Source organism: Ornithorhynchus anatinus, chromosome 14 (assembly GCF_004115215.2).
Source record: "Ornithorhynchus anatinus isolate Pmale09 chromosome 14, mOrnAna1.pri.v4, whole genome shotgun sequence".
NCBI lineage: Eukaryota > Metazoa > Chordata > Mammalia > Monotremata > Ornithorhynchidae > Ornithorhynchus > Ornithorhynchus anatinus.
Genome location: NC_041741.1, coordinates 31,563,424 through 31,707,602, shown reverse-complemented (window position 1 = coordinate 31,707,602; position 144,179 = coordinate 31,563,424). Strand labels below are relative to the sequence as shown.

The window sequence follows — 144,179 nt, the reverse complement described above, 5'->3', positions numbered from 1 at the left end:
TGGAGAGTGAGTCTGTCACCCATCAGTAATACGTCTGGCACGTAGAGCTTAATAACTACTATTTTTTAAAAAAAGAATAAAGAGCAGTTCATAAATCCTGGAGGGAGGAAGGGTTGTGTGCATTTAAGTGGCTGGAAGTGCTGAAATAGCATTTGGAAGAATATGAAGTGGAGAAATTTGAAATTAATTGGGGAAAGCCTCCTGGAAGAGGTGTAATTTTAGGAGGGTCTTGAACTGGGGGAAAACTAGAATGTGAAATGGGAGGAAGTCCCTAGCAGGAGGGGGAGGCTGTCCAACGGGTTGGTGTAGAGAGAGACATAAATGAAGCTCAGTGAGTAGGTTAGCTTGAGAGGAATGAGAAGTGTGAGCTGAGGAGGAGTGAGAGAAGAGAGTGGATGAGTAGGAGGGAGAGAGCTGATTGAGTGCTTTGAAGCCTGAGGTCAGGAGTTTCAGTTTGATGTGGGGAGCAACTGTTGAACACTGAAAGTTTTTGAAGAGGGAGGAAATATAGTCAATATTCTTTTTCTTCCTTCCTCGATTGCATTTTTGAATTTTATTCTGTTATGCCAAAGTTTGATAGTGTCTGCAAAAAGGGCAGAACAATAAGTACATTTAGGAGTGTGAATGTATAATAAAAGGCTCCATCTTGTTCATTCATTGAGAGACAGTCAATTTGTCATTTATTTAGATGAGTGGATGTGTTTCCTGTTTGGGGTAAGTGTTTATTTTAAGTATTTTCATTTTCATGTCCAGCTACTTGTACTTTGTTTTTCAGATAGTTAAAAACAGTGACATTTTGCCATTGTAATCTCTGGCAAACATGCGAAGTGTGTGTCAAATACCAGAATAAGAAACTGAAGTTTTTATAAAAATGATTAGATTTGTCATGCGATCTCATTTATGAAGCTTCGGAACATTCTCTGAGCCTAAGACAGGCTTCTGCGTCTGAGTTCAAACTTGTCAAAAGCAAACACTTGTTAAGGGGAGTTTTGGTTATCACCATCTCGTACTTCCCAAGTGCTGCTGGAATTTCTTCACTGCTGGTGTTATTTTGGAGACCATCCCCTTCGTGAGTGAGATACTCTGACCTTTCGGATTTCTGGAAAAAATCTTCCGACACCTTTCTTCAACAACTAGTCCATATGAAGTTGTTGCCACTCAATCCGTTTGAAGAAACTACTTAATTCAATTATGAAGGCAGCGACTGGATTGATCATGAGATGCCCCTTTGAAGAATTATTACAGGAGACCGTGTTAATTGACATGCATAGCTCGAAGTTCAAGCACTTGAAGGAGCTATGTCTCTCTTTCAGGAGCTTGGGATTCCATTTCATGTGCTCTGTAGTCCTTGGAGATAAACGTGTGTGCGTACCTCAGCTTAGATGACACCTTTTTGACCGACAAAAGTGGAAATAATTCAGTACGCTAAAAGATCACTTCGTTCTTGTTAGACAACAGGTCGTTGCTGGTGACCAGAGATTTGAACCTGACAGAGAAAGGTGACCATGTTTCTGTATCTGAAAATAGTGACACTGGGTGGTGTTTATAGGGGTTGCTGGGTCCAAGGCCCAAGTTAAGTGGGAGGAAGGGAGAGTGGGGAGGAGGAAGCAGCGTGGCTCAGTGGAAAGATCCTGGGCTTCGGAGTCAGAGGTCATGGGTTCGACTCCCAGTTCTGCCACTTGTCAGCTGTGTGACGGTGGGCAAGTCACTTAGCTTCTCTATGCCTCAGTTACCTCATCTGTAAAATGGGGATTAACTGTGAGCCTCCTGTGGGACAACCTGATGACCCTGTATCTACCCCAGCGCTTAGAACAGTGCTCTGCACATAGTAAGCGCTTAATAAATACCAACATTATTATTATTATTATCTCTTTACTTCCAGGTACACAGAATGCGTCCACTCACATACACAGCCGTAATAGAATCACTCACATGGAAGACACCCCCCCAGACACACACACACGAACAATTCAAACACATGGACATGAAGGAGTTGGGGGCAAGGGTGGGAGAAGTAAGGCAGAAAATAATAAGTGACTGATCTGTTCCAGTTGAAATAGTTTCAGAGTGGATGGTTTTTTCAGTGTAGGGGCGGTTATGTGGTGGAGAGGGGTGATTTATGGTGCTGACCCAGGACTCCCAGCAGGCTAGGAAATTGGACTGCCTCTCACAGGCAACGCTCAATAAATATGCTAGATTGAAGGTAGGCCCTTCGTTCAATTCTATTGATTGAGCACTTACTGTCTGCAGAGCACTGTACTAAGCGCTTGGGAAAGTACAATAAGACAATAAGAAGACACATTCCCTGCCCACAACGAGCTCACAGTCTAGAGGATTGACAAAATTTATGAAGAAATGAATGGATTGTGAGGACGAGGGTTCAGTGACCAACTTTATCAATGAATCGGGTGGGAGAGCAAAATCTCCCCTCAAAGGGAAGCTACATAAATAGAGAAAGAAGAGTGAGAATGACCACATCCTCAGGCACGACTTACAGATCGAATTCCACCCAAGACCACTAATCAAGTGAGTGTTCTTACCAATTCTAACTAAGCCAGCCTGAAATCAGTCGTTGAGAGGGGCTGGTGTGTTAAATAACACGCTTCTTCCATTTTATTGCGGATTGTATGTCCATCTCCCAGTTTTCGGTGGGTCAAAAGCCATCAATAATTAAAAAAAATGGCAGTGTGCTGAACCCAAGATCACAAGATTTCTGAACCAGTCGTTTTTTTCGGATGTGTCTGGGAATGGGGCCATAAAACACACGTTTGGTCTGAAAGGGAGGAGGAAGGGGAAAGAATTTCTGTTCTACATTTTTCTTGCATGTTCATTTATTTATTACCTTGTCAATAAAACATTGTGACGTATTTATTACCATTAGAGCCCTGAAAGGGAAATAAAGAAGGAAATAAGCAGTAGGATTGAGAATTCTGGAGAGAAATGAGGCTTAGAGAAAAGGAGAAATTCTGGGACAGCGCAGGAGAGGAATCAGTCAGTTGTACTTACTATTTGCTGTGGGCAGAGCCCTGTACGGAACTCTTGGGAGAATGTAATATGCATTCAATCAGTTATACTTATTGAGTACTTACTCTATGCAGAGCACTGTACTAAGTGCTTGAGAGAGTACGATATAAGAGAGTTGGTAGATGTGTTCCCTGCCCACAGGGAGCTTAAGGTCTAGAGTGAATGTATTCATTCAGTCATTCAGTGGTATTTATTGAGCACTCACTATGTGCAGAGCACTGTGTAAATGTTTGGGAGACTACAATCCAACCGAGTTGGCAGACACGTTGCTAACAGAGAAATAGAGTTGTTAATAGAGTAATAGAGTTGGTAGACATGATCCCAGCCCTCGAGGAGATTTATGCAGGGAAACAACTAGAGAGGGAGTCAGTAGAGTCTGAACCAGACCAAGACTTCATTAGAAAAGCAGTCTATCCAACTGGATGATCAAGCAATAATAAATATTAATAATAATGGTGGTATTTGTTAAGTGCTTACTAAGTGCCAGGCACCGTACTAAGTGCTTTGAGGGGGATACAAGCAAATTGGGTTGGACACAGTCCCTGTCCCACCCGGGGCTCACCGTCTCAATCCCCATTTTACAGATGAGGGAACTGAGGCCCAGAGAAGTGAAGTGACTTGCCCAAGGTCACACAGAAGATGAGCTAAGGATCCGGGATTTTAGAACCCATAACCTTCGGCTTCCCTAGTGGATTGGATAGAGCGCAGACCTGCGAGAAGGAAGGACCTGCATTCTAGTCCTACCTCCGCCACTCGTCTGCTGTGTGACCTTGGGCAAGTCACTTCGCTTCTCCGTGCCTCAGTTACCTCATCTGTAAAATGGGGATTAAGACTGTGAGCCCCGTGTGGGACACGGACTTAATTACCTTGTATCTACCCCAGTGCTTAGTACAGTGCCTGGCATATAGTGAGCACTTAACAGATACCATTTTGAAAAAAAATAACCCAAAAAATAAAACCAGAGACTCAGGAATCCCCCAAACAAAACCGGTGGAGTAACCGTCAGTGTGGCAACGGGTAACCACCCAGAAACTATTGATTCATAAAATGGCGAACTCATCCTGTTCACATCAGTGTTCTTTTCAACTATGACCCAATCCTAGACACTGAGGCTTTGTGTCTTCTGAGAACGGTAACCACACTGTCTACGCAGTTGCTCATTTCACAACGTCTAGGCTAGGCTCTCAAGAAGTCGCCTCCCGCTCAGCTGCGGTCACAGCTAGTATGTCAAAAGGATGTGTATCATTCATTCAATCTATTTACTGAGCGCTCACTGTGAGCAGAGCACATTACGGAGCGCTTGAGAGAACATTCTGGCACCGGAAAAGTAATCAATGCACCCACGTTACTTCTCAGCAGTTTCTGTGGGCACATTTCTGGCAGGAAATCATTTATTCTCCCACGGGACTTAAAGTAAGCATATTTTGGAGTCGAAATGGGGCAGGAGCCGAACTTGTGTGTAGGAGCAGAGGGAATTCATCGATGAAGGGAGGTGGCAGGGAGAAAAAGGGCAGGATAGGCAGACAGAGAAAGGGAGATTTCAGAGAATGAGGGCAAATGAGAAAAGGGACAGAAGCTGAAGTGACACCGCCACACAGGCAGATGGACACCCATACAAATGCTTAAACACACACAGAGCCTTTCAAACACACAAACGCAGAAACCCACAGATTACAGAGATGCAAACTCACACAGAGTTGCCTGCACTCAAACAACACATTTACAGAAAAGCACATTGTTATCCCTGTAGACATACGTGTTCAGTGAGGGTTTTGCAAGAGTATCCAGAGAAGATAAGTTATATTTGGGGGGTGGGAAATGCAGCTGCCACTCACATCAATTTTCTATAATTCCTGCCGGGGCCGTTTTTTTTTTTTAAATAGTATTTGTTAAGCGCTTATTATATGCAGGGCACTGTACTGAGATCTGGGCTAGATACAAGCTAATCAGGTTGAACACAGTCCATGTCCCGCAGGGCACTCACAGTCTTTATCCCCATTTTACAAATGAGGTAACTGAGGCACAGAGAAGTTGAGACACTTGACCAGGGTCACAAAGCAGACATGTGGTGGAGCCAGGATTAGAACCCAGGTGCTCTCACTCGCAGCCTCGTTCTCTAACCGGTAGGCCATGCTGCTTCTAAGGGCCACCTGAAGAAGGACTTGTAAATATCCTTTCTTCTAGCCGGTGGGGCTAGGAACTCCGGGGAATCGACAGTGATCAATCGGCGGTATTTATTGAGTGCTTACTTTGTGCCGAGCTCTGCACTAAGTTTTTCGGAGAGTACAAGAGTTGGTAGACACTTTCCCCGCCCACGATGAGCTTACGGTAGAAGATGTTTGTGATCTGCTGCTCCTTTAACATGGCATCTTTCAGTTGCTGTTGCTTGGGCTGCTACTCGGAATCAAGCTGTCATGGGTTCTAATTCCGGCTCCACCACCTGTCTGTTGTGTGACCTTGGGCAAGTCACTTCACTTCTCTGGGCCTCATCTGTAAAGTGGCGATTGAGACTGTGAGCCCCATGTGGGGCAGGGACTGTATTTAACCTGATTTGCTTGTATCCACCTCAGTGCTTAGCACAGTACCTGGCCCACAAGAAGTGCTGAACAAATACCACAGTTATAATTTTATTATTATGATGATCTCAAAGCAGGAAACTCACTGGTCCTGTTAGTCTTCTGACAGCTTGAGAGACCAGAAGAAGAATCTGTGACTCTCCCACGAAAGGCACAGTGGATGGGCACATTAGCTAGATTGTAAACTCTAAACCATAAGTTGTGGGGAGGGAACGTGTCTAGCAACTCTGTTATATTGTCACATTGTATTCTTCCAATCGCTTAATACAGTGCTCTGCACTTAGTGTTATTGATTGATTGATATGCCACTCTAGAATACGGTGCGGTTTTTTATACACCCCATACATAACTTGGAAAAACTGGTGTGTATAAAATGGCACTTTGGCTTTTCTTTCAAGTTTGGATCTGTTATATTATAATCTCCTTAGTGCTTAATAGAAGGCTCTGTACACAGAAAGTGCTTGATAAATGCCATAAATTGATTGATTTGCATTTTACCTGGAAAATTATATGAACATTAAAAAATAACGGAATATTTTTTCTCAAAACAGCATATAGGTTTTGAGGGTGGGCTAGTTTTGAGATGGTAGGCTATGTTTTTGTTAGATTTTTTGACTTTGAAAACACTCCTAAAACAATTTAAGCAACTGAGATACGGAAGAGCAAACAGAAATCCTGTATTGTTAACTGGCAGGGTAGAAGAGATTACCAGAAGGGAAAAAAAAAAAAAGGTCACCTTTTGAAAAATGGAAAGTTCACTTGAGTGAGAACAGGAAACCCTACAAAGCGGCAGGTCAGGTGCAAATAGGAAATGAAGAGGGCCTAAACAGGAATTGAAGAACACTTCAAGCTGATAGTAAAAGATGCTTCGAAATTCAAAGCAAGAAGCTGTCTGGAGGATCACTGGGGCCAAATGATGGTTTTGGGAGTAAGAAGTACCTCAAGGGAGTGCATTCAGAGATGAAACACAGAAAGTTGAGAAGTTCATTGAATTCTTTAGTTTTTTTTCTCCTCTGCCACTTGTCTACCGTGTGACTCTGTTCAAGTCACCTAACTTCTCTGTGCCTCTGTTACCTCATCTGTAAAATGGGGATTAAGACTGGAAGCCTTATGTGGGACAGGGACTTTGTCCAATCTGATTATCTTTTACCTATCCCAGTGCTATGATCAGTGTTTGGCACAAAGTAAGTGCTTAACAAATGCCATTAAAGAAAAAAAAAGATGTTTACTAGATCCAGAAGCTTTTGCCTCAGGAGAATGGGACTGGGGCCTCAGATATGTAACACCAAATTAGGATTTAAAATACCAGAAATACCAAACACAGGGACCATCTGCCATTCAGAGCAATCTAGAGGAAAAGGGGGTGCATGGATGGGGATCTCTTTCCTAACTCTGTAAAGGTCCCCGTTATCATGAGTGAATCCCATTTCCAAACAGAATATTGGCTACAGTCAAGTTTTAATCAGTGTTACAAGTGGGAAAAAATGACCAACAGAGAGCTATAAAGACCAACCTTTACAGAATATACATAGAGGTATAAATCTGCCAATGCAAAACTCGGTTGCCTGATTACGAAGTGTCTCACCGCTAAACCTGATTACACGAACTTTGACTCGGGGAAGGGGGTGGGCAGATTTTAATGGAAATAACCCCAGATTAGATCACCCCAGCCTGAGGCTGTCGGTGAGGTCAATTTGCAGCAGCAGGAGGAATCAAGGGGTGTCCTTGCTGCTGCCATGGTGCCACGCCACCTCGTCGTAGGAAGCAGCCAGCAGATTATCAGTTGGTCAGAGCCGGGCAACACTCTCCCATCGGACTGGCTCTCTCGGCCAGCTACCGCAGCTAAGCCAAAAGGCTGTGGGGATCCAGAATCAAAACGCTGGGGTCTGGGACACAAGACAGTGGACCTTACCCACTTCCTCACATACCCTCCCACACGGCCCGCATCCTGCTTCTGGAATCAGGGCTGTGGGTTTTTTCATGAGTTTTCCCCAACTTGTTTCCTAGCAGTCTTGCGGGCGATGGATCAGCTTTAAAGATTTCTGACTTTATCTCCCCGCTGACAGGGGTAGGGAAGTCCCCGGTCCCAGCCCCAACCCTGGCGGGATGGTCTGACTGATCCCTGAAGGAGTCAGGAGGGAGGAGACAGGGGCAAATGGCAGGGTTAGGGTGCTAGCCTCTGGCCTTGGCGCCAGACCTGGGCTGTGCGTGTCTGTCTTCCTCTCTCCCCGCCTCCCTTTTCCCCATCCCTGGGTCATCAGTGGTTCGGAGTGAAGTAGGGTGAATGGCCCAGGGAAGGGAAGAGTAGAACAGAAGGTGACGCCACCCGTGACCCCTGCCTCCTCACTTCCTCCTCAGTCTCCCACGAAACCAAAATACCGTCCTGTCCCACTCCCGGCAAGGGTGGCCAGACAGAGGGACCATTTTGCCTTTTCCGTTCCCACTGAGGTTTTGGGAAGAGATTTCATTTTCCAGCAAACTCCTCCCGGTTGGCTCTCCTCCACACTAATCCTCCTCGACCTCTTGTTACCATAGACCACTGCCTTTTCCTGAAAACATTCTCTAACACTGGTTTCACCGACACTGTCCTCTCCCTGTTCTCCTCCTATCTCTCTGGCAACTCAGTCTCGGTCTCTTTCTCAGGCTCCTCCTCTGCCTCCCTCCCCCTAACTGTGGGTGACCCTCAAGGTTCACTTCTGGATCTCCTTATATTCTCCATCTACGCCCACTCCCGTGGAGAACTCGTCGGCTCCTCTAGTCGCGACTACCATCTCTATGCGGATGATTTCCAAATCTACATCTCCAGACCTGATCTCTCTCCTCTTCACACACCCTCCTTCCTTCAAGATGTCTCTATCTGCATATCCTGCTGTCACCTCGAGCTGCCCCAAACCCAGCTCCATCACTCGTAGCAGAGTTCTGTTCTGAACACTTGGGACAGTCCAAATCAATAGAGGAGGTAGACGGGATCTCCACCTATAAAGAGCTTAAGCAGCGTGGCTCAGTGGAAAGAGCCCGGGCTTGGGAGTCAGAGGTCAAGTGTTCGAATCCCGGCTCTGTCACTTGTCAGCTGTGTGACTGTGGGCGAGTCACTTCGCTTCTCGGTGCCTCGGTTACCTCATCTGTAAAATGGGGATTAAGACTGTGAGTCTCGCACGGAACAACCTGATGACCCTGTATCTACCCCAGCGCTTACAATAGTGCTCTGCACATAGTAAGCACTTAACAAATACCAACATTATTATCATTATTCTAGATTAGAGGGAGCGACAGATGATAAATTAAAGGTGGATGTGTACATAAAGGCTGCAGGGGTGGGATGAAAATCAAAGTGCTTAAGGGGTACATCTCAACCTCCTTCCCAAATCCTCTTCTCCCTCCTCTTCCCTTTCTCTTTACAGGTGACAACACTTCCATCTTCCCCATTTTTCAAGCCCAACAGAGGTATTTCCCTTGACCCTTCCCTCTCTTCCAACCACCATATTCATTCTGTCACCAGATTTTGTTTTTTCTTCCTTGGCAACATTCCCACAATCCACCCAAAACTGCTACCATGTTTGTTCAGGCACATGCCAGTCTTCTCCCAGAATGTCTCAGCGTCTTCTGGGACGAAGACCTGTTTGCACCCGGGTTTTGTAGCTTTTCTTGCCCTTCCTTCACTGTGGGCAGGGAACGTATCTACCAGCTCTGTTGTACTGTACTCTCCCAAGTGCTTAGCACAGTGCTCCGCACACAATAAGTGCTCGATAAATACCACTGATTGATTGATTGGTTACCTTTAAGTTTCTTGCCAACTTTTTGTCCAGGTCTATTTGGAAGGATTTTAAAGCTTTAAACGTGACCTTGCCTTATAATGATGTTAGGATGATTTCCACCCTCAAATTATTCTTTCTAATAATAATAATATTGTTGGTATTTGTTAAGCGCTTACTATGTGCAGAGCACTGTTCTAAACGCTGGGGTGGAGACAGGGTAATCGGGTTGTCCCACGTGAGGCTCACGGTCTTCATTCCCATTTTACAGATGAGGCAACTGAGGCCCAGAGAAGTGAAGTGACTTGCCCACAGTCACACAGCTGACAAGTGGCGGAGCCAGTATTCGAACCCACGACCTCTGACTCCCAAGCCCGGGCTCTTGCCACCGAGCCACACCGCTTCTAGAAGACAGGTCAGAAGCAATGTGTCCTAGTGGAAAGAGCACAGGCCTGGGTGTCGGGGACCTGGGTTCGGATCCCGGCTGGGCCACCTGCCTAACTTCTTTGTGTCTTAGTTGCCTCATTTGCAAAATGGGGACTCAAAACCTGTTCTCCCTCCTACTTACACTGTGAGCCCCATGTGGGGCCTGACTATCTCGTATCTACCCTACTGCTTACTATAGGGCTTGGTAAATACTATCTACTTAACAAATACCACATTTATTAAGAAATTGATCAAATGATGTTGGTGACATATGATTTGTTCAGACTAAATTCATGGGCCAGAAATAAACAAATCACCAGGCTTATACCCAACAGTTCTGAAGGAAATTGGCTAGGGAAGTTGCAGAACTTCTGGGAAAGGAGTGTAAATTATTTTTACAAATGGTTGTCATTCTGGAGCCTAGTGAGTTGTCCAACTACCTTCTATTATTTTAAAAGCTTCCAGGGGTGATCCTAGGAGCTCCATACTGAGTAACTCAATAAATACTGTTGCGTGATTGATAGACTTGATGCTCATCATCAGTCAGCATGTAGAAAAACACAATTTGTCAGTGGAATGACAATATGGTTTCTGTAAAGAGAAATACTTCATTCATCTTCTGGATTATTAGGAAGGAGTGCATCAACATTTCTGAAGGGGAGCTAGTAAATCTATTATATTTAGATTTTCCAAAGGCCTTGGACGAGTTTTTGTGTCAATGTCTTAAAAATAAACGTAAGTAATAATGGATTTGGACCAATGTCCCATCACGGAATGAGAATTAGCCAACTGAGAGGAATCACAAATGGGGCTACGTGATCATTTTTTAGGGTTGGGGAGTTTTAGTGGGATCTCTGGGAATGAGTACTAGGATTGATTTTGTTCATACATGATCTAGGAGAGGCTATAAGAGTGAAATCTCTACAGATGACACCACTTATACCAGGTGGTGATTTTCCCGACGAATATGGGGAAAAACTGAAGGAAAATCTCATAAGGGGACCTTGCCCAATCTGCTTATATGGTAGCCATCTTAAGCGCTTAGCACAGTACTTGTCATAAGTGCATGACCAATAGTAATATTACTCTCAAACTTACTCTAGTTTGTAAGGTCCCTGGGAGTAGGAGTCGTACCTACCAATCAATCTACCAATCAATCAATCATATTTATTGAGCAATTATTGTGTACAGAACAACTTTACTAAGCACTTGGGGGAGTACAAGATAACAGTTGGTAGACACATTCTCTGCCCAACATGAGCCCACAGTCTGGACCCAGACATTAAAAGAAATAAATCAACTATGGATATGTACTTAAATGCTGAGGGGATAAGGGAGAGGTGAAACCCAATTGCAAAGGCGAGGCAGAAAGCCGTGAGAGAAGAGGAAATGAGGGCTTAGGTGGGTAAATCCTTTTGGAGGGGATACCAACTCCACTGTATTGCGCCCCGCCAGGCAATTAGTATAGTGCTCTGCACACAGTAAGTGCTCAAGAAATATCACTGATTAATTGGGCTAAAAGATATCTAGTGAGCTTGACACTGAGCAAATGCAAACAGTCATTTTAGAATTTCAGGAAGGGTCTCAGGAAAAAGGATAGGACATAGAAAACTAAAACTATTAAAACCATAGTATTCCCACACCCGGAATCCAGTTTTAGGACAGATAGATTGGAGAAGTTACAAAAACAACCAGATTAACAAAGGCATGGAGGCAATTATTCTCTCCCCCTTCAAAGCCTACTGAAGGCACATCTCCTCCAAGAAGCCTTCCTTGAGTGAGCTCTCTTTCCCTCTTCTCCCTTTCCCTTCTGGATCATCCTGACTTGCTGTCCCTCATTCACACCTTCCACACCACCCCCAGCCCCACAGCTCTTAGGAATTTATCTGTAATTTATAGTAATGTCTGTCTCCTCCTCTAGGCTGTAAGCTTGTTGTGGGCAGGGAATGTGTGTGTTGTTTTAACGGACTTTCCCAAATGCTTAATACACTGCTCTGCACTCAATAAGCTCTCAATAAATATGATTGAATGAATGAATGAATGAGAATCTCCTCATTGAGGTCTCTTCAGTCTGAAAAGCTATTCATTTTCTCCTTTGCTTAAGAAGGAAATGTTTTCAAATTTATTTATGATTACATTTAAACAAAGATCATACTATCAGCTATCGGTGACCACATTCGTTTCTCAAAAAGGCCCTTTCCCTCTCGTCCTGCAGTGCTCGAGAGGAGAAGGAATCCTGAATCAGTCCCTCCCTCTTTCGGTCTATTTTATAATGTTAATTTTCTTCACGTTAGGCTTGCGTCAGCTCAGCTTCCAAATTTAATTTAGTTTTTAGATCTTTTTTTATCTTGAGGCATGAAGCCTGAATATGTTTCCAAACCATCAGAAAAAGTGATTTTCTTTGTGCTTTCCATATAAGGCTATAGGGAACTTTCCTAATGATATTATTTATAGCTACATAGCACGGAAAGGCTGCCTACAAATCATGTGGCACCTTGCTTGCTGGAGTAATTAAAACATTTTTATTGAAATATCTAGTAACAAATAGCAAGGAATCGCAATGAAAAATTAACTGTGAAATCCAGGTTGACCTATAGGTGAGTGGGTTTTTAAGTTCCTAAATCAGCTAATTGTATTTATCGAGCGCTTATTGTGTGCAAAGCACTGTACTAAGTACTTGGGAGAGTACACCACAATAATAAACAGACACATTCCCTGCCCACAGAGAGCTTATGGTCTAGAGAAGCAGCATGGCTCAGTGGAAAGAGCAAGGGCTTTAGAGTCAGAGGGCATGAGTTTGAATCCCAGCTCTGCCACTCGTCAGCTGTGTGACTGTGGGCGAGTCACTTCACTTCTCGGTGCCTCTGTTCCCTCATCTGGAAAATGGGGATTAAGACTGCGAGCCCCACGTGGGACAACCTGATTCCCGTGTCTACCCCAAGCGCTTAGAACAGTGCTCAGCACATAGTAAGCGCTTAACAAATACCAACATTATTATTAGGGAAGCAGCGTGGCTCACTGGAAAGAGCCCCGGCTTTGGAGTCAGAGTTCATGGGTTCGAACCCCGGCTCTGCCACTTGTCAGCTGTGTGACTTTGGGCAAGTCACTTAACTTCTCGGTGCCTCAGTTACCTCATCTGTAAAATGAGGATTAAGCCTGTGAGCCCCACGTGGGACCACCTGATTCCCCTGTGTCTACCCCAGCGCTTAGAACAGTGCTCGGCACATAGTAAGCGCTTAACAAATACCAACATTAGTATTAGTATTAGAGGACAAGCTTACAGTCTCAAAGAGGCACTGAAATGACTTGATCGAGATTAGTCATGGGAAGATAATCCATCAATCAATCAATATTGAGAACTTACTGTGCGCAGTGCACTGTACTAAACACTTGGGAGAGTACGCTATAACAGAGTTGGTAGACATGTTTCCTGTCTACAGTGAGCTTACAGTCTAGAGGATTGATAAGATCCTTGATGTCAGGAATGATGAGTGGCTCTTGTATATTCTGTTCAGCTGTACAGCTCTTAGCACTCCACGAACACTTCAGTCACTTCAGTTAAAACTTAAAGATGATGAAGATGGTGAACGTAATCATTTTGGGAAAGTTCCACTCTTGGGTGTGTTTTTCCTTTTAGGCAGTAGATAAAAAGAAGCAGCATAGCCTATTGGAAAAAGCATGGGCTTGGGAGTCAGAAAATTTGGGTTCCAATCCAGACTCCATCACTCGTCTGCTGTGTGACGTTGTGCAAGTCACTTAGCTTTTCTGAAGCACAGTTACTTCATCCGTAAAATGGGGATTAAGACCGTTAGCCCCATATAGGACAGGGACTGTGTCCAACCGAATCATTTCGTATGTTACCCCGGCGATTAATATACAGTGCCTGGGAATGAAGCACTGAGTTGGGGAAACTGAGGCCCAGGGCCTTGCACAAGATCACATAGGTCTCCTGTGTTTTTTCAGCTGGGCCACACTGCCTCTCCTCTGCTATTAAATCACAGGCTTTCTGATGTCCAGGGTTTTTTTCTTTTTCAAACAGAAGTCTTTAGGATCGGATTAGAGATTTCCTTTTTCTTTCAAGGTTGTATGTGACAAAATGTGAGACGGTGTCTAAGATGCAGGGTTTAAAAATAAACAAACCCAAAATACCTCAAAACTGAAGAGCTGAAAAACAGCATGGAAAGATTGAAATGTTGTTTGGCGGGGTCACTGGGGATTGCTTTGTAGAAATTTCTCTTCCACAGATTCCAGTACTATTTATATTTGAACTTAATTATATTCCTAAGCTACTTTTAGAACCACAAATCTAACCAATTGGCATTTCAAGGAGACTGAGAGAAAATGTCCAGAACTTGCACTGGCTTCACATTATCCTACATGTACGAAATCCAACCTTTAACCATCTGTGATGCTTAGTACAGTGCTCTGCACACAGTAAGCACTCAATAAATACGATTGGATGAATGAATGTAAGTACATAAATCTCATCTGACTCTGGCCATCTCCCACATTTAATTATGTTTGCATTTTCCAGTGAAATAGATCATGGCTCTTTGGGTGCTATATCGTGTTTTGGCAGTGGGCAACATTGGCTTCAGAAGGCTTTAAAGGAGGTGTGTGTTGGGAGGTGTAGGTAGATTAGTTTGGGGAGATGGAGATGGGAGGTGTGAACAACCCTCTCCAAGAGCTCAGGGCTGGGGCATGGGGGGAATTGAGCTAGTCTCTCTGTCCTCCCCTCTCCCCACCCCCCCACCCCCAGTCAGAATAGCACTATGTCTTGTTAAATATGCTCCTCCTTATTATGCTCATAGACCTGGATGCCAAACAAAAATGAACCAAAATTAGAGAAAACTAAATTATTGACAAAACGGGAAACTTTGTCAGCTCAATTGTCCATAAACTAACTCTTGAAACCACCTCAGTCCCCAGGGCATTGAGATTTCCATCCCACTGTTCACCGCTGATAGTTATGGGGGTTTCCCCTGGTCTCTTCCCCTCCCTTTCCTTTCTCCCCCACCTTGGGTTGGGGGATTCCCCATCCTTTGATTTCCTCCAACTGAGCTGGGGGATTACCCTCCTCTTGTTTTCCCCACCCAAACCAGAGGGTTCCCCTCTTTGCATCCTCCACCCTTCCTACGCTTCACCCTCTGCCAAGGAGAAGTAGAGGCAAGTGAGAAGAGGGTGAAGATGATAGGAGGGGAGGGGGGAAAAGGGAGAAGCGTGGTGACAAGCGTAGAGAATCCTTTGACCATGCAGGGACAATCTGGAGAAGAACAAATCCCTCCATTAGTAGCGTTGAACGAACGGCATGACCTAGTGGAAAGAGTACAGGCCTGTGAGTCAGAGTACTTGGATTCTAATTCTGGCTCTGCCAGGTGTCTGTTGTGTGACCTTGGGTAAGTCACTAACTGCTCTGTGCTTCAGTTTTCTCAGTGGTAAAATGAGGATTCAAAACCTGTTCTTCCTCTTACTTAGACTGTGAGCCCCATGTGGAACATGGACTGTGTCCAACCTGATTAACTTATACCTACCCCAGCGCTTAGAACAGTGTTTGACACATTGTGAGTGCTTAACAAGTGCCACAAAAAAAAAGGCCAGGAGGAATGGAGGAAAAGTGTACTGATGAGTTGATTTCCTCTCTCTTTCCTTCTCTCAAACCCTCTCTGTCTTCCCTCTCTATGATGTCCCGGCCATGAGGGTCTGAGGGAAAATCCTGCCAGTCTAAACCAACCTCATTCCCTTTGGAGTCTTAACAAGTGGCATAGTGGATAGGGCATGGCCCTGGGAGTCAGAAGATCTTGGATTGTTATTCTGGGTCTGCTACTTGTCTGCTGTGTGACCTGTGACCCTTAACCTCTCTGGGCCGCAGTTCCCTCATCTGTACAATGGGGATTGAGACTGCGAGCCCAAAGGGGAACAGAGACTGTGTCCAACTCCATTTGCGTGTTTCCTCCCAAATGATTAGTACAGTGCCTGGTACAAAGCAAGCGCTTACAAATACCACAGTTATTATTATTACATGGAAGGAGATCCGGTTGGAGCTGCAGCAGTTTCTTGGGATTGAAGGCAATGGTAAACATGGATGAGGAGCTTGGGTCAGTATTAGGATCCAGAGAAAGCGGACATTTTGTAGGGCAATTCAAGGCAGTGTTGTAATTCAGCTGTGCAAGTTGTAGGCATAGAAGAGGAAATATGGTTTGGTGATGGTTCATTTTCACTGATTAGATTATTTTTGCCGATGAGCCTGTTCATGGAAGGTCACTTCATTTCCTTTTGCTTCATCCTCCCATCTATTTAGTACTTCTCTTGGTTATGGCGCTACATTACATTAATCATGATTGAGAGCTGGTAAGTAAATGGAACATCTTTATATTACCAGATCTCAGCTCTAGTCATGAGTTAACTTCCAGATTCCAAAATGTATAGATTGTGAACTTCCCTCTAGACTGCGAGCTCACTGAGGACAGGGAATGTGTCTACCAACTCTGTTGTACTCTCCTAAGTGCTCAGTACAGTGCTCTGCACACTGTAGGGACTCAATAAATACCATTGATTGGTCTAATTGACCTACCTTCAAAATGAAGGTTATTTCAGAGCTGGACAAGCTAACGATGCCTTTGAAATCATAGAACTGTAGCTTCTTTATTCTTCATTCATTCGATCGTATTTATCGAGCGCTTACTATGTGTAGAGCACTGTACTAAGTGCTTGGAATGTACAATTCAGCAACAGATAGAGACAATCCCTGCCCAACAACAGGCTCACAGTCTATATGGAGGAGACAGACAACAAAACAAAACAAAACAGAACAAAACAAAACAAGTAGTCTAGCGTAGTCTATTCTTCCCTCCTGCTATTCCTGATGAACCGAGACATGGCCAAAATTCACAGCTATTGTTCTTCCGTGACCCTGGGACAGTAAGAGTCCATAAATTTCTAAACCTGAGTACTTTGAAAAACTGAGCAAGAGGCAGAGGACGAAAATCATTTGGCACGCTCAGGCATACCGAAAGCTGGCAAGCTGGCAAGACTGGTTTATAAACTAAAGTGTTGACAGGTCTCTGTGTAAGAGAAAAGATACTGTCAAAATTTGACTTCCTCATTTCCTTGTAAAAACATTTCGTTCTTTTCTTTTTGCCAAACAAATAAGTTAGTGCTGGTTTTTCTTCCTGAAAAAAAAAATATAACAATGCTATCAGATTGAAGTGCCTTAGCAACCCTACAACAACACATCAGCAGGCGACACTGAAGGAGAGAAAAAAAGCAAAATGTGATGAGGAAACAGATTTTGGTTTCAAGTTTCCATGAGATCATAATAAACAACAGCAGTTGAAAAGAAGGATTTTTGAAAAATACTTTGACAGTTTCCTTTTAAGGTTTCAGCATCACAAGCGACTAAGGTCAGGATCAATAGGAGAGAGATTTATGCCAAACGGAGAAAGATTTTCTCTCCTGAAAGGCGCAGGGCTCAATTAAACATGGGAAAGCTGGATCCCTTAAGAGAAGTTTCTCTACCACTTAAAAGCTAACTTGTCAGTCAATCAAACGCCTATAACTGCTTAATGATGATTGAGCTAGCTACTGCCTCACAGACTTTAAAAACGGTCTTGAAGATGAGTGGGGGACAGATTTATGACTTTGAAAAGCAGATTATGCTGCTCAGTGCAAGAAAGGAGTAAATCCGAGAAAATAGAACCCTACTCTCAGATCATCACCATTTTCATCGACATCATCGGTATTTATTGAGTCCTTACTGTGTGTACAACACTGTATTTAGTGCTTGGAAGAGTACAGAACAACAGAGTTGGTAGATGCATTCATTCTCTGCCCACGGCGAGCTTACAGTCTAGCTCATTCCGCTTCAAGGGAGTTAGGTTTTCAATTTCTATAGGTAAGAATTCTGGCAACCGTTCTCTAATACATCCCAGGTGGTTGTAACCATAGTAATCTTTGTTATTGGAGGAAATTATGATTCTTATTTGCGTTCTCTCAAAAATAAATGTTTTATTGAAATTTTCATTGAAAAGCCGCATGGCCTAGAGGTAAGAGTCAGAGAACCTGAGTTCAAACCCCAGCTTTGTCATTTGTCTGCTATGTGATCTTGGGCGAATCACTTCATTTCTCTGGGCCTCAGTTACCTAATCTGTAAATTGGGAATTAAATCCTACTTCCTCCTACCTAGACTGGGAGCCCCATATAGGACAGGGACTGTTTCCAACCTGATTAACTTGCATCTACCCCAGCATTTAGAACAATGCTTGGCACATAGTAAGTGCTTAACAAGTATTATTGTTATTATTGTTATTACAGACACTTAGCAAATACCATAATTATTATGGTTATAAATGATTCTGAATTACAGGTTTCGGGTTTGAGGAAAGATGTTAGGGAAGCACTGAAGCTTTGCATACTATTGTCCGAAGCGTGGTCGAGTGGATAGAGTGTGGGCCTGGGAGTCGGAAGGACCTTCTAATCCTGGCTTTTGCCACTCGTCTGCTGTGTGGCCTTGGACAAATCATGTCACTTCTCTGAGCCTCATCTGCAAAATGGGGATTAAGACTGTGAGCCACAGGTGAGAAGCAGCATAGGGAAGCAGCGTGGCTCAGTGGCAAGAGCCTGGGCTTCGAAGTCAGAGGTCATGGGTTCGACTCCCCGCTCCGCCACTTGGCAGCTGTGTGACTGTGGGCAAGGCACTTCACTTCTCTGGGCCTCAGTTACCTCATCTGGAAAATGGGGATTAACTGGGAGCCTCACGTGGGACAACCTGATCACCCTGTATCTCCCCCAGCGCTTAGAACAGTGCTCTGCACGTAGTAAGCGTTTAACAAATACCAACATTATTATTAGTCTTATGTGGGACAGGGACTGTGTCCAACCTGATTACCTTCTAACTACTCCAGAGTTGGTACTAATTGGCACATAGTAAACACTTAAAAAATACCATAAAACAAAACAAGATCAGTTTGTGGTGGGCTGGCATAGGAGCTCTTTGAAAACCTTTCACCTGTCTAGCCTAAGGATTTGCTCTCCTGCCCCTTTGCACTTGATTACTTATTATCACCTGTATTTCTCATGTCCCTCGTTAACAGAAGTAGAGTCAGTTGCTCTACATTCCTTCTGTAAAAGGTCCTAATAACTGGTATTTGTTATGTGCTTCTTCTTCTTCAAATGCCCGTCAACTGGTTTCCGACCTGTAATGACTCCACAGACACACCCTCTTCGGAAAGTCCCGTCTTCTGTCATAAAGATGTTCCGGTATGAGCATCCTTAGAGTTTTCTTGGTAAAGATATGGAAGTGGCTTACTATTGCCTTCTTCTGGCTGTTGGGTGCTTACTGGGCTAATTATGTTGAATCGTTCCCTCCCAAGTGCTTAATAGAGGACTCTGCGTGTAATAAGTCCTTAATATATACGATTGATTGAGTGATTCGCCAGGGTCTGTACTAAGCCTAGAATAGAAACCCGATCATCAGGTCCAGACACACTCCATGTCCACGTAGGATTCCCAGTTTAAGTAATAGTAATAAAATAAAATAATGGTTGTTAGGCACTTATTATGGGCCAAGCACTGTACTGAGCTATGGGGTAGATACAAGATAACTGGGTTGTAAGTAAGAGGAAGAACAGGAATTGACTCTGTATTTCGCAGATGTGGGGTAATATTGGAGTGAAAATCTGCTGAGGGATCTGGAGTGAATTTAACTCTTGGGGTCTGTGTTTTAAATCCCTTTTTGGTGGTTCCATTATGGCTAAACAACTCAATAATATCTACAGACTGGTAAAGTGTCATCTCCCTTTTGGTCAGCTCTTTCATCAGCCAATCAGTGATATTTCTTGCGTGCTTACAGTGTGCAGATCACTGTACTTAAGCACAAGCTTAATGAAAAGAGCATGGGCCTGTGTTCTAATCCCGGCTCCACCACTTGTCTGCTCCGTGATCTTAGGCAAGTAACAGAACGTCCACGTGCCCAGCTACCTCACTGTAAATGGGAATTAAGATGGCGAGCCCTAGGTGGGACAGGGACTAAGTTCAACCTGATTACATTGTATTTACCTCAGCACTTAGAACAGTGCTCGGCACATATGAGCACTTAACAAATACTATACAAAAAAGTGCTCACTCAATCAGAAGCAGTGTCTATGGGAACAGGGACTTGAATGATTGTGGAGCAAAGGGGTTAGGGAAGAGGCCTCCCCGGAGAACCACTCTAAGAGGGAAAGGCTTCCCAAAGAGGTGCTCTAAGTTTGAGGCTTTGATTAGAGTTCCTTATCATATCATTAATATATACTGTGCACACAGGTGGAATAGGTAATGACGTTGTAGAGAAAGAGAGGACACGGCAAATTTTTCCTCCCTCGGGGCAGAGACGTGACTGAAGCAAAGTCTTGATGATAAAAATGTATCCACGGCCACGGGTTCGAACGCTTCTGTGTGTCCACAGAGGCAGCTAGGCTAGTCAAGCAGTGGTCACTTCTCTATCAATCTCTCAGTTATATTTATTGAGTGTTTACTGTGTGCAGGGCACAGTTCTAAGAGCTTGGGAAAGTACAAAGCAACTCTATAACAGACACATTCCCTGCCCACAACGAGCTTACAATCTCGAGGGCTTACTGTGTGCAGAGCACTATACTAAGCACTTAGGAGAGTATCAATCTTATTTATTCAGTGCTTATTGAGTGCAGAGCACTGTATGAAGAGTTTGGGAGAGTGCAATATAACAGACTTGGAGGACACATTCCATGCCCACAAAAAACTTACTGTCTAGAGGGTGAGATAAACATTAATATATAAAAAAATTACAGATATGTACATAAGTGCTCTGGGGCTGAGGGAATGGTGAATAAAGGGGGCAAATCAGGGTGATGCAGAAGGGAGTGGGAGAAGAGGAAAGGAGGTTTAGGCAGGAAAGAGTACAATACAGTAGAGTTCAATAGTATTTTTTGAGCGCTTCCTATGCGCAGAGCACTGTACTAAGCGCTTGGAATGAACAAGTCGGCAACAGATAGAGACGGTCCCTGCCGTTTGACGGGCTTACGGTCTGATCGGGGGAGACGGACGGACGAGAACGATGGCGATGAATAGAGTCGAGGGGAAGAACGTCTCGAAGAACATCTAGAGTTGCTAGACAGGGTCCCTACCCACAAGGAGCTTACAATCTAGAGGAATCGCTGCCTATTGGTAGATTGACTTTGCCACCTGTATCTCCTGTAAAACCCACTGGGGTCTTTTATTGTTTATTTTTATCCTTCTTTGGAGATTAAATTCCTAATACCCAGGGTTTACTATTGGCATCGATTACAGGTGATAAGGTGCGGAATGGGAAAAAATCAAGTTTAAAGGAAACATATGCCTGTTTTGGGTCTAAATTTAAATATCACTCAAGTCTAATGCTATATTTCTTGATAATGCTTTACAGCTCCCACATTCATAAAGAATTAGTGTCTTTGTTGCACCAGTCTTCACCCACAGAATATCACAGGGTCTTAACCTCTTCTTTATTTGTTTGTTGAGGTTCATTTCTTCTTTTTGCTTTCTTTGTTCATTTCACAGCAGTACTCTAAGCTATTAGTATAGAATAGTTAGTATAGTAGAGCAAATAGTATAGACTGTAAACTGCTTGTCGGAAGGGAACATGACTACCAACTCCGTTATATTGTACTCGCCCAAACATCTAATAAAGTGCTCTGCAAACGGTAAGCGTTCAATAAAAAATGTTGATTGATTAAAGCAGCTCCAAGAACAGAATTGATAAGGTCAGTAGGTTTTTAGCTCCTACAGAACTAGCAACCTGTGCCCATGGAAGCAAGGGAGAGATTTTCCTTCCTTTCATCTGTACTCCGCAGCGTGACAAGATTAACCAGTGTGGTAATATCTGACAACGTGCCGTAACAGATTCAATATCCAAGGTGCCTGGACACCAATATGACACACCATCCCGTTTGTGACACGTACAGAGGGATAACAGTAATGTTCTATCCACCAAATCTTTGAGTGGTTTTTGAATTGCTCCAATCTGAAATATTGTTTTATGGTCTCTTATAATGGTAACTTCCTTTTATTGCTGGGTAGGGATATCACACCACAGCTTCTTTTGAAATTAAATAGATAAAATTTGCCCGGGAGTATCTACTTAGTTTTTTGTTTAAGTTTCAGAAAGATCATTCTTGCACAACTTCCTTGACCAAAAGTGTCATCCAGTTAGAGATGAACAAGGAGTGAGAACATAAAGTCCATCTTTATTAACCGCCTAAAAGCCATGGTGTTGCTTTTGTAATGTTGGCTACCTTTTCTAAGCAAATGATGGCCCTGACCTCTTATGTCTCCTGCAACTCTCCTATCATCCTTAGGAGCTAAGGTAATAATAATGTTGGTTAAGCGCTTACTATCTGCAGAGCACTGTTCTAAGCGCTGGGGTAGATACAGGGTACTCAGGTTGTCCCACGTGAGGCTCACAGTTAATCCCCATTTTCCAGTTGAGGGAACTGAGGCACAGAGAAGTGAAGTGACTCGCCACAGTCACCCAGCTGACAAGTGGTAGAGCCGGGATTCGAACCCATGACCTCGGACTCCCAAGCCTGGGCTCTTTCCACTGAGCCACTCTGCTTCTCTAGTGTTGTTAGAATATGAAGTCTTTCTTTTTTGGGGAAACTAAAGCATCCTGAGAAAAATTCATTATGTCTCCATAATTAATGCTAGAACACTGAAACACTGAATTGATTTACTGATATTGTATCGGAAACACAAAGGGCAAAACACTGAGATTTGTCTGGTACCTTTCGCTGCTTACGTCTTCCCACTGGATATAGTTTACCGGTGGGTCCACGCCGTGTCTAGAGGTTTATGGCCACACTGAAGCCGGAAAAAATATCCATCCACTTCCCATGGCACCATTCTGTGGAATACCATCTAAAGACGGCTTCTTCGTTCTGCTCTCCCTCTGCCTCTCCCTCAGCCCCCTCCCCGTCTCTTCTACAGTGCCCCGAGTGGCTTGATTCAGAGACCCCGACTTCCGCCTCTTTGCAGGATCATTCCTTCCCGGGGGACACAATCGTGTCACGGCAGTCTTAGAGAGGGGCAGAGGGACATGGGGTCCTGGATTCTGCCGTCGTTGAGAGAGACTGTTCCGCCCCTACCTTCTCTGACCATACACCCTCAGGGTGCCGCCTCGCTCACCTCCTGTCCGAAACCGGCCACCGAGGGAGCCGGCTCCTCCCCTCCTCCCCTGGGTGGATGCCCCATCCCCTTTTCCCTGAGCCAGGTTGCCCTTCTTGCTGTAGAGGGCCACATCAGTCTCCCTCTCCTCACGATTGCCCAGGCCTTGGCTGCCGTCATCACTTTTCCCCAGTCTGGGATACACTTCTCCCTGCCCTTTCCTCAATCAGACCACACTCCAGCGGCCATTTATTCTGGAATTCAGACTCCTGCTTGTTTAGTTTCCTCTTGTCCCTAGCTCAGGTCATTTCTATTCTTATCCTCTCCGCCACCTTTTTCCTGGCTCAGTTTCTCTGCCTACGCTGTTGTGCTTTCCTCAGCTTCTTACCTTACCATTTCACCTCACGTGTATGTGTGAATCCGTTGTTGGGCAGAGATTGTCTCTGTTGCCGAACTGTACATTCCAAGCGCTTAGTACAGTGCTCTGCACATAGTAGGCGCTCAATAAATACAATCGAATGAATGAATGCTAGCCATCTCATTTATTCAATCATATTTACTGAGCGCTTACTGTGTGTAGAGCAGTCACCCTCACCTAGGTTGACCCTCCTCCTTCTTTCCTTCTCCCTCCTTATTTCCCTCCTTCCCTCTTCTCTTCCCCCCCGCCATTCCTCACTCACCCCCCCCCCCTACTCTCTTTTCCCTCCATACTCCCCTTTCTCCCCCCCGCCCCTCTACTTTCTAACTTGCGGCCAATCGAAAGACACGCAGCTGCCCACCAGCCAATCCAAGGTTTATAAAACAACCTAAATGATGACACATGCTCCTTCATATATAAAGTTTATTTTTGAGTTGTGTCTGGGAATAATTACGGGAGCACCGGCAGAAAATGAAGTACAAGTATACATTCGAAGGATTATCAAGGAGACTCGTCTAGTTTCTCTTTCTATCTTGGGTCTTGAAAATTGGCCGTAAATAATCATCAGATGTTAAGCTTTATTAAAACCTTGCAGTAATTTCTTTTCAAAAAGCTAGGTCATTAAAATGGAGGAAAATTATAAGCTCGAGGTTAAATTTCTATTTCTTTGAAGAGAAATCTAGTCTCTAATGAATATAATTGAATAGTATATAAATATAATGCTAAATGAGTTATCTTGAAGATTTGCTTGGATTTTAAAAACAGGTTGGGATGTAAGCTCATTATGGGCAGGGAAGATATCTGCTAATTCTGTTGTACTGTACTCTCCCAAGAGTAATAAATCTGACTTGGCATTATAAGAAAGTTGATGCTGCTAATGTTTTAAATTGCTCTGAGTCTTCGGAAGAACAGATTGAAGTTATTACCCGTAGTTCCTGTTGCCAGATTCTTGGTTTAGCCCTACGGGGACCGAGGGTTCAATTCGGACTACTAACTCTATTGTATTGTACGCTTAGTACGGGTGCTTTGCACCCAGTAAGTGTCCAATACATACCTCTGATTGATTCAGCATCACTCCTTAATGAAACAGCGTGGCTTTGTGGAAAGAGCATGGGCTTGGAACTCAGAGGACCTGGGTCCTAATTCTGACTCAGCCACTTGCCGGCTGGGTGACCTTGGACACGTCTCTTAGCTTCTCTTCTGTAAAATTCAATACCTGCTCTTCTACTCCCTTGAATCTCATGTTGTTCAGGGACTCTGAGCTGAGTTTTTTTTTAAATGGTATTTGTTAAACACTTCCTGTGCGTCAGGCGCTGTTCTAGGCACTGGGGTAGATACAAATCATTCAGGTCTAAGTACAGTCCCTGTCCCACATGGGGTTCACAGTCTAAGTAGAGGGAGAATGGATATTGATTATCTTGTATCTACCCCTAGTGCTTACTTAATACAGTGCTTGGCACATCAGTCGATCACTGGTATTGAGCACGTATTATGTGCAGAGCACTGTACTAAGTGCTTGGGAGAGTACAAGCTGGTATTCATTCATTCATTCATTCAATAGTATTGATTGAGCGCTTACTATGCGCAGAGCACTGTACTAAGCGCTTGGAATGAACAAGTCGGCAACAGATAGAGACAATCCCTGCCGTTCGACGGGCTCACGGTCTAATCGGGGGGAGACGGACAGACGGGAACGATGGCGATGAATAGAGTCGAGGGGAAGAGCGTCTCGTAAAAAACAATGGCCACTAAATAGAATCGAGGCGATGTACATTTCATTAACCAAATAAATAGGGTGATGAAAATATATACAGTTGAGCGGACGAGTCCAGTGCTGTGGACATGGTTCTTGCCGTCGAGGAGCTTGACGAATCCCACGGTTAATATCATTACTATCACTAGTATTATTAATAATAGTAGTAATAGTATTCAGTAAATGTTAAGTGATGGGAGAGAATACACAGGTGGGAATTAGATATGGTCCCTGTCCCCGGGAGGCTTACAATCTGATAATAATACCATTCCACCTGAGCAATGCTTCCTCCCTGCTGCCATTCCTCCGCCGTTTCCACGGTGACAAGGAATTGCCTCTCTCTTCATCACTGAACGAATGGGTGTCCGCGTGAGGCTGTTCAGGTGCGCTAGATGTATTCCAATCCCACATTAGACCCGCAAACTTCTCCGTATCCCAGGAACCTTCCCTGCAGGAGGAAATTCGGCTCGCTGGAGTTGCACTAGACTAGAATAGAATCAGTCGATCAGTAGCACTTGCTGAGTGCTTACCCTGTTGCAGAGTATTGTGCTAAGGACTTGATAGAGTACGATCGAGTTACTGCTGTGACTACTATTAATCGTGGTATCTGTCGCTATGTGCCAAGGACTGTTCTAAGCGCCGGGGTGGATATAAGCCAATAATAATGATAATGTTGGTATTTCTCAAGCGCTTACTATGTGCCGAGCACTCTTCTAAGCGCTGGGGTAGATACAGGGTCCTCAGGTTGTCCCACGTGAGGCTCACAGTCTTCATCCCCATTTTACAGATGAGGGAACTGAGGCACCGAGAGGCGAAGTGACTTGCCCGAAGTCACCCAGCTGACAAGCGGCGGAGCCGGGATTAGAACCCATGACCTCTGACTCCTAAGCCCGTGATCTTTCCACTGAGCCCCGCTGCTTCTCAGGCTGGACACAGTCCCTGTCTCACGTGGGGCTCACACTCTCGACCCCCACTTCGCAGATGAGGGAACTGAGGCACAGAGAAGTGAAGTGACTTGTCCAAAGTCACACAGCAGACGTGAGGTGGAGTCAGGATTAGAATCCATGACCTTCTGACTCCCAGGCCCGTGCTGTATCCACTACATCACGTTGCTTCTGTGCCATGCTAGGTATGGTTCTGCCCTCACGCCCTTGTCCCTACCAACCCAGAACTTTAAATCGGGGAGATTAGATTGGCTTCTAAAAGACAGTGATTGATTGATTGATCTGGTTTCTGTTTTCCCAGGCATTCACTCCATAGCATGTAGGACTCAGTTGGACATTGCAAACAACAGAGATAAAACCTTGCCTGCCAAAGTGAATATCTTCTGAACATCAGCATCCTTGATTGGTGTCAGTTGCTTAATGTTTTTACCGTGGTGTTGAGTGGGAAATAGAGAATATAGCGTTTGACAGAGAACGTCTAAGGCAAATCCCTTACACTCACGGAAGGTTTTATGGATATCCCCGAAATAGCACCTTTCTTCTCCCCCGTCAATCAGCCGGTTTAATAATAAATGTTTTGACAAGAAAATCATCAGCTAAAGTGGGTAAGGTGTAACAGTCTGGTGCAGAAGCAATAGCAAGTAGAGGTGCAGTTCTGAGGATTTCAAGAGGAAAATTTCCATTTCTTCTTTTTGAAAAAATCAGCGCATTATTTTTGAAATGCAGGAGTGTTCTTGTGGCCCAGATGACATTCAAACCTCTCAATCAAATTTAATGGTGTTTGTTAAGCATTTACTATGTGCCAAGCACTGTTCTAAGCACTGGGGTAGATACAGGATAATTAGGTTGTCCCACAGGGGGCTCACACTTTTAATCCCCATTTTACAGATGAGATAACTGAGGCACAGAGAAGTTATGACTTGCCCAAGGTCTCACTGCAGACGAGTGGCGGAGCCGGAATTAGAGCCCACGTCCTCCGACTCCCAAGCCTGTACTCTTTCCACTAAGCCACACTGCTTCTTTGTGGACACAATTCTGTGGACACGATTCACGGTAAATTAAATATATGCTGAAAATGCGAACTTGCAAATTTCACAGTACTGTTCCCGGGGAATTTTGTCTGGCTTCTATTTTTTGGGTGGAAGTAAATGAGTGAAGATACGAGTATTCACTTAAACAATTCACCAAACGAATAGGAAGTTGGAGGCTAAAGCTGCCGCTCTGCTTTCTTCATAGCGAGAAACCGTGTCCAGGATAAAACTGTGCCTCTGATCGTTGCCATCAAAGTTAGCACTGGAAGCGGGCAAAGTTTTTTTTTTTTTTTTTACCTGCAGAATAGTTGCTATGTGCTTTGCTCAGTGACATTAAAAACACAGATCCATCACACTTTTATCTCTTTTGGATGAGGGACTGGCAGCAGGTCTGGGTTGGCTGGGAAAATAGCAATTTAGTTGTTTGGTATTTGAATCGAAGTGTACAATTCAGGGGATAGGAGCGAAAGAATTGAATTGCCTTCCTGAGACTCCACGCTTAGATTCAAATACCAAAGGGTAGCACTCCAGCCCAGATTCTCTGTGAGGCATGCCGACTAGCCTCCCAATTTCCTCTTTGTGGGAGAAACCCACACTTTGGTGTAATCAAGCAGCAGAAGCAACACTGAAGTGAAACGCCCTTGAATTAAGAGTGTGTTGTCTAGCATTTACCATCCAAGGGGCATCCAAAGAACGACAGGTCACTCTGGACCCCGATAGCTTTAAGCACGATAAAAAAATGGATAGACGATGTTTTGCTTAGCAGAAAGTGCAGGGCACAACTGTCCTTCTGTCCTATCAAAGGGGAAGAAGTGAGGGAGGGGGAAGCCTTTGATAGTCTTTCTGGAAAAGAAGGACGTACAAGATAAAGATTTGAATCATCACCTTGAAAGTCTCACTTTAAATAAAATTCTTCTCTCATTCTACTCTGATAAGGAATAAATAATTCACGCACATTCTTTTTGTGTGGGTATGTACACGAAATAATATGGGCATGCATGTAGGTTTTACACTTAGTCCTTTAAAGATGTTCATGCGCGTTCCTGTTGCTTAGCAACCAGGATAACACCGGGAAATGCCTTAATATCCGTTTTTCACCTGCTTTGGAACAGTCACAAGTCAAATGTACAGTTATTGCTTTCTCCTTTCACTGACAAAACCATCTTGCCTCTGCCTGTACGTTGTTTTCCCTCTTTAACGATAAAAAGATATTTCTATCCAGGAGACCTTGCCCCTACTGATCTGTTTTCAAAAAATGTAATTTCTTTTTTTTATAATTCGACCGTTTTGTCAATATTGTTCAGCAGTAAGCCTCTCACATTAATCACTTGGCAAAATTGTTTCAGCAACATCTGTTTTTTGGAGAGTGAACAAAATAGTTTCCATATTTAAGCGGACCCTATTCAAAAATGCAAGTGCTTTTTATCCGATAATTGCTCCTAAATTAATAATACCCAATGGAAGGGGATTTCTTGCTTAACTCATTTGTAAAAAAATCTTGGCCTATTTCCATAGACTGCCGGATCTGTTTGTAAATGAGAGTACTATTTCATCTTTTTTTCCAGTGAGTCTTTTTGGGAACTTAAAAATTTCTTTCCTTTTTCCATATGATTTTATTTAGCTCTGATTCAAAGTGGGAGGACTGAGGTTGGGTTTAATAAAACCGGTCCATAGAACAAGGTCGATCCAATCTGGCCTGTTGTACAGTCTGTATTTACAAACCTCTGGGGGCTCAGGCTAATTGAGCCGGAGTGTGGGAGGCTAATCTCCCCCGATTAGACCGTAAGCCCGTCAAAGGGCAGGGACCGTCTCTATCTGTTGCCGACTCGTTCATTCCAAGCGCTTAGTACAGTGCTCTGCCCATAGTAAGCGCTCAATAAATACTACCCAATGAATGAAAGGCTGTTCGAGGAACGATAACAGCTTCTCTCCTTCTGTCTGGCAGCCCTTTAGCTGGCTCTGAATGACTACTGACTCGTTCTGAGCTCCGCTGAGCTTCTCCTGCTGTCCCGTTTAGTCAGCAACCTCTGGACAAACTCAAAAGCATCATATCACAGTAGTCGTTGGAGCAATTCTTCGTGGGCCAGCCACCGCTAGGGAGATATGCTATTAGTCTATCTTTGGTATTTATTGAGCGTTTCCCGTACGCAGAACACGGTATTAATTGCTTGGGAGAGAATGATAATACAGACTTAGCTCCTTGCCCCAAGAACTTATTGGGATATATTCAAGCTAATCAGGCTGGACTCAGTTCCTGACCCACATGGGCTCACTTCACAGTGGAGGGAACTGAGGCACAGAGAAGCGAAGTGACTTGTCGTAGGTCACACGGCAGACACGTGGCGGAGTCAGGATTAGAACGCAGGTCCTTCCGACTCCCTACTCGAATTCCCTATTCTTCTTACTGTATGCAGAACCCGGTGTTAATTGCTCGGGAGGGGTATGATAATACAGAGTTAGCAGATACGTTCTTTGGCCCCAGAGAAGCAGCGTGGCTCAGTGGAAAGAGCCCGGGCTTGGGAGGCAGAGGTCATGGGTTCGAATCCTGCTTCTGCCACTTGTCAGCTGTGTGACCGTGGGCAAGTCACTTAGCTTCTCTGTGCCTCAGTTACCTCATCTGTAAAATGAGGATTAAGACGGTGAGCCTCACGTGGGACAACCTGATGACCCTGTATCTACCCCAGCGCTTAGAACAGTGCTCTGCACGTAGTAAGCGCTTAACAGATACCAACATTATTATTAAAGAACTTATTCATTTTCTTCTTTTGTCGCGTTTTAGCCTAGAAGGGCTAAGTCAATCAATCTCATTTATTGATTCTTGTCTGTCCGTCTCCCCCGATTAGACCGTAAGCCCGTCAAAGGGCAGGGACTGTCTCAATCTGTTATCGATTTGTCCATTCCAAGCGCTTAGTACGGTGCTCTGCACATAGTAAGCGCTCAATAAATACTATTGAATGAATGAATTTATTGAGTGCTTACAGTGTGCAGAGCACTGTACTAATTGCTTCTCCTTGTTGTGGGCAGGGAAGGTGTCTACCGACTCTGTTGTAGTGTACTCTCCCAATGCCTAGTACAGTGCTCTGCTCACAGTAAGTGCTCAATAAATATGATTGACTGATTGAGAGCCCAGTATAAGAGAGTTGGTTAACATGTTCCCTGCCCACAGGGAGATAATAATAATAATAACGTTGGCATTTGTTAAGCGCTTACTATGTGCCGAGCACCGTTCTAAGCGCTGGGGTAGACACAGGGGAAGCAGGTTGTCCCACGTGGGGCTCACAGTCTTCATCCCCATTTTACAGATGAGGGAACTGAGGCCCAGAGAAGTTAAGTGACTCGCCCACAGTCACACAGCCGACAAGTGGCAGAGCTGGGATTCGAACTCATGAGCCCCGACTCCAAAGCCCGTGCTCTTTCCACTGAGCCACGCTGATAAAGAGCTCTAGGTTGAATTCCTGCAGAAAACATATTCCTTTCTGAAAGGTCGTGCCTTCAGGTAAGTTTTGGCCTGGGAGTTTGCCCGGTTTCTATCGCTCTACTTTCACTCCGGACCCCGGGCGCTGCCCCAGAGGTGCCCTGGGGAACAGTGGGATAAGATCTGGAAACACCTTAAGTGCTCTTAATGGATCAAGCAGAACTACCGATGTCAGTGTTTTCAAGGAAGGTTCTGAGATGAGGTAAACGGATTGCCGTTCCAAAAACATAAGTACCAGCTCCATTGGACTGTTCCGCATTAAGTGGCTTGGTGCAGATTTGGGTCAAAAAACATTTTCCACTTCTTTTAATCATGCTCGGTATCCTATAGTTATGGCTTTTGCGTACACACTGAGATACCTGATGAAATGATTTGAAAGCAATCTTCAAAGTTCTCCCCTCTCTCCTGGATTCAGTGTGATGGCATTACAATAATAACCGAGATGCTGTGTGGTCTAGTGGAAAGAACGTGGGTCTGGAAGTCAGAGGTCATGGGTTCTAATCTGGATCAGCCTCTTGCCCGCTGCGTGATCTTGGGCAAGTCAGTCAACTTCTCTGGGCCTCTGTTTCCTCTTTGGTAAAAGGGGGGTGGGGGGTTCAATGCCTGTTCTCCCTCCTACTCAGGCTGTGAGCCCCGAAGTGGGCCAGTGACTGACTGACACGATGATCTTGTATCTACTACATCACTTAGTACAGTGCTGGGCACATAGTAAGCTCTTAACAGATACCTCAATTATTACCTCTAACTAGATAGAACCTCCCCCTTTTCTTTCCATCCGAACGGTGTCACCTTTGTTCAGACGTTTGTCTTATCCTGGCTTCACTATTGCATCAACCTCCTCATTAGCCTCCCTGCCTACAGGCTTTCTCCTCTCCAGCTGCTATTTCACTAGGCCGCTTGGATCGTTTTCCTAAAATGTCTTTCGGCACACGTCTCCCCACCCCTCAAAGGTTTTCAGCGGTTACCCATTCTTCTCCAAATCAAGCAGCCACTCCTGATCATTGGCTTCAAAGTATTTCATCAGTTGTCTCCCTTAATCGATCGATCGGTTGCGTTCCAAGGGCTTAGTACGGTGGTAAGCGCTCAATAAATACTACTGAATGAGATACTATAGAATGAATGTATTGATTGAGCACTTAATGCGTGCAGAGCAGTAGACTTGTTTATCCACTCTCTTCTCCCACTGAACACCAGTTAGCATTCCCTGGTTCTTTCAGCCAACCTACACGCTATACCTCATTCTTATGTCTTTCCCTCGGCCCCCCAGCCCAGCTATCTCATCCCTCCACATCACCCTTCATCCTGCCCGGAAATTCTCCTCCTCCTCTTCAAATCTTCCAGGCTATAGCTCTCCTCACTTTCGAAGCCCTTCTGAATTACATCTCCTCCAGGAAACCTTCCCTAATTTTTTGTTCTCTCCAGGTATTTTCCCTCCCAACTCAAACTTCTGCGTTTCGGCACTAACTACACACTTCTAAACTCCTATCGATCTACTTGGCTACATATTATTTAGCGATTAGACCGTAAGCCCGTCAAAGGGCAGGGACTGTCTCTATCTGTTACCGATTTGTACATTCCAAGTGCTTAGTACGGTGCTCTGCACATAGTAAGTGCTCAATAAATGCTATTGAATGAATATAATAATGATGATAATAACTATGGAACTTGTTAAATACTTACTAGGTACCAAGCACTGTTCTTAGTGTTGGGGTATATTCCAGCTAATTAAGCTGGATTCAATTCCTGACCCACATGGGCTCACACTCTTAATCCCCATTTACAGTTGAGGGAACTGAGGTACAGAAAAGCGAAGTGACTTGTCCAAGGTCACAAAGCAGACATGTGGCAGAGCCAGGATTAGAACCCAGGTCCTTCCGACTCTCAGGCCTGTGCTTTATCCACTAAGCCACACTGCTTCCCATATTCATCTACGTATGGATTCCCCTTTTTCTCCTTTATGAATTACTTTATGTCTGTCTTTCCCACTTATAATAACGATTCTCCTAATAACTGTTTGTTAAGTACTGGGTATATGTCAAGCATGCAGTAAGAGCTAGGGTAGATATATTATAATTAGATCTGATACGGCCTATGGAGACATGGTTCATAAACCGTGAGCTTTCTGAGAACAGAAATTGTGCCTTCTAATTCTATTGTATTCTTCCAAGGACTTGATAAATGCTCATGATTGATTTTAAAGGGGATTTTTTTCCATGAATGTTGATTTTAAAACTACAGATTCAAGCCATAAATCAAGCAATCGGTGGTATTGGAGAAGCAGCGTGGCTCAGTGGAAAGAGCACGGGCTTTGGAGTCAGGGCTCATGAGTTCGAATCCCAGCTCTGCCACTTGTCGGCTGTGTGACTGTGGGCAAGTCACTTAACTTCTCTGGGCCTCAGTTCCCTCATCTGTAAAATGGGGATTAAGACTGTGAGCCCCACGTGGGACAACCTGATTCCCCTATGTCTACCCCAGCGCTTAGAACAGTGCTCGGCACATAGTAAGCGCTTAACAAATACCAACATTATTATTATTATTTATCGCGCACTTATATGCAGAGCTCTGTACTAAGCGCTTGGGAGTGTACAGCAGAGATGGTAGACACATTCCCTGCCCTCAGCCAGCTCCAGAGATAAGGAACTCCGTAAACCTAAACTGACCAAGTCAAAGAAAGGACATCTTTAAGGTTAAAGATTTAATTGAATTATAGCCATTGTAACTTTAGACTTTGGCAAAGTATTATCGATATAGAGTTTGGCATCCGGCTCTTGGTATCAGGCTAAAATCAAGTTGTATTCTCCAGTGTTTAGTATAGTGTTCTACACACAGTAAGTGCTCGATAAATACCGTTGATTGGCTGTATTATCCAACGTCCCAAGATCTCATTCATAACTCTCATTCATAAGTGCAATTCAGATCATGAGCTTTAGCAGGGTGGCCTAGTGGACAGAGCAAAGGGCTGGGAGTCAGAAAGACCTGGATTTTAATCCTAGCTCCTCCACTTTTCTGCTTTGTGATCTTGAGCGAGTCACTTAACTTCTCTGTGCCTCAGTTATCTCCTCTATAAAATGGGGATTAAGACTGTAAGCCCCCCGTGGGACATGGACCGTGTCCTACCTGATTAGTTTGTATCTATCTCACCACTTAGTACAGTGCCAGACTCTTAGTAAGCACTTAACAAATACCATAAAGGAAAAAAAAAAAGGGGGAATTCCTCAATATCAGATAAAAGGAGAAAAGTTTCCAAATTCAAGAATCCTGTTGGTACTTTGGAAATTAGGTAAACATGGATCTTGGCATGTGATGTTCTACATAGCAGATTACAGTGTCGTTTCATTATTTGATCCTGACGGCAGAATCTGGTATTTTCTGCCATAAATTTGCATTCTGCAGAGGATTCAACAATTTACAGGCAATCAACCCTTGCTATTTAAAGGACATTACCACATGAAATGGAAAGGCAATTATATATAAATATCCTCACAATTGCTGGTTCTCCCCACCACTTGCCATTCATTTGTTTTGTTGATTGTTCGTCTGTTTTTTTCATTTGTTATTGCAAATTCTAATTGGGCAATCTGGTCTTCAATTGTATTTTGGAGTTCTTATTTTTTTTAATCAGAGAGTGTTTTCTTTTCCCCCTCCCACCCCAGAAATGACTCACTCTAATTATATTTTACTCAGGACGTCATCATTTCAGAAAAAAAGAAGAATCAAACAACAGTTTCTGAAGTTGCCATCTCAGTTTTTTGTTTGTTTTCCAAAGTTTGTGTAGTTTGTTGGGAGAGGTAGACTTTAGCGTGTCTGTGGGAAGTTGTAAATCGACACAGATAGAAACCCAATCATCTTTCTGCCTCCTACCCGATGTCATTCGTCTCCCATTACAACCCAGACCGCACACCTTGTTCTTCCAATGGCAACCTACTCTCTGGCTCTCCATCTTGTTTTTCTTGCCATCGATCCCGTGCTCAAATCCTCCCTTCAGCTGGAACCTCCCTCCCACTTCGTATATGACAGACCGCCAATCTTCCCACGTTCAAAGCCCTACTAAAATCACATCTCCACCGGAAAATCTTCCTTGACTAGCTTCTCATTTCCCACCCAAATCACCCTCCCTCCGCATCACTTATGCAGTTGGGTTGGTACGGCTAAACCCTTGGATAGTCACCTCCATTTCCCAGCCCCACAGCACTTATGCACGTATTCGTACTCTCTGTCGTTTCCCCATCTGTAATTTATTTAAACATCTGTTTCCTTTGCTAGATTGTGAGCTCCTTGAGGGCAGGGGATCGTGTCTACCGGATCTCTACTGCTGCACTCCGGCAAGTGCTCCGTACAGTGCTCCGCACGCAGTAAGCACTCAGCGAATACCATCGATTGACTGATTCTTTCTGAGGTAACGATTTTGATTGTTTCCCAACTCCGACTCAGTAGTAACTTTCGCCTTCAGCCCTTCCTTCTTCACCAGACCCCAGTCAATAATAATAATTATGGTATTTGTTAAGCGCTTACTATGTGGAGAACACCGTTCTAAGCACTGGAGCCGATACAGGATAATCAGATTGCCCCACATGGGGCTCACATTTTTTAATCCCCATTCTTGCAGATGAGGTCACTGAGGCACAGAGAAGTGAAGTGACTGGCCCAAGGTCACACAGCAGACAAGTGGCGGAGCCGGGATTAGAACCCACGACCTCTGACTCCCCAGCCTGTGCTCTTTCCACTGAGTCACCTGTCTGCTTTGGGAAGTCGCTCGCAGAGTGACACAGTTAGCAAGGGAGGAGGCCTTCCGGGGCTCTTCCTTCCTTCTCCCCTCTTAGTCCTTAAGCTCTTTCGGGGCAGGGGTCATGTCTGCCAACTATATTCTTCTCTCGTAAGCACTTAGGACAGTGCTCTGCACACAGTAATTGTTTCATCAGTCCCAGTGTTGATCCTAAATGTTTAATATAGCACTATACACACAGTAAGGGCTCAATAAATACCATCGATGGACCCCAAACACTTAATACAGTGCCTGACACACGGTAAGCGCTCAGTAAATATTATTGATTGACTGATTTGCTCCAATTACCCCATATGGTAATGCCCCCCCCTCCAGGAAGATGATACTTGGCAACTCCAGGTGCAGGTGACATGAGGGAATTATCATGATGAACAGCGTGGCTCAGTGGAAAGAGCACGGGCTTTGGAGTCAGAGGTCATGGGTTCGAATCCCAACTCTGCCACTTGTGAGCTGTGTGACTGTGGGCAAGTCACTTAACTTCTCTGGGCCTCAGTTACCTCGTCTGTAAAATGGGGATTAAGACCGTGAGCCCCCACGTGGGACAACCTGATTCCCCTGTGTCTACCCCAGCGCTTAGAACAGTGCTCTGCACATGGTAAGTGTGCTTAACAAATACCAACATTATTATTATTATCACTACAGCGCTACGTCAAACAGTGGGCTAAGAGCGGTGATAAATAAATGGAATTAGATCTGTCTCTTCCCCTTATGGGGTTCACAATCAAAGAGGGAGGGAGAACAGATATCTCATCCCTATTTTAGTGATGGGAAAATGAGGCACAAAGAAGTTAAGTGACTTCCCTCAGGTCACACAGCAGAAAAGTCGTGGAGCTGGGAGTAGAGCCCAAGACTCCTGACTCCCAGGCCTGTGCTCTTACCATTAGGCAGCACTGCTTCTCACCTTGTCTTTCAGCATGTCTCTCCCTAGACATCCCCCCCCCCAGTTTTACAACTAGAAGTTAGAGCTGACAATCCCAAGTCAGACAAAGAAGCCCATGGCTCTCTTGGGTAAAAAATGAACTGCTTGGCAAACTAAAGTAAAATATTTTATACATTCTGGTTGGTTCTCATTGGATACCTTCAAGTGAAACATTTTATTTTTAAGACTTAGGGCCCCCGGGGATTTGTTTCGCCTCCATATTGGCTCTCTGCCTTCCTTTCGTGACTCAATATGAGGCTCAAGTGCAATCAAAGTTTTCTACCTTGATAATAATCCCATTACATTCCCCGATCTTGAAATGGAGTAAACAGAATGATTGAATCTCCCATCAAGAACATCAGATGAGCCTTGTCCTTAGACGAACCTTGTTCTTAGACTTCAAGTTCGAGGACCTGCACAAAATGAAGCGGTGCGAACTAGTGGAATGAGGATGGGTCGGGAGTCAGAAGACCCGGGTTCTAATCCCGGCTCAGCCGCTAGTTTGCCGTGCGCGCCCTTGGGCAAATCACCAGTTCTCTGCGGCTCATTTTCCCATCTGTAAAATGGGGATTCAATACCTATCGTACCTTGTCCAACCAATCTATGAATCAATGGCATTTATTGAGTGCTCACTATGAGCAGAGCAGTGTAACTGTTTGGGTGAGTAAAGTACAACAGAGTTAGAAGGCATGTTCCCTGCTCACAGTGAGCTTACAGCCTCCAAGGGGAGACTGACATAAATAGAAATAAATGATTTATAATGTATAATTGAAAGATATATATATCTATATATATAAATTTTAAAACGCTTAAAGACATACCCCGGTGCTTAGAATAGAGTTGGCACATAGAAAGTGCTTGATAAATGCCTCAATTATTATATAATTATTATTGCCAAGGAACTGATTATGATAACAGTGGTTTGCACAGATTACAGTGTTGAAATCTGTGCTTAGCAACTATTTTAATTCGGCGATATTCAAACTGGTTTTATAAAGGAAAAGGAAAGATGGCAAAGAGGATAATGAAAGCTACAATATGAACTTGCAATGGATACTTCAGAGAGCATCACTCAAGATGTAATTTATTTAGACTAACAACTATGCTTTCTGTAGTGGGAGATGAACCATATGCAACTGATTTTACAGGTTCTTCTTCAGAATGGGGGAGAGATGTGTCCATGGAGTCACTATGGGTTGGAAACGACTCGACTGGTTAAGACAAGATATGTTATTCATTCATCATTCATTAGTATTTATTGAACACTTACTAAGTGCAGAACACTGTACGCGCTTGGAATGTACAGTTCGGCAACAGATAGAGACAATCCCTGCCCCTTGACGGGCTTACAGTCTTATTGGGGGAGACAGATGGACAAAAACAAGACAACTTAATCACGATAAATAGAATTCATTCATTCATTCAGTAGTATTTTTTGAGTGCTTACTATGTGCAGAGCACTGGACTAAGTGCTTGGAATGGACAAATCGGTAACAGATAGAGACAGTCCCCGCCCACTGACGGGCTTACAGTCTAATCAGGGGAGACAGACAGGAACAATGGCAATAAATAGAATCAAGGGGAAGAACATCTCATTAAAAAATAGCAAATGAGTAGAATCAAGGGGATGTACACCTCATTAACAAAATAAATTGGCTTAAGCTTTGTTAGTGCCTCATCTGAGTATCCATCTCAAGGCTTAATACAGGACTTGACACACAGGCAAGCAATCAGTCGTATTTACTGAGTGCTTACTGTGTGCAGAGGATAGTACTATTGACTTGGAAGAGTACAGTGCAACGGTCAATCACTCAATTGCATTTATTGCGTTCTACTGTGTTCGCAGCATGGTCCTAAGCGCTTGGGAGAATACAGTATTACAGAGTTGGTAGATATGTTCCCTGCCCACAGTGAGCTTATAACCTGGAGAGGGAGGCAGACATTTATATAAATGAATAAATTACGGATATGCACATAGTGCTGTGGGGCTGAGGGAGGGGTGAATAAAAGGTGCAAATCCAAATACAGTAGAGTTGGTAGACGTGATCCCTGAACTGAGAAACCTTAAATCTAATTGGGAACCATTTAAAAAAATAACACTTAACATTAACGTTGGATAACATCTAATGTGTCTTCCTCCTGTGTTACATTGTGTTCGCCCAAGCACTTAGTACAGTGCTCTGAACACAGTAAGCATTTAATAAATAGGATAGGTGGATTAAAAAGTAACCCAAGTTATTGTTATTTTTCACACAGTTTTAGAGTACTGAGATATGTGTGTCACTAAGGGGGTTCTGTGGAAACAGCCATGCTGCTAGTGGAAAAGAGCCTGGGTCTGGATGTCGGAGGACCTGAGTTCTAATCCCAGCTCTGTCAGTTGTCTGCTGTATGACTTTGGGGAAGTCACTTAACTTCTCTATACCTCACTTCCCTCACCTGTAAAATGGGGCTTAAGGTCGTAAGTCCTATGTGGGACATGGACTGTGTCCAACTTGCTTATTTTGTATCTACCACAGTGCCTGGCACGTAGTAAGCACTTTACAAATACCATAAAAAAATTGAGTCTAAATAGCAGGTGAATGACATTCTTCATTATGACACCAATATGTTAAAATATCCTTTCGAACTTTTTTCTTCTCCATCATAGCGGTTTAAAAAAACTCCGCTTGAAAGTGGCAGTGACCAATGTCAAAAATGATTTCTCAGTGAGTCATTCAGCACTGTAAAAAATGAGTTTAGTCTAAGTGGAAAATATTTGTTTTCCATTGCAACAAGGATTTAGCAGATTAGCAAGAGAATTGAAGGGAAGCATCTAACAGCTGAGTTATATTGAAGCCAAAAGTACAGTGCTGTGGTACTTCTGATTACCTCAATTAAGGCACATTCAAAAACCTTCCCAAACACAACTTTTGGAAATGAATTTGGAGGAAGATGAGACTTTGTTAGAGTCCCCGTGGCTCTGGTAGAGTAGGAAGTGTAAGGAGAAAGCAAGCTGAAGTGATTTATGAAAGAAACAAGCCATAACTACTTTACATTTCAGTCTCAAGGATTTCGGGACCCAATCGCTTGTGGGTAAATCATTCGGGCAAATGTGTTTCCTTGCCTTGAAATTACAAAAAAATTGGTTCATAAAATATAACAATAATAATGATGGTATTAAGTGCTTACTATGTGACAGACACTGTACTAAGCCCTGGGATGGATACGAGCAAATCTGGTTGGACATAGTTCCTTGTCCTATATGGAGCTCACAGTCTCCATCCACATTTTACAAGAGAGCTAACTGAGGCACAGGAAGTGAAGTGACATGCCCAAGGGCACAGAGCAGACAAGTGGTAGGGCTGGGATTAGAACCCATGACCTTTTGACTCCCAGACCCATGCTGTATCCACTACGCCATGCCCTTGTTTGTCTTTCAAGCCTGTAGTTCTGCCAAACATGGTGAAATATTGTTTACTTATTTATGGTATTTATTAAGTGCTTACTAAGTGCCAGGCACTGTATTAAACACTGCATAGATACAAACTGATCAGGTTGGACAAAGTCCCTGTCCCACATGGGGCTCACGGTCTTCATCTCTGTTTCACAGATGAGGTAACTGAGGCCCAAAGAAGTGAAGTGACTTGCCCAAGGCCACACAGCAGACAAGTGGCAGAGCTGGAATTAGAACCCAGGTCCTTCTGACTCCTAGGCCTGAGCTCTATCCCCTAGACCATACTACTTCTCCTGGCATTGTGGCCCCTGTACATGTTATAAATATTCATACCTATTAATACTTTAATGACTTTGTTTAAATATTTCTTGAAGAAAATTTTTCTAATTTATAGTTCATCTGCAGAGAAGATCGTTGACCTAAATGCCACTGCTAATGTATCCCAAATTTATGATTCTTCTGAAGTGATAGGCTGGACAAAAGCGCGTATTGGCCCATACACAAAAAAGACTTCCATGTGAGCCCCAGGTGGGACATGGACCGTGTCCAGCTTGATTATCTCGTATCTACCTCAGCATTTAGTACGATTCCTGGAGCGTAGTAAGCGCTTAACAAATACCCCCCAAAATAAAATAAAATGAAATAAATAAAATACCCCCTTCTGCGAATGCCTGCTGAGAATCTATTTTCCAACCCTTTTCCCCAGGATCAATAAAGAAACAATACCACAGCTGAGATCCTCTGAGATTCATCCTAATTTAGGCTCAGGTTAGAGTCTTCGAGCTGAGTTGCGCTCACTTTGTGAGCGAATAGTCAGCTTAATTAATTAATTTGACAAGTTTGATGGGTCCTAGCTTCAGGTCTATGCAGCTATCCAAGAGGATTTCAGTAGTTGGAGAACCAAACAGTAGTTGGAGAAGCAGCGAGGACGTAGTGGGAAGAGCATGGGCCTGGGCGGCAGAAAGACATGGATTCTAAACCTGACTCCACCCCTTGTCTGCTGTGTGACCTTGGGCAAGTCACTTAACTTCTCTGTGCCTCAGTTACCTCCTCTGTAAAATGAGGTAAGACTGTGAACCCCATGGGGGACACGGACTACGTGTAACCTGGTATCTTGAATCTGCTCCAGCCCTTAGTATTTATTCACTCAATCGCATTCGAGTGTTTACTGCGTGCAGAGCACTGTACGGAGCACTTGGGAGAGTACCGTACAATAATAAACTGACGCACTCCCTGCCCACAGTGAGCTTACAGCCTAGTCCAGTGCCGGGCACTTAGTAAGCGCTTAACAGATGCCCTAACAAAAATGGCTGGCCTTGGAATGTGCCTTTCATAAGGAAGAAGCGTAAAATAGTTGAGAGGCAGGCATAAAAAGGGTTGGTATTTAGAGGAGAGGAAATAAAGCAATTATGCTTAATGTCTTAATTTGCCATCCGTCAGTGATCTTTTTCTGCTGAGGATCTCAAAGAATTCCGTATATGTAATCTCATCCAATTATCATTATAAAGGAGGGGAAGACTTGAGGAAACAGGTTCAGAGAGGTTAAATGACTCTTCCATTGCCTCTTATCCAATTAGAGTTGGGTCTAGTCAGAACTCTTGTCTCTTCTGTTGAGCTCCTGCTGGACCTTTCACCGTATGACTTTTTGTTATTATTTTTATGGTGGAGGAATCTGGCCCTTCAGATCCTATAGGATGACTCTAAGGTCTAGCAGCTGGGCTGCCTTAAGCCACCTCATCCATCTCGCCCCCCAATTTGAGGTTTGGGGAGCGTGTGAATGGAACTACAAATAATGCCATCAAACTGTGACTAGCAGGTGTGGGAGTGGGCAGCTGTGGCCAGTTGGTCGATCTTCCTGGTGGCCCACATGTTTCTTGAATATAATCACTGTTTTATAATCCTTTAGGGGGAAGCTGCAGCCTACCTGCAGTGCTGGGGTTTGTCAGTGAGGACAGGAAGTGTTTATGAGGGTGTTTGAAATGGTGGTACAGTTTTCTTCTTATTCCTAGAGTATTTAGGAATGAGTTGCTTTTAACTAACTCTCTGCAAGGAGATGGACTGAGTAGAGCTTTAGGTATTAGCCATGAGGTGTGTGTCTGAGTCTTATTCTGAACACTTTCTGGCTTGATCCATTGACTGTAGTAAGTTATTTCTCTTTCCCAAGTTGCTACTGGGACAAAAAGGAAGGTGAGTGTATACTTATTTAGCTGTAGATATTGTTGGTGTGCAACCTACATAAATTCTGTCTTTTTTATTGACTTTTTTGAGCAGCTCTGAACTGACACCATATTGTACCTTAGAAGGTAAGGCCCATGGGGTAGGGACCTTATGATCTTGTATGAATCAATCACTCAGCGAGTACTTATTTTGTGTAGAGCAGTATATTAAGTGTTGGGAGAGTATAATGGATACACTTTCTGCTAATGGTGAACTTGATGCGTCTAAAATACAGCTGAATAACAAGTGTTCAATGAGTGTCATTGTTATTATTAAGACTCATTTCTAGGTGTTTGGGTTTAAGCCCTAAAACTCTTCTGTTTTTGTCTTTTCGCTCAGTTCTAAGGCCTTTCTGTTTCTCAGACCTGTAGGTGGATGCAACTCATTCATAGTCAGGAGCTTGTATCACTTTAAGGAAGGCTATTGGGAAGTTTTAACTTCCTTTTTTCTGTTTTAGTTGCTGTTGGGTGGCAACCTTGTGAGTTCTAATTTGGTGGTATGAAGAAAAACAGCTTTGAGTTTAGTTCAGGGAAAAAATTTCTCCTTAGATTCTAATAATCTGTTGCTGCTCAAATGTCTTAACCTATTTCAAAAAAAGGTTGTACCTAAGAAAAGGAACTCTATGATTTACTATTCTCTTGGTTTCACTTGTGTAGATTTGCCAAGGAATTGACAAAACATGGGGATATCAATGAGTGTTATACCTGTACTTTATTATTCACAAGCTTTGTGTATTCACATTCAGCGAATGAGAGGCTTTTAGAGTTGACTATTTTTTGAAGTCTGAAATCTAACTCTAATTTCCTTGACTGATCAGTTCTAAATTCTGGTGGGTGATTTTTTTTTTTTTTTTTAAATTCTCTCATGTGGGATCTCAAACTTGAGTTGCTTGGTGAATCACTGCCGAGTTTGTGAATGCTCCTATTCTTGACTTACCAAAACTAATGGAGTCACAAACACTATAAAATTGACTATCATTCTTTACCAACTGGGGAGGGGGGCGGTGGAAAAGAAGGCTACAACTCTGGCTCAAATATAAACCTTGGCCATACTTTTGAGGATCTGAAACCAGGGAAGAAGATCTATTTAGCTGCAAAGGGAACAATGAGATTAGGGCAGAGTACTTGACAAGGTTGTCACCTATAAGAAATAGAGATGCCCTGTTGGATCATGAGCTTGCTGTGGGCAGGGGATGTGTCTACCAACTCTCTACGTTCAAGTGCTTAGTCCAGTGCTCTGTATACAGCAAGCTTTCTGTAAATATTCATTAGCTAATATGTGTTAAACACAAGTGTAGGTACATGTCTATTTGGACTCTGTCCTACCTATGCCTTGTGATCTATTTTAACCCCATTTTCAGATGAAGAAACTAAGGCTTCAAGAGCTAAGTAATTTTGTCCAGAGTCCCAGAGTATGTCAGTGGCAGAGCTAAGCCAAATCTGGCCCCCTCTCCTGGATCACTCTGCCTCCTTGATACACCTAGCCCCTTTAAACTTTAAAGAAAAATCATACTTTACATTTTGCTCACTCCCAGTTTTAATTTATCAAACTGCTTGGAGCTAAAGAGTGAAGAGAATCAAAGCAGTTTCCTGTATAACCCCTAATGGAAATGATTGCTAACATGTGTACCTAATTAGGGGCACTATCCCTTCCAGGCACACACATCTGTTTAATCTAGAGTGGCAGTCCCAATTAAGCAACCTCTAGTAGCATGTTGGAGCTAATTGCAAGCAGGCTAGAATCCTTCTTTGTCTTTGAATAAGGACCCCATCAGCTCTCCCGGGCTGGATTGCTTAGAACTGGAGCCTTTATTTAGTCTCTGATTATTTACATTTACAGGGTCCTTTGAACAATAAAATAATTCAAATAAATTAATTTACACCTCACACCATCTGTTGAGCAGGTGACTGAAATCATGGCCCATTTCTCCAGTTTATTGGGGAAACTATAAAGTGGTAGTGATTTAAACTAGCTCTAAAAACAGCCGATAGCATTAAATGTGTGAGTAGCAGGGGATTTCAAGGAGAACAATAATGAATTTTAAGGTAATTGTAAGTACACTTTCTTTTTTTGGATTTTAAATGCTATGTGACAAATACTGTGCCAAGTTCTGGGATTGTAACAAGTTAATCAAGTTGGACTCAGTCCCTGTTCCACATGGGGTTTACGGTTTTGGAAAAACTTCTGCCCTAAATACTAATTTATCCAGTGACTAGTAAATTAGTTGCCTAAAGAGTGCTTCTCTCAAAACATTTTGGCAAATGGGACTAAGTAATTCATTATAGAAGTCTATTATGGATGGCTGTGAGTTTATTTGCTGTAACAATAGCCATTGTACACCCAAGGCACTTAACTAAGCATTATACATACTAGTATTCCCACTGAGGAATTCTTCTGCAATCTGCTGGCTGGGGTTTTAGAAACAAAATGCTCATTAATAGGAAAGGGAATTGTGTGGGCAAAACCACATCCCTCTTGGGTGAGCATGTGTGCACAAAACAGCATTTTTAAAGCAAGATGCTATTTTTTCCCCCTCTTTGTTCCAAATAAAGAGTCCATGAATGTCCTGCTTTGGTTTGTGCAGCATTAGGGATGTTGGAAGAGGGATATATGGAGGGGGGGAACCCCATGGAGCTACCGTATTCTAAACTGAACACCTGCATTTCCTGTTTGTCCTATCTCTTTCTGAGATGACATCTGTTCTCTTGAGAAATGACAACAGGTGAAGAATGAATGCCCTGGCTTCCTCAAGTGCCACGCTAGCAGGATGAGACACTGACGGCCTAGTGGAAAGACCACAGGCCTGGGACTCAGGAAACTTGGATTCTAGAACTGCACATGGAAAGGGACTGTCTGATCTTTTTAATGGCATTTAAGTGATTACTTTGTGCCAGGCACTGGGGAAGATACAAGCTAATGAAGTTGGATGCAGTCTCTCCCACGTGGGACACCATCTTAATCTCCATCTTCCAGATGAGGTAACTGAGGCATGGGGAAGTGAGGTGACTTGCCCAAGGTCACGGCAGATGTTTGGCAGAGCTGGGATTAGAATCCAGGTCCTTCTGACTCCCAGGCCGGTGTTAATAATAATAATAATAATAATGTTGGTATTTGTTAAGCGCTTACTATGTGCCGAGCACTGTTCTAAGCGCTGGGGTAGACATAGGGGAATCAGGTTGTCCCACGTGGGGCTCACAGTCTTAATCCCCATTTTTTTACAGATGAGGGAACTGAGGCGCAGAGAAGTGAAGTGACTTGCCCACAGTCACACAGCCAACAAGTGGCAGAGCTGGGATTCGAACTCATGAGCCCTGACTCCAAAGCCCGTGCTCTTTCCACTGAGCCACGGTGTTCTATCCACTAGCCAAGCTGCGTTGTAGTTGCCACGCTTAATACAGTGCTTGGCACAAAGTAAGCACCTAATAGACACTACTTTTGTTAACGGGGTATTTAAGTGCTTACTAGGTGCCAGGCAGTGTACTGACAGCTGGGGTGGAAATAGGCAAAATGAGGTGTCCGGCTTGGGGTTCACCATCTCAATTCCCATTTTCCAGAAGAGGTAACTGAGGCCCAGTGAAGTGACTTGCCCAGGGTCACACAGACAAGTGGCAGAGCTGGGATTAGAACTCATGACCTTCTTCCTCTCAGGCCCTTGCTCTTATCCACTATGGTGGTGGTCTTGCAGGAGCCTGGATGCTTCCACACCAGTGCAGTGAATTTCACTTGGAGACGTGGGTGTGTCCATGTCCCACGCTGCTTGACAGATACCAATTAAAAGAAGAGTACATGGACATGAGGAGCTGCCAGTGAGACCTGGTCCCTTGTTCTGGTGGAATTTATTGTCTCAACTTGATATTAAGAAATTGATGCAGGTGAAGTTGTTGCACCTGTTTTTAAGAAGTTGGTTGCGGAACCGAACAGCTGAGTATTCTTGCCTTGCCGCTTGAGCAAATGTGGATAAGCTGATTCATTCACTTATTCATTCTATCGCATTTATGGAGCACTTAATGTGTGAATACTGTACTAAACACTTGAGAGTACAGTACAACAGACACACTTATAACAACATAATATCTGTGGTATTAAGTTCCCACAACAAGCTTACAGCCTAGTGGTGGGGAGGACAGGACAAAAGTTAATAGAAGTAAAAAAAAATTACAGATAGGTACATAAATGCTGTAGGGTTGGCGGTGGGCGATGAACAAAGGGAGCAAGTCAGGATGGCACAGATGGGGGCTCATCAACTATAGATTTTCCTTCAAGCTTTCTTTTGCACTTAAACTTATGCCCTTACCCACCTCTCCCTCAACCCCCAAGCACTTATGTACATCTCCATAATTTATGTTAATGTCTGTATTCCTCCACTAGACTGTAAACTCACTCAGGGCAGGGAATGTGCCTGCTGACTCTGTTCTAGTGTACACGCCACACACAGTAAGCGTTTAATAAATACAATTGTTTATCTGGGAGAAGAGTGATTCTTTAACTCTAAAGAATTTGCCTTTTAACTTTTGGATTCATTGGAGACTAGTAATTGTTTCCGGTTCTGGCAAAAATGGTAGTTTAACGCTTGAGTGGGGAGAGAACAGATGAATGGATGTGGTGGATGAATTAAGGATTGAGTATGGAATTACCATCCCTTAGCCAAAGGATATGTCCTCTGACAAGTGATTAGTCCCTTCAGCTGACTCTCTGTGCTATGAATGAAAAAGACCTTCCTGATTTTTCTTTTAATGGAAATTAATCTTTTAGAAAGAAAGGGTAACGGAGAAGAGTCAGTTTTAATGTGAGCCAAGGCTTGGTGTTATTCTTAGGGGAATTTGGGGAGATGCTTTTTTTTTTTTCCTTCTTCTTAGGTCTAAGTTTGAGATCTCATCAGCTGAAATGGAGTAATTTTGTGGCAGACTAATTGTAAAATATTTAGTAGTTTTCTTTGAGACCACAGCCAGTGGAAGAGTTTTCTGTTTTAGATTTTTTTTTCCCATTATCAGCAGGGCACACTCAAGAACTTGCAGAATTTGTTCAAGTAAGGAAACGCATACTTTATCATCATTTTATTTTGGCACTCAGATGGCCAGCAGACCAGCAGGAACAGGGCTTAAGCCAGGGGAGAGTTCATCACTTTCTTCCCTTATTCACTGGTGCTTAGTCTGTTTTGTTGGAAGTCTGGATTTTCAGAAAATGCTGGGGAATGTTCCTAATTTTTGCTCAGAATATATCTAAGAAATGTAGAAAATAAATGAAATGATTTGTAATGGCAAGCTGAGTGGCCTTGTTTTCCTAACAATTATTCTATTGTGACTTAGCTGTGTGTTTCTTTTTTCTCTGGTCATTTTCAGAGGTCGGGAGGAGCAATACTAAGTTTTTAAGTTTTCTTAGTTTCTGTAGCTGACAATTCAAATGAGGGCTTTTGTTGGAATTGCTGACCAGACTATCCTCCTGTGAATTTATTTGTCTAAAGAAACCCCCGAAGCTTACTGGAAAGATTCTAGCACTGAGTGGCCAAGATAACTTTGAATCTGCATATCTTAATAACTCTAACATAATAACTGTGGTATTTAAGTGCGGACTATGCACTAAACTCTGGGTTGATTTAAGATAACCAGTTTGGACACAGGGTAAGGGGGAGGGAGAACAGGTATTCAAATCCCCATTTTACAGATAAGGAAACTGTGAGGCAAAGAGAAATCGACTTACCCGAGGTCATACAAGTAGGTAAGTGGCAGATCTGAGATGAGAGAGCAGGATGGCATAGTGGATGGAGCATGGGCCTGGGACTCGGAAGGTCATGGGTTCTAATACTGACTCTGCCACTTGTCTACTTTGTGACCTTGGGCAAGTCGCTTCACTTCTCTGGGCCTCAGTTACCTCATCTGTAAAATGGGGATTGAGACTGTTAGCTCCACCTGGGACAGGGACTGTGTCCAACTCGATTTGCTTGTATCCACTCCCATGCTTAGTACAGTGCTTGGCACATAGTAAGTGCTTAACAAATACCATTGTTATTACAATTATTCCCCTGACTCCCAAGCCCACGCTCTTTCCGGTAGGTCATGCTGTTTGATTAGGGTAATGGGGTAATAGCAGAGATGGAAGCTAGCTATTACTCTGGGGCAAATGAACTTCACAACCTCTGAGAGAACATACGTATTACTATGCTAAAGCTCTGCCTTAATCAGTGAATGAGATTTTTGATGTCATGCTCCGGTTCTTCTAGAGAAGGAAAATGAATGTGGAATTCTGCCAATTAACACGGAGGTGAGCTTCAAATTGCCTCACGGTGGAAAGGATTTCCAGAAACGTTTTTGAAAATGGCATGTGGTGGGTGAATTGAGTGGGGAATTGCAATCTCTTAGCCCTCACCCGGGCAAGAGATGATTGTCCCCTTAGCTGCTCACCACCGGCTTGGAATCCGAGTGGAAATATTTCTGCTAAGGGAGCTATCTAAACCATCCCTGACTAGCCGGAAGCTCATTCCCTTCAATTTTCAAACAATTGAAGCTGAGTGGTGATACTTGTCTACTCACTCTTTTCCTGAGTCTGACCAATCCACTGTTCTCAGTGGTAACTGAGATCTCTTCAAACATAATGACTTCAAGTTTCCAATTCCTGATTGAGGAGTCATACCAACTTAGGATTTGTCGTTAAAGTAAAAGCAGTATAGCCTGGTGGAAAGCGAATGGGCCTGGGAGTCAGATGACTTGGTCTCTAATCCCAGCTTGGCCACTTATAAACTGTGTGTCCTTGGGCAAATCACTTCTCTGTGCCTCAGTTACCTCATCTGTAAAATGTAAATTAAGACTGTGAGTACAGGGACTGCGTTCAACCCAATTATCTTGTACGTACCCCAGTGCTTAGTACAGTGCCTTGCACATAGTAAGCACTTAACCATAAATTCCATACATTTCTTCATTGTATGTCTCCTGAAATTTTCACTTCCAATCTGAGATCGTTTGCAATTGCGATCCCTTTCTGCACAGCAAAACTGACTCTTCCCTTAGATGAGACTGCTTGTGGTATTTCTGAACCAGATGGCTGGCATTCAAATGACTTTTATTTTTGGATATATGTGGTACTGATTTAGAATGGAAAACTTAGCAAGGAGGCAATAGAAATAGACTATCGGGCTGGGAGACAGGAGAAGAGGCTTTCATTCTTGTCTGCCTTTTGATTTTTCAACTGTCCTGACTGTGCAGTGGACTGAGCAGTTCCTGAGAGAATGTTTCCCAGGTGTGGAAGTCCCACCTTATTCATTTGGATAGTTTACCTCTGCAGAATGTAACTAGCTCCTCTTCCCAAGAAAACACTGTTTTATCTTCTTGCTTTTTTAAAATAATGTCTTGAGTTTACCAAGTTCATTTAATAATAATGGGCTTACTATGTGTCAAGTAGTGTACTGAAATGTTGGGGTAGATACATAATAACAAGGTCCCTATTGGGGTTCGTGGTCTAAGTAGAAGAGAGAAGAGGTTGAGGGAGCTGAGGTGCAGAGAAGTCAGATGACATGCCCAAGGTCACACAGTAGGCAAGTGGCAGAGCTGGGATTAGAACTTTTTTTCTGGTGCACTTTCACATTGGTGCTCCCTTTGCTCTTACAGCATCCCTGGGGTGAAAAGTATGTTATCCTCATTTTTATAGAGGAGGAAACTAAAGCCCAGAGAGGATTAGTGACTCACCCAAGGTCACGCAGCAGGTCAGTTGAATAAGTGGCACGAAATTCAAAACCTAAATCCCAGATCTGTGCTAACTATACTACCTCCTTACATACAGGAAGGTGCTACCTAGAGGCTGGTAGGGGACTTCACGATGTCATGTCATTCTGGGTGTGGTTTCACTTGAAGATTGCTCTAATAATTGTTGCATTTAAGCACTTACTATGGGTCAAACTCTGCCTCTTCCTCCTTTTCCCTGGACTTTTTCTAGCATTAGTGTCTTCTCTAGAGAATTATTCCTCCTGATTAAGTTGAGGTCTAGTGTGAAATAAATTGAGGCTTTACCTTTTTAGTATGCTGTCAGGGTGGGCTGTATTGGGATCTTCTTTATGTCACTCCCTGTAAGAGGAGTTCCCAGACTAAGCCTCTCCTTTCCTCTTCTTCAACACCCTTCTGCATCGCCCTGACTTGGTCCCCTTTTCCTCCCCCCACCGCCCCAATCCAGGACCACAGCACTTATGTATATATCTTATTTAATTGTACTATACCTCCCCTGCAACCCAGGCTGTAAATTTGTTGAGGGCAGGAAATGAACTTTTAGTTTATTGTTGTACCATACTCTCCCAAGCATTTAGTACAGTGCTCTGCACACATTAAGCCCTCAATAAATATGATTGAATGAGTTGGAAGAGGGCAGGATCCCAGAGAAGCAGTGTGGCCTAGTGAAAAGAGCACTGGCCTGGAAGTCAGAGGATTTTTAGTTCTAATCCCAGCTTTGTCCCTTCTCAGCAGTGAAGCAAGTCACTTCACTTCTATAAACCTCAGTTCCGGCATCTGTAAATGGGAATTCAATATCTGTTCCCTTTCCTACTTTGACTGTGAGCCCCATGATTTTGTATCTACCCAGGCTTAGTACAGTTCTTGTTACATAGTAAGCACTTAACAAATACCATTCCTGTTATTATTAGTGGAATGGGAGAATGACATCCTAGTTTCAGCTTTTTTATATTCTGCACTCCACAGTGGTCGTGTTCCTTCCAGAAGGAAAATTCTTCTTTTGCTTTTGTGAGCCATGAGCTGTAGAAGAGTCTGGATACTCTCACTCCAAGAAAGGCCTTCTTCAGTCCCGTCGCTGTTGGATTAAGAGTCATCGAACAGGTCAGTTAATCTTGATTACTCAACCTCCTCATCCGGAAACTTTGGTTGCCAAATACCTTGTCGCCGGCCTCCTCCACATTATAGTTGTAAACCTTAATGAGATAATGTTTCTCTCTGGCTCCGAATGCCTTTGTGTAGAGATTAGGAATTAGCATTTGCTTGTCAGAAACATTTTAAGAGTGGAAAAACACATTTGTGGCTCCATTTGACATCCCAGCGTCTTATTGGCTTGATGTGTTCTGGACCTTTTTTTTTTTTCTTTTTATTACAGAGGTTATGGTGTCTTATTACCCTCATTTTAGTAGGACATTAGTTTCTTTCTGATGCCTGTTCTTGAGACTGGCTCTCAAGGAAGCTTATTTATTGTGAAGGGACAATCCTTTCACTGCTTTTTGGCATGTGGTCCTCACACTCTTTTGTCCTACCTTTAATCCGTTTCCCCAGCTGGAACTCCTTCCAGTCTCCACTCCCTGCCAGAGGTGGGATAATGATGATGCTCCTTGTTGCTTCCTATTCAGAACCCGGTTTGGATAGCTAAGGGAGGTCCCCTGACTTTTCAAATAGTAACAGCAGGATGGCAGCTCTCGAGCTGTTTTCACTACCTGAGTAGAAGAAGCATGCTCTCCTCTGAACCCGAGGTTATCTCTAGGCACCACAGAGCAACTGGATGGCATCATACAGAGCAGTGCAATATGAACTCTAGATGGCTGCTTAAAAAGCTGCAGGGATAGTGAATAGTTTCCCATACAGTGGGCAACCCACCATTCAGGGTGTAACTCGCTCACCTAGCAAGTTTGCTGAGGTCCAACTATTCCCCAGGAACATGGGTTAAACCCACAAAGTAAGGATTTTGGGCCATTTCGATCCATTAGTGGAATTTACTGAATGCTGAGTGCAGAGCACTGCATTAAGCACTTGGGAGAGTAACCTACAATAGAACTGGTAGACACATGACCTGCCCACAAGGAGCTTAGTAGTTTGGTTCCTGTACTTTTTTTGGGTCGTTCCAAAAAAAGACTGGACTAATATTTAGCTCAGGTCAAATACGCATTTTACAGTGGAAAAGAAACCACATGTGACCTGCTTTTTGAGTGGTATTAAGTAATCGGCATATAGGTGATTCAATTTCCTGCTCTTCATATCTTATACTTGGCTTCCTAATAATAATGTTGGTATTTGTTAAGCGCTTACTATGTGCAGAGCACTGTTCTAAGCGCTGGGGGAGATACAGGGTAATCAGGTTGTCCCAAGTGAGGCTCCCAGTTAATCCCTATTTTACAGATGAGGTAACTGAGGCCCAGAGAAGTGAAGTGACTTGCCCACGTCACCCAGCTGACAAGTGGCAGAGCGGGGATTCGAACCCATGACCCCTGACTCCCAAGCCCGGGCTCTTTCTGCTGAGCCATGCTGCTTATAGTTCTTTATGGAAATAAAATATGAAAAATTTTTCCCCTTACAGTGGTTCAGCATCCCTGGGGAAACAGCATGGCCAGCACAGGCCTGGGAGTCAGAAGGACTGGGGTTCTAATCTAGGCTCTGCTGTGTGACCTGGGGCAAGTGACTTAACTTCTCTGGGTCTGTTACCTCACCTGTCAAATGGGGATTAAGACTGTGCGCCCCACTTGGGACAGGTACTGTATCCAACCTGATTTGCCTGGATCTACCCCAGCACTTAGTAAAGGGCCTGGTCAGTAGTGAGTGCTTAACCATTATAATTATTATTATATGACCGTAAGCTATCTGGGCAGGGAATGGGTCTGCCAACTTTGTTTTGTACTCTCCCAAGTGCTCAGTAGTGTAGTTGTCTGCACAAAGTGCTATATGGTAATATGTAGTAATCAATAAATACCACTGATTGAAGTTTCGCAGGCTGGTTTCTAGAAACTGAAGTATCTAGTGAGGTTGCTGTGTCCAATTAGCTGTTTTTCCTTTTCTGTTCATTTCCCTGCCACCCTATATCTACTTCTCTCTCAGGGATTCCTTCCTGGGTTCTGGGGCCAAAAATTTCTGGTACCTTGTTAAAACCAGGGCAATATTCTCTGTCAGTTAATCACGCACCATATGAGGCAAAAATATGTTAGAAATTTGTCAGGCACCTAATGAGGCTATCCTGAATGTTGGTGACAATTTGTCACAGATGCTTTTATAAATAGTTTTCTATTAGTCATGGCTAGTTCTTCATAAATTTTAAATCTGTTCCGATTCCCAACGTAAGCCTCTTTCTTTTGAACGGCGTGGCGTATTCATCAAGAGGTATACGAAGCGTGGGGCTAGATATGATTCAGAACGAAAAGGAAGCAGGACTGAACAAGCCATATAAAGACACAACCTAGAGTAGAGCCACATTAGGGGAGTTGGGAGAAAATGCAGTCGGCAGGGGAATGGATTGTTCAAAGCAGATCTTGGCCTGAATCTAAAACTCTAAACTGTGACTTGCTGAAAGGTGCCTACGCAGAGTTTCATGATCTTATTCAGGGCAGATTTGTACCTGTTCTTCTGGAGTCCATCTCCAGAAAGTCTAGAAGTGTTTGAGAATTTTAAAAGCCTTGAGCCCAGCTGTTGTAGAAGGAACCCACTCTGGGCATCAGAGGCCTGGGCTAATAACTGCGGTATGTATTAAGCTCTTACTTTTGGCCCTAATACCGTACTGAGTGCCGGGAGTGATAAAAGATAATACGGCAGAGCCGGGAATAGAAGGCAGGTCCTCTGACTCCCAGGCCTCTGCTCTTTCCGTGAGGCCACACTGCTTCTCTACACCATCGGTAGTTAGGGTTTCTGACTGAAGAACCTCCTAGGACTTTCTGCACTTGGCAAGAATCCTGAGAAATGAGTGTGGGTGGCCAAAATCACAGGTGTCACCAACGCAACAATTGTTTGCTGGGCATAGCTCTGAGGCCTAGCATTGGCCCAGTGTTGAGGCCGTGCCCTTCTGTTCATCTGACGGTGTGCGCGGTCCTCCCTTTTCAGTCCCTACCCTGCCAGAAACATGATTGCCTGTATGAGAGTGTAAGTAGCACTGTGTAAATTGTTATTACTGGAATCAAAGGAATTCTTTGCCTTGATGGGAGACTGCCTCCTCCCCTCCCATCCTTCTTCCCTAGCTTGGAAGCACACAGATTTCTAATTTATATTAATGTCTCTCTCCCCCTCAAGACTGTAAGTGCATCGCGGGCAGGGAATGTGTCTTGTGTTGTACTCTCCCAAGTGCTTAGAGTGCACTGCACACCGTTAAGTGCTCAAATAAATATGATTGAATGATTATGGAGTCAGGAGACTTGAGTTCTAATCCCAGCCTCATCACTTGCCTGCCGTGACTTTGGGCAAGCCACTTAACTTCTCTGTGACTTAGTTTCCTTTCTTGGAAAATGGAGATTGAATATTCATTCTCTCTAGCACTTAAACATATGGTACAGGGACTGTGTCCAACCTGATTATCTTGTATCTGCCACAGTGTTTAGTAATGTTCTTAGCAAATACCCCTATTCTTATTATTAGTATTTTCATCATCATTTTCACTTGCATCTTGTTTGGCACTGATCTTTGAAATAATATATTGGACCCTGTGCTCCAGCCAGTTTTAAAAATTACTATGGTTTTTTTTTTGGTTTTTTTTTTTGTCATAAAATGTGTTTCTTAGAGAGAACAGCTGCCTAGTAGGTGATCACATTAGAATTCATCACCTCACCTCTGCCATTTTATTGGTTTTTTTTATTTTTAAGATGGGGAATGCAGAGCAGGAATTCCAAGCTATTTTTTATGGTTTAGAAGGGACCCAGTGTGATATGGATGTAAATAAAATGAATTCATTCCCATGACTTCAGGTAGGCTGAATTCAATATGGATGAAAATTATTTTCACTTTCTCCAGAAGCAATACTGGGTTACAATTTAATAATCCAGTAATTGTAACCACATGTTTCTAGGTTTAGTGGCAATCAAGTATCCAGAAATCGATCCTTCATAATGATCACATGCTGCCTTTCATCTTGCTTGCCTTAAGAGGTGACTATCACCCCCTGTAGGTGTTTAGTCAGCCTTTAGATGGTTCTAAACTAATTCCTTCAGGCAAAAAGTCCAGTTGTATCATTTTATTCTCTAACCCTTTAATTGTATGTGAGTCTTTTGTCAACTCTCCGAGCTTTCTGTGACTTTCCCACCAAAAATTGTATCATGATGATCTCAAAGGAAAGGTGGAAAAATTGAAAGATTAACTGAGACTTCTTGGTTGAGAGAAGATGTGAAGGTCTGCCAGCATGGTTGGACAGTGGTGTTGAGCTAAAGATAATGGAGGCCGGTAGTTGTAGTGATATTTATTGAGCACCTCCTGAGTGTAGTGTACTGTACTAAGCACCAGAGAAGAACAAGACATGCTTCCTGTCCACAAGGAGCTTGTACTCTAATGAAAGACGAAAACACATTCTAGCATAGAATCAGAAGAAACTAAATATTCAAATATAGATATATACACAGACACAGTTGTCATGGATAGATATAAACAAACATGTAAGGGCTAGAAATGACTGATAGGGTGCCATGGTCAAGAATCATGGAAAGATGAAAATCCTTATCCCTAGAATTCTTTTTCTTTCCCCCTCTCCTCCCCCAGGCTCTTTGACCACACTGCCACTCAACTTCTCTATTTCCTCTTTCCCCATTTCTTTGTCTAGTCAAAGATGCCATTGGATAGACTAGAATTGATCAAATGATAATATTAAACAATAAAATCTACGGAGCATCTACTATGAGTAGTATCCCAAATACTTGGGAGAAGCAGCGTGGCTCAGTGGAAAGAGCACGGGCTTTGGAGTCAGAGGTCATGGGTTCGAATCCCAGCTCTGCCACTTGTCAGCTGGGTGACTGTGGGCAAGTCACTTCACTTCTCTGTGCCTCAGTTACCTCATCTGTAAAATGGGGATGAAGACTGTGAGGCCCACGTGGGACAACCCGATTCCCCTGTGTCTACCCCAGCGCTTAGAACAGTGCTCTGCACATAGTAAGCGCTTAACAGATACCAACAGTATTGAAAGAGATCAGCGACAAAATACCTACCCTAAGGAGCTATACTCTACCTGGGGAGACGCAAGCATTGACTTTGGAAAGAAGTGCTTTAGAGTATTACATATTGGAAAAACAACCAAAGAGATCAGGGCAGGACCATGTGCTGATCCTAGGAAGCAGTAAATTGATGATTGTATCTCTCATGATTTAATGCTTTTTCTCTGAGTAACTGGTGTGTTTTAAGATGCAGCTCTACTTAACTATCGGTGGTACTAAGTTCAGTGTGTGCAGAGCACTGTACTAAGTCCTTGGGAAAGTACAGTAAGAGAGAGTTGGTAGTCCATGGTCTTTGCCCACAAGGGGTTTACAGTCTTCAGGGAAAGATGGACATTAAAATTAGGTATAGAGGAAATAGTGAAGTGAACATTTCAAATACTCGCAGGGAACAATTCCAGCAAACGGCCCACAGGGCAATTCAGCCACTATGTGATGAACTAAGAAACTGGATGAGGGGTGAGTTATCTTGCAAGTGCCGAGAAACAACGTGTCCTAGGAGAACAAGGGGAAGAACAAGGGTCTGGGATTCAGAGGACCTGGGTTCTAATCCCAGATTCTGCCACTTGTCTGCTCCGTGACCTTAGGCAAGTCACTTAACTTCTTTCTGTGCCTGTCACCTCATCTGTAAAATGGGGATTAAGACTCTGAGCCTCATGGACAGGAACTGTGTCCAACCCGATTACCTTGGATCTACCCCAATTCTTAGTATAGTGCCTGCTGCATAGTGAGCACTTAAAAAATACAATTATCATTATTAGATGCTCAAATTGCCATGGTTGTTGGCTTTAATGCTTTGCTGGAGCTGCTGTTGTCTAGTGCAGTTTACAGCTTCCTCTGGCCCTGAATAAAAGTGTGGGAATGAAGCCGAATGAGAGGAAAGACTTTCATTCATTCATTCAATAGTATTTATTGAGCGCTTACTATGTGCAGAGCACTGTACTAAGCGCTTGGAACGAACAAGTCGGCAACAGATAGAGACAGTCCCTGCCGTTTGACGGGCTTACGGTCTAGTCGGGGGAGACGGACAGACGAGAACAATGGCAATAAATAGAGTCGAGGGGAAGAACATCTCGTAAAAACAATGGCGACTAAATAGAATCGAGGCGATGTACAATTAATTAACAAAATAAATAGGGTAACGGAAATATATACAGTTGAGCGGACGAGTACAGTGCTGAGGGGATGGGAAGGGAGAGGGGGAGGAGCCAGAGGGAAAGGGGGAAAAGAGGGTTTAGGTGGATGGGAATAAAAATGGCTATAGGTGAGTGTTTTTAAAAAGGAATTAAGGTGATTTGGCAGGAGCTAGAAATGGCCTGGGAAATAGAATCAAAATTCCATAGATTTATTATATTGCTACCCCTAGGCCAGATGCATGACATTGTCTTCTGTCCTGCCCCCAGAATCCTGGGATGGAAGGAAGGGGGAGTTAGAGCTTGGAGGAAGGAGAGGAGGAGATGGAGGGAGAGGATTTGAAGAATTATTGTGCAAATCACAACTGCAGTTTCTTAGATTGCTGTGCATACCACCTCCTTAAATCTGCCACTCTAGGCCTAAACTGATGGGGCATACACACAAATCTGACAGTAGTTAGGGCTTTCACAGCAGGAAAGTTGGGAATAAAAGTAAGGGCAGGAGAGAACTTTTCGGCTGTCTAAAGCTCTGAATATCAGGATATGTATGTGAGAGACTCTCCATAAAAGCTCTCTTGTTGACCCTTAATCTCTTCACTTCTTTTTTTTCCTCCCCAAGAACTCTTTCAATATCCTTCAGAGAGAAAAAAAACACCTAGAGCGATATATTAAGATCGAAAACTGGAGACTGTAAACAGATCAATGATGAGGGATTTGCACGTTTGCTAAACCAGTGAAGCTTGTTCCCTTGCCTGCCAGCTTCCCCCACAAATATTCATCCCGTGTTTTTCTGACCCTGTCCCCTTGGTCGACGAATGAGTCCTTCCAGAATTGTGGTGTGGGTCTGTGGGGTGGGGAGTGGGAAAGGGGGGAGATACGTATCGTTCACCGGCTGAATCATTCTGCTTGCTGACCTTGATTTGGCACCAGAGTTCCTGTGATTGTTCTTTTCTGTTTTTTAATTTATTTCTCAGCAGACCTGCTGTGACTGTGCTGAAGCAAGAAATAGAGGTTCAGACTTGGTGTGGGAGTACAGGGAAACCTGGTAGCAAGAGTGGTACCTGAAATAAAGTGACCAGACATCCTGCCCTGGATAGGATGGTTGGTTTTTAATTTTTTTTTCTTCCAGCTACCTGAATTATGGCCAGTCGTCTTTCTAATCCCTCCCCCTGCCTTTCTAAGGTCCCTCGTGCAGTTGCGAAAATGGCGGTAGTGACGGGGAACCTTACTTCTCCAGCCAAAAGCATAAAGAATATTGGCAGCAGCAACAGAGATGCAGGGAAATCATGACCATTGAGGAGGTGGCCATTCTGATTGTCATTGCCACCCTCACGCATCACTGCCATGGTGTCCGTCTCTGCTAATGCCAACCTACTCGCTGTACCTCAATCTCAACTATCTCACCTCCCACCCATCACCTGTGTTCTGCCTCTGCTCTCCAACCCCCTCCTTCTTCATATCTGGCAAACCACCACTCTCCCTACCTTTAAACCCTCGTTACTTAAATTCTCAGTGCCTTAGTTTGCTCATTTGCAGAATGGCTATTGAATCCTATCTCTCTTATGTAGACGGTGAGGCCCATCTGGGACAGGGTCTGTGTCCAATCTGCTTATCTTTTATCTATCCTAGTGTAGTGTGAGCCTGTCACTGGGAAGGAATTGTCTCTATCTGTTGCCAAATTGTACATTCCAAGTGCTTACAGTGCTCTGCACATAGTAAGAGCTCAATAAATACTACTGAATGAATTTAAATCATATCTTCCCAAGAGGCCTTCAACTAAGCCCTCACTTCCCCTACTCCCCTTCCCTTCTGTGTTGCCGTTGCATTTAGATTTGAAACCTTTATGTACCCCACCCTCGGCTCTGCAGTACTTATGTCCATACCCATAATTTATTTTAATGTTTGCCTCTCCATCTAGACTGTAAGCTCCTTGTGGGCGGGGAATATCTCTTCCAACTCTGTTTAGTGCACTTTTCCAAGTGGTTAGTACTATGCACTGCAAACAAGAGCTCTGATTGTCACCGTCCTGTGACTTCCATCGTCATTTCCTTGGCAATCAAGTTACTCTGTGGAGATGGTGACACATTGATGATGAGAGACAGAAGTCAGCAACAGCAAACATGGAAGTGGGGTGGGGAGACGATGATGATAGTGATGAATCAGTGGTATTTACTGATCATTTACCGTATGCAGGGCACTGCACTAAGCAACTGGGAAAGTATACTATGTAAATTCCTTGTCAGCAGGGATTGCATCTACAAATTGTCAATCAAGCACAGCAGTAGAAGCAGGGTTGCCTAGTGGATAGAGCATGAGCCTGGGAGTCAGGAGGACCTGGGTTCTAATCCCGGCTCTTCCACTTGTCTGCTGTGTGACCTTGGGCAAGTCACTTCATTTCTCCATGCCTCAGTTACCTTATCTTTAAAATGGGGGTTAAGACTGGGCACCCCCTGTGGGATATAGACTCTGTCCAACCTGATCGCTTTGTATCTACCCCAGTGCTTAGAACGGTGTCTGGCACATAGTAAGCATTTAACAAATACTATCAAAACAAAAAAAAAGGACTGGCTATGTGCTGAGCAATTAGATACAAAATAAATAGATCGGATATAGTTCCTGTTCCACACTTAATCTGGGGAGATTAGACACTGAGGGGAATGTTTCTTGTAAGAGAGTTATTTCAGCAGGGACTTTGAAGATGTAGGGGTCTGAACTTTATCCTCCTTTCCTGTGTCTTGGACCAGTGGTTCAGAGACTTCAATTCCTGTGCCACTTTGGACTCTGAGGAAAATGGCCAATTTGGCCCCCTTCACCAAGTTCTTTCATTTTTGCAACTTTTGACAGTGATAAATTACTGCAGTATGTAAGGGTAGAGGCAGAGGTTTTGAGATTACACAACCTGAGATGCAGCTGACTTGAATGTTAAGGTGTGGCATTTTTCCCTTGGTATTTAGCAAAGTTGCAGCAGGTGAAAGCTTCTTTTCAAGGCATTGCATACCTTTCTTTGTGGTCATTTCCTACAATATGAACTCTTCAAAACTGGAGACCCGGCAGGCCAGTCAGCTTACATGAGGCACAGTGAAGGTGCCGAATGATAAATTGCTGTTTTATGAGTATACCTATAAAGTCATCTTATCCTGGAAGAAAGCAGGCCTGCGTTTTTGGGGCTATAAAAGCTGTGACACAAAACTGAATCTCTACTACTGGCATGGGAGGTGATATAAAACCATTTACTTCCGTCTCGATTTCCTTATGTAAGGAAATTTTGCTATCCAAGTGATGGTACAGTACTGAACTCTAGGGACAGTACAATAGAGTTGGTGGGTACCATCTCTGCCCTCAAGGAGTTTACAGCCTAGTGGACATTACAGTAAGGTACAAATAGGGGAAGCAACAGAGCATAAGCATGTGTACCTAAGTGCTGTAGGAGGTGGGGTGAGTTCAAAGTGATTAGGGGATAGGATCTAAGTGAATAGGCAATGTGGAAGGAAGAGAGAATAGAATGGGGGGATGAGAGTTGGGGGAGACTTCTTGGAAGATTTATGTCTTCAAGATGGCTTTGAATATGGGGAGAGTGCTGGTCCCTTGGATGTGAAGGGAGCAGGAGATCCAGAAGGTCATAGGGGAGGGAAATCCAGAAGGGATGGAGGGTGGTCATGGGCAATGTGTGGACAGAAAGATGAGATCGAGGCACAGTAAATTGGTAGAAGGACAAGCCAAGGGTGGGAGCTAAATTGTTTAAAGCTTTATTAAAAATCACATCTCTCCTTAAAGTGGGAAGAGTGGGGGTCTATTGTATATCGGGGAGAGGGAGTTCCAGGCCAAAGGCAGGAGGTGGGCGAGGGATTGGTAGTAAGAGAGAGTGATGTACAGTGAGGAGGTTAGCATTAGAGGAGTGATGTTTGTGTGGGCTGGATTGTAGTAGGAGAACAGCTAGGTGACTGTTTTAAAACTAATGATAAGGAGTTTGTTTAGTGCAAAGGTTGATGGGCAACCCCTGGATTGATGGGGAAATATGGACTGAGCACACTTTTTTGCAGGGGATGGGTAAGTTTGTCCAGTGCCGTTTGTAATACTAGAGCACAATAGCATCTAGTACCAAACTGTTCCCTGCTCTCGTTGGAAAGGAGCTTTGGGCCTGGACCTTGGGGTTTCAAGACCTAGTACAGTCTTGTGGGAGATGTCTCATGGCCCTTCTGCCTCTTCAATCCTCAAGGCAGTCGGAGAGCTGAGGCGGGCTCAGGTGGAAAGTGGTGTTTCTACGTCGTTTTTGGACAGCTGGTTCCATCTATTTTTGTTGTTGTTGTCAATGTGTCACACAGAAGTTTGTGGTACACGTTTTGGTTTTTGAATATGCTTTTAACTACTGAAGAGTCATCACTCTCTGCCTCCCCATTAAGTTATCTTCAAGGACAAGGATCTGGTCTTTTTTTCTATATGACCATCAAACACCTATTTTGTAATACGCAATATAGTTGATGACCGTGCAGGTGATTTTTCCATATTAGGAAAGATGACAGAGGTAGGTGTTTTTATAATGATTTTTCCTTTCCCTTTTTTCTTCTTCAGGTTCATCTCCACAAACCCACCAGTGTAATTCATATTCCAGTTCCTGTGAGGAACAGTTTCCTCATCTGTAGGATGGGGATTAAAACTGTGAGCCCCATGTGGGACATGGACTGTGTCCAGCCTGATTAACCTCTATCTACCCCGGTGCTTAGTACTGTGCCTGGCACATAGTAAGGACTTAACAAATACCAAGGAAGGAAAAAGAAAACTTGGATATTCTTATAGTTTTTCCCCTTCCTCAAATCTTTGCCCTATGACTTTTAAAAATTCCCCTATTTCCCTGTGGGCTACACTGAAGGGGATGAAAGTATGGATAAAAGACTCAAGGTGGAGATAGTGTGGCTCAGTGGCTAACTAGACTGGCCAGATTTCAGTTCTAGACCCCACCTGCAACTTGGCTTCCCCTGTTTTCCCCTTTTGCCAAGAGATATGAGGTGAATCAATCAGCTGTAGGTCAATATTGGCTTTCCACAGGTCCTAACTGAGATATTTTGGGACGAAAAGCTCATACGCGTCAATAGGTGATCGGAAGTATATAGGGTCATGGAAATGGGAAGAAAATAAGTAGTGGAAGCAGCCTAGGTTTGTGAAAAGAGCCTGAGCAGTCCCTTCTCACCCTCATCCTTAATGACATGAAGAGAAAATCCCATTTAAGGAAAGCTGATCACCACCATATATGTTCTGTAACTCTCCTCTCCCCTCTTTTCCCACCCTCACCTTGCTGTGGTGTTCCCTATTCCGGAGACTTTTTGTTTCATCTCCAGTACAAGTTTGTAATTTTATAAAGAGTGAAACTGTTTCCTAATAAAGTTACAGGGAAAGTTCCTACATTCATCTCCTCACTCCACTACTTCTTTATGGTATTGACTTACTATGTGCCAGGCGTTGTATTAAGCTCTGAGGTAGATGCAAGTCAATCAGCTTGGACACCGTCTCTGTCCCACATGGGGCTCAAGTCTTAATCTCCATTTTACAGATGAAGTAAATGAGGCACAGAGAAGTTAGGTGACTTGCTAAAAGCCCCAGAGCAGACAAATGGAAGGGCTGGGATTAGAACACAAGTCCTTCAGACTCACAGGGCCCTTCTCTATCCACTGGGCCATGCTGCTTCCCTAAGCCTATAGCCTCCGGTGTTCCCAGGTGATCTCCCATCCGAGTATTAACCAGCCTCAACTCTGCTTAACTTCTGAGATCAGACAAGACCAGGCACCTCCAGGCAGGTATACTTGATTAATGATTATTTCAAGCCTGAATCATGACAGAGTGAACTTCAAGTACAGACTCACAATTTCAGAGGTTCATCTGATTCTCATAGAATGAGAACTAGAATGATTCTCATTCTCATTCAGCATCCAACTCTAGGCACAGTTAGTACATGCAGTTGTGACATTCTTCTGTTTGGGAGTATCGGAGTACTCATTTGAAAAATGATTGAAAATCATTTCCCTTGGGTTTTCCCGGGTTTGTGAAAAACAGATCATCAGAGATGAGGAAAAATAAAAAGATGAAAAACATCTTCTGAAAGAGGCTCAAGGGGAGCTCACAAGACTGAAATTTTGGTCACGGATATATTCAAACTAGTAATCTTAGACTGTAAGCTTTTGGTGGGCAGGGAATGTTTTTACCAACTGTTGTACTGTACTCCCCCCCCCCCCAAGTGCTTAGTACAGTGCTCTGCACGTAGTAAGCATTCAGTGAGTTTGGTAGGCTGAATCCTAGTTTCAAGTGTATGCAAGCAAAGATGTCATTTCAGGTAAGATGGAAAGTTTAGGGCTGAACCAAAAGAAATATTAAATTACTGCCTTTTAAAACCTCCTTGTTTCATTACATCAACTGTCCTATACTTAAAGGGTGAAATATATTCCTCAACCCATCAATAAATGTTAGTTCAGCTGCTTGGTGGGACTGATAGTTTGCATTCCTCCTGTCTGATCAACTGTTGATTTATTCCCTTGGGGCAATTGCTCTAGAATGCAACTAACCTTTGTACTTGTAGGATGCAGTTGAGAAGAAACAGACAATGGGGATAGATGCAGAAGCAGAAAGAGCAGAAACATGCCTGAAGTTCTGGTTGAAGATGGAAAGTGTTCACTTCTGATGCTAATGCAAATTAGCATACTAAAAACCAGATAGACTAGTGAATAGATTCCGATTTGGTCGCGTTACACTTTGGTTTTGTTTGGAAGAAAAGGCAGCAGGTGTGCATTTTCTGTGAATTTTCTAGGAGTTATGAGTTAAACACCTGGACCGAAGATGACAGGAAAGGACTTTCAAATAGTTCCATCTGCACTGAGGGTGGAGTTGAAGAGGCAGCGAAGTTGTCATTTTTCTTCCATCTCTGGAAAATTAGCGCTCTCGGGTAGACGTGCTTGAATGGAACCAGAGTGAGGGGAAACTAGATTCCATTTACTACCGCTCTTAGCATAAATGCCAAGAAGGATTTGAAAGATTGCTGGGATTTTGCAAATCACTTCCTGTAGCTATGAATGAATGACACTTGTTGAGGGAGCTCTATGTGTTTAAGCAATGATAATGAGCCCAGTCTCTATCTCAGAGGTAGGGGAGGGAACAGCTGGGTTTTGGGGTGAACTGAGGGGAGGGATCAATAGTTATGGTATCTGGGAAGCGCTTACTATGTGCCAAGGACTGGACTAAACGCTGGAGTGGATTCGAGATTTCTCTGTGCAGAAGGGGAAAACCTTTTGCTCCAGACTTGGGCAGAATACCCTCTGTGCTTGACCTTGGACTGTTTGGAGGCCCACTCAGTTTCTTTTAGGGAGGGAGAATCAGATTGGGTAATATGTAGAAAGGGTGCAGTCAGGGACGATAGGGAATGTGCTACCAACTCTGTTGTCCTATCCCAAGCACTTAATTCAGAATGAAAACATAGTGAATGCTCAATAAATAGCCTTGATTAATTGCATCTGTTCTCCTGCACTCCCTTGCAAAGCCCTGTCTGCTCTGTGACCTTGGACAAGTCCCTTCACTTCTCTGTGCCTGTTTCCTTGCTTGTAAAATGGGGATTAAGACTGTGAGCCCTATGTTGGGCAGGGACTGCTTCCAACCTGATTATCTTGTCTTTGAGTGCTTAGAACAGTGCCCGGTACATAGTAGGTGCATGACAAATACCATTAAAAAAAAAAAAATAAACCAAAAAACTTCTTGCAGATCTCTTCAGTGATTGTGCTAACACCAATCCTATTGAATTGTTAAGGACAGTTTTTTGAGTAGGTGAGCTGGCCAAGAGCATGTTCTATACACTAGTCTACCCTCTGTAGTGGCAATAATAAGTTTAGTATTTGTTACGCGCTTACTATGTGCCAACCATTGTACTAAGCAGTGGAGTAGACACAAGCAAATTGGGTTGGACACACTCCCAGGCCCATGCGGGGCTCATAGTTACTCATCTGTAAAATGGAGATTGAGACTGAGGCCCAGTAAAGTGATTTGCCCAAGGTCATATGGCAGACATGAGGCGGATCGGGGATTAGAACCCATGACTTTAATAATAATAATGTTGGTATCTGTTAAGCGCTTACTATGTGCAGAGCACCGTTCTAGGCGCTGGGGTAGACACAGGGGAATCAGGTTGTCCCACGTGGGCCTCACAGTCTTAATCCCCATTTTATAGATGAGGTAACTGAGGGACAGAGGAGTTAAGTGACTTGCCCGTGGTAGAGCTGGGATTCGAACTCATGACCTCTGACTCCAAAGCCCATGCTCTTTCCACTGAGCCACGCTGATTTTGACTCCCAGGCCCCTGCTCTGTCCACCCACTATGCCATACTGCTTCTCAATCCCGATCCCGTAATCCGGGTAGCCCGAGGCTATGTTCCGTGCTATTTACTAATTTCCCTCAGCTTCTGTAAGCCATGGCCCCAACCTTACATTCAGTCACTAGAAAAGAAGGATGGCCTAGTGGACAGAGATTCTTGGGAATCAGAAGGACCTGGCTTCTAATCCCAGTTTCCCCACATGCCCACTCTGTGACCTTGGACAAGTCACTTAACTTTTCAGTGCCTCAGTTGCCTCATTTGTAAAATGATTAAAACTGTGAGCCCCACGTGTGACGTGGACTGTGTCCAACCTGTTTATCTTCTATCTACCCCAGCATTTATTACAGTGCTTAACAAATACCATTAATAAAAAGGAAAGTCACTGCAGATGTCAGCCCACACCCCTCCTGTTCTCCCTTGTTCCCATCTCCCCTTGCCACTATTACTCTGAACTCAGTCCCTCTCCTTTCCCCTCCTCATGCCCAAGGGTCGTTCAGCGTGGCTCAGTGGAAAGAGCTTGGGAGTCGGAGGGCATGGGTTCGAATCCTGACTCTGCCACTTGTCAGCTGGGTGACTGTGGGCAAGCCACTTAACTTCTCTGGGCCTCAGTTCCCTCATCTGTAAAATGGGGATCAACTGTGGGACAACCTGATGACCCTGTATCTACCCCAGCGCTTAGAACAGTGCTCTGCACATAGTAAGCGCTTAACAAATACCAACATTATTATTATTTTAAGCAATCTGTGGTGACGTTAGCAGCAGCTACTGAGAGCTGTCTGTGCTGGCCGTCGTGAACACGTGGCTTATCCATGTAATGGGTCCAAGTTGCTTACCTGGTGCTCTTAAGCAAGGAAAAACACAATGAATTGCTGAGGCAATTAGCTGGGTGACGCAAGTTTGGAACAACAAAAAACAAAGCACTACTTTTCTGAACCAGCTAGATAAGACCAAGGTGAATTTTTGGTCTCAACGTGTCACGATGAGCTGCTGCTAATAATGATTGTGGTATTTGTGCTGGTGGAGGCTCGTGGCAGGGAGAGGCAGCCGAGTCCTGTGAGAACTGGACCTGGATGCTGAGTGCCCAGAGCCAGGCTGGTCGGGCATAAAGTTTACCTGTTCTGACCTGTGCCAGGTCCGGATGGCTCCGTCTGTCAGGAGCCTCCATTTTGGGGGTGGTGTGGGAAGGAACCCCCCCCCCCCCTGCCAAAGCACCTTTGAGAAACAGTGTGGCCTCATGGAAGGAGCACAGGATTAGAAGTCAGAAGACTGGGGTTCTAATTCTAACCTGCTCCTTGCTTGCCGTGTGACCTGGGGCAAGTCACTTCATATTTCTCTGGCTGGGCTTCCTTGTCTGTAAAATGGGGATTAAAATACCTTTTCCCCCACCCTCCCTCTTAGTCTCTAGCCCACCTGGGACATATAGGCCATCTGATCTCATTGTATCTGCCCCACTTGTTAGCACACTGCTTGGAACATAGTGAGCATTAAACCAATGTCATATTATTTATTGCAAACTAAAAGCCAGCGGACTAGGAATTAATTTCTGTGCATCACTATGACATGTAGCATTTTAAAAAATGGTACTTGAGACCTTACCAAGTGACAAGCACTGTTATAAGTGCTGGAGTAGATATAAACTAATCAGGTCGACCCAGTCTTTGTCCCATACGAGGCTCACAGTCTTGATCCCCATTTTACAGATGAGGAAACTAAGGCCCAGAAAAGTGCAGTGATTTGCCCAGGGTCACACAGATACGTCTAGGAACTGGGATTAGAACCCAGTGCCTCTGACTCCCAGACTCATGCTGTTTGCCACTAGGTCAGTTCCTCGGTGAGAAGTCCTGGGCTATGTCTGGTCTGGCCGGGGCTTGTTTCTGATCCGGCTCCGTACTAAAGCCCTGCTGCAGAGAGGAGTGGACCTGCGCGGCCCAGAGAGGAAACAGCCGAGGGCTTGGCACAGGGCATATTTCCGGCCTGGGCGGCGTTCCGAGTCTGAGCAGGCCTCCCTGCAAACGAAGGTGATGGACCTTAAGTTTCCCAGTGCAGCCCCATGAGAGGAGCCCGTGATTCCTGAGTCACCCGATCCAACCACAAGACCGTGTGTCCGGCTATTTTCCCCTTGGGCTTTTACCCGTCGCTCCTCTGGAATAGGTCACAGACAGTTAATGGTGTGTGCAGTTGAGCCGATTTCTCCTTTAAAGAGGAGTGAACTCCGGTGGATTGAAAATTCATCATCCCTCTCCAACAGCGTAGGCTAGGCAAACCCCTTACAACTGCCCGCACATCGTGTTGGCTGGCCGGTCCCATAATGTCCAAGTCTTTCTATCCTTTTATTTATTTGAACTACCTAGTATTGGAGCCATCATTATTTTAGTCTGGAGCAGGAGTTTCTTCTGGAAAACTTCCTCCACTCTTTCTTACTGACGCTCCCAAACACCCAGTACAGTCCTTTGAGTGAAATAAGTGTTCCAAAATGATGATTAATGAGCACAAGTGTAAGAGAGAGGCGTAGGAGTAGAAAGTCAATAAGGATCTTAGGTTAACTGAAACTCCTCAAGAAGCTCTCTCTGTCTACAGAGACCCTCCGAAATTACTCTTGGGCAGAAAGCATTTTTCCCTTGATTTGATTTCTCATCTCCCCAACTGCCACTTGAACAAGTCTGTTTGCTTAAGCGCTTGCGTTTTGCACTCTTTATTCACCCTATGTTCAGCCCCGCGGCACTTGGGTACATATTTGTAATTCATTTATATAAATATCCGCCTCCCTCTCTAGACTTGCAAGGTTCCTTGTGGGCAGGAAACGTGTCTACCAACTGTTACCTTGTACTCTCCCAAGTGCTTAGTACAGTGCTCTGACCACAGTAAGTGCTCAATAAATTTGATTGATTGTGAATCCACAACCTCCCAGAACACTTAACTCTTCTACATAATCTTTTTTCTTTCTTCCTCCTACCTGTAAATTATTTCAATACCCATCTTCCTCGACTTTGTTACAAACTCCTTGAAGTCAGGGATCATGTCTACCAACTTTATCCAAGAGCTTAGAGTGACTTGCATTCAGTTGCTCAGTAAATACTATTTTATCAATGGATTGGATTTTTTTTTTCCAGGGTTGGTCTGGGTTTCAGAGCCTTGTAATAATGATAATGACATTTAAGTGCTTACTATGTGCAAATCACTGTAGCCCTTGGGTTTCAAAGGGATCTTGATGCTACATTCTTTCACTCCCTGGTAATGGCCACATGGACCTGTTTTGCTGTTTACGGCTTGTTTGCCTGTTGGGGGGGAGAGAGCTGACCAGGGGCAGTGTGAGAGCCCTAACATCTATTTGTCTGTGGAAAGAATATGATCTAGTAGTGGAAAGAGCATAGACTTGGGAGTCAGAGGACCTGGATTCTAATCCAGACTCTTCTACTTCCCTGCTGTGTGGACAAGTGGCTTAACTTCTCTGTGCCTCAGTTCCCTCTTCTGCAAAATGGGGATTCAATTCCTGTTCTCCCTGCCACTTAGGTCCCACATGGGGCTCCTATTCTATCTCGTATCCATCCCAGGGCTTAGTACAGTGCTTGGCACAAAGCAAATACCACAATAGTTTTGGTGGCCCATAATATGGAACGACACCTGTGAGGGTGACATTAACCCATGACTTCAAGTGTGGCAGAACAGGCCAATGTGTGATCCACAGTCCCGGCCATGTTATGAACATACATGCTGTTTTCTCTGTATTTTTTTAATGACATTTAAGTGCTTACTAAGTGCCAGGAACTGTACTGAGCGCTGGGGTAGATATAAACTAGTCAGATTGGACACAGTCCATGTCCCACATGGGGTCACAGTCTTAATACTCATTTTACAGATGAGGTTACTGAGGCACGGAGAAATGAAGTGACTCGCCCAAGGTCCTAGAGCAGACAAGCGGTGGAGAGGGGATTGGAACCCAGGTCCTTCTGACTCCCAGGCCCGAATTCTATCCATTGGACCACACTGCTTCTCTTTCTCGCCTCTCATTCCTTATGAAGTGTCTGCTCGAAGACAGTCACTCCTTTCATGATAGCAGTACGCCATACTGGTTTATCCTCGGCAACTGAATCCCAGTTTTCAGCCGGATGCAGCTGAATTCGGAGAGCTCTTAAAAGATACCCTGAATTTATGTAGCGTTTTCCTTTTAATAACAATGATCTCATTGTCTTCTCACATCGGGAGGTAGGGAGAAACATTTTGAATGGAATAATTGTAATTGTGGTATTTAAGTGCTTACTATTTGCTGAACACTCTGCTAAGCACTGGGATAGGTACAAGTTACTGAGGTTGGATACAGTCCTGCCCCACGTGGGGTGCATGGTGCACACAAATGCAAAATTAAAAGATCCAGAGCACTCTGAATTTGCAGGTGTTGAAGCTGCGAAGTGAGATGGCTTTGCCAAGGTCACTTAATAGGCCGAGGCGGAGCTGGGATTAGAACCCTGGCCTCCTCCCTTACAGACCCTCTTGGAATTTGCTTGAGAATCCCGTGATTTCTATATGCTTCCTAGCTCCTCGTGACTGTCATAATGGGAGCAAAGTCTTAGCCGGCCGATTAAATTCCCACGGTCCACTTCAATCTCCTTGTCCCCAAGGCTTGCAAGTACCAAATTGCCTGACCAATCAGTTTGCATTTATTGAGCCCTTACTGTGTGTGGAACACTATACTAAGCACTTGGGAGAGAATAGTAGAACACAATTGGTAGACACATTCCCTGCCCTCGATAAGCTTACAGTTTAGAGGGATCTTATGGTCTAGGTTTTTCTAAAAAGACCATGTTACCTTCCAAGTTCTGAAGGAAGTACGTTATGGACTGAGGATCAAGATCTGGAAACTGGATCGGGTCTACTGAGCAAAAATAGGTTAGTCCTGCATGAAGGAACGACACGTTTCTTGAACTAATAAATGCAGCATTTGTTAAGCACTCATTATGTGCCAAGAATTGTGATAGATACAAGGAGTTAAGTCAGACACAGACACCATATTACTTAAGGTTTGCAAACTAAGAGGGAGGGAGAATAGGTATTTCATCCTCTGTTTACAGATGAGGAAAAGGAGGCACAGAGAAGTTAAGTGACTGTCCTTTGGGTTTGGGGGAGGAGTGACGGTCTTCCCAGAGAGAAAATAGAGAAGATGTCCTTGTGGGCAATAATAAATAGGGAGGCAGCAAGGTCTGGTGGAACGAGCCTGGCCCTGGGAGTCTGGAGATCAAGTTCTAATAATTATGGTATTAAAGTGCTTACTCTGTGCCAGGCCCTGTTCTAAGTGCTGAGTCCTAGTCTGTAGCTCATCCTCTAGGCCGTAGGTTTGTTGTGGGCAGGGAATCTGTCAGTTTATTGTTACATTGTCCTCTCCAAAGTGCTCAGAACAGTGCTCTGCACGCAGTAAGTGCTCAAATACCATTGAATGTATGAATGAATGAACTTGCAGGCAAGTGGCAAGGTCAGGATTAGAACATGGATCTCTGCACTGAGTCCTGTGCTCTTTCTATCAGGCCATGCTGTTTCTCCAAACCAGGACAAATGTTTATTTGGAAGCAGCTAAGAACGCACGTTTGATCCCTTTTTTCCAAGAGGATTGGTTTCCAGTCAGACTAATAGAACAGGTTTTTGTGATTTTTGAAAAGCTTCAAGTCTGGTGAGTCAGGGGGAAGGGGAGGGAGAGAGTAAGCAAGGAAGTGAACTGATGGTGGTGGTGTGGCTGAGGGCAGGATTAGAGGAGAAGGGAAACATCCTCTGTTGGAATCAGCCCAGGAAACAGGAGGGGCTCTTACGTATGAGAATCTGAGAGCTCTGAGGGAGAGGCTGAGCGTTACATGCCTTCCAGCCCCGAGTGTTAATCGCCCGTATAAAGTGAACCCTCTGTTGACTGGCTGAAGTGCCAGCTGGAGCTTTAATCTTTTCTCCCCCACTCCCTCCCTGTGCCAGGAAATCTCTTTATGAGGTTAAGCCATCTCCTTTTGCTTGACTCGGAGCACTTTCCTTTCGGAAGTGAAATCGTATTGGTGAAACCATCGGGTTTGTTAGGCTGGAAAGGCAGGGAGAGACCCAGGAGCACAAGGCACGCTGCTTCTGGTGGCTTGGGAATCCTGGGATTTCTAATGCTTCCTAGCACCTCGTGACTCTCATAATGGGAGGAAAGGCTTACCCTGGTGATCGAACTCATTCAATAGTATTTATTCATTCATTCAATAGTATTTATTGAGCGCTTACTATGTGCAGAGCACTGTACTAAGCGCTTGGGATGAACAAGTCGGCAACAGACAAACTCCCACGGTCCATTTTAATCTCCTTGTCCCCAAGGCTTGCAAGTACAAAATTGCCTTTCCAATCAATTGTATTTATTGAGCACTTACTGTGTGCAGAGCACTATACTAATCACTTGGGAGAGAATAGTGGAACACAGTTGGTAGACACATTCCCTGCCCACAAAGAGCTCACTTGTAGGACTCGGTCATAATATCTGGACCAAACCTTACAAATTGCATGTAAATTTATGGGGAAAAAATTTCCCATGATGATACAGCTGCACCAGAGGAGCATATCGTGTTTGCATTGTGGGGTACGTGTGTATTGTGTCCAAATTACCACAGATGCCACGTGAAATTCTTCAATACATTGTACTTGCCATGCAACAGGAAATAATAAGGTGAAATCAGAATCGAGGAGATTCGGGAATTCAGTCGGCTCATTACTATCGAATCAACACTTACTGCATCACATAGTCATTGGGGACGCCTGGGAAGAGAATGGGCAACAGCAGGATACCCTAACAGCTACCCTATGGTGACCTGAAATGGCCGGACAATAAAGAGGGTGTCCTCCCCTGTCCTTCCCAGGCCTCTCTGTGACTTTCCCATCACTGTCGACGGCACCACCATCCTTTTTGTCCCACAAGCCCGTAACCTTGCTGCTATTCTTGACTCTTTCTCATTCAGCCCACCTATTCAATCCATCCCTAAATCCTGTTGGTTCCATCTTCACAAGATCTCTAAAATCCCCCCTTTTCCTCTCCATCGAAACTGCCGCCATGTTAATCTGAGTCTTTATCCTATCCTACCTCTTTTACTGTATCAGCCTCTTTGCTGACCTCTTTACCTCCTGTCTCTCCCTGTTCCAATTTTTACTTCACTTTGCTGCCCGGATCATTTTTCTACAAACACTTTCAGGACATGTCACCCCACTCCTCAAGAAACTCCAGCAGTTGCCCATCCGCTTCTGTATCAAACCAAAACTCCTCATCATTGGCTTTAAATGACTCCATCACCTTGCTCTGTCCTACCTCACCTCACTCTCTCCTCTACAACCCAGTCTGCACACTTCACTCTTCTAGTGCTAACCTTCTCACTGTGCCTCGATCTCACCTGTCTTGCCACCAAACCCTAGCCCACTTCCTGCCTCTGGCCTAGAATGCTTTTCCTCTTCAAATTGACAGTCAATTACTCCCTCCCCTGCTTTCAGAGCCTTAATGAAGGCACATATCCTCCTAGAGGTCTTCCCAGACTAAGCCCCACTGTTCCTCATCTCCCACTCCCTTCTGCGTCACCCTGACTTGTTCCATTTGCTCTCCCCACCTTCCCAGCCCCACAGCTCTTATGTACATATCTGTTGTTTTATTTATCTCTTTTTACTGACATCTGTCTCTCCCGCTAGACTGTAAGGTCACTGTGGGCAGGAAATGGCACTGTTTTATTGTTGAACTGTACTCTCCCAAGCACTTAGAGTGCTCTGCACACAGTTAGTGCTCAGTAAATAAGATTGAATGAAGGGTAAACGCAAGAAACTCAAGTCACAGCAAAGCTAACCAATCAGTGATATTTATTAAGCACTTACTGTGTGCAGAATATTGTACTAAGTGCTTACTTAGAAGTTGTGGAGAGTTGAGAGACACCAGCTGAAACAAGGCCAGTCTGGTACACAGCCACCGAAACAGGAGCTTCCAGGTGATTGCCACACAGAGAAGCCAAGTTGGTGGCGGGCCTTGTGTCTAGCAAGAATAACTGCAGTGTGGGGCAATCTCTAGTTGCACACAGTGTATAAAGGAATGTCACTAACCATCTTGGCAGTCACAGTTGCACTAATGGAATTGATGGAAGTGAGAATCTATTAATTTGGTAGGAATGAAGCACTCAGAATTTTCAGCGTATACTCCTGGAGCACTGGTCATTTCCCAAATAAAAATCCTTGATCCATCCATGGAGAATGTGGAGCCCAGACAATACCTCTGTGGAGTTCTTTTAAATCACAGAAAAGCAGACACATTCTCTCCCCATGACAAACTTATAGTTGCCACCCCTTAGGGGAAAGGCTATGGGTCTGGGCGACAGGAGATTTGGGTTCTAATCCAGACTCTGTTACTTGTCCGTTATGTGACCTTGGACAAGTCACTTCACTTCTCTGTGCCTCAGTTACTTCATCTGTAAAATGGGGAGGTAAGACTGTGCGTACTTTGTGGCACAGAGACTGTGCCCAACCTGATTATCTTATATCTACCCCAGCACTTAGTACAGTACCTGGTACATAGTAAGTGCTTAACAAATACCTTGAAAAGTCAAACCCTTTCTAAACTGGCTGTTCCATGAAGTTCTTGGGGATTATGAATAATGATAATATTGAAAGCTTACTATGTCCCAACTTTGCAACTGTAAGATTTGGAAAGGGAACTGACGAGAGTGAGAATCCTTGAGCCTAAGAATGGGGGGAAAGGTCAAGAGACAACACAATTTGGAAGAGGTAAAGAGGGCAAGGAATTGGAGGTATTACTCAGAGCAGAGGCAGGTTTGCAGGAAAAGGGGTTGGGGGTGAGGTAGCCAGTTAGGAGGATGTGATTCAAGAGGGGGAATTCAGAGCCGGAGGGTGTGAGGGGTGGAATTTGTGATCATAGAAGAGCAATGTTTGGTAATTATAAGGTTCAGGGTACGTATGCTGGCCGTAACCTATACAGAAATGAAATTGCAACATCAACAGTGTCACCTTTGAACACACAAGGCAGCACGCCGTACGGTTTGTTCGGCTAAGCAGTCTAACTTTTGAGTCATTTGTTCTAGTTAACTGGCTATTTTACTGTAAATGAAGACTTATATTTATCTCTGGGGTTCTAGTCCCTCCCTCTCCAGGCACAACTAGGGGTGACCAAAATTAAGGTGTTCTAATTTCACACTCTTCCTGGTCCTCAGTTTTAGGAAGTGGAAAAGAAGAAAGTAAATTGACTGTAAGCTCCTCACTGGGTTAGGCTGTAAACCTCCTCTGGGCGGGAAGCCTATCTTTTGCTTCTGTTCTATTTCTCAAGCAAGGAGTGGAGTGAGTTGCGACTCAGTGAACGCTTTCTACTTCTAGATAATGGTCTCCTTAAAAATGGAATTTTCGGCATTAGTTTGAAGTGACCCAAGAAGCAGCATTGCCTAGTGGATAGAGCACTGGCCCGGGAGTCAGGAGGACCTGGGTTCTAATTCTGGCTCTGCCACTTGTTGGCTGTGTGACCTTGGGCAAGTCACTTAACTTCTCTGTGCCTCACTACCTCTGCTGTGAAAAGGGGAATGATGGTGAACACTCTGTGAGACATGGACTGTGTCCAACTTAACTGTTTTGTACCTACCCCAGTGCTTAGTACAGTGTCTGGCACATAGTAAATGCTTTACAAATGCCATAAAAAAGCAAAAAAAAAAAATCACATCTAGATCTGAATTGAAGAAAATATACTGTTCTAGTGTTTCACTCTTTTTCCCTTGCAGTTATAAAGGACCTTCTGCATTTTTTTTTAAAAAAGTACTAGCCTGGTTGTTAGTAAACTGCTATAATTTAAAATTGTTGCCTGACACCTACCTTTACTCCCCACTTTTTATTGAGTTCCGGCAGATCTCTGATATGAGTGCTGACAAGTTTGAATGAGAAAAAACACCAACTTTCTGCTTGCTTTATGGCCTCTCCTAAAAGTGAGACTTACCCAAAGCAGGATGCGAAGCAGGCACACTTTGGTGAAGAGAGAGTCCAATATTAGGACTCAATGGACCCTTCTAATGCCATTTTTCGTATTGATAGTCTTCCATTCTCAAAGAAAAATACAGCCTAGTGTCTTTCAGAACAATCTGAAAGATCTTCCTGACCCATTTTCCATATCTTATTTCTCTTTTCTAACTGCACCAATCTTGTTGTTCAAAGAACCCTCTTTATTTTCTTTAGACTTTTAAAAATGACCAAAGAAAACTGGACAAAATGCTTTAGTAATAACACTTAATATCCTCATTCCTATTCCTCTTGTGGTCCACTCTGACTACAGGTCTTTTTTCTTCTTATGTTTTTACATAGCCCTTCTTTTCCCGCTCTGTATATTTTGGTCCCTAAGTGTTCTACCACACCTTATAACCATCAGATTCCATCCTCCTTTCTAGGGATGTTTTTCTAATTCGCTAAAATGTTTTTGAGTTTGTGTCCTGTCTTCCAAAGTGTTAGCAACCCTGTCGAATTTACCTGCAATTTGAAGAGAAAATTTCAGATTTCTTGGTTTACATCACCACAGTTGTGGGCCAGGATTTGCTACTGTTGATTTCCAACTCTGCCTGAGATTGATCATATCCAGTGTGGATAGATCAGAACTTATCCAGATCTTAATCTTAAAACAGGACACCTATATAGTCAGTTCTTAAATATAGCTCCCATTTACTGCCTAAAATGGTATACTCCTTTCTCCAATCCAATTCAAAAGTCAGTCTTGTAAATCAACTTTTAGCTAACACTTTTTATACTATATATGTATGTAGCATATGCATGCATGCTTCCGACAGTTCTCTCGCTTCAGTCTCCTAGGAGACTGTGACGTGAGCCTTTGCTTCTTGCCTTATGCGTAGTTTAGCAACAAATGAAGTATTTGGGGGAGGCATGTAAAGAAATCTCAGTCACCTTCAAGAAGAGGAACATCCTGTTTTAAAAGGAGTTGCCTCAGAGTCAGGCAGGAAGAGTCTCGAAGTGATTATTTTACATCTGACTCAGAGAACCTGGAAGAAGTCCAGGGAAATGATTGTTACCTATTGCTACCAAAATAGGCATGTGGAAAAAAGTAAAACAAACGCATTTACTTTAGGAGCTCAGGCACCGAGTCACCAGCACCCATGGTTTCCGATGGTGTCTGAAATAGTCGTTCTCAGAAGCTCTCCACGGAGAGAGAGGCTAAATCGAGATGAAGTGATATTTGGTGTTGTCTTCACATCACAGTTTTCTCAACTTTAGAAACAGAGACCCTGGGCAGTCAAATGACGTGTTCTCAGCAGTCAAATGACGTGTTCTCAGCAGTCAAATGACGTGTTCTCAGTGTTCCCCATATAAGGGTGGGAACTGAAGTGAAGAGGTGACACAGTAGGGAGGGACGATAGGGAGGGGAAATGGGAGGTTGGTCAGGGAAGGCTTTTGGGAGGAGATATGTGATTTTTAGTAGGGCTTTGAAGATGGGGAGGTGGTATTTTCAATAAGGAGGAGGAAGGAGTTCCAGGCAGGAGGGAGGGTGTGAGCAAGGAGTCGAGAGTGAGACGGATGAAATCATGACCCAGTAAGTAGGTTGGGGTTGGAGGAATGAAGCGTGTTGGTTTGTAGCAGGAGAGGAGCGAAGAAAGGTAGCAGGGAGAGAGACTGAGGCAACATCGGCAGATTCTTGGATGTCTGCTTTCAGTCTCACAGAAATATGTCTGCTATCCCTCATGGTACAGCTTGGCCTAGTGGATAAAGCAAGGGCCTGGGAGTCAGAAGGACCCGAGTTCTAATCCCTGCTCTGCCACTTGTCTGCTGTGTGACCTTGAGCAAGTTGCTTCACTTTGTGCCTCAGTTACCTCAACTGTAAAATGGGAATTAAGACTGTAAGTCCAGGTGGGACATAATCTGTCTCCAACCTGATTAGCTTGTATCTACCCCAGTGCTTCGTACATTGCCTGGCACATAGTAAGTACCATTTAAAAAAAAAAAAACCGAAGGCATGGGAGTCAGGTGACCTAGGTACTAATTCCAGCTCTGCTACTTGCCTGCTTGGGCAGATCACTTCTCTGTGCCTCAGTTTTCTTCCCCCTAGACTGTGAGCCCCACGTGAGGCAGGGATATAGTCCTTATATCCAATCTTGATTATCTTGTATTTACCGCGACGCTTTAGCACTTAGGACTTTACAAATATCGTCATTATTACTCCAGGAGATTTGACGGGTGCCTTCTAAAAGTCGTAAGATGATGGCATTTGCAACAAGACAGAATGAATGGAGGAAGAAGAGAGGGGTGAGGTTGCGTACTGTGGCTGGTCAGCACGCTCTGTGTTCTTTTGTTATTGACATTCTTAGTCACCCTTTATACCGTGAGATCCCTCTAGATTAGAAGCTAACTGTTGGCAGGGAACTCGTCTACCAACTCTGTTATATGGTACTTTCCCAAGTATCTCGCTTCCACATCCTGCTTCTGGTCTGGAGCTTCCTCCCCCTTCATATCTGACAGATGATCACTCTCTCCATCTTCAAAGCCTTATTGAAAGCACATCCCCTCCAAGAAGCCTTGCCTGACATAGCCCTCATTTCTACCTTCTCCCCTCTGTATCACCCTTCCACTTGGACTTGTACCCTTAATTCACTCTACTCTCAGCCCGACAACATTTATGTATAAATCTGTATTTTAATCATTTGCATTTATTGAACACCTACTGTGTGCTGAGTACTGTACTGAGCAATTGGGAGCCTACGATATAACAGAGTTGGTAAACACATTCTATGGCCACAGTGAGCTTTCAGTCTAAAAGGGGAGACAAATATTTGATATAAATACATTACAGATGGGTTCATTAAGTGCTCTGGGGCAGAGGGGGAGGTGAATAAAGGGACTGGATTAGGGCAAGACAGAAGGCAGTGGGAGAAGAGAAAATGAGAACTTAAGGAAGGCTTCTTGGAGGAGATGTGCTTTGAAGAAGTCTTTGAAGGTGGGGCCAGTAATTGTCTGTTAGATATGAAGACGGAGACTGTTCCAGATCAGAGGCAAAAGGTGGGCTAGCGGTCAGTTAGGAGGTAGATGGGATCGAGATTCAGTGAGTAGGTTGGCATTAGAGAAGCGAAGCGTGCAGGCTGGATTGTAGTAGAGTGTCTAGGTGCAGTAGGAGGGGTCGAGGTGATTGAGTACTTTAGAAATGATGGTAAGAAGTTTTTGATGCGCAGTGGATGGGCAATCACCGGAAGTTATTGAGGAATGGGGAAACGTGGCCTGAATGTTCTTGTAGAAAAATGATCCGGGAAGCAGAGTGAAATATGAACTATAGTGGAGAGAGACAGGAAGTAGGGCGGTCAGTAAGGAAGCTGACAGAATAATCAAGGCAGGACACATTAAGTGTTCGATAAGCATGATTGATTGGTTTAGTTGGTTCCTCTCGCTGAATTCTTTCATTCTTTTCTTCCTTTATAGTCAAAAACTGGAACCACACTGTAGTGGAATATTTATTTTCAAACATAAATCTGCTTTTTTTAATGATTCTAATTTTTATTTCCAACATGCTTTTACATTCATTATTTCATCTTACTCTCAGAACGTCATTGTGCGGTAGGGTTGGGATTCATGTTGTATTCCGTATTTTCAGTTCTTGACTACCTATACCTAAAATGCTGTACACATCCTTATAACTAGAAAGATTAATAAAATATTCCCAGACCCTCTCTGAAAATGAACTTTATCAGACTTTTAAGATGGTTAGCTTTACTAATGTTTGAAGTGTGTGGGCTGGATTGTACTAGGAGAGCAATGAGGGGGAAATAGGAGGGAGCAAGGTGATTGACGACTGTTAAACTTGGTGGTAAGTTTCTGTTTGTGGAAGTGGATGGCCAACTACTGGAGGTTATTGAGGAGTGGGGAAATATAGACTGTTTTTGTAGAAAAATGATCCAAGCAGCAAAGTATAGACAGTGCTCTGCACACACTAAGTGCTCGATAAATACAATTGAATGAATGACCGGAGTGGAGAGACAGGAGACAGGCAGGCAAGGAGCTAATGTGTGATCCTGGGACTGTTCTTGTTATTATTGGCTTCCTATTACCCTTTTTGCTCCAGAGAGGTTTGCTAATTCCAACCAAGGCTAAGAACACAACCCATTTGGGGGATTTGATTTGCTTACGATGCTCAGAGTCTCGGGATATTCTTATAGCCCTTTTGAAAAAGATGTTCTTTTCATTCCATAGGAAACATACAGAGGAAAAAGTAGGAGTTGAGCAAGTTTAATTTTAAAAATACCCAGAATTAAACAGTGTCAAGTCTGATACGTTGTTGACATTATAATGAGCAAATTAACATCACTTTCAATCTTGTGGCCCAGCTCTCTCCTAACCAGTATCCAGGAGAGGAGTAACTTTACCTCCCACACTGCTTATTTAAAGAACCTTGTGCACGTATCCGTTTTGTTTCCCATTTTGAATGCATAGGAGAATAAATAGCTTGTGGCACGCTATTCTTTCAGTATTTTTAAAAAGACAAGATGCTGTTTATACTGTTGTCTCTGAATGCTTTTGAAGCATTGTGCCCTTTGTGGTTATTTGGTAGCTGATTGTAATTCTATTAGATTAGTGACTCCATTACAGACCCACATGTGTCTCTAAAAACATTGTCTTCATGGTACTGTTCACTGAGACATCCCGCCAGATTTTATTGTTCTCACTGAATTTATTCCATCAAAGACAGACAGGCTTAACTGGTACATTGGGAAACATCAAAGCTGGGTACGTTGAAGAGGGAAGAGGGAAAAATGAATTTTTCTAATCTCTCAGATGAATTTAATGGCAACCCATAGGATAGCTGTGTTATGGTGAATTGGGGAAAAGGAAGAAAGCAGTTTGGACTCCCTAATCTGGTCTGGGGCTACTTGTGAGGTTCTGTGACTTTTTCTTCCTCTCCCACCCCACCAACCATGTTGCCTATCTCTCCCCACAGAAGAATGGATAACGGGGGCAGAGGCAGGAAGAAACAAAACCCAAATCTGGCTTCCCCAGATTGGAAATATTGGCGAGAATAGTGATAGTTTAAGCAAAAGGCAATCTTGCCGGGAGCAGCAAGGATTTTGAGGACTAATTGAGGATAGTCCTCTAGAGGACTGTAAGCCTGTTGTGGGCGGGGAATGTCTTTGATACTGTTATATTCTCTCCCAAGTGCTTAATAAAGTGCTCTGCACACTGCAAGCGTTCAATAAATACGATTGACTAATTCCCTCTAGGCAATAATAATTTTGGTATTTGTTAAGCATCCTATGAGTCAAACACCGTTCCAAACACTAGGGCAGGTACAAGGTAATTAGGTCAGACACAGTCCCTTTCCCACATGGGGTTCTCACACCAATCAATCGTATTTATTACTACGTATGTGTTACTATATGCAGAGCACTATACTAAGCACTTGGGAGGGTTCGATACCACGGAATTCACAGATGTGTCCCCTGCCCATAATGTGTCAGTCTAAAGGGGGAACTAAATAGGAGGGAGAACAGGCATTTAATCCTCATTACAAATGAAGAAATTGAGCCACAGAGTAATTAGGTGGCTTGACCAAGGTCACACAGCAGCCAAGTGGCAGAGCTGGGATCGGAACCCAGGTCTTCTGACTCCCAGGTCCCGGGCTCTTACCACTGGGCTATGCTGCTCAGTAGGGAAGTACTCCCATTCAGGTACGTCTGGATTAATGCAGAGTTTAAGGTCAGGGCCTCAGATGACCCCCTCAAAATATTCTCCTCATCCTGCCTCACTAAGGTAGCCACTGCTTGGGACATTATAAAGATGGTGTATGCCTCAAAATGGAGGCGGGACAAGGCAGTATGTCTAGTATGCTATACGCTAGTATGTCTGGCTCTTAAATGGGATGTACATTTTCAATGCAGGGGCTGGGCCAGCATGAAATAGCTGTCTGCTTGTCTTTCAGGAGTTTCTTTAAAATCTTCACTACTCCGGTGTCCTCTCTTCCTTCTCAGTTAACCTACTGGGGATGGAAAGGGGTGGGATGGGGAACTATGATTAACACAAATAAGATAGGGTGGTTATTTGCATCTTATCTCTCGCTCTTTCAGCGACTGAGAATGGGAAGAGAAATCTAGGGTTCTCCAATGTGGTGGGACATCTGCACACGTCTTTGTGATTGGGAGTCGGAAGAATTTGGGTTCTAATCCACCATTTGTTTGCTGTTTGAACTTGAACAAGTCTTTCACTTCTCTGTCCTTCAGTCACCTCATCTGTAAAAATAGAGGGAAAGACTGGGGGTCCCATATGGGACACGGACTCTGTCCAACTTGATTAGCTTGTATCTATCCCAGCGTTTAGTAAAGGGCCTGACACACAGTGCTTAGTAAATTCAATTAAAAAAAGTCTCTAGGGTCCTCTGAGAATCTCAAATGCACCTGCCTGGGGTTTGCCCCAGCCCAATAAGGAAGATCCAAATGAGCAAGAGCAATAGGGGGTTAATCAAAGTAGCCTGAGTAGACCACTTGAGGCAATCTCGATTCTTGGATATTTGTGTATTTTTCTAAAATTTTTTCATCAGCCCCTAGGTAAGTAGCAATGCCTAGAGAAGCAGCGTGGTCTATCGGAAAGAGCCTGGACCTGGGAATCAGAGGACCTGGGTTCTAATCCTGACTCTGACCATTGCCTGCTGTGTGACCTTGGGCTAGTCACTGTGGCTCAGTTTTCTCAACTTTAAAATGGGGATTCAATACCTGTTCAATAGTATTTATTGAGCGCTTACTATGTGCAGAGCACTAGTACTAAGCGCTTGGAATGTACAAATCGGCAACAGATAGAGACAGTCCCTGCCCTTTGACGGGCTTACGGTCTAATCGGTGGGCTTACAGTCTGTTCTTCTTCCTATTTAGACTGAGAGCCCCACGTGGGGCAGGGACACGTACCTACCCCTGCCTTTAGAACAGTGTCTGCTACATAGTAAGCGCTGAACAAATACCTTAAAAAAATCTGTCCCTGTTAAGCCAGGCATGTAGGGTTAGACCCTGGAAAAAGAACTTGCTGATGAACCAGTTGGCCAGTCAGATCAGAGCCACAGTATATGTTATGACCATTTGTTGTTCTATTTATGGGACATGGCCAGGTGTGAAAAGGCAAAACACCCTTTTCCTTTGAACTCTGCCTTAAAAAGAATCTACTAAGAATATCATGTTCACAGACTAGAAAAACAGAGCCAGCAAGGTTTGAAAAACATTCACTGCCATTTGGTTTTTACCAGAAACGGGAACATCAGTGATCTTAACGTGCCCAAGTGAAGTGACTTACTTAAGGTCACACAGCAAGCAATTCCTCATAGCCTTTAGCCATTCCTCTCTCCTTAAAACATCCCGGGTTCAAACACTTAACGGAGTGAGGAACCTCACAGGCAAAGTTTACGAATTGTGAATATTGCCACCGTGTGTTAAGACTTCTTTTAGTTGCATTTTCTTTAGTACCTTATTACTCTGGGAAGGAGCATCCATAATTTGCACCATTTTAGCAATTTTAATAATTTTAGTTTATTCATATGAAAGCTAAAGTAGTGAGGAGTGGAGTGAGACCCAGGGCTCAACAAATGTCCAGGAATGTCTAATTTCTTGTCAGTTAGTGGCATGCATTTCTTCAGGAAGAAACCATTACTAAAGAATTGCACAGGCTTTAAATTGAATCTTTTAAAATGAATGAGCTTGTTCACTTTGCCAAGAGATGGGGAAAGCTGAGATGCAGGAAATCCTTGGGAAGCCACATGATGATAATAATAGTCCTTTTCTTGAAATTTAAGTGCTTACTATGTGCTAGACACTGTACTAAGCACTGAGGTGGATTCAAGCTATTCAGATTAGATGCAGTCCATGTCCCACATGTGGTTTATAGTCTTAATCCCCGTTTTACAGATGAGATAACAGGCACAGAGAAGTTAAGTAACTTGCCCCAGGTCCCACAACAGAGAAGTGGCTGGAGCAGGATTAGAACCCAGGCCCTCCGACTCCCAGGTCCGTACTCTATCCATTAGGCCACAGCGCTTCTCGGTATTAAATGGTAATTTAGGTTACCTAAACAAGGAAAAAAATCTACTGTTTTGGAACCCTGAATTTAGTTCTATGTAAATTACTAGATTATCTTCTATCTACCCCCGGGCTTAATACAATAGTTGACACATAGTAAGTGCTTAATAAATACCACAGTAAAAATAATTACATATTAGTAAAAATCATACCAAAAGCAATTCCTTCTTGTGGTAATACAGGGCTTTTTTGGGGGAGGGTGGTGGGGGTTGAGTGGTTGCCTGGACATTTTGATAGCCCCAACTCCAGTGAAAAAATTCTGCCGGGTTTGGGGATTTTTGTAAGAACAAAAGAGTGTGTGGCCCATTGGATGCAAGTGTCAGAAGGAGACAACATTAGGCATTTGGTGTGGTGGCTTCCAACAGGAATGGATGGTGTGGTAGAGTTGGTGCACCAAAATCCAGCGAAGGATGTAATGTAATGCAATCAGAAAGTTTTCACATGTAAATTCAAGGATTTTGAATCTTCCAACTGGGAACTAGGCCTTCTTTTTCAGGAATTCAATCATATTCTAGAGCATTGGTGCTAAAGTATTATACTAGTAACATATCAATGCTCGGCTCAAACAGGTTCTGTGCTACTGAGAATGAATCCTTTCCTGTAAACAAGAAAAACTGACAATGATAATCGTGGTATTTCTTAAGTGCTTATTAGGAGCCAAGCACTGCGCTATTCACTGGGTTTAGATACAAGATTATCCAATCAGTGTCCCTGGCCCACATGGGGCTGACAGTCTAAGAAAGTGGATTTTAGTCATGAGAAAATGAGGCCCAGGAGGTTAAAGTGACTTGCCCTATCTTATCACCCTGATTTCATTCATTCATTCATTCAATAGTATTTATTGAGCGCTTACTATGTGCAGAGCACTGTACTAAGCGCTTGGGATGAACAAGTCGGCAACAGATACAGTCCCTGCCGTTTGACGGGCTTACGGTCTAACCGGGGAGACGGACAGACGAGAACAATGGCAATAAATAGAGTCGAGGGGAAGAACATCTCGTAAAAACAATGGCAACTAAATAGTATGAACCATAATAGTTCATACTACAACCCAGCCCACACGCTTTGCTCCTCTAATGCCAACCTACTCACTGCACCTCGATCTCGTCTCTCTCACCACCAACCTCTTGTCCATGTCTTATTTCTGTTCTGGAACACCCTCCTTCTTCACATCCCACCTTCAGAGTCTTATTAAAAGCACAACTTCTCCAACAGGCCTTCCCTGACTAGGAACTCCCTTCTGTGTCATCCTTGTCCTTGGATTTGCCCCCTTCTTTCATCCCTCTCTCAGCCTGGCAGCATTTATGTACGAATCTGCAGTTTATTGATTTATATTTTGTCTGTCCCCCTCTAGACTATAAACTTGTTGTGAGTAGGGAACATCTCAACAAACTCTATTATACTGTACTATCCCAGGTACTTAGTACCGCACTCTGCACACTGTAAGCATTCAGTAAATGTGATTGATTGTCCAAGGTCACACAGCTGGCTGGTAGAAATGGTGAAACTAGGAATCGGGTCTTTTGACTCTCTGTCCCATGGTTTTTCCACAATAATAATGATAGTATTAAGTGCCTACTATGTGCCAGGCACTGTTCTAAGCACTGGGTGGGTACAAGATAATCAGAGTGGATACAGTCCCTGTCCCACATAAGGCTCATAATCTTAATCCCTCTTTTACAGATGAGGGAACTGAGACACAGACAAGTAACTTGTCCAAGGTCGCACAGCGGACAAATGGAGTCAGAATTAGAACCTGGTCCTTCTGACTCCCAGGCCCGTGTTCTATCCACTAGGCAGCATTGCTTCTTTTTACAAGGCTACACTATTAGGCCTGTTTGCTGTTTAGTCTGCTGAAGACAAATTAAAACGTGCAGGCATTGTGGATTAATGCATATAGCCCAAGAGAAGTGACAAGAGAATATAGAGATACTGAGTTGATCACTTGAGCTTAGTAATTGCTGGGAGTGAGTGAAAGGGGATGTTCCTTTAGCATTTGGATCCATTTCACAATAACCCAGCTACTCGTGAAAAGTTATGCAAAGGAGGAAACAAGTCTCCAGACAAAAATGTCCTGCAGATTGACACTTGGCCAACATTTGGAAGGTTCCAGAACAAGCAGTGAGATACAACGGGGAAGTACAGATGCTCTTGACCACTTGTTGTTTCAATTGCAGATATTGTGCAAAACCTAGTACGAAGCATGGATATTGTTTGTTGCACTTGGACATTTACAATGATATGGAACAAGAGGTGATTCTGTGTGTCTTGAGACAGGGCAGATATACCATTTTTCTAGAATGTATCCTGCTTCCCTATTCTCTCCCCCCCGCCACACACACACACGTTGTGGTCCCTGCAGAAGAGGGAAAAAGAACACCATTGGGCAACATTCTAGCTTCATAGGAGAGTTATATGGTTATCTTTAAAGTTTGGATGGTTCTTCGGGGGGTAATTAACTGAGAGGTGGCACATTCATTTCTGTTACAGTTGATTTATAAATGGAATGGATGTAATAATTTTTAATTGGCCATATAGTAATTTTTTTAAACACCCAAGGAGCGGCCCAAATCGTACATTTTTGTTTCCCTCCTATTGTGAGAAAACAAGATTATTTTAAAACATCAAAGTTTTGAATTGGTCAAATAAAGCTCATCAAAGCTAAAGGAAAAAATCAATTGAAACTCCCTTTCAGGAGTTGTGGCACAAATTGGCAAAATGCTTAAAAGATAATTTAACTGACATTTATGAAGCTTTTTTAGCCCTGGATTAATTCAAAGCTCTTTAAAATATCAGTCCTTTCTAAATGCCTGAAATTAAAATTGTTTAAAACATCCAAAGGCTGAAAATTATAAAAGAGAACAATTTCCCTTCAACTTTTACTGTAACATAATCAGTCCAGTTTGGCACCTGGCAGAGTGGCCAAAGTGTGCTGGCCTAAGGGGGGGGGGGGGGGCGGTGCCAGCAGGCTAATAAGGGGAGCATTATTTTCCTCAGAGAGAGTCCCCTGGTTTGTGCACCCTTACAGTGGAGCAGATCAGGTGACTGAAGCCTGTCAGTAGTTCTCCTGCTGAGAGATTGTATCTATTGGTTTATTCCCCAGCAAGAACTGTGCTATTATTTTACCACTGACTGCCATAAAACTCTTGTGATGAGGCCTGCATTAGGCTGTTAGTTGCCTGAGCAGTTCTCATTCATTCAATCATTGTATTTATTGAGCACTTAGTGTCCAGAATGCTGTACTACTAAGCCCTTGTGGAGAGTACGAAATAACAATAAACACATTTCCCTGCCCACAGTGAGCTTACAGTTTCCCTCCACCTCGACCCAAGATGGAGCTGAGGGACTCTTCTGCTTCCTAGAGTTAGAAATACAGACTGTAAGCTCGTTGTGGGCAGGTAATGTGTCTGTTTATTGTTATACTGTATTCTCCAAAGTGCTTAGTACAGTGCTCTTCAATAAATATGATTGACTAACTCTACCATGCTTTGCAAATGCTCTCTCCAAGTTAGAAGAACATTGAGATGCTTAATGAGCTCTAGTGATTTCATAAGGGAGCCTACAAATACCTTCAGGTTTTGATGATCTCTTGTGCTCTACTTTGACTTTTTTTTAGGTCTAGCTCTTAAATGGTAAATGTCTAATGATGTTATTACATCAGCAGACATCTGACATTTAATTTGTTTTCTTTATAAGTAGGGAAGTCTCCAAATTTGACACTGGTCACCTGTGGAGGCACCGAGAAGCAGCATGGCGAAGTGGGTAGAGCATGGGAGTCAGAAGGTCATGAGTTCTATTTCCCCCTGCACCACTGGTTTGCTGTGTGACCTGGGGCGAGTCCCTTAACTTCTCTATGGCTCAGTCATTTCATCTGTAAAATGGAGATTGAGACACTATGTCAAATCTGGGACAAGGGACTGTGTCCAACCCAATTTGATTGTATCCACCTCAGCGTTTAGTACAGTGGCTGGCACTTAACAGAAACCATTGTTGTTATTATTATTATCGTTGATTGTAAGAGCCCGTTAAGCAGGGGTAGAAATGGATCTTTGGGATGGTGGTGCTAAACTGGTCACACTACTTTGGCTGACTTCCAGCTCCTCTGGCTCCTAAAGGCTTGCTTGGCTTTCTATTTCCAGGCTGGAATAAGGACGTTATGTGCTCCATTAGGCTCCACCACGTTCTGGAACCTGTAGTTTGATGTCCCAGAATTCCAAGGAATAAAAATCCTAATTTACTCACTTCTTCCCTCACTCTCCCAATCAGTGAGGGAGGAGAAGGCATTTAAGCCTGGTTAGGGTCTTGATGTTCTGATTTTCAACCGCCTAATTTGGTATGATCAACCTAAATTCATACACACACCCCCCCCCCCCCCCACACCTCTTTCAGGAGTTTTAGATCATGAGTACTATCCAGGTAGCATACTTATTAACATGTTCTAATAAACATATTTCAGAGAGAGAAAACAATAAAAATATAGAATTGCAATAATATATGAATTGCACCACATTAAACTCTGAAGATTTATAGGATATTCTACTCCCCACTCTAGACTGTAAACTCATTATAGGCAGGTAATATATCTGCTAATTCTGCTGTACTGTGTTCTCCCCAGCTCTTAGTACAGTGCTTCACACATGGTAAGCACTCAATAAATACAGTTGATAGATTGAATAATTTCAAAGTTGACCCATCCTGGCAAAATATTTTCCCATACCGCTCTCCCTCCAGAAAGTAGATAAAGATAAAGGTTCCAATTAACCTTCTTTGCTGCTCATCTTTGCTAACTTAATTTTTTGCCATTCATCTGACATAACTGTTATTTCCCGAAAGGGAATGGATGACTTTTTGCAAAATTGATTTGTCTACACTGCCTTTCTGTAGTTCACATTATCCTAAACTGGACTATTGTGAAAATATTGCCTTTTTAATTTTTTATAATAAAACCATTTGTGTTTTTAAAATGACCCAATAAAGCATTGTATCTAGAGCTCTTGCACTTTATTATTAGGAAACCACATACATGATGTTAAAGTTTATGAAAAATGCTCGTACTTTCCAAAGGGATAGGGTTCCACCGCTGACTTCTTGATACAGTGATAGAAACAAGTGTTGTTATTCCTAGTATGTCTGTGTTTGCTTTACTCAGTAACTTGTTCGATCTGATCAGACAGGTGAGTTAGTTGTCCAATACTAATCTTTGGGCAGATGGCTATTATTTCCTGGGGAAAGGGCCTAAGGAAGGTAAGAAAACTTTTTTTTTAAGTTTACATTGTTGTCTTCAACATGAAGAGAAGCAGCATGGCCTAGTGGAGAGAGCATAAACCTGGGAGTCAGAAGACCTGAATTCTAATCCCAGATCTGCCAATTTGCTTACTATGATCTTGGGCAAATGATTTAACTTTTTTTGCCTCAGTTTCCTCAACTGTAAAATGAGGGTTAAATACCTAAGGGAGATTCCTACTTAGACTGTGAGTCCAATGTGGGACAGGGATTGTGTTCTCTACTTGATCAGTTTTTATCTTGCCCAGTGTTTAGAACAGTGCTTGGTATATAGTAAGTGCTTAACAAAAATAATAATATAACTTGAGAAGCAGCATTGTCTAGTTGAAAGAGCATGGGTCTGGGAAGTCAGAAGTCCTGGCTTCTAATCCAAGTTCTGCCACTTGTCTGCTGTGGGACCTTGGGCAAGCCATTTAACTTCTCTGTGCCTTAGTTACCTCATCAGTTAAAGGGGGATTAAGATTTTGAGCGCCATGTGGGATATGGACTGTGTCCAGCCTGATTATGTTATATCTTCCCCAGCACTTAATACAGTGCATGTAGTAATTCCTTAACAAATACCATATTCTAGTAAAAATAGCCATTTTACATGTTTTGCAAATTTACAAGTAAATGTGTAAATAAAAAAAACCCCCACCTTAATGGTGGTATAGTTCATTTGAAGATTTTCTCGCTTGGATAATAATAATGCCATTTGTTCACTACTGATTATGTGCCAAGCACCGCCCTAAGTGCTGGGATAGATACAAGTTAATCAGGTAGGACAGAGTCCCTGTCCTACGTGGGGCTCAAAGTCTTAATCCCCATTTTATAGTTGAGGCAACTGAGGCACAGAGAAGTTAAGTGACTTACCCAAGGTCACAGAGCAGATACATGGGGGAGCTGGGGATTAGAACCCAGGTCCTTCTGATTCCCAGGCCCATGCTCTCTTCACTAAGCCAAGCTGCTTCTCAGCTGTCGACTACTGTGCAAGGTTTCACCCGTGATCTCTGAGGATGTATTTCAAACATACATGTAAAGTTGTATGGCCGTCAGCTATTTTAATATGGAGCAGAGAGTGTTCTTTCACTTGGTTTGATCTACATTACAACAGGATTAGCCTTAGATGTTACTTCTCTATTTTTAATTTTGACAGTGTGAGTACTCGAGGTTATCAGATATGTCCAGTTCTTAACCCTAGGACAATAAACGAGTCAGGGATATGAGAATCCCCTTTAATCAGTAGGTTTGGCATGCATCGACGACAAGCTGTGCAACAAGTGGTGTGGAATAGTTAACGTAGGTGACGTTTCGGCGGACCTTAGACGAGCCCCATCGTGGGATGCATTGGAACAAAGGCTGATTTTTCCCATGGCCGTTATTAAGGTTTGAGATGTGTTGGTAATAAAAATAATAGTAATTGTGGTACTTGTTAAGCAAATACTAGGTGTCAAGCACTGTTGTAAACCCTTGGGTAGAGACTAGGTAATGAGTTGGAAACAGTCCCTGCCCCACGTAGGGCTCACAGTCTTAATCCCCAGTTGACAGATGAGGTAACTGAGGTTCAGAGAAGTTGCCCAGGGTCACACAGCAGACATATGGCGGACCCGGGATTAAAGAGATGGATGGCCAGTCACTGGTGGTTTTTAAGGGGAAGAGAGAGGTGAATGAAGTGTTTTGTTTTTTTTTTTTTAAATGATCCGTGCAGCAGAGTGGAGTATGGAATGGTGAGGGGAAGAGAGAGAGGAGACAAGGAGATCAGCGAGATAGCCGATGCAGTAGTCAAGGTGGAGTATGATAAATGCTTGGATCAGCCTGGTAGTAGTTTGAGATGATAATTGAAGTTTGAGTGTACATATAATAATTGAAGCCATGGGTGAGAATGAGTTCTCTAAGGGAGTGAGCGTAGATAGAGAATAGAAGGGACCCAGAACTGAACCTTGAGGGACTCCACCGTTAGGGGATGGGAGGCAGAGAAGGAGCCCGAAAAAGAGACTGAGAATGAGAGAGCAAAGAGGTAGGAGGACTAGGAGAGGACTGTGTCAGTGAAGTCAAGGTTAGCTCCAGTTCTGACTGGTTTTATGTCTCCTTAGACTGCAAGCTGCTTGTGGGCAGGGAATGTATCACTTGCTTGGTTTCTACTTCCCACATACTTAGTACAGTGGGGGCTCAACAGATACTACTATTCCAGAAAAGCCTGGTCAATCCACTCCCAATTTGATTGGGAATCCAAGAAAGACTCTCATTTATGCTATGAACTCAGATGCTGAAGTTAGGGAAAGAGGCCATTTTCAGAAGTAGTCAAAATCTACTGAAATTTGAACTGCTAAAAAAATAAAGAGGAAGTTCAAATGAGGATAGACTGTGAAAGAAGAAAAGCAGTAAAAAAAAAAAAAAAAGGAACCTCAGGGTAGTTTATTCTTAAATTCAGTCCTAAACTATGAGGAATATTGAGGAACTGAAATTAGAATTTTGGGTCACCATGGGAACATGACTGCTTAATGCTCAACTGTTGAAAAGGCAGCCCTGAGATTGCAGTGACATTCAGTGACAATGAAGGGCAGGCAGAAATCACATAATTGAAAGTGGTAGCCTAAAATTCAAATATTGACCTCTTTTAGCAACTAAATGCAGTTATAAGATCCCATTTATTTTGAAGTGACATCCAGAATTTCTGTCCTCAATTTCCCATTATCACACAATAGTTCCTCTATTGTTTGAAAGCAGTTCTTTGAAAAATGTCCCGAGGAAACAGCATACCTTTGAGGGCCGACAAGAGTTCGATGCCATTCGTAGATCTGAGCTCTGGAAATTACTAGGCCAATTTGGTCGCCCTGAAAATTGTGTTAAGATTCTGAGACTATTTCAAGATGACATGGCTGGTTGGGTCAAAGCCAAGGTTGCCATGTCTGATCCTCGGATCCTCTAGATTGTAAGCTCGTTGTGGTCAGGGAATGTGTCCATTTATTATTGTATTCTCCGGACTGCTTAGTACGGGAAGCGTTCAGTAAAGACTGACTGATCCATTCCCCACTGACAGAGGAGCAAAGCAGGGATGCTTAGTTGGCCTGATCCTGTTCAATATTATTCTGCTCAGTCATATTGTATGATTATTACGCTTTTAAGTGCCTACTATAATAATAACGTTGGTATTTGTTAAGCGTTTACTATGTGCAGAGCACTGTTCTAAGCGTTGGGGTAGATACAGGGTAATCAGGTTGTCCGTGAGGCTCACAGTTAATCCCCATTTTACAGATGAGGTAACTGAGGCCCAGAGAAGTTAAGTGACTTGCCCACAGTCACACAGCTGACAAGTGGCAGAGCTGGGATTTGAGCCCATGACCCCTGACTCCCAAGCCCGGGCTCTTTCCACTGAGCCACGCTGCTTCTACTGTGTGCCAACCACAATACTAAGTGCTGGCGTAAATACATCATCATCAGATTGAACACAATCCCTGTCTCATTTGAGATCCCAGCCTAAGTAGGAGGGAACAGGATTTAATCCCCATTTTACAGATGAGGAAACTGAATCACAGAGAAGTTAAGATCACATAGCTGTCAAGTGGCAGATGATGCAGGAAGACATCTGGATGTAGGTTTTAGAATAGCTTTCTGCACTTCTGGGAAACTCTTCAGCCTCTGAGCATCATCTAAAGTTCTAGAAACAATCTTTCAGGAATTGCTGAATGCAAATGACTGTATCCTAGAGGCTTACCCCTGAGAAGACGTAGACATGATTATAAACTGATTCATAGAAATCAGCCAGGTGCTACAGGTTTAATTTAGAGAAACAGCATGGCCCAGTGGATAGAGCACAGGGCTGGGAGTCAGAGGTCCTGAATTCTAATGCTGAATTCACCACTTGCCTGATCTGAAACCTTGGACAGGTCACTTAACTTCTCTGTGTTTCAGGTACCTCATCTGTAAATGGGGATAAAATACCTTTTCTCCCCTCTTCCTAGATTCTGAGCCCCATGTGGGACAGGGACTGTGCAGGAGTTGCTTATATCAACCCAGGGATTAGTACAGTGCTTTTCCCATACTGAGCGCTTAACATCAGGATACCCAAAACAGCTATATAGATAGCTGAAATTGGGAAACCTAAAGCAAAGAGGGCAGACAACGTGTTTTAAGGTCATGGGAAATCAAAGTCTCAGTCAAGACTGCATTCCAGTTGAAAACTGGGAGTCAACTGTGGAGGAAAGACTAGCAAAAGACACTGCTATCAAGAAAAGAATGGCTCTCTTCAAGCAAAAACTTTACCAGGAAAGATAGACAAGAAGGCAAAAGAGTAAAAAAAAAAAAAATCAATGGCAGCACAAGGCACACACTTTTTTGTGTGCTCAGGGTGGCTAGAATAAGTGACTTTCACTGTTAGTGGTGTTTTCTTCATATAGGAAGGACAGTTGGTATAATTGAGTTGTTTGACTACATAATAATGATATTTATAAACGCTTACTCTCTGCCAAGCACCTGGGAGACAAAAAATAATCAGGACGGACACAGGTCCTGTCCCACATTGAGCTGACAGTCTAAATATGTGGGAGGATGGTTACTGAATCCCCATTATAACATTGAGAAAGCTGAGGCACAGAGAATTTAAGTGGCTTACCCAAACTCACAAAGCCGGGGAAGCAGCATAGCCTAATAGATAGAACATAGACCTGGGAATCAGAGGGACCTGGGTCTAATTCCTACTCTGTAGTTTATCTGCTTAGTGATCTTGAGAAGTCCCTTAAATTCTCTCTGTTTCAGTTGCCTCTTCTGGGAAATTGGGATTAAGATTGTCTGTGAGCCCCGACCGGGGACCTGGACTGTGTCCAACATAATTAACTTGTACCTTAGTGCAGTAACTGGCATGTAGTAAACACATAAATACCAGTTTAAAAAAAAATGGCAGAGCTGGAATTAAAACCCAAGTCCTCTGTCTTTCAGGCCTGGCCTCTTTCCACTAGGTCCTTCTTCTTTCTAGTCCATGCTGTTTCTAAATATACAGATACATTTACTCAAAATCCCTTTTATCTGTATTCCCCATATCCAGAAAGTTCAATTACCCAAACTTGAGGAGTCAGGATATCTCAGGCTAAATTTAAACGTTGTTCTACAACATCAGTCTTCGCAAGTCTGACCCTTCCTCAAAGGCCTCCAGTGGTTGCCAGTCTATCTCACCATCAAGCAGAATCTCCTCACAATCGGCTTTAAGGCACTCAATCAGCTCTCTACCTTTACTCCTCTTCCACCTACGGGATCAAAATCAGAATGATTTCTTTCTGTTTAACTGGTGCCTGGGGAAAGAGGCCAGGATGATTTAAGTGGGAATTATTGCAGTTTTAAACGTTTTCCTTCCCCTTCCACAAGGAGAGGTTTTGGAGAATGGATGGCCATAGGCTCTGAGGGTTTGTCCCCAAGCATGTTACAAGCTCTCTTTTTTTCTTTGCTAATTCCTGGTTCTACTGTTACTAATTTCAGCCTTTTAATTATTCTGTAATGTACCTAGCCAGTCAGTAGGAACCATTCCATTCCTATTTTGTAGGGAACATTGAACTAAGCACTTAGGAGAGTACTATAGGATTATAGAACAGGATCCCTGTCCTCAGGGAGTTTACAATCCAGAAGGGTAGAGAGATACTACATAAATTACATGGAAGAGGAAACGATAGATTATAAAAATACAGTGCTTTGCAGTGGGGAAAGGGAGGATGAATACCCGTGTATCAAATTGCAACATTGGTTAAGTATTCACTTTTGTCGTTACTCAAGCACTTAATACAGTGCTTTGCACACAGTTAAGTGCTCAATAAATAGGACTGAATGAATTACTTTATTTGGTAACCTAGTTCAACTGTGACTAAAGGAGGGTGCACTTTGATTTGAATCTTCATTCAGTGTTAGGCAGTATGGTGGCTCCAATTAATCAATGATATTTACTGAGTGTTTGCAACAGAGTTCGTAGACGTGTTCCCTGCCCACAGTGAAATCTCACAAAGCAGATGCTTCTGAGTCTAATGGTTAAGCAATTCCCAGATTCATTTTAGATATTACAGAAGAAATAGCCATAGTTTCTAATGGCTTCTTCTTGCGTTCAGTCCTGACCGTAGAGTTTCTTTGGTGCTGACTGTGTAATATTTATCATGGTACATCATGCAAGACTCTCAAAACAACAGGAAAATTTGCCAAGAGGAAAGTTCAAATGTTAAAAATTGTGGCAACCATAGAAAAGCGACGAATTGTAGTAAAATCCAGAAGCCAAATGAAATATAGAAAAAAACTGCCTGTTTTTATCATTAGAGAAATGATATTCAATTTGGCTTCATTTCCATTAATTGCAAAGATATGGACTGCCTGACATATGGATTCTAAACTTTAGGGACAGAAAGATTTATTGTTAAGAATGTCAGTCGAAAAACCCCAATTTGGAAGTTGCCTGCCATAAGTGATGTATCAGTGAAAGAATGGTTCAGAGTTAAATGATGGGGAAAACACTTATGAGGTCACGGGACACATCCCGTACTCAGAGCAAGTGGCTGAAGTAATAATGAAGGTTAACAAGAAACTCCCCCTCCAAAGTGAAAGCTCGAAACCTGCTAAATACCGTAAATTTCAAGATTTTTGGGAAGACGTTCTTTCCCCCCACCCTTCCTTTTGTGAAATAAAGACCGGTTCATGCAGCCTGAATATGCCCTTTGTGTTTCAATTTCTCTACCCGGAAGTTAAGCCATGGAGGTTTTAGGAAAGCCAGAAGATACAGTTGCAGTTTTGTTCCTGGAATAAGCTTTGTAATATTCTCCAGGAAACTGCATTCCAATTTTGACTCTTGGAATCTTATTTATGATTTTTAAGCCTTTTTGTGTATAACATTCCTTGTTGTTGGGGACTTACCTTTGAATCCTCCATGCCAATGAGAGACCAAAGAGAAATCAGACTTTGGGCAACCAAGAACCTTAATAAAAATGGAAAATAAAAACCAGTTCTGCCCTTTTGCGGATCTCTAGCATCTGATGAACTATTAACTGTATTGTTGTCGATTTGTGTGGATATTGGACTGTTCCTAGAAACCATCGGGACCCCTGACTGGCAGGCAGATTTGCATGCTAGGCATTGTTCATCTGGAGTATGTTAGGTCTTTGAGTGCTACGTCTTGTATCCCTCAAATGGAGCCAAGACTGAGGTTTCCAAAGCTGTCTTGGGTTGCTTGTTTTGTAGCTTAAGGAAGCTGGCTCAGTTAATTGGTTTCTGGAACATAACCAATCAATACTAATAATAAATGTGGTATTTGTTAAGCGCTTACTATCTACCAACCACTGTTCTAAGCTCTTGGGTAGATACAAGGTAATCAGGTTGGACTCAGTCCCTGTCCCACATGGGGCACATAGTCTTAATCCCCATTTGACAGACAAGGTAACCGAGGCAAAGAGAAGTTAAGCCACTTGCCCAAGGTCACACAGCAGACATGTGGCAGAGCCAGGATTAGAACCTATGTTATCTGTCCCCCAGGGCCATGCTCTTTCTCCTAGACCATGCTGCTTCCAGAAGACTTCAGCTAGTTCTCTGTGCTCTCAGGGTCTTTGGTTCCAGAACTGGTGGATTCTAGAGTGTATTAGACATGGATTGTAGCTTCTCCCCACTTTCTTGTCTGGTACCATCCCTCACCCGAACTGACCTCAACTTAAGAGCTCTGTTCTGTGGCACAGTTTGTGATTGACCACCTACCCACCCACAGTTAGACTACAACCAGAGGAGTTTGCCAGACTCAAATTTACCATGTTATCTTTCCTCCCCCCTCTGGGGGTTTGCCAAAGTGTCTACCCAATGCAGGTAAATAAAGGGAAGAGTTCGGTAGGCAGACAAAAATGTCTCTGGGCCGATAAACTTTATTTATGCTGGAAGACTATCTGCAAGGCTAATTTTAAATAGCTCATTCTTTCCGTTGGATTTTTACCACGAGTACTTAAGATGGATGAACATGTAATGTAATAATGTTGGTATTTGTTAAGCGCTTACTACGTGTCATTCATTCATTCATTCAATAGTATTTATCGAGCGCTTACTGTGTGCAGAGCACTGTACTAAGCGCTTGGGATGAACAAGTCGGCAACAGATAGAGACGGTCCCTGCCGTTTGACGGGCTTACGGTCTAATCGGGGGAGATGGACAGACGAGAACAATGGCAATAAATAGAGTCAAGGGGAAGAATGGTTCTAAGCACTGGGGTAGATACAGGGGAATCAGGTTGTCCCACGTGAGGCTCACAGTTAATCCCCATTTTACAGATGAGGTAACTGAGGCACAGAGAAGTTGTGACTTGCCCACAGTCACACAGCTGACAAGTGGCAGAGCCAGGAGTCGAACCCATGACCTCTGACTCCGAAGCCCAGGCTCTTTCTACTGAGCCATGCTGCTTCCTAATGGAGTGGTCTTTAGGTTTTCGTTATTGCTGTTCACCTACCATTAAACGTTGTGTTTTGGGGGGGAATGCCCTAACCCATTTTTAAATTGCTGTCTATAATTTGTATCCACTTTATATCATTTTTTCCAAAAATGTAGTTCAAATTGATATAACATGGCTGATGATGACTAATTCATGCCCTCTTCCTTGTTTCTAAATGAGGGTAGACTCCATCGTATTTATTGAGCGCTTACTGTGTGCAGAGCACTGTACTAACTGTTTGACACATTCCCAGCCCACAGTGAGCTTACGTGGGTGGGGAAACACCAACAATCCATTCTATGACTTGCTTCTAAAAATTGGCCCTTGCTTGTGCCCGTGTGTTTGCCATTTACTCCACACGTAGGTGTTATCAGGTCTGTCTTCTAGTATCACGGTCTTCTCGAAGCCTCTATCTCCCACCAGTAGTTAAGCCACACTGTCTAAAGTCGTACTACCTTGGGCCTCTAAAACATTTGATTTGGATTCCCTACTTATTCTACCCGACAGCTCCCAATACAACATTATAATCTTCAGTCACCTACTCTTCTTATATTGTAACCTCTAGGCTGCAAGTTCTTTGTGGGCAGAGAATGTTGGCTACCAACTTGGGCTTCCATTGTACTCTCCCAAGTGTTTCATGTGGTGCTGTGCACACAATGCTCAATTAAATACCACTGATTGAAGACATTCAGTGGACTCTCACCTTCTTACTAATCCTTGCTTTTTCTCCCTCCTCACCTGGGCTCATGTGCTTTGTTCAGCATAAACCAATGGATTTACTTATTGTGCTCCATTCTCCTCTCTCCCACCCCTGACCCTGCTCATGCCTTCCCTTCTGCCTGGGATTCCCTCCCACTTCGTAACTGGCAGACCCCCTTCTCGCCCCGTTTTCAAAGCGCTTCTGAAATCTCTGAAAACTTCTGAAATCTCCAGGAGGCCTTCCTTGATGACGCTCTCATTTCTCCACTCTACTTTCCCCTAGCCTGCTACTTCAGCACTTCCCCATCCATTAAACATTTGGGTATTCAGGCGACCCAGTTGCAGTTATGAATCAATCAATGAGTGCTTACTGTGCGCAGAGCCCTGTACTAAAAATAAGGAATGTAAGCTACAGTAGAGTTGGTAGACATGTTTCCTGCCTACAAGGAGTTTACAGTTTACTTATAAGCCTATCTCTGTTACTTTATTGCTCCATTTCTGAAGTTCTTTTGAAATCTCATCTCCCCTTGAGGCTTCCTTGACTCATCTTTCCTCTCCTCATCCTATTTTCCTCTTGTACCATCTATTCAACATTTCCACATCACCCAAGCTCTTGCATACTGTCTCCTTGTAGCATGTACGTGTGCGTGTACACACACACACACATAAATACACACACTGTCTCCTAGTATATAGGTAATGTATGTATATATGTGTGTGTGTGTGTATGCAGAAATCATACACATATATGTATATCTTTAAACTCTGCATCCTCCTTTTTATAAGTAATTTTTGTGTCTGTCCTGCTAGATTTGTAAATTCCTTGAGGGCAGGATTCATGCCTATTTATTGATGATTAAGCACTTTTGCAATGCCAAACTGAGCTAATGACCAGTTTAGAGCCAAGATAGCCAGATTATATTTTATCTCTCTAGGCACTGTTGGAAAACATTTGTACTATACTAAGGACTGGAGTAGATACAGGATAATTAGGTGTGTTACAATCTCTGTCCCACATGGCACTCACTTTCTACAAGAGAGGGAATATTTTATCCCTATTTTAAAGATGAGGAAATGGAGGCTCAGGGAAGTCAAGTGACTTGCCCAAGGTTACACAGCAGACAAATGGCAGAACCGGGATTAGAAATGAGATCCTCTGATTCCTAGACCTAGGCTTTTTCTACTGGGTCACACTGCTTCTAAAGTGTAAGCTGGTTGTGGGCAGGCAAGGTGTCTGTTACACGGTTGTGTTATATTCATTCATTCAATCTTATTTATTGAGTGCCTACTGTGTGCGAAAGACTGTACCAAGCCCTTGGGAGAGTACAATTTAACAATAAACAGACACATTCCCTGTGCACAACTATCTTACAGTCTAGAGGGGGTGACAGGCATGAATATAAATAAGTGCTAAGTACAGTACTCTGTACATAGTAAGCACTCAATAAATACAATTGACTGACTCTCTTCTGACAGAAATTTCTAGTTCATAATGAAGCTCTGTGGAAGGTATAGCTTTTGTGGATTTTGCTCTTTGCACACATGAGATTTTTTTTTATAGCATTTAAGTGCTCATTTTGTTCCAGTCACTATACTCAGCCCTGAATAGATGCCAGTAAATCAAGTTGAACACAGTCCATGTCCCACAGTCTTAATCCCTATTTTACAGGTGAGGTAACTGAAGTGCAGAGAAGTTAAGTGACTTGCCCAAGGTCACACAGCAGATGAGTGGTGGAGCTGGGATTAGAATCCAGGTCCTTCTGACTCCCAGGTCCGAGCTGTATCTACTAGGCTATGCTGCTTCTCATTAAATGATTAACATACACTGATGGGGGAGAAAAAAGCAGCTCCAGTTTATCCCTGATTAATTCCAATGCAAAATACTTACGTGCTAGAAGGCGATAGTGGTATTTTCTTTTCTGAGTCATTCATTGATTAGACTTTCTCAGCATTCCACATAGACACCAAAGAAAAGACATCTGCTTAAGAGCCAAAGACATTTCCAGAATGAGGATACCAGATGTTACTTAACCATAAAAAAGAACAGGATCTTGCGGAGGCAAATTCATTCAATTGTATTTGAGTGCTTACTGGGTACAAAGCACTGTACGAAACACTTGGGAGTGTACAATTTAACAATAAACAGACACATTCGGTGTGGTGTAGTGGAAAGAGGATTTGCTGGGGTTACGGTCTGTAGGCAGAAGGGGACGTGAAAGTTGGTGTCTAGTGCCAGCTCTGCCAGTGGGCTGCTGTGTGATCTTGAGCTAGTCACCTTAACCACTTATACCTCAACTTCCTCACCTGTTATATGGGGATAAAAGTACCTGCCTCTCCCAAACTCAAACAGTTCTTGTTTAATTAACCTGCCCTGTCTTGGGGAGCTCATGTGCTCCCATGGCTTCAGCGACCAGCTCTCAAAATCAACCTTCAGTCGCCCCACTTCTCTATTCCTCTTCAATCTCACGTTTCTTCCCGTTTCCAGGATATCTCTATGTAGAATATCCTTCCAGCTCCTCACGTTCAGTACATCCATATTGAATTTATCTTTTCTCCCAAGTCCTCTCTTCTTCCTAACTTTCCCATTACAGCTGACATCACCATCCTCTGTCCCCTAAACTCATACCCTTGACCTTAACCTTTAATCTTCCATTTCTTTCACTGGCTCAGTGGAAAGAGCCTGAGGTCACGAGAGTCAGAGTTCATAGGTTCAAATCCCGGCTCCGCCGCTTGTCAGCTGTGTGACTTTGGGCAAACTACTTCATTTCTCTGGGCCTCAGTTACCTCATATGTAAGATGGAGATTAAGACTGTGAGCCCCACGTGGGACACCTTGATCACCTCGTATCCTCCCCAGCACTTAGAACGGTGCTTTGCACATAGTAAGTGCTTAACAAATGCCATTATTATTATTATCTATTGTCAAACCCTTCCCTGTTGGCTAGTACCTCCACAGTATTTCCAGAATCAGTTCTTTTCCATCCAAATGGCTCCCATACTGACCCAGGCATTTTTCCTTTGGCATTCTGCAGCCTCCTCGCTGATCTCCCTGCTTCCAGTCTCTGCCCTCTCCAGTCCATACTCTGCCGCTCAGATCATTTTTCATAAAACGTTCTGCCATTGTTTCCTCAATTCTCAAAAATCCTCCAGTGGCTACCGCATCAAGCAGAAATGTCTGACAAACTGCATTAAGGCACTCATTCAGCTCTTTCCCTCCTACCTATCCACTCTCTTCTCCAAATACGCTCCAGCTTGTACATTTTGTTCCTCTCAAGATAACCTCTTAATTGTGCCGCCTTCTCATCTCTCCCGCCAACATCCTCTTACATCCTCCACGCCGCCTGGAACTTCCTTCCTCTTCACATCTGACAGATCACAGCTCTTCCCTTCTTCAAAATCCTTCTGAAATCATGGTTCTTCTGAGAGAGCTTCCTCCATTATTTTCTAAACTCCCCATCTTATGTTTCCCAGCTGCCACCTCAATGCTTTGGCACCACCTAAGCACTAAAGTGTTCACAATCCCCCATAGCACTTAAATACTTAAAGCAGTGTGGTCTAATGGATAGAGTATGGTCCTGGGAGTCAGAAGGATCTGGCTTCTAAATCCTGTGTCTTCCCCTTATCTGCTGTGTGACCTTAGGCAAATCACTTTAACTGTTCTGTGCTGCAGTTACCTCATCTGTAAAACAGAGATTAAGACCGTAAACCAGAACGGGACAGAGACTGTGTCCAACCTGATTAAGTTGTATTGACCCCAGTGCTTAGTACAGTGCCTGGTACATAGTGAGCCCTTAACAAATACCCGCCAAAAAACCCATAAAAATTCTATTACTGCTTCCTATCTGTAGTTTATTTTAGTATTTGTCTCCCTTGGACTTGCTCCAGCACTAGGTTTTGAAAACACTTGGAGGAAAGTTTTGGGGAAGATAGGGTTTGAGTTATCATGAAAGTGTTAGGATTTTGTTTTGCTTCTGAAAGACATTTTGAGGAACAATCAATAAATGGCATTTTATTGAGCATGTAGTGAGTGCCAAGCCCCATACTAAAGAATATGATACCTTAGGAAGTTGACAGTGCTATGGGGGAGACAGATAAGAATTCTTTACATACAGTGCAAGCAGGAGCAAGAATAAGAATGAGAAGCCCTGGGCCCTAGTGGAGGAGATCACGAGTCTGGAAGCCAGAGGTCCTAGCTCTATATTTGGCTCCTCCAGATACCTGCTGTTTCACTTTGGACGAGTCACTTAACCACTCTGTGCCTCAGTTACCTTTATCTGTAAAATGTGGACAGACACTGTGATCCCTATGTGGGACAGGGACACTGTCCAACCTGATTCGCTGGTATCTACCCCAGTGCTTAGTGCGGTGTCTGGCATATAGTAAGCCCTTAAATACTATTAAAAAATATAAGGCTATTATTACCAGATACTGTAGGGTGTTGTTATTGGAGCTCTGACTGAATGCAAGAAAGATGTGGTCAGCTGGGGAAAAAAAAAAAATCAATATCGAGGTGGAAGATGAAGTGTGTTGGGTAAGAATGACTTCCAATTTATGAGATGCTCATCCCACCTGCTGGGTAATTTAGTGTCTGACCGCCTGACAAACAAATGTTTCAAACTTACTCAGCAATTAGAGGAAGGGGTTGTGAAACCAAACAAACAAACAAAAAAGGATAAGAAAAGGCAGAAGCTGTTGAAGGAAGGAAGAGGAATGAGATGAGATTGCTTTTTGAGGACAAACACCAAGGTTGCTCAACTTCTAGACTTGACGAACAACATCAGAAAGAAGAAATGTTCTGGCAGAGCCCAGCCACCCCCGCATTCCCAAACCTAGTCAGAGAAAACCCAGTTAAGACACCCTGACTGACAGATGAGTTATTTCCTTTTTCTGCTGAGTGTCATGGGAAAAGAGTGGGACTCGGGGCCAACCGACTCACGGTAACTTGATCTTGTCTATCTTGCCGCCGACCTGTTGCCCACATCCTCCCTCTGGCCTGGAACTCCTTCCCTCTCTGTACACAACAGACCACCACTTTCCCCCACTTTCAAGACTTTCAAAAATCACTTCTCGAAGAGATCTTCCCAGGCTAAGCCCCAATTTCCACTGCTTCCTCTCTCTTCTGTATCACCTATGCACTTGGACCTATATCCTTTAAGCGACTGATATTCACCCTGCCCCGAGCTCCACAGCACTTATGTACATATCTGTTATTTATTTAAATATTTGTCTTCCCCTCTACAATATAAGATCCTGGTGAACAGGGAATGTGACTACCGATTCTGTTGTATAGTACTCTTCCGAGCATTTAATACAGTGTTCTGCACACGGAAAATGCTCAGTAATATCATCGATTGAGGCAATCATAAGGAAACACTAGGGATTTGCTTGTTGAACAGGAAATGGGTAACCTCGACTGACAGAAAAGCATGGATTCAGAAAATCGGCACTTCCATTTAGATTTGTCATTGGTTATTGGATATTTGGGATGTTTTTCCAGGTCTCGGGATAATATAGAGAGATCTATTGTGAGTGTGAGCTCCATGTGGGTGAGTTACTGTGTCCAGTCTGATTAACTTGTATCCAACCCAGCGCTTGGCCTACAGTAAGTGCTTAGCAAAGACCATCATTATTATTATTATTACATAAGCAAGGCCAGGGTCTCTGATCCATCACCCCGGATTTACTTTCTTAGTAATACTACTACTAAGTACTTAATATCTGCTAAGCATAAAGCTAATTTCTGGAATCACTACAGATTAGGTTAGACACAGTTCCTGTCTCACATGGAGCTAAATAGGAGGGGAAATCCCTCTTTTACAGATAAGGAAACTGAGACAAAGAGAAGTCAAGTGACCTGCCCAACATCACACAGCAGGCAAGTGGTCAAGCAGAGATTAGAGCCAGGGCTTCTGACTACCAGGCCAGGGTTCCTTCCACTGGGTCACACTGCTTTCTTCCAGTTAACAGTAACGTTAGTCTCCATGGCTGGGAAGAACTATTACGGTTCCAAAGAAGTTACTCAACCCGGCGCCATAGTGGTGAAGTGTCCACCCACTCCAGAAGCTGAAGCCTAGGTAGGAGTGACCCCAAGTAAGGTAGAAATGAGTGAAATAGTGACAGAGTAGGAATCCAGTGGCAGTCAGACTTATTCACACTTCCCTAAATTCTGCTCAAGATCAGTCACGCGAGCGTTGGTGGAAACCAGAAGGGGCCTTAGCTCTGGGTTGGCAGTTCATTATCAGAGGAGAGAGAGCTAAGAAAGGACATCAGCCGTCCATAACAGAAGAGACTTGGATGTGTGTGCAGACCCCATTTCTCCCTCTGGCAGGCTGAAGAGGGGCCGGGATGATGTGGGGTCTCGTCTAATTTTGACTCCTACCTAAATTTCAATTATTTTCTACCGGTGGCCTTTTAAATCAGGAATAATGCTATTCATTGAGTGCTAACTTTAAAGTCCTGGGAGAGATTACAGTACAGTCATATGGAACTTGGTTCCTGCTCCAAAAAGACCTCACAGCCATTAGGGGAGGAAAAAAAAAAAGGGTATTTTACCCCCATTATACAGATGAAGAAACTGAGGCACAGAGAAGTTGTGACTTGCTCAAGGTGACACAAAAGGCTTGTGGTAGAGTAAGGGTTTAGACCCAGGTTTTCTGACTGCCAGGCTCATGCTCCTTTCACTAGGCCACATCACTCAAGTGATAATTGCAAGTGTTTTTATAATTTTGGTTGAGTAAGAATTTTGATAAAGGAATCTCCAGCTACAGGCAACAGCCAGTAGAGAATATTTCCGTGAGCATCACATTTATAGACCTTTAACTTTAGGGGTTTACTACTCATCCATAATATCAATTAAATTAATGGTCACTAATCATTTGTAGTTTGTAGAACATTTGAACTATGAAATTATTTTACCAAAAAATTATCACTTATGAAAAGAATGCTTAGTTTTTTTTTTTTTACACTCCTGTATTTCAAAAGATTCTATTCTTCATCTTTAATTTGAAGGAGAAGATGGAGTAAATTTTCAACGATGGCATGTTTTTATGCAGCAAAAGCGGTGGTGAGGGAGAGCAGCCACTTCCATGTTTTAGTACAAATTTATAGCAGAACACTACTCTAGTCCACACCGTTTCTGCCTCCACAGATATCCTAGGCAACAATGGATTGGATTCTCAATCCCTAGTCTCTGGCCAAGTTCTAATGATTTTTCCAGGACGGGAAGTGGGGCGAAAAAGGGAAGAGAAACTGTGTAGAGTTTCAAAAGGCAAAATACAGAAATGGATCTGATTCCTCCGCAGGCTCATTTATTAACCCCTAACAGTAGCGGAATGGTTTCAGGTCCTACTGAGAGAAGTGGATTTTAATGTAAGCCGCCAAAACGTCTCTCAGAAGTCTCGTCTGTGCTTAGTGAATCATGGCCATTTACACCTGGTTTTGTTTTCAGAACAGCTCATGGTTAATCCCAAAAAGAGTTGATAATGATTTACTGTACTGAATAATCTGATAGGAGAGTTATGGCAGTTCACGTGGCCACTTGGAAAAAGCACGGATCTGGATGTCAGAGGCCCTCAGTGGAAAGAGCATGAGCTTGGGAGTCAGAGGTTGTTGGGTTCTAATCCTGGCTCTGCCACTTGTCAGCTGTGTGACTTTGGGCAAGTTGCTTAACTTCTCTGTGCCTCAGTTACCTCATCTGTAAAATGGGAAGTAAGACTGTGAGCCCCACGTGGGACAACCTGATTACCTTGTATCAGTGTTTAGAAGAGTGCTTGGCACCTAGAAAACACTTAACAAATACCATCATTATCCTTATTATTATTGCTAACCCTGGCTCCACCACTTGTCTCCTCCACATTCCCTGCCCGTAACGAACTTAACAGGAGATGATCAATAAAAATCAGTAAGAAGCCACAACAGCTAGGACGATGTATTTGAAACAAAGTTTGAGGAAAGCTCAGAACCATTGTTACTGCTGTTCAAAATGTACTTTTATTCTGGAGACAAGGCGGCAGGGAAGCAGAATGACCTAGTGAAAAGAGCATAGACCTGGGTGTGAGAGAACCTGGGTTCTAATAGCTCTGCCACGTGCCTGCTGTGTGTTCTTGGGCAAGTCTCTTAACTTCTCAGTGCCTCAGTTTCCTCAATTGTTTTGAATCATTTGAATTGAATTTCAACCTCAATTTCAACCAAAGCCTCAATACCTGTTCTTCCTCCTTCTTACTGCGAGCCCCATGTGGGACCGGGATTTTGTTTGAGCTGATTAACTTGTATCTACCCCAGCTCTTAGAACAGGGCTTGGTACAGAGGAATAATTTAGCAAATACTATAAAAAAAAAATTGACCAATACGGGTGCCTGAAGTCTCAGGCTTGTAAAGTTGGCTAGAGAGCCATTTTTCTGATTCCAACTTTAAAAAACTGTACTGTGTGACTGTAAGCACATCACTGTGCTAGACTGTAAGTCTGGTGTGGGCAGGGATTGTTTCTCTTTATTGCTGAACTGTATTTTCCAAGTGCTTAGTACAACGCTCTGCACACAGTAAACACTCAGTAAATTCAATTTAATGAATGAATTGAACTTGTATGGGCTTTAGTGGAAAGATTATAATGCCCATTCTTATGAAGTTCACACTGATAGACCAACTGCAAATTGGTGTTGGTGAAGTTCTTTAGGGCCAGGAAAAGCTGCCATATTAATTCTAGATGTTGTTGCTGTGAAGAAGAGAATACATACTTGAGAAGTGATCCCAGACATTTGAATATTGGTAAAATTCTCACCTTAATTCCAAGCATGTGGCCCCCTGATTCAAATTTAAGCATTGCAGTATGTAAGTGCTTGCTATGTGCCAAGAATTGTGCTAATTGCTGGGGTAGATACAATCAGATCTGACACGTGTACCTGTCTCACAAGGGGCTCACAGGTGAAGCAGAAGGGAGAACAGGTATTTAATCTCCATTTTTATAGATGAGGAAACTGAGGAACAGAACATTTAAGTAACTTGCCCAAGGTAACATGGCAGACGTGGCAGCCGGCATTAGAACCCAGGTCCTTCTGACTCCAAGGCCCGTGCTCCGTCCACTGAGCCATGCTGCTTCCATTAGGCCACGCTCTTCTCTTTTTTCAATTTGAAAGAAAATCTAGAGCACGGTGTGGTTGGGAGTGAAAACTCAGTATTGTATTTTAGCAAAACAGAATTAGAAAAAGTATTTTGATCATTTTTGCAAAAAGCTTTTTCACTAAAGATGGCATGGTATTGCCTTTCTAAACAAAATCTATTGAGAACTATTCATATCCAAGGTCTTTCCTTGACAACAGAATTGAGAGAGAAGGTTATATTTAGACTGTTTGATTAATGAAGGCATTGTGACAGGCGAAGAGGATTCTGGTAAGAAGAATCTCACCTCCTAAGATAAGTTCCCTGAGATGTGCTGTGTTCGTGAAAACTAACAAGTTCCTTCTGCCTGGGAATGCAGATGGATCATGGTCCAGGTGCACCCCGATGCCGATGGTAGCGTTCAGAAAGGAGAATATCTGCTTCACAGACAACAATAATGCTCATGACAATAATATTCGAGTACATAATAAATGGCCAGTTGGCTCAGTTCGTTAGAGCGTGGTGCTAATAGCACCAAGGTCACGGGCTCGATTTCCATACAGGCCAGTGCTAATAACACCAAGGTTGTGGATTGGATTCATCAGGCCAGTACTAATAACACCCAGGTCCCGGGTTCAATTCCCACAGAGGGCAATGGTAATTTTAAAGAAGCAGCGTGGCCTAGTGGAGAGAGGCCGGGCCTGGATTCAGGAGGTCCTGGGTTGTAGTCCTGGCTCTGCCACCTCTCTGCTGTGTGACCTTGGGCAAGTCACTTAACTGCTCTGTACCTCAGTTACTTCATCTATAAAATGGGGATCAAGACTGTGAGCCCCATGTGGGGCAGGGACTGTGTCCACCCAGATTATCCTCTATCTACTCCAGTGCTTAGAACAGTGTTTGGCCCAAACCACAATTATTATCATTGTTATTATAGGGCTTTTCTTCCTTGAATCATTTTAATTCCTACCAGATAACAGGCCCGCTATCCCCCACAGTCTTGAGAAATCAGTAAATACAAACTGTGATAAAAAGGGCTGAGATCCCGGCTAGGACTAGTTTGATTCTATTTGTGTTGCTTCCGTGGACTCACCCTGTGACCTACAGTTAAGTCATCTTTGCCTTTAAGTATGTGGATGGTGTGAGGCTAAATTACCCAGTAAATATGAAGGTACTGGGGTCTCTCTAGGGGAGGGGTGTATATAAAATCTTATTATTGTTATGATTTTGATTGTTATTGTCATTATAATTCACAAAGAGAAAAAAACAGCTGGAGAATGTCTTTCACATTGTTAGACCAAGCGGGTGTCAGGTCAAGGACTGTGTCAAACTACACTTTTTTAGGTGAAAGAAAAGGAAAAAAAAAACCAAAACTAAAGAGCCTTCTGAGGGAAATGCCTTACTCCCAGTTCTTTGAGTTTTGAACTTGGGCACTGTCAAGGGAAATGCTGTCAACCGTCAGAAGGATACAAATAGACTGAGAGGTGATTTCTCAGATCACCAGGGCATAAAGTATTTAGTGCTTTATAAATGAAATGCAAAGTCTAGAATAGATCCTGCAAGTAAATCGGGTAATTCATCGGAAGGTTGGAGCTTGAGGATTAGGGGTTCTAAATCAGTCAGTGGTATTTATTAAGTGCTTACTGTGTGCAGAGCAAATCTAAATAGCCCAAGTTGTTGATTAGATGCTGCCCTACTCTTCCAATTTGTTTGGGAAGGCAGGCATCTAAGAAGGAAGTGATTTGGTTTGGTGGCCTAAACAGGAAAAGCAATTGAGGTAGAGCAGCCTCTCATCTTCTGTAATTCTCTCTTTGTGTCCAGTTTGAGTTTGAAGTGCTTCAGTGATCAGGAAGGCGGGGAGAATTGCACTCAGCTATCTCTAAGAGGAGAGGCAATGCCAAGTAATAATAATGTTGGTATTAAGCGCTTACTACGTGCAGAGCACTGTTCTAAGCACTGGGGAAGATACAGGGTAATCGGGTTGTCCCACGTGAGGCTCACACTTAATCCTCATTTTCCAGATGAGGTAACTGAGGCACAGAGAAGTTAAGTGACTTGCCCACAGTCGCACAGCTAAGTGGCCGAGTGGGATTCGAACCCTTAACCTCTGATTCCCAAACCCGTTCTCTTTCCACTGAGCCACGCTGCTTCTCTAAGTAGGGGAAGGAAGGGTTAACAGAGTCACCCATATAGGTTCCATCATTCAATTAATCGATAGTATGTAGTGAGCGCTTACTGTGCGTAGAACACTGGAGTAAATAAGCGCTTGGGAGACTACAGCATGACAAAATTGGTAGATATATTTCTTGCCCACAATGAGCTTACAGTCTAGAGGGGATCATTTGTTTGGATCTCTTCAAGGAGATGGTCCAGAAATCACTGGTTTCCTTTGTACCGGGGAACAGGCCCTGGTACTGAGAGTTGTGCCCTGGGGTCGTCAGGGATGTGACAAGACTACCCAACTGTTGCGATGGAGACTGTCAGGGCTCTAATTCACACCTCTTCTGCTGCCGATTCAGGTGATCGGGGACAAAGGTATCAACCATGGGAGCTTGTTCAGTGCTCATCCCTTCACCTTGTGACATTTTCCTCATTCGAGAAGCAGCCTGGCTTAGTGGATGGAACCCGGGCCTGGGAGTCAGAAGGACCTGGGTTCTAATCCTGGGGCTGACACCTGTCTGCTGTGTGATTTTGGGCAAGTGCCTTAACTTCTCTGGGCCCCAGTTACCTCATCTGTAAAATCGGGATTAAGAGTGTGAGCCCCATGTGGAACAGGGAATGTGTCCGACCTGATTATATTGTACCTATCCCAGGGATTAAAGCAGTGCTTGGCACATAATGCTTAACAAGTACCATTATTATTAATTATAATTATTGTCCTTATTATCCTCAACTCATCTCTCTTTTTCAACCAACACATTTAGTCTGTCTTGAAATTCAGTTGGTTCTACCTGCTCAAAATTTATAAAATCTACCCTTTCCTCTCCATCCAAATTGCTACCACACTGATTCAAGCTTTCATCATTTCTCACCTTGACTATTGCCTCAGCCTCCTTGCAAATCTCCCTGCTTTCTTTCATTCCCAACTCCAGTCCATGCTTCACTCTACCTGACGGGATCATTTTTCTGAAAGAAAGTTCCATCAATGTCTTCCCACTCCACAAGAACCTCCAGTGGATGCCCATCCACTCTCACATCACACAGAAGCCCCTTACCATCAATTTTAAAACTCTCCACCTCCCATCTTGCCTCCCAGATTTTCTACTCCAATCAAGCCCACATACTTGGCTCCTCTAACACGAATCTCCCAACTGTACCTCGATTTCATCCATCTCTCCATCGCTCCATGGCCTTGAACTCCCTCCCACTTCAAACCACTTTTCCCACCTTTAAAGCCTTGTTAAAATCACGTCACCTCAAAGAGATCTTCCCTTAATAAGCCCTCCTTTCCCCTACTCATTAGCTGTGCACTTCTATCTGTATCCTTTAAATGCTAGATATTCACTCCACCCTCAACCCCATAGCACACTAACTTTTTTTAATGTGTGTCTCCCCTCTCTAGACTGTAAGCTTCTTGTAGGCAGGGAAAGTGTCTACTATCTCTGTTATTGTGTGCAGATCACTGTACTAAGTGCTTGGGAGAGTAAAAAATAAGTGCTCAGTAAATACAGTGATTGGATTGAGTGGTCCAGCATTTTTCAGGGAGCCATGTGGGAAAGGAAAGAGGGCTGGAAGGTGGTTAATTATGACACTGAACTATCTGAGAGCAGGGAGTGGCAAGGGAAATTTTGGAAAATAGAATCGATAATAGAGTAAGGGAAAGATTTGCAAAATAATATCACTGTCATCAAGTTTCACGGTAGATACAACCTCCTTGGCATCTTTTGTAGGTGGTGCTTAGTATAGAGCTCTGCACATAATAAGAGCTCAATAAATACCACTGATTGATCTCTATGAACCATTAAGGGAAAATCAATTAGGTGCTGCAATCAAAGGTGCATGGGATGAGCTGCCAAGGGGAGGCTGGACAGAAAGAGGCAACAGGGAACAACTAACCACTTTATTTAATGAGAATCTGAATCCTGATTCAGCCTATTTTTCGATGATCTTTGATCTTTCCCAATGCTTGATACAGTACCTGGCATGTGGTAAATAGTTTTTAAATGTCATTTTCAAAAACAAACAGATGCGTGGTGAAGAAGTAACTGCAGCAAGACTGCATCAAATTAATTTGGGTGTTTCGTTGTGAACGATAGGCCTACAATCTCTACATGCGGAAATATCTGAAAACTGGTCAAAGTAGGGCATGAAGGGTTAATGCGATGCCCACAAAAGCCAGATTTTCTCTGGAGAATTGAGGTTTTCATTAGATGTAGGATGTCTGTGTCCTTAGTGGACTGGGGAAAAAATAATCTGTGCTGGACTCAGGTGCTGTAAAAGGGTGTGGGCTCAACTCCCAAATGAGAATTGTTTTCCCTTAGAGAAACTCCACTGGTGAAGATTGTATTTCCTTGTTGAAGAACTTGAATCATACCTCTCTTTGATCATGTTAAGTCTTGCCTGAATTAAATCTCAACTAACAAACTTTCGTATCTTAATCCTCATATTTAGTCAAAATCCCCAAATTATTACACACTGGAAATCACAAGAGAAACTCCTTACCATAAACCTTAAAGCACTCTATCAGCGCTCTCCCTCTTATGTTACCTCACCGATTTCCTACTACAACCCAACCCGTTTGCTCCTCTGACAGTTTGCCTCCTGTGCCTTGATGTCACCTATTTTGCCTCCTACCCCATGGCCACATCCTCCTCCTGTCCTGGAACTCCCTCCTTCTTCATATACTACAGATTCCCACTCTTCCCACTTTCAAAACGTCACTGTAAGCACATCTCCTCCAAGGGGCTTCCCTGATTTTTCATTTCCCTCACTTCCTCTGCCTTCTGTGGTGCCTATGCACTGTGGATCTGTACCTTTAAGCACTTGATATTCACCCCACCCTCAGTCCCACAGAATATATGTACATATCTGTTATCAATTAAACAATTCATTCAATAATCTATATTAATGTCCGTCTCTCCGTCTAGACTGTAAGCAGGGAACGTGTCTACCAACTCTGTGGTATTGTACTCTCCCAAGCACTTACTACGGTGCTCTGCATACAGTAAGTTTTCAACAAATACGATTGATTGACACTTTTAAATCTGCCTCCCTCATCAGGGTGCAAGCTTCTTGCCGTCAGGGACTAAAATACCGACTTTATTTTTTTGGATTTCCCAAGTGCTTCTGTCGTGCTCCGTGGAGACTTGATAAACGCTATCACTATTAGTACTAGAATAATGCATCCAGTGGACCCTGGAGTCTTCCAGCCCTAGAGGTGAAGAGGGTTGAATGGCTGGAACTATTATAGCTTGAGTCTCTCTCTAGCCCACTCACTTCACTTCTCTGGTGTGCCACGATCTCGTCTTTCTCACCGCTGACCTCTTATCCACGTTCTCTCTCTGGCCTGGAATATCCTCTCTCTTCATATCTGACAGACAATCTTCAGAGCCTTACTGAAGGCACATCTCCTCCAAGAGGCCTTTCCTCATTAAGCCCTCATTTCCTCTTCTCCCAGGCCCTTCTGCATCACCCTGATTTGCTCCCTTTATTCATCGCCCCCATCCTCAGCCCTACATAATTACGTATGTATCCATAATTTGATATAAATGTTTCTCTCCTGCTCTGGACTGTAAGCTTGTTGAGGGCAAGGAATGTGTCTACCAACTCTATAATCTTGTATTTACCCAAGCATTTAGTATAGCGCTCTGCACACAGTAAGTGCTCAACAAATTGACTAGTTGCACGCGTGGTCCAGGTAGAAGAACTGAAAGGGCAAGTTGTCATGATAGGTTTAGGGCTAAGCAGCTTTAACTTGCCTCAACTGCCCAACTCTGATTCAACCTACATTCCTGCATACAATCAATCATGTTTATAGAGCACATACAACGTGCAGAGCGCTATACTAATCTCATGGGAGAGTACTATATAATAGCATTGGTAGACACGTTCCCTGCTCACAGGAGCTTGCAGTCTAGAGGGGGAGATGGATAATGTAATAAGTAAATTATGGATATGTACATAAGAGCAGCGGGGCTGAGGGCAAGAGTGAAATACAAGTGCAAGGATGTTTCTAAAGGCAAAAGCATCCACTAGGCTAGTTGCCTCTGAAAATGGGTGGGGAGCTCCTATGTATTTTTTTGGACGTGTCAGTTGTGTGAAATTTGTGTTTCTCTACGTATTCAAGGGATACGTAAGTGTCTGTATCCTTAAGGGAGTGAGTCAGTCTGTGGCTGAGTAGGTGTGTGTGAGCGGGAACGAGTCTGAGTCAGTATGAATGTGTGGAAGGAAAAGGAAAGGAAGAAAGTGCTGGGGAGATAGATGAAGGAGAAAGGAGGAGGGGGAGGGAAGGAGAAGGGTATTGAGGGGAAACAAGAAAAGAGAAAGACCATTTGGGAGAAAATAGAAGGGAAAACTGGGGGAAACAGAATAATGGGCATGGTGGGGTAAGGGCAAAAGAATGGGGGAAACAGAAGTAACGGGAATTGTGTGGAAGGGAAAAGGCAGCGAGAAGGGAACTCTAAATTCCTGTAATGCCTGTAATTTTTCAAGGGTTTCAGATAGTTTGATTAAACACTGGGGAGGTCGTGCCTTCATTTTATACGGATTAGATGAGAAAGCAAATTGGTAAGCACCTCACATACTGTGAAGTGCTACATCTATAGATTATAAGGGCATTTGTTTTGCTTTCCACGTACCCCCTTTTTCCATGGGGATATTCCATAGCACAGTGCACAAATGAATGTGCTACTTTTGCAGATGCAGTTTGGAAAATCATGATAACTAAAAAGCATGGAGTTGGAAGAGTATAAGTAGAGACTATTGGAATAAAGTACTCCAACCAAATCCAGTTATTGTAGTCCAAACTGGGTAAACAGCAAAACTGCCCGACCGAAATGGTTTCATATATAGAATTTTTTAGCGGCGTCTGCTGAAAAACTCATTTGTGATCTGGAATAGAAGGATGATGAAAGCAGATGGATTAAATAGGAAATGAAAGGACCTAAGAATATTAGCAGCTTATACAAACCAGTGAAGATTCTGTGGCTTCCATTCTGAGGACTCAGGGATACAAAGGGAAACCCAGCATATATCTAACAGTAGGAAATTAGCTTTTATGCTTACAGTTTTTTTTAGTGATTATCTTTCTGATTTCTCACTTTTCTAGTGCCTCAGGCTAATGGTTAAATATGTGTTTAGAATTTTGAACATAGCTTAGTGGATTCTTCCAGGCAAGAAAAGCATAATTGCTAGTGCCCTGCAGAATTTCAATTTTTTTTTTTTTTTGGAAACTATCAAAGAAACAAATTCACCAGAATATACCTGAAACCCCTTACCCTGAAGAAAGGTATTTTTGGGGACAGGTTTATTTACAAATGGAAGTTCCTTAAAATAGGGCTTGGCTGCTGAGCCACAAAATGAATCCACCATGATAGTCAAATTGGTCAGCTTTATCAGAGGCTACTGAGTTTATACTTCAGATGTTGTACTGTAGATAAGATCAACGTAGTTAGAGGCTCCAGGATCTAGGCCCCAGGAATTTCTAAAGAGTGCGTTAATCTATCTAACTGTGGTAATTAGGTCAGAAATGCCATGGGGACTAACTTCCTGGTAAAAATTTCTGATGGTGGTGTTTGGTTCTGGCTGAGCATAGTAGAAAAAGATAGCTTTTCTCCAGTATTTTGATGGTGTTGTCTTATGCTGTCGAGTCAATTGATGCTTCCTGAAAATGGAAAAATCCCCTGGGTCTCATTATTTGAGACATGTAATTTATTATTATTATTACGGTATTTAAGCACTTACTATGTTCCAAGCACTGTTCTAAGAGCTGGGGTAGATACAGGGTAATCAGGTTGTCCCACATGAGGCTCACAGTCTTAATCCCCATTTTACAGTTGAGGTAACTGAGGTATGGAGAAGTTAAGTGGTTTATCCAGATCACATAGAAAACAAGTGGAGGATCCAGGATTAGAACCCTCGTCCTCTGACACCCAAGCCTGTGCTCTTTCCACTAAGCCGCGCTGCTTCTACTCCTGGACTGGTGACAGACCAGGGGACATCTCTCTTCTATGATGTCCCCTTAGCACTTAGCCTGATGACGTGTCCTCCCACTGGTCCTTCAGTAAGTATTTGTTGAAAGTGAATCTCTTCTGGTTTGCATCCATTTCGAGGTCTCAGCTCTGAAAACTCCCCTCTAGACTTTAAGCTTGTTGTGGGCAGAGAATGTATCTACCAACTCTGTTCTTCTCTCCCATGCCTTTAGTACAGTGCTGTGCCCACAGTAAGTATTCAAACACAACTGATGATGATCATGATAAGGATGATGACAAAAGACTCACTTTCTAGTGGAAGCACAAGATTGAAGGTGGGATTGATGATGATATGGAAAAGGGAATCACTTACCCTGTTTGGTAAAACTTTCCTGTAACTGAAGACGGATTCAGAGAATTACCACTACTATTATTAATCATGGTATCTGTTAAGGGCTTACTGTGTGTCAACCACTATACTAAGTGCTGGGGTAGATGCAATTATAACAGGCACAGCCCCACATGGGGGTCACGGACTAAGGAAGAAGGTGAACATGTCTTGAATCACCATTTTATCTGAGAGGGAACTGAGGTACAGACAGTTAAGGATCTTCTCCGAGATCACACGGCAGACTAGTGCCAGGGCTGAGATTAGAATCCAGATTTCCCAAATCCCCAGTCCCATATTCTTTCAACTAGAGATCATGCTCAGAATGTGATGACTGCTTAAAAAATGGAAATATGAACTATCTTTTTACAGTAAATGGAGAATCGGAGGGCAAGAGGCAGAGGAGAGAATGGAAAAAAAAAAGCATCTCTATGTTCTCCATTCTCTTCCTCCCCATACTCCCCATTATGCATGTTTAGGTTCTATCCAAATTCTTGGGCAATGCCTCTGAGAAATCAAAATGCATTATTTGAGGCAGGGAAGGAAAAATGGCCCAGATCCAAAGGTGTTTCAAGCCTCAGATGATAAGTTTGACATACTTGGCCTTATCAGTCTTATCCCTCTGAGAACGCAATGGAAACATTGTACTTTGTAGGTCTGGTTTGTGTCCGAGGGCCAACTCCCTCCCCTGGCCACCCTGGTCTGGGATGACAAATGGGATCTGGATGAAGCCTGTTCCCACACGAACTTGACTGGCATTCTGCAAAGACCGCTGCCCCCACCATGCCTCGAGCCAGGAATGATCGGGGGATCCCTTTCCAAAATTCGAGCACGGTGCCGGAAATAGCCTGTGTATTTACGTGCTAGTAGTGCTGGCAGGGGCAGAGGAAAGAGGCATAATCTTAGCAGAGATGATTTGTGAATCCTGGCTGGAGACCAGGCAGATGTCTTGCTCTTGGCAGGAATGCCCGCCTCATTCTCTCTGGGCCGCTAGGATGATTCATGTCACATTTGGGCTTCCGTTTCCTCCTCCTCCTCCTTTCCCTCCAGCTCCTTTTGTCCCTTGCCAGCTTCTTCCTTCACCATTCCTTCCGACTGCTCCTTAAGCCAAACATATATCTTCCTTCACTCCTGCTCATTCAATAACTGCCTAGATCAGTCGGTTTACCAGCCTGCAATGGTTCTCTGGCCAGCTGACTCATTAGAACGTGGATAGTTTATTTCAAATCATAGGTTTTGTTGTCCAGTTTGGTTTTTCGCCGTTCATTCTGGATGTATTTGCCATCCAACAGTCTTAGGGATGGGCGTGCAAAACATACTCTGAGGGAATCTCCGGTGGCTGAATAAAATACAAGACTCGTTAAAAAAAAAAAAAAAAATTAAAAATGGGTTTGCTTGCTTTCCCAGACTCAGAACCCAATTTCACAGTCGTGATCATATCATGCTATTAAAAAAAAGTTTCTATTTTTAAATAAAGCAGCAGGGTCTCCCTCAGAAAACATAATAGACATTTCCATCAACCGAAACCTCTGTGTGCTTAAAAAAGATATAAAAGACACCTTCTTCTCCTTCTAAAACATGATTACTCTGGCTCATCTGTCTTATTTTTAGATATCTCAGTGCTCACATTATACTGATAATAACTGTGGTACCTGTAGAACACTTACTATATGCTGAGCACTGAACTAAGGGCTGGGGTAGTTACAAGTCACAGTCTTAATCCCTATTTTACAGATAAGATAACTAAGGCCCAGAGAAGTGAAGCAACTTGCCCAGGGTCACGCATTAGATATGGGGCAGAGCTGGGGTTAGAATCCCGGTCCTTCCTACTCCCGGGCCCATGCTCTATCCACTAGGCCACGCCACTCTGGCCATTGGATTTGGCAAGAAGGAGATCATATTATTATTATTATTATTATTACTGGTATTTGTTAAGCACTTACTATGGGCCAGACATTCTACTAAGCACTGGAGTAGATGGAAAGCTAATCAGGTTGGACACGGTCCTTGTCTCACGTGGGGCTCCACTTTAATCCCCATTTTACAGATGAGGCAACTGAGGCACAGGGAAGTGAAGTGATTTGCCCAAGGTCACAGCAGAGAAGTGGCAGAGCCAGCATTAGAATCCAGGTCCTTCTGATTCCCAGGCTCGTGCCCTATCCCTTAGGCCATGCTGCTTCCCCACTTAATAATCTGTTTGCTGCTTTCTAATCGGCAGGATGAACTTGCAGAGAATTAGCCTCTTCAGAATGTGTACTTACTGGCCAGCTCTATTTCTGTGACTGGCCCTAACTACTCATGATACTTCCTGAGCATCTGTTATGTGCACTGTACTAAGCACTTGACTGTAAGCTCCTTGAGGACAGGGATGCTCTATACCAATTCTGTTGTATCCAATAAACTCTTGGTAAACCGCTCTGCAGAGAGTAGGTGCTTAGTGGAAAAACTATGAGGTTTGGTAAGTGGTGCAGTGGTTAATCGGGTGCTTCTGAAGGGGAGGATTTACAGATTCAGCTGACGACAAGACACGGTCCAAGCCCACAGGAAGCTTACAGACTAATGCATAAGACTATGCTTTGGAGTTATGTATGCAGATACACACATCCTATATCCCTAGGTGCAAAGTGAATTTAGGGACTATGAATTTTCTTTGAAGCTGAATGGCTCAAAGTCCTTTGTGCATTTCGTATTTTGAATAGTTCTTTGGGATGTCACTTAGAGCTTTTCCCGATTCTAATTACCACCCGCCTGAGTCTTTGCTGAATCCCAGTGTTGCTCAATTTTCAGATTTTGGGAAAGAAATCATGTTAGGTCCAAACTGTGCCTCAACCCCTCTGTGTGAAGTGGTTTGTCAGTAAAGTGACCAATTCCCCCCACTCCCCCGAGCCCAATCTAAAACCTTGGTTAAAATAATACATATCATATCTTAATCCCTCTTTTTGACAGTTGAGGTAACGGAGGCACAGGCAAGTTGTGACACAGCAGACGGTGCTCTGCACATAGTAAACGCTCACTAAATACTACTGAATGAAATACTGTTGAATGAATTAGTGGAATTAGAACCCAGATCCTCTGACTCTCAGGCCTGTGCTCTTTTCAGTAGGCCACACTATTTCCCGTAAGAACGTAAGATGCACAGACATGCTGGACCAGTACCTCGACTCAAGCTCTGGTCGTATCGCCATTAGAGATTACTGTATCAGCCTCCTCACTCGCCCCTCTCCTGCAATCCGTACTCCTTGCCGGCTTTATGAATCCTCTTTTTACGGTGACTCCTCTCCAGTCCTCTAAAACCTCAGATGGTTATCCATTTCACTTCTCATCAGGCAAAAATTCCTTTCCATTAGCCCCACAGCTCTTCACCAACTCTTTCCATTTTATCTATCAGCTCTGTTCACCCACATCTCTCAAGCTTATCGTTCAACAGCGCATCACTCTTGATTCTCCCACCTCTGACCCTTGGCCAGAGACTTTTCCTCCTGCTACAAACCTATCCCGCTACAGCTTTCTCTCCACCTTTAAAGCTTAGAATCCCACCTCCTCCTCCAGGAAAACATCCCCTATTTAATCTCCAACATCTCGATCACATCACTCCAACACCTGCCCTTAGAATATGTGTGCTGCAATTCTCCCCTCAGCACTTAAATACAGTTGTACATTTTATTAACTTATACATGTATCTGCACATCATTTAGTTATTTAATTCCGGTGTGTTTGAACTGCTTCCAGCTTTATACTAGTTCTTCCAGCTTTCACCATCTGCAAATCATTTTTGTCTATCTTCCCCACGAAGCTGTAAGCTCTTTGAAGACAGATGATCTGTGTCTTGCTACTGTTTTACTCTACTTTGTATGGTGCCTGGCACGCATTAGGCATTTAAAAAAATGCCACTGATGGTTGATGGCAGTTGTACACAGGTTAATTCAATTTATAAACTAGTGATATATTTTTCTAACATTTTTTTCAATACATCTCTTAACCCCCAGTCATTTTTTGTTTTTCCATAAAATTCACTTTTTCAGTTCTTCAAGTTCCAACATTACTGCAGAGGATTTGAAGAGCTGGATGATTGTTCTGATGGTTTAGTGGAACGTGTGTTTATGTAGTGAAGGAGCAGGAGACTTTAATGTGGGCAGGTAGGAGAGATAGGTCATTATCCCAGTCCTTCAACAATGTTTCTCTTCTTTTTCCCTCTCCCTTCAAATTGGTCCTCCTTTCAGCTTACTTGTAAAAAAAAAAAAAAACCAACAAAAAACCCAAAGTGTTCTGAATTCCTCAACACTATGCATTAGGAATAATTGTAGGATTTAGGATCCTTGACTTCTGTTTCACATAGGGAGAAAATCAAATATAACCAGGACTTTAATGTAGACCGCTCTCTTCTCTCAAAACCACAGATCTTGGCTTTGATTACCTAACATCTGTCCAATCACAAAGACTTTGGGACCCGGAACTTGTTCAAATGAATTGATTATCATGTTATAGTTCATTCATTGATTCAATTGTTTTTATTGAGAGTTTACTGTGTGCAGAGCACTGTACTGAGTGCTTGGAAAGTACAATTTGGCAACAGATAGAGACAATCCTTACCCAACGATGAGCTCACAATCTGGTTTTTGTATATCTCCAAACTCCTTTGTATTGAACTCTCCCAAGGGCTTAGTACAGTGTTCTGTACATAGTAAGCATTCAATAAATACCACTGATGATGATGATGATGATGATGATTCTAACTCTCCTGAATGCGATACGGGGTAATGGATGCAACCCAGGTCACACACTTCACTCTTCTAGTGCCAACCTACTCACTGCACCTTAATCTCACCCTTAGCACGTGTCCTGCCTCTGGCTTGAAAAACCCTTCCTCTTCATATCCGACAGGCAATCGCTCTCCCCATGTTCAAAGCCTTATTAAAAACACATCTCCTCCAGGAGGCTTTTCTTAAGCCTTCATTTCCTCTTCTCCCACTCCCTTCTGCATTGCCCTGATTTGCTCCCTTATTCACCCTGCCCAAACCCCACAGCCCTTATGTTCAAATCTGTAATTTATTTATATTAATGTCTGTCTCCACCTCTAGGCAGTAAGCTTGATGTGTTGAACTGTACTCTCCCAAGCACTCAGTACAGTGCTTTGCACACTTTAAGCGCTCATTGAATACGATTGATTGAGTGATAGGAGTGCAACACAAGGGATTTGTGCGTACAAGGGATTTTTGCCCACAGGACCCACCTGGGGCCAAAGTGACCCAAGCTCTGCCAACCTCCGCCAGGATCCCATCGCTCTATGGGGTTAAATTGGTTCTCTCGGTTACTTTTCTGCTCTTCGCCAATCGTATTGATCTGCTATTTTGCAAATTTCTGCTGGGCTTCTTTACCTTTTTTGGATAGTTCCCTTGGGATGGCTCGAGTCAGAAGAAGTTAAAAGAAAAAATGGTATTTGTTAAGCGCTTACTGACAGACACTGTTCTAAGCACTGGGGTAGATGCAAGCTAATCAGGTAGGACACAGTTCATGTCCCATATGAGGCTCTTAGTCTTAATCCCCCTTTTACAGATGACGTAACTTGAGGTGCAGAAAAATTAAGCAACTTGCCTCAGGTCACACAGCAGACAAGTGGCAGAGTCAGGATTGGAACCCAGGTCTTTCTGACTTCAGGCCCATGTCCTAACCATTGAGAAACACTGCTTCTAGTCTATGTTTGTCTCCCCCATTAGACTGAAAGCTCTGAGGGCAAGATCATGTCTACTTCTTCTGTCTCCAAACACTTATTACAATGCTCTGCCCACTGTAAGCCCTCAACGGAAATGATAGATTGATTAATTACTGGGGAATGGCAACTGTGGAGGCCAAATGATTTTAGCCAAGAGTGGACTGACAGAAATCCAGGTTCTGGCCAACAAGCTCTCACTTAAGTCAAGGATACTGTGGACCAATAAGCTGTTCATAGCTTAACCAGGAAAGAAAATAGAGAAGTTTTCGCTTTTTTCCTGAGAACGATTTTCTTTAATGTCGACAATGGCTAGCTGGTTGAACAGACAAAAGGATAGTCACAGATCTATCCTTAGATGTAGTTAACAAAAGAATAAGCTTCTCAGGTCCAACAGCTCTTGAGTTCACCTTTCTTGTTAAAAGCCATCTGCTTTATTGACTCTCTAACTCACTAAACAGAACCGAGTCTGTTATGTTCTCCGTGCTTCTGCTATTTTTGCTTTCTGTCATTTCTAAGTTGTCCTTTCTCTGCTGGTGTTCTCTCTTCTCTAAAAGAGCAACATCTCCCAAAATAAATGAAAGCTGTATTATTTTCTGGTTATTATTTAATCATTTAGGAAATGCAGTACTAGCACTGCATGGAGCTGATCCAGGGCAGCCAACCTTTCGCTTTGACCATGAGCCTCCCAGCCCCACAGCATTTATGTTCATATCCATAATTTATTTATATAACTGTCTCCCCCTCTAGTCTGCAAGATTTTTGCGGGCAAGGAACGTATCTGCTAACTCTGTTGTATGGTAGTCTCCCAAGTGCTTAGTACAGCGTTCTGCACACAGCAAGCACTCAAGATCATCAATTACCCTACTCACCCTCTGATGGAAATTCTGATGTGTACAGAGGTGTCTAAGGAGCTGGACTTCAAGACTGGGAGCCACATGTTTAGACAGGAACTGTGTCCAATCTAATTATCTTGTATCTACCCCAGCGCTTAGAACAGTGCTTGGCACATAGTAAGTGCTGGACAAGTACCATAATTGTAATTATTATCATCATTACCAATGGATTGGTGACAAGTACCATAATTGTAATCATTATTATGATTACCAATGGATTGGATTTGTAAATTATAGGTGGGGTGTAGGAAGGGTTGTCGCTTATGGAGTGAAATTACGAATTCTAGAGGGGTGAACCCATGTGTGGAGGGGGGAAGGAGGGAACTACGACTGACGGTCTAGAAGGTGCTCTACTGGACTGAAAGCTCCCTGAAGTCATGGATCACTTCGACCAACTGTACTGCACTTTCCTAAACGCTTACTAAAGTACTAGAGAAGCAGCGTGACTCAGTGGAAAGAGGTCGGGCTTGGGAGCCAGAGGTCATGGGTTCGAATCCCGCCTCTGCCACTTAGCTGTGTGACGGTGGGCAAGTCACTTCACTTCTCTGTGCCTCAGTTCCCTCATCTGTAAAATGACGATTAACTGCGAGCCTCATGTGGGACAACCTGATTATCCTGTATCTATCCCAGCGCTTAGAACAGTGCTCCGCACATAGTAAGTGCTTAACAAATACCAACATCATTACTCACAAAACACAGTAAGCGCTCAATAAATACCACTGAATGATAGGTTGGAGGACCTGGGCCTGGACTTAGCTATGCCTCCGATGGAGGCACTAACGAAGGGACTATGACAATATGAGGCAGACCCATAGGCTTCTGCAAAATTATCGATGGAGGAAATATTCTAGAGGACAAAGATTAAAGGTAAAGCGAAAGACACTCAAGAGGAACAGAATCTTGCCGGTAGAAGCGGGAACTGGTCACTCCGGCATCTTAGTAGGGCAAAGGGGCAATCGTTCTCAGCAGTGGGTACTTAAAGCTCTTTATCTTTTTGGGGATTATTGGAAGTCCCTGCATTTAAATGGCGTGTAAACACTTCTATTAATTCTTGTCTTGTCTTATGCTGTCAAATAAATTAACCCTAGACGTTATCTTAAAGTGCTTTCCAGCAAACCAGAGAAGTTGTGTAATCTACCGCCCCTACACACCTTCAAACACGCATACAAAATTATATATTGTGAGAGCAGGTGAGAACAAAGATGTTTGTCGGGCTAATCGCCCATGGCCCTCTCCTAGAGATTGGAAAGCATTTCCTCTCTAGCTTCCGTTCTCTTTACTGTCCCGACCCAGTGCCAGAGTACAGTCCCGGTTTTACTCTCCACGCAGTGAAGAACCGAAATACAAACCACCTGCACCTATCAAGAGAACTTAAAATAACCGCAGTGGGATTGGATGGGGGAGAGTCAAGCATGCCAGAGAGACAGATATTGAGTGAAATACAGGCTCTTCACTGAGGTTTCATTGTCCTCCACATGGAAACGTTTTCGAGCCGTTCCCTGAGCAAGCCAAGCCCCGCAGGTGGGGGCCGCGTGATCTATAGTTCTGTTTTCCTGAAACATAACTATGCCTGCAGCCAGGCACCTGCAGTGATTATCTCCATGTGTTTGCTTGGAGTAAGGTCACTGAAAGTCAACAATAACCGGGCGACTTTTTTTTTTTTTCTAGCCGGAAATGTTGACCATATATGCTGAGTATAAGCGGCGACCTAACAAAACCAGAAATGTAACTTTTTAAAGCAGAGATCCGATATTTGAGGTTTTTTAAAAAATTGCTTTCTGCTCCTGGGAAAAAACCCTCAAGATTTCATATGCGTCTGTGTGTATAATGTTGGTATTTGTTAAGCGCTTACTATGTGCCGAGCACTGTTCTAAGCGCTGGGGTGGACACAGGGGAATCAGGTTGTCCCACGCGGGGCTCACAGTCTTTATCCCCATTTTACAGATGAGGTAACGGAGGCACCGAGAAGTGAATAATAATAATAATAATGTTGGTATTTGTTAAGCGCTCACTATGTGCCGAGCACCGTTCTAAGCGCTGGGGTAGACATAGGGGAATCAGGTTGTCCCACGTGGGGCTCACAGTCTTAATCCCCATTTTACAGATGAGGGAACTGAGGCACGGAGAAGTTAAGTGACTTGCCCACAGTCACACAGCCAAGTGGCCGAGCTGGGATTCGAACTCATGAGCCCTGACTCCAAAGCCCGTGCTCTTTCCACTGAGCCACGCCGCTTCTCCGTGGGCTTCACTCCGTGAAGTGACTCGCCCACAGTCACACAGCTGACAAGTGGCCGAGCCGGGAGTCGAACCCACGACCTCTGACTCCAAAGCCCGGGCTCTTTCTACTGAGCCACGCTGTTTATCATCATAGCAAGTGGGGGGTTGAAAGGTGCAGGTATATAGATAAAATATTTCCCTCTCTGCATATATGTATGTATGAACACACACACACACACAAATATATTTAGTGATATTTGTTAAGTGCTTACTATATGCCAGACACTGTAGTAAATGTTCGGGTAGACACAAACTATCAGGCTGGAAACAGTCCAAGTCCCACAATAATAATAATAATGGTATTAAGTGCTTATTATGTGCCAGGCACTGTACCAGGCACTGGGGTGGATATAAACAAACTGAGTTGGACACAGTCCCTGTCCTGTGAGGGGCCCACAGTCTTAATCCCTATTTTACAGGTGAGGTAACAGGCCCAGAGAAGTTAAAGTAACTTGCTTAAGGTAACACGGCAGGCAAGTGGTGGAGCAGGGATTAGAACCCAAGTATTCTGACTCCCAAGCTTATGTTTTATTCATTAGGCCAGCCACTGTACTTCAGGAAATCTGGATTCTAACCTAAGGCCCACCATTTGCCTACTAGGTGACCTTGGCCAAGTCACTTAACTTTTCTGTGCCCCTTTTTTATGGTATGGGTTAAGTGATTACTCTGCCCCAGGCACTGTTCTAAGGGCTGGGGTAGATGCAAGCTAATCAGGTTAGACACGGTCCATGTCCCACATGAGGCTCACAGCCTGGCTCCGTGGAAAGAGCCTGGGCTTCGGAGTCAGAGGTCATGGGTTCGAATCCCCGCTCTGCCACTTGTGAGCTGTGTGACTGTGGGCAAGTCACTTCACTTCTCTGAGCCTCTGTTACCTCATCTGTAAAATGGGGATTAACTGTGAGCCTCACGTGAGACCACCTGACGACCCTGCATCTCCCCCATCGCTTAGAACAGTGCTCTGCGCATAGTAAGCGCCTAACAAATACCAACATTATTATTATTATCATAATCCCCATTTCACAGACGAGGTAGCTGAGGCACAGAGAAGAAAAGTGACTTGCCCGAGTTCCCCCAGCAGTCAAGTGACAGAGCTGGGATTAGAATCCAGGTCTTTCTGACTCCCAGACTCGTGATCTATACGCTGGACCACGCCTCAGTTTCCTCATCTATAAAAGGAAAGACCTGTTCTCCAACCCCCTTGGTTTTAAGTCTCACTGGGGACAGGAATTGCACCTAAATTTATTATCCTGTACCCTTCTCAAGGCTTGACACACAGAAAGCACTTAACAGATGCCACAGTGATCGGCATCCTCTCGGAGAAGCAATATTGAATTTTTGTCTTGAAAAATATGAGTGTCCAAAATTCTAAGCTCCGTTTCCCAGGTCTTTGGTGACTTCTAGCTGAACTCTGAGACTCAGCAGCTCTCTTGAAGCTGTTTGCCAACCCACGTAGCCTTTCCCATTTCCCTGTTGTCTAGAGAGGAAGGAAGTTGTCTGCCCGCGACAAGGGAGAAGAATGGACACGGAGGACCTGTCAACCATTAGCCTCTTGCCAAAGAAACCGTGAAGAAACCGGGGAACTTCTGGGCTGTGGAAGAATTTTCTGCCCACACAAGAAGTCCTTGAGTGGCCCCTCCCTTAATTCCAACCTTGGCTTAATTACTGACAGCAGAAGTTTTTTGTTGTTGTTGTCGTTTCTGGGGAGAAAAGAAAAATCTGTATTTTTTAACATGTAGACTTCTTTTTGTATGGTATTTTTGAAAAAATGGTATTTGTTCAGCACTTACTCTGTGCCTGGAATTGTACCAAGTGCTGGGGCGGATACAGGCTAATCAAGATAGACACAGTCCATGTCCCACGAGGGGCTCGCAGCCTTAATCCCCGTTTTACAGATGAGGTAACCGTGGCACAGAGAAGTGAAGCGACTTGTCCAAGGTTACACAGCAGACAAGTGGAGGAGCGGGGATTAGAACCCAGGTCCTCCCGACTCCCAGGCCAGGGCTCTATCCACTAGGACATCCTACTTCTTTATACTTCTAAAAAGTATGCCAATCGCAAGCCTCTGGCTACAGTGGTGGCATGGGAACCCGAAATTGCAGTTGCTAAAAATGGACGCCATTTGTCCCAGCATACAATATTCCAATCATCTGCATTTTAAAAAGCGCTTTTGAAACAAAAACACAACCCGTTTATCAAAGTTACGCGGCAGAAAGAGAGGAATAACACCAATAACCTTATGCCGAATCCCTAATTATCCCTAGAGAGTGGCACAGTTACATACCAAAATACATCTCTCTCTTTGTATAATGTTCTGTCTTCAGTGTAATGCCTATCCTGACATGTTATTCCTCTTTATATGTGTTTCCTGCCATTCTGAGATAGTGTTATTACTTCGAGAGCAAAGCTGGGTTCACACCTGTTAGCTAAAACCCGGGCAGTTATACACAGATTGAAAATTAACCCAACGCTTTGCAAAGTTTTCATCAGTGTGCCATTTCAGTGCAGTTTGTACCAAACATATCTGTTTGGATCCCAGGATCCCTGCGACCTTCAGAGGGATGTTCCGTGCAAGGAAAGAGCTGATTCCTTGCAGCTTCACCATCCTTTTGAGGAATTCTATTCCTTCAAGTAGCGGTCACCTTTATCTATTTTATATTAACATGACATATTTTAGTTTGCTCAGTTGACAGTTCTTTTTTTTTTTTTTTTGAGTTTGCCTCTTTTTATTTCCAGTTTCCACAATACCTGTCATTTATATCTCCAACTATGCTAAGCGAGGCAAGATTTCCAGTTTCGAGAGAGTATTAATAGAAGAGGAACAAAGTCGTTCCAGACGGTTATGATGGAAATCGTGATGGAAGAACAGACTCCTCTGGGTTTTCCTCCCGCCCCCCCATTCCAACAAGCACATAGCTCCTCTCCTGACCACGGATTTCATTTGTACGGTATTTGCACTGAGATACCACTGAACCCTTATTGAAAATCCGAGCCAATGCCGTGCTGACAAATTTGGGGTCCCTCCTCATGGTGTTACCTCTGAGGCGATGCCCTATTTTACTGGTCTGTGACCTCTGTGTTTCAGCTGATCTGAAAATGATAAAAATAATTTAAGTGCTTACTAGGTGTCAAGCACTGGGGTAGATACGAGATAATCAGGTTCAAAGCCTAAGAGGGAGAACATATATTGAATCCCCATTTGGCTGATGAGGAAACTGAGGCATAGATGAGTGAAATGACTTGCCTGAGGTCACACAGCGGGCAAGTGGCAGATCCAAGATTGGGACCCAGATCTTCTGATGCTCAGGTCTAGGCTCTTTTCACTAGGTCATGTAAGTGCTTACAGCGTAATATTACATGTAATAACTATATGCAGAGCACTGTTCTAAGCGCTGGGGTAGATACAGGGTAATCAGGTTGTCCCACGTGAGGCTCACAGTTAATCCCCATTTTACAGATGAGGTAACTGAGGCACCGAGAAGTGAAGTGACTCGCCCACAGTCACACAGCTGACAAGTGGCAGAGCCGGGAGTCGAACCCATGACCTCTGACTCCGAAGCCCGGGCTCTTTCCACTGAGCCCCGCTGCTTCCCCTAATGTATTGACCACTGTTTGAAGCGCTGGGATAGATTACAAGTTAATCAGATTGAACCCAGGCCCCGTCCCACACGGGGCTCACAGTCTAAGTAGGTGGAAGAGCAGGTGTTGAATCTTTGTTTTGCAGATGAAGAAACTGAGGCACAAAGAATTTAGGTGACTGGTGGAAGATCACACAGCAGGCAAGGGACAGAGTTGGCATCAGAAACCAGCTCTGCCTTAGAACACACTAAGACGGGTTAGCGTTGTCAACCTGCTTTACAGACGCTTGGGAGTCGGAGGATCTGGATTCTAATTCGAGCAGGGAATGGGACTGTTGTTATATTGTTCTCTCCCAAGTGCTTAGTTCAGTGGCCTGCACACGGTAAGCACTCGATAAATATGATTGACTTTGAGTAAGTCACTTAACCTCTCTAGGCCTCAGTTTCCTCATCTGTAAAATGATGGGTAAATACTTCAACTGTGAGCCCCATGTGGGACAAGGACTCCGTCCATCCTTATTAACTTGTACCTACCCCAGCATTCAGAACCGTGTTTGACACATAGTGAGCACTTAACAAATACCAGAATGAAAGAATTCTCCCAAGCACTTCGTACAGTGTCTGCCTACAGCGAGCACTCAGTAAATAGCGGGGACGGATTGATTGTTTAGTACAGTACTTGGCATTCAGAAAGCACTCAGTAAATACCACTGATAGATGCTGGAACTGCCACAGAGCCGCCGAGATGGGGCTGAATAAATATTAATAACAATGGTGGTATTCGTTAAGCGCTTACTATGTGCAAAGCACTGTTCTAAGCGCTGGGGGGATTCAGGGTGATGAGATTGTCCCACGTGGGGCTCCCAGTTTTAATCCCCATTTTACAGATGAGGTGTCTGAGGCCCAGAGAAGTGAAGTGACTCGCCCACAGTCACACAGCTGACAAGCGGCAGAGCCGGGAGTCGAACCCATGACCTCTGACTCCGAAGCCCAGGCTCTTTCCACTGAGCCACGCCGCTGCAAGGGAAACTGGCCAGGCTAATAGGAAACAAATACCGGATCCAAAAAGCTACAGCTGGGGTTTCCTATTTGATCTCCTTTGTGAGGTTACCGTAAGAAAGGGGAGAAAAAAAACCCTTGGTGAAATCTGTTTTGTGATGCGACGCGGTGCTGGTTTTACATCTCATAAAATCCATCATCTACTTTTGCCAAGGCTATTTGCTCAAGACAAAGGACTGAAAAACACCTTAGTGGGCGCTCTTAATTTGTTCCATGAAAATAGACTGTTAAATAAAAGAGGGCTGAACGAGATATAATTTCCCATAGGAAAGGAGTTAAGGCCCATGAGTGTTTTATCAAGAGACAGCAAGCTGATCGACGCAAGAAAAATATAGTTTTAAGATGTGCTAAAATGCACAGTGAATGTGGTTTAAAGCTGTAGGAACACTGGTTTATAGCCATCCTGCATCACGTGCAACGTGGAGATGCAATTGGTGTTATTGGCTGACATTTCCTGGGGTCAATAAGCACCACCTCAGAGAAGCAGCTTGGCTCAGCCCGGGCTTGAGAGTCAGAGGTCATGGGTTCGAAACCCGGCTCTGCCACTCGTCAGCTGTGTGACTGTGGGCAAGTCACTTCACTTCTCTGGGCCTCAGTCACCTCATCTGTAAAATGGGCATTAACCGTGAGCCTCACGTGGGGCAACCTGATGACCCTGTATCTACCCCAGCGCTTAGAACGGTGCTCTGCACATGGTAAGCGCTGAACAAATACCAACATTATTATAGGTGAGACTGTAAGCCTGTCAATGGGCAGGGATCGTCCCTGTCCGTTGCCAAATTGTCCATTCCAAGCGCTTAGTACAGTGCTCTGCACATAGTAAGCGCTCAGTAAATACTATTGCATATTAGATTTCATCAGTACAGATAAATTAATTCCCTCCAACCTGCTCCTTCTCCCCTATTCTGAGCAGTTGCCCCCCTGCTCTCCGTACCCTGAACTTCATCCCACCCGCCTCTTTCCCAACCTAACACACTCCAGCTGTTCCTGTGGGTTTGTTTTCGGAATTGCATTTGTTAAACGCTCACTGCGTGCCAGACACTATACTAAGCACCGGAGTACGTACAAGCTAATCAGGTTGGACGCCGTCCCCGTCCCACGTGGGATTGACAGTCTTAATCCCCGTTTTACACATGAGGTATCCGAGGCACAGTGAAGTGACTCACCCGAGGTCGTACGGCAGACAGGTTGTAGAGGCGGAATTAGAACCCGGGGCCTTGTGATTTCCAGGCCCGAGCTCTGTCCACTAGGCCTTGCTGCTTCTCTCTTTTTCGAGGCTAGGGATGTGCATATGCAGCTGAAGAAGAGCACCTAAAATATTAGAGATTCCTGACTGGGACCCTTTCAAAAGTCAGACGCCTGGCTTCCAGCCCCAACTTCTGGCTTGGTTTGCGCTGGCTCATCCCTCCGGGAGCCACGTTTAGACTGAAGCCTCGCTGTGGGCAGGGAATGCGTTTGTTGAATGTTGTGCTCTCCAAGCACTTTAGCGAAGTTGGTTAAAGCATGGTGTAATAATGCCAAGGTCATGCATTCGATCCCCACACGGGTCCATTTATCTTAAAATTCTTAAATCCACTACAGAGGATAGAGCACAGGCCTGGGAGTCAGAAGGTAATGGGTTCTGATCCTGGCTTTGCCCCTTGTCTGCTGTGTGACCTTGGGCGAGGGAGTTCACTTCCTAGGACTCAGTTACCTCATCTGTAAAATGGGAAATGAGACTGGGAGCACTATGTGGAACAGGAACTGTGTCTATCGCAATTTGCTTGAATCCACCCCAGCGCTTAGTACAGTGCCTGGCACACAGTTAGCACTTAACAAATGCCACAGTTATTATTGCAGTGCTCTGTCCACAGTGAGCACTCAATAAATAGCGTCGACTGATCGGACGTTTGACGTTACGTCCACGTATTAATACTTAGCCTTATGGGAATCTGGAATCGAATCCTAAGCCCAGATCATCCCCAGAATAAAGTAAAACAACCCAAACCCCCTTGGAGAGGTAGGTAGGTAGATGGCCGTAGCGTTCGCCAGAATTGAAGTGCCTCGCTGACCTGAGGCCATCTCGTTTTTGCGCTGACCACGCTCCAGTGATGCGGTGGCTTTCAGTTGTTACCGACTTGAGGATGGTCGCACTGGAGTGGCAAGAACCTGAATTCAGTGAAAGCTCTCCCACTTCTCTGTTCATAAATGTCCTTTTAAGATTGCCACGAGCCTTGTTCCGCGCCTGAAGCGAAAACTGGAGATGTCTAAAAACTCATAACTTTAAAGAAGAAATGGCAAAGCATCTGTTGGAAATACTCATGTGTGAGAACTTGTCTAAAGTCTTGTGGAGTTCACTGAAGGGCAATTCCCAAACAGAACGGTGGAGTTTAAAAGTCGTAGGGCATTCAAGTGGCTATACAAAAGGAACTAGCCACTTCTGATAAATAGCATGCCAAGGTAGCCTACAGACTGCTCTGATTCTTAATTTTTGGGTACCGGGGTGGCAGCGTTAAGTGATTCAGTATAAAATATTTCTCTTGTTGTTTTGGGGATTCACATGTGGGTGTATGGTCTTGCCAGCGTACCCATGGCAAACTCATCTGGGTTACGTCTCCAGTAAAGTAACTGGTGAGCCCCAGCCAGAATGTACGGTCATGTCTTGAGTTATCTGGAGCTAAAGCGGAATAAAAATCTGGTGTTTTGTTTGCTTCCCTCTAGGGGAACAGCTGCCTCACTCATCACAAAAGATTTCATTTTCTTTGCCCGGTCTTGCCGGTTTCTGGCCGCTCGGGATTATAACTTTAAATTGCGATGACGAAGAAAGGAGCTTCCCTCTTCCATCTGTGCTTATAGGTCATGCCCTTCTCTTTCAAAGAAACGTTCATGAAAGAGTACTTTTTCCTTTCCGGAGGAGAAATGGAGATGTCCGAAAGCGATTCTGATTGAAATGCGTCTGTGCCACCCGTTGGGATAAAGAAATGTTTTAAGCTCCCTTACAGAAGTCAGAAGCGGGGAGAAACTGTAAACCCACCTGTCAACTTTGTAAAAGCTTCTGGCAGCTGTACAAGTTATTCTCAGATCCACTGCCGCTGCCCCAGAGAAGCTTCTTCTTTGAACAATTTAATGATGCTGATATTACTACTATGAATAATAATAATTGCACTTGTTAAGTGCCAAGCACTGTACTAAGTGCCGGGGTCGATAGAAGATCATCCCTGGCCCACTTGGGGCTTCACAGTTTAAATAGGAGGGAAAACAGGTATTGAACTCCCCAATTTGCAGATGAGGAAATGGAGCCCAGAGAAGTTGTGACTTGCCCAGTCAAACAGCAGAAATGCTGCAGAACTTGGATTAGAACCCAGATTCTCTGACTCAATCAATCAATGAATGGTAATTATTGAATGCTTACTAGTTACAGAACACTGAACTAGGTGCTTGGAGAGTACTACACAAAATGATGAGGATTGGCGTTTAAGCGCTTACTACTGTGCCAAGCGCCCTTCTGAGCGGTAAAAATGTTCCCTACCCACCGGAGTTTACAATCAGGAAGGGATTCCCAGACCAATGGGCTTTCCACTAGACCACTATCTTATCCCCATCCTCCATATTTTTTTCTTTTTCAGAGATCCAGTCTCTCTCTTTCCATCAGGTTGAAGTGGGGTTGGTCTTCTGCTACGAAGTCAGTGAAATGAGACCATAAAAACTGAGTATGACCTCACCATCCAGCAGCCTTTAAAGTGTTCTTTCAAAAACTCAGGAAAATGGAAAATGATTTAACCTCTTATATACCGAATATATCAACTACTATCAAAAGCAACAACAAAATAATATGTTTTCTTGGAGATCTCTAGACGTGCAATGCAAGTAGGGACTGTCACTTCACCTTTCTAATCCAACACCCTGAAATCTACTTAGTGTGAGTGCTTCTGTTGGAGGAAAAAAAAGTATAGTACAAGCATATTTTTTCTGTGTGTGGAAATTTTACCTCATAATCATTCAGCCCAAGTCATCTTGAATGAGAAAATTCTGAATTTCTTCCAGGATTCTGGAGTACAGAGTTTACAATTTTTTTTTTTAATTATTGCTAGAGGAATCTCACTTCAACACAGATTAGTGGCAGTATTTTATTTTTTTTTGGCATTTAAGTGCTTACTATGTGCCAGGCACTGTAATAGGTACTGGGGTAAATACAACTGATTAGATTAGACACAGTCCATGCCCCACATGGGGCTCACAGTCTTAAACCCCATTTTACAGAGGAGGTAACTGAGGCACAGAGAAGTGACCGAGGAACCGAGATTAGAACCTGGGTCCTTTGGATTCCCAAGCCCATGCTTTATCCGCTAGATCATACTGCATAAAGGAATGAACAGATTGAAATCAACTATTAAAAAAAAAAATTAAAAACTACGGGACCTTTATTCCTTTATGCCAATCTTAATATTTTAAAATCCAATTATATGGGAACTGACATTCAGAATAGAGTAATTGTGCTCCAAGATAGAGAATAATTCCTATGCATTTGGGTAATTATTTGATGATTCTAAAGTTTTTCAAAACAGAATTTAAGGGTATTTGCTGGAGAGCAACTGAACGTCACTTGTAGGTGGAAGCTTAGTATCACAGCGGAATACCCATCTCACTATTGGGCTAAATGTAATTAATCAAACAAGCAAACGTATTTATTGAGCTTTTAATACGAGCAGAGTAATATCCAAGATGTTCAAACCGTGGATGAGACTCTGGCCAGTATCTTCAAACAGAAATCTTGCTGTGTCCTAACACTGTGATTCTCCTGTTTGGAAATTGGATAGAAAAGCAATCAATCTATCAGCGATTTTTATTGAGCACGTGTGGTGCGCAGAGCACTGTGTAAAGTACTTGGGGAGAGTACAAGGTAACAGAGTGGGGTAGACACTTTCCTTTCCAAAAGGGAAAGGAAAGCAGGAAAGCCTATGGTAGAGCAGTTACTGTTTTGCGCATCCCATTCAATCCCATTTAAAGCCTAAAATGGTCTAATTGATGCTTCATTAAATTTCACCTATTATAGTGCTTTATGGCTTTCAACACCGAGGGAATGCTATGAAAGCAAGCTTAACTTTGATCCACGATAAGCATTTTTGAGATACTGTACCAGTGTTGTTATCATTTATGTGAAATGCCAGAAGCCAAGAGGTTCACAATAACTTACAAAATTAGTTGTGGCCTGCTTCTGGGCTTGAACAGGCCAAAACGTGTGCTTTGTTAACAGAGCCAAGTAAAGGTGGCAGGACTGAAGCTCTGACAGGTGAGCTCAAGGAAAGATTTAGACTGAGCTCAATAGGAAAAGTTGGCATGCATTTCTTAGGATTTGGATTCCACTGTCTTTCCCTTGGCTTCTCTCACTTTTCTCCTCTTTTCTTTTTATCCTCTCGCCTCACCTTCTTCAGCAGTTGATCATTCAAGACTGTAAACTCAATCTAGACCGTAAGCAATCTGTGGGCAGGGAGTGGGTCTGTTTCTTGTTGCCCTCTCCACCCTGCTCTGCACCCTGTAAGCACTCAATAAGTGCCATTGAATGAATCAATCCATCACGGGTATTTTTTGAGGGCTTGCTATGTGCAGGACACTGTACTAAATGACTGGGAGAGTACGACAGAATTGGACACATCCCCTGCCCAAAAGGAGTTTACAATCTAGAGTCTAGATTTGTTTAGCCCCTTTCCCTTTGCAGACGCCAGGCTCCTATTTGCTCATCTTAGCCTCGGCATTTTGTTTCTTAGTACTTTCTTTTCTAGGTTTGAAATTCAGTATGGTGGGTCAGGACCTTTTTGCACACTCTCTTTAATTTTTGCAGATTTCAGTGACGTGATTTAACCTTGCACTGACCAGGGTTTGAGCGCACTGTTTCGTGACTCTGACCTGCAGGATGTACTCTGATGCTGTTACCTGTACCTTTCTGGTTAGCTTCATGTATGTTCAATTTGAAGTCTTTCCGACCTCTCGCTAGTAATGATAATTGAAATATTTACCTCACTTGCAAAATGGGATTAAGACTATGAGCCCCATGTGAAACAGGGACTATATCCGATAATAAAAAATAATGGTATTTGTTAAGCACTTTGCCACGTGCCAGGCACTGTAAGCGCTGGATGGATACGAGCGAATTAGGTTGAACGCAGTCCCCTGTCCCTCGTGAGCTCACAGTTTCAGTCCCAATTTTACAGATGAGGTAACTGAAGTGACTTGTCCAAGGTCACGGAGCAGGCACCAGAGCTTGGATTAGAACTCATGACTTTCTGACTCGCAGGGCCGTGCTCTATCCACTATGCCATGCCGGTTCTCCGATTAGCTAGTATCTGATTAACTTGTATCTAATATAAGCTGATACAAGGTAATAATAATAATAATAATAATAGCATTTGTTAGGTGCTTACTATGTGCCAGGCACTTTACTAAGTGCTGGGGTGTGTATAAGCAAATTGGGTTGGGCACAGTCCCTGTCCTATGTGGGGCTCACAGTCTCAATCACCATTTAACAGACGAGGGAACTGAGGCCCAGAGAAATTAAATGATGTGCCTAAGGTCACACAGAGGAAAAGTGGTGGAGCTGGGATTAGAACCCATGATCTTCCCCAGAATTCAGTACAGCATTTAATGCTATTGAAAAATGATTTTCTTTCTTTATTTTAGAAATCATGGCCACTGGCCCTGGAAATGTAGAAACCAAGGTAATGGAGGCCCAAAGTGAGAACATGAGTTTCCTAGGCTTTCGGGCACTACTTTGAAATCCTCCAGGTTATCACTCACATTCCCAGGATAACCATTCCCCCTTCTGTGGTTCCTAAAGACCGGCCACTTCATGCCAAAGTGGATCCAGGTTCCCAGCTAGGGTGCCAGGACACTGCACAGGAGGAGAAGGGGAAAGGAGATGATGTCAGAGATGATTTAATTTCAATTATGGGAGGTTTGAGTTGATTGATCCTTGATGGAAATGTGTCTTCCTGCTCTAAAGAAGCCTGACAATCAGGAGTCTTTTTCTTTCAGTGTCCGTGACATTTCTTGAATGATAAAAAAAAAAAAATAATAATAATCTGAAAACATTGTGCCAATAAATTGAAAACATTTCCTTCTTAAGCTAAAAAATGGATGGACGAGGTCTTGTTAAAAAGCTTTAAGGAAGACCGAGGAGCCCAAACATTTGAGGCTGATAATTTTGCCTTCTCTAAACACTAAATTGAGGGTGCCGACACACAGGATATACTGCTACATCAGATGTCCAGCCCCCATCCATTTGGTTTATTTTAAATGACAAGGCAAAATTCATTCTTTCAATTCTATTTATTGAGTGCTTTCCGTGTGCAGAGCACTGTACTATGTGCTCGAGAGAGTGTAATACGACAATAAACAGATATATTTCTGTACACGGTGAGCTTACAGTCTAAAAGGTGGGGGAGATAGACATTAATATAAAAAAATTACAGATAGGTACATAAATGCTGTGGGGCTGGGAGGGGGGAAATGAACAGAAGGAGCAAGTCAGAGAAGCAGCATGGCCTAATGGGTAGAACATGGCCTCGGAATCAGGACCACCTGGGTTTTGATCCTGGCTCTGCCGCTTACCTGCCGTGTGACCTTGGGCAAGTCACTTAACTTGTCTGTGTCTCAGTAAAATGGGGTTTAAAATGCATGACATGGACTGTATCCAACCTGATTATCTCGTCTGTACCCCAGTGCTTAGAGCAGTGCCTGGCACGTAGTAAGTGCTTAACAAATACCATAAAAAAAAAAAAAAAGGCAGCCAAGGAATTGAAGGAAGGTACCTTCTTTAGGCTTCTCTGGCTTCTAGAGCCCCCTCTTCCTCCCTCCTCCAGGCATTCTGAGTAATAAATGGAATTCTCACAAGCAGTTTAACTTGAAGCTGCTCTGTGCTTTGCAGGCGACTACTTTCTATACCAAGTGCATTGATTCCTTTGTTACACAGCGGTACTATGGGTAAGAGCATGGTGATCTTTTTGGATGTGAATAGCTATACAAATGCTGGTACTATCCTTACTGTTCTCACGCCCCCAGCCTACCCGGTATGTGATGTAGAAGTCAGAAAAAAAAAAAGCGTGTTGCATTTAAATCAAAATCTGCTTGATTTTGGAAGCCACAAATCAGTCACTTGATGTGATCCTCTTTTCAAGCTGCGCTCCGGTGTCTCTACGACATTCACCACCAGGAACCATAAAGGAGGTCAGAGAAAGGATGAGGATATTGTTTTGGGATGACCACGGTAGACTTCCTGGATGTTGTGGAGAATTTCCTGAAGGCAATGGGACGGGAGTATGGTTTCCAATTGATCCTGATGGGAATGAAAAATTGTTCTCTTTGCTTAATGCTAAATGAAGTTAGCTGTAAGTGAAGTTGGGGAAACAACAGAGTTTAAATGAAAGAAGGAGAGAAAGAAGGGATAAATAGAAGGGAGAGGGAGAGAAAGATGGAAAAAGGCAGAGGGGGAAGAGAAAGATGGAGAAGGGAAGAAGGGAGGTGGATCGTAGTTGGACTGACGATAGGGAGGTGGATTTATCTCTAGCAGTGTTTTGAACATTTTCAGTTATTCCAAGTGATTAGAATTCCAGTTTTCCTCAATTGTAAAGGAGTCCATAAAGAAAGTCATCCGATTCTAAATAAGATGCAATCTTCTATCCTCTTCATCATTCCTGAGGGTGCCTAGCATTTTGCGGTAAAATGTATATTGGAATACTTGAGTGACTGTCGAAGCCAACGGTGACTAGAGTTTGAGTTTTCTTCCAATATTCTAACCAAACCGAGTGGGGATCAAGACTATTTGGAGGCTGAGACCACTCTGAATGTTAAAAATATTACAGAATGGCAGGGCAATGGCACAAATCAGCCATCTGTTCTGAACTCAAATATCCTAATTTGCATTCCTTGAGACAGGAACAATAGTGATTCATTTTTCGACATCTGGTCTGTGTCATGGAACTTCAAGTTCCGCTAATAGGTAGAACTCTTCTAGTCTTTAGCTAGTTCCATTTTCCCACGGCTCGCTTGGGCTGTGTTTTGACTAGCACAAGCAATCCTTTTGAAATGGTCGAGAGAAAGGAAATAAAGAATAAAAGGCAGATTCACCTAGTCAGAAGGATTCTGGGGGGAGACGGGGAAATTGCTTATTTATAGGGAATAGCAACATCTTTTTTGAGAAGCGTTGTGGCCTAGTGGAAAGAGTATGGACTGGGAACCAGAGGACCTGAGTTCTTAATCCTGGCTTCTGCCACTTGCCCATTGTTTTGACCTTGGGCAAGACACTTTGGCCTCAGTTTTCCTCATCTGTAAATGGAGATTCAATACCCGTCCTCCCTCCTACTTTGGTCCCTAGGAGAACAGGGATTGTGTCCCGACCTGATTATTTTGCATCTTAACCCTGGTGCTTAGAACAGTGTTTTGGCACATAGTAAGCATTTGAAATTACCACAATTATTATTATTTTCATTTGTGTGTGCCTTCAAGTACTCAAACCCAAGGCCTGAATCTGTTCAGATAGGTTTTTTGAAGCTACCAAATGGTAGGGTGTTTTCCGCTCCCCTCTTTGCATTGCTTGTCTATACAGAGCTGAAGGAGGATGTAAAGAAGAACCGAAGTTGATGTAAAACCTAAAGTGTGACCTAACAGCACATCATGAGATTTTTGTCTGAAAAAACTCCCCTCAATTTTGTCGAACACACTAAGTGACATAAGGTCCCTCGTATGTTGAATGAGTCATCTCACAGATACCAGTGTTATTTCTGCACTCGAGAAGTCGTGATTTCATGTGATGTTATATAATGCCTGGGGTAATTGCTCTTTTGCCTGATTTTAGAGGTGATTATTGGCAAAATTGACATTTCTAGGTCATAGCTTTTCTTTGGTAAAAATCATGTTTCTTGTTACTGCAAGGAGAGTCTTAATTTCAGGATTTTCAAAATAAGTGGTGAGGGAAATATCCAGAAGAAATGAGTGGGAACTATTTTAGGAACTTTCGGTGATTGACTTTAGAAATCAGTCGTTTTGATTTTCCCTTCAAGCCTGGGACAGTGGCTGGATTGAGAGAAGAAACTAATAGTAATTTTTTTTGGTATTTGCTAAGGGCATGCTATGTGCCAAGGCCTGTATCTACTAAGCACTGGGTCAGGTTCAAGATAATCAGATCAGGCAGAGTAACTGTCCCTCATGGGGATCTCTGCCTAAAAGGGAAAGAGAGAAGGTATTTGATCCCAATTTTACAGATAAACTGAAACAAAGAAGTTAAGTGACTTGCCCAAGGTCTCACAGCAGTCGAGTGGTGGAGTTGGGCTTACAATCCAGGTCTTTTGATTCCCCAGGTCCTATGTTATTTCCACCATACCTCACTGTTTCTTTCACCTCCTTTCCCGTCTATCCTCTCTCTCTCTCTCTCTCTCTCTCTCTCTCTCTCTCTCTGTGTCACTCTCTCTCTTCTCCTTCTCTCTCTCTTTCTCTTTCTCTCCCCTCACTTCTCTCTCTCACTCTGTCTAAGCTGAGCATATATTTTAATCAGCCTCTCAAGACCCCATCCTTTGGTTGCATGCCGTTCTCTTCCCTCCTGATGTCTGTGAGAGTGGATGAGAGGGTGGAGAGGAGAGATCTTTGATTTGAAAGCCATCCAGAATTTTCAAATGCACTGAACACACGTTCCGGAATAGAATGGAATGGAAACGGATGTTAATGGAGTAGATTGCTTCAAATGCTGTCGTACTGCAAATTCCAGAATGGAATGGAATGGATGGTAGTGAGTAGATTTGCTTCAGCCCAGATGTGGAAACTAAAAGTTAATGGTAAATGAGGAACCTCTGCAAGGAAAGCTGGTACGTACCAATTTTGGAGATTTGCACATTTTTCTAAAATTAGTCTCAGATAATAATAATAACGATCCTGGTATTTGTTAAACGCTTACTATGTGCCAGGCACTATACTAAATGCTGGGGTGGATACAAGGAAACTGAGTTGGACACAGTCCCTGTCCTGCATGGGGCTCACAGTCTTAATCCGTACTTTCCGGATAACATAACTGAGGCACAGAAAAGTGAAGTGACTTGCCCAAGGCCACAAAAAAGACAAGTGGCAGAACTGGGATTAGAACCCATGACTTCTGACTCCAAGGCCCATGGTCTAGCCACTAGGCCACGCTGCTTGTTTACACACATCCACTATTTTCAGGAGAAACCATAGTAGTAGTCGACGTAGTGTAAAGCTAATACTGAATGGAACAGAAGGAAAGTATTTTTCCTCTAGAATCAATCAACCATATTTATTAAGCACTAACTATGTTACAGAGCAACTGTACTAAGCACCCGGGAGAGTAACAATGCAACAGAGTTGTAATAAAGATGGCTGAGCAAATGCATAGCATCAGGTTTTCCCAGAGAAAAAAATTAAGCTAGTCACTGCTTGTTTTCTTGAAAAACAAATAATATATTTAGAGAATTCATCTATTTACAAGTGACCCCTGCTTCGGGCTGTGTTCTGCTTGCTGCCTGGATTAGGGTCTCTCAGACTATTTGGGACTTGTCAGGACATTTCCATTCATGAGGGTGTATTATCTCAAGGGGCCAATGCTGGGTAAAAAATAGCTTCTGATAGTGTCAGGAGGGAAAGGCAGGCCCAGAGGAAGGGGCAGGGGTACTTGAAAAACACACACACACCAACATTTATACATTCATTCAAAAGTGGTTTATTGAGCACTTACTATGTGCAGAGCACTGTACTAAGCGCTTGGAATGTACAATTTGGCAACCGATAGAGACAATCCCCGCCCATCGACGGACTTAGAGTATTTGTTATTTGGTATTTGTTAAGCCCGCTGTTCTAAGTAATGGGGTAGATACAGGGTAATCAGGTTGTCCTACCTGGGGCTCACAGTTACTCCCCATTTTACAGATGAGATAACTGAGACAGCAAGAAGTTAAGTGACTTGCCCAAAGTCCCACAGCTGACAGGTGATGGAGCGGGGATTAGAACCACTGAGCCACGCTACAACTACGTTCACTTAACCGTAAGCCCGTCACTGGGCAGGGATTGTCTCTGTTGCGGAATTGTACATTTCAAGTGCTTAGTACAGTGCTCTGCACATAGTAAGTGCTCAGTAAACACTATTGAATGAATGAATGGATATCTCTTTGTACCTAATACATTTTCTTGGTGCTCAGTCAATCCATCGGTTGTATTATTGAGCACTCACCATGTGTACAGCCCTGTAACTAAGCACTTGAGAGAGTACAGTGTAACAGAGTTGGTAGAAATGTCCCCCGCCCACAACAAGCTTACAGTCTAGAAGGAGAGAGAGACATTAATATAAATAATAAATTATGGATATGTACTTAAGTGCTGTGGGGCTGAGGGTGGGGTGACTGAAGCGTTCAAATCGAAGTGGAAGGGTAACACAGAAGGGAGTGGGAGAAGAGGAAATGAGGGCTTAGTTAGTGAAGGCCTCTTGAAGATTTTCTTTTAATAAGGCTTTGAAGATGGGGAGAATGATCATCTATTGGATATGAAGGGGGAGTTCCAAATTAATTACTCAAATTAGTCTGAGAAAAATCTCAGGGAGCAGAAGTACCCAAGATTATAAATTCAGTATCCGTGTGCCCTAAACTCTCTCACCACCAAAATTTCCAACATTTCAAAACATGAATCCGATATGGTGTCACTGCTCACCAAACAAAAACAAGAAAGATAAAGTGTGACAGATTGAAGACAAATTTAAAAAAAGTGCCAAGTGCTATGGAAGGCAGCATTCAATAGTATTTATTGAGCGTTTACTATGTGCAGAGCACTGTACTAAGCGCTTGGAATGGACAAATCGGCAACCGATACAGTCCCTGCCCACTGATGGGCTTACAGTCTAATCGAGGATTTTATTTGTAATTATCTGCATGTTGGTGACACTTGTGTGAGAAAAAAATCTCTCGTGACATCTAGAGGGAAGCTACAGGCTCTTTTAAAGAGGAGAGAGACATTTGGTATGGAGGGAATTTTGCTCGGCATTCATTTAAAAGCAGAAGAAACAAATACATCAGATAATAGAGTGTTTCTGTGAATCTGTGTTGCTGCCATGCGGATTATCTACAAAAATCTGAAAACACCGAGCTGTTTGAATTATGAAGAAAGGCTCTCTCTCTCTTTCTCTCTCTCTCACTCTCTCTCCCCCCCTTATCCCTCTCTATATCTTTTCAACCCGCAGGGAGGCGGGACGTTTCCGGCCTGCTAATGCCATACTATGGCCCATTCATTAATAACCTGAGAAGGTATCTCAGCAATCAGTAGTCCCCGCTCGGAGAGTTGAGCAGCTGCAGTCATATGGATTCAGTGCTCCGGTTCTCTGTGGTTCATTGAGAAAAATTCGAGCATGTGGCCCGAGGTTTCCCCGATGACTGTCTGTGGATGATTCCTACCATCTGTTCCGGCTGCTGGCAGCTCCTAAGAGACGCACGGAGGTGTTCACTGCTCATGGCCATACGTGGAATTCTTAATGAAACCTCAGCTGCTGCCCAACTGTCTGTGAATATCAGATTCATTTGAATTGTCTTCCTGCAAAAGGGCAGGCGGATGATGGGAGGGAGGAGGGGGGATGGAAAAGCAAAGGAAAGTGCTTTCTGTTTAACCCTTTAACCAGACCAATATGCAGTGCCAAACAAGAAGAATAGCACAAGGCGGGGGGATTTTTTTTTTTTTTTATCAATTACACCATTCAGAAGCGGCTTACGTGGAGAGATTTTCTCAGTGGTGTGTCTGCCTGTGTGTGTGAGTATAAAAAATGAAGGATGAGATTCAAAGGAAATGGCATTTACCTACTTATTTGGGCACAGCTATTAAGAAAACACCCTTCTCTGGGAAGCCTATGAATTATGCATTTAACCAAATGCAGTTTTCTCACAGGGCCACTTCGGAGAGACGATTAGAAAGTGGTTTTAATTTCAGAAATATTATTAGTGGATGTGGATAGAATAATTACAATAGTAGCAGTAAAGATACTTATTGAATGCCCACTGGGAGTAAAGCGCTCGATTAAATGCTTAGGGAAGTTCCACAGAAGCTAAAGACATGTTCCTTGCTTATACTCTGAAGAGGTAACAGAAATGTCAGCATTTACAGATGTTTTCAAATCAAAATAAATAATTACAATTATGAATATACCTACAGACACATCTCTCTAAGTGCTGAGAGGGTATAGATATGTAAGTTCTAGAGGGGTTTGAGGGAAATTATTGGAAATTTAATGGTAGAAGATGCATTGGAAGAGGTGGGATTTTAGGAGGGATTTGCAGGTGGGGAGATTTAGGGGGTCAGGACATTTCAGGCCAGTAGAGTAGCATGAATCAGGGAGGTTGAGAATGAGATTCAGAGAGAAGGTTGGCTTAGGGGAGAACAAAGAGAGCAAGCTGGAAAGTAGCAGGTGAAGAGAGCAGCTATGTATGATGGGGAGAGTTACTGAATAGTCCCAAAGCCTGTAGTGAGGATTGTGTATAAAGATCACTTAATCTCCTCCAAAAGGATCTCAGTGCTGTTGAATTTTCACAAAAGCTGAATCTATAGGGGAAAGGTTTAGTGTAGAAGTTAAAAAAAAAAAATGGTTTAGATGGGGCAAAATCCTGTTTTTATGGAAAGAGAGGTTTTATCTGGAATCAAATTACCAGATGGGCTGTCTAGTCTGATTGAATTCACTGGGTAACTGTGTTACTCTCCACTTCACTTTCCTTGTTTAATCACATGCATTTTTCCTCTTCATCACAGTCAACAGCATTTCGTGAGCTTTAATCGTGCTTCAGCTGGGCTCAGGGGAAAAATGCAAAAGATGTGATTCTTGCCCTGAGGAATTTACTGTCTACTGGGTTTGGGGTGGGGGGGGGGGGTTGGAGAGGGGATTGTAATCACAAGGTCCTCAAAGACAAGTTCTGGGTCTTCTGATATATTTTATTCTACCAAACGCCTAGCACAATACCCGGCACACAGAAGCTCTATCAGAACTCATTGCTAGATATACAACAGCAAAAAGAACAAGGAATAGAAACAGATGATAAACTCCAAAACAGATTGACACAGATCTTGTTGATTTGCGAGGGTACGGTATCAAACTTGAGAATTTTATCATTTCTCCTGGCTCTGATGGTGATAAGTAGCTCTAAAGTTTGATCCTCGGCCATGTTCTCACACACTGACAGGTTCTCTATGATCCCGTAGTGCTTTCCCTGATGTGGAGGATTGGTTCAAAAGATAACTGAAGGGTGGGCTAGTGGATGAAGCCCAAGCCTGGGAGTCGAAAGTCCTGGGTTCTAATCCTGCTCTGACGCTTTTAAAATGAAATTTGTTAAGCACTCACTGTGTGGGAAACACAGTACTAAGCACTGGGTT

The 144,179-nt window shown here is 43.5% G+C and overlaps 1 long non-coding RNA gene across 2 annotated transcripts; it reads left to right on the top strand.

Moving 5' to 3' along the window:
- The first annotated feature begins 41,613 nt into the window (after window positions 1-41,613).
- On the top strand, window positions 41,614-125,886 carry LOC103170785. Of its 2 annotated transcripts, none has more exons than XR_486399.3 (3): window positions 41,614-41,873; window positions 50,579-50,713; window positions 125,655-125,886. It is a non-coding gene; the product is annotated as an uncharacterized LOC103170785 (long non-coding RNA). The 2 variants fall into 2 exon arrangements; XR_003764525.2 differs by lacking the exon at window positions 125,655-125,886 and adding an exon at window positions 57,872-58,014.
- The last annotated feature ends 18,293 nt before the right edge of the window (window positions 125,887-144,179 follow it).